The sequence below is a fragment of the Anas platyrhynchos genome, chromosome 5 (assembly GCF_047663525.1).
Source record: "Anas platyrhynchos isolate ZD024472 breed Pekin duck chromosome 5, IASCAAS_PekinDuck_T2T, whole genome shotgun sequence".
Taxonomy (NCBI): Eukaryota; Metazoa; Chordata; class Aves; order Anseriformes; family Anatidae; genus Anas; species Anas platyrhynchos.
This window is the reverse complement of record NC_092591.1, coordinates 6566346-6685370: the sequence shown is the minus strand read 5'-3', so window position 1 is coordinate 6685370 and position 119025 is coordinate 6566346. Positions and strand designations below refer to the sequence as shown.

General features: G+C 48.2%; 1 protein-coding gene and 1 long non-coding RNA gene across 3 annotated transcripts; one reads left to right on the top strand and one right to left on the bottom strand.

Moving 5' to 3' along the window:
• Positions 1–3213: 3213 nt before the first annotated feature.
• Positions 3214–116463, bottom strand: PRKCH (protein kinase C eta). Of its 2 annotated transcripts, XM_027458011.3 has the most exons (14): positions 115404–116463; positions 88725–88788; positions 68957–69107; positions 68118–68152; positions 66658–66746; positions 64847–64976; positions 63797–63924; positions 61530–61673; positions 60621–60794; positions 47465–47619; positions 22244–22382; positions 21227–21415; positions 5700–5843; positions 3214–4238 (listed from the first exon to the last, which is right to left on the bottom strand). In XM_027458011.3, the coding sequence occupies exons 1-14, from the start codon at positions 115761–115763 to the stop codon at positions 4092–4094; spliced, it is 2049 nt and encodes a 682-aa protein (XP_027313812.1). In that variant the 5' UTR covers positions 115764–116463; the 3' UTR covers positions 3214–4091. The 2 variants fall into 2 exon arrangements, with proteins under 2 accessions (XP_027313812.1, XP_038035878.1); XM_038179950.2 differs by lacking the exons at positions 88725–88788; positions 115404–116463 and adding an exon at positions 74097–74148.
• Positions 48685–52148, top strand: LOC113843733 (uncharacterized). The gene is made up of 5 exons (XR_005266134.2): positions 48685–49034; positions 49154–49265; positions 49448–49490; positions 49623–49731; positions 50719–52148. It is a non-coding gene; the product is annotated as an uncharacterized lncRNA (long non-coding RNA).
• Positions 116464–119025: the final 2562 nt, after the last annotated feature.

Here is a 119025-nt window from a genome sequence, read left to right as displayed (position 1 = left end):
GAAAGCTCTTGATTTCTGAATGAGCCGTGATTTTCAGAAGACCTGACTCATCATCTTTGAATGCTGGGGTTTGGCAGCCCTGTATATATTTAGTAATACAAACCCTGACTTGCAGCTTCCAATAAGAATCCTAATGGCATGATAAGACAGATTTTTATCTCATTCACGTCATTTCCAAATATCAGGAAATTTCAGTAACAGCAAGAGTTGTAAAAGCTGTGAAATGCTCTCCCTGGGGAAGCGCAGCAGTCCCGTGACTGCCCACTGGAACAGCTGAACCATCCAGCAGAGCACGCAGCAGGGAACAGCTCTTCTCCTTCTGGCTGAGAAGGAGCAGATGATCCCAGACATGGTTTCCCTTTCATTTCTCCTGGCTTTGGGCTTTTCTAAGCAAGGCCTCGTATCACAGCCACTGGAGCCTCTTTCCTATCCAGCTGGGGAAACAGCAGCTTCTGCAGGGGGAGCGCACAGCTTGAAGAGCAAATACTGTTGCAAACCATTTAGGACTTCACAAGGAGAAAGGAACCTGTGCCAGTCCTTGGGAATGCATTCAAAGCATCTTTACCCAGCGGTTAGAATTGCATCAAATACATTGAAATCCCCGAGGCACTTGGAGTCTAGTGAGATTTTTTTTTCCATTGCCTATCAAGCAGTGGTATTAAAAATGATGTCTTTGGCAGCACAACCAGCCTGAGTAGATGCAAGATGATTTTAATCTATTCATTCTAGACCATCTGTTTCTTACCCTCAACTTTCAAAGGCCTTGAACAAGACGTAGGCCATTGAATTTTATAGCTAAATTTCATGAACCTCTTTGAAAATGAAAGGATTGCACAGAACACAAATTTAGAGACATCAAAGGGACCTTCCCTTTTCATGCAAGCACTAGAAGCAGTGCAATGGGAACTAATTATAATTTGCTCTATTGCCAGTTTTCGCACTGGAGCAAATACAAGCTTTTTATGCTTTAAACCTCACAAACCTGTGGCTGCCAGCTTAATATACTCCTAAAGCCAAAACCAAATTAATAGACTAAAACCATCTTGCATCCACTTAGGCAAGCAATGAAGCCAGAAGAGCTGTCAGGCTAGCTCATGGAGAAGTTCTTCTTTTTTTGTGTGTGTTCCTGCTTTGTTTTGAAAATCAACATTTCTTTACATATTCAGTGGCAGTGTAAAAACTAATTCGGCTTTTTCCAAAGCAACGCCACTGCACGGATACTTTTTAATGAGCTGATCTTAATCCATGGTGCCGACAGAGTCTGGAGGGAACACAATCGAGATGGCAGCTCCTCATGAAAGTATGGCAGAGTTCAGGGATCTCAGCCAGATGTGGCTGACTCAAGATCTGCTGACTCGAGTGGCTGAAGTCATTACGTAGACATGTAAGTTCCAGGCAGGCGATGGCGGGGAAGAGCTGCCCTGAATTATGAAGCAACATCCAGGTGAAATTGTGAAAATCGAGGACATTATAGCAGAATGTCAGGCGTCTAGTGCCAACACGGATCTGCACGCGCTGTTCTACGAGTGTGGCCTGACCCTGAGAGCACTTGAAATCGAGAGAAGTGAGTTGGGAAGAATCTCCCTTTGATATTTGATTCTTGCCCCATCGAGTCAAAAACCCCTGGGACAAAGCAGGCTCTGGCTGGCCAGAGCAGGAGCTCTTCCAGCTCTGTGTGAGGGCCTCAGACACCATTTTATATATCTCAGTGATCTACAAGCTTTCTGATTTACAGTTCACAAAAAGCATACTGGTACACCTACAAAAGTGTCTCAGTTTCCATTCCCCGAGCATTCGGGACATGGATCAGTGGGTGATGGACCTGCTACAGCAGTACACGTCTCCAGAGGTGAGTCTTCCACGTGCTTCGTGCTCTCAGTGGTATCAGCAGAGCTACTTGGACCCTGGGGCCATGGAGACAGGATCTGTTTTGATGCGGAAGGCAATGCTATGGCACTAGCTTCTCCAGGAGGTGAAGGCTTCATTTCAGAAGGTCTCCAGAGCCCCAAGGAATAACACAAGCAGTGAATGCATGGGATGGTACCAACATGTTGCCAAAAAGGCCTATCAGTTACGACTCTCCTGCCCTGACACTGACTTTTCCAGGGAAGGAGAGGTCATTCATAATCCTTGATAGTAAGAGACTCAAGAAGTCATCATTGCAAAATTCACAGCAAGCTGCTTACCCAGGTTTTGGTGCTCCCATGCCTGGCGGCCAGGTTCACTGCACTTACCCCTGCTGAGGAAGCACTGCTGCACGAGGAGTTGCCTTAGGGTCATGCCTGCACCAAACAGGTGAACGCTGTGTTTAATACCCACGTGAACATGATGGCACAGCGGCCCCTTCATGTAAATGCACTCATCCTGTACCATTTCTTCCTATGTGAAAAAGCAACTTGAGCTAGCCTGTGCAGCTGGTTCTTGGATCATTTTTCTGGATATCCACTCTTCCTTCTCACACATCCATCCCGTCCTTCTCCTCTCTTGCCCCACTTTGAAGAGGCCGGGTATCCTGGGATCAGCACGAGAGGCTGGCTGGATGCGATGTGGCCAGAAGATGTTAATGGAATGGAACAGACCAGAGGATGAAGCCATGCAGGAACTAAAGAGGGAGATTTGGTACAATACACAAGTACAAAGGCAAGAAGTGTCCAAGGGTAACTGAACCTGTGCCCCACCTGTCAAACACTTCAGCAAATGGTTTAAGGATGGAAGTAAAAGGTAAAAGTAAAAGGTAAAAAAAAAAAGTAAAACGTAAATCTCTTTTGCAAGACATTTAAATCCTTCTCCAGCAATTCATACCAGCTCAAGAAAGAGGTTATAATCCTGACATAACAGCTCCAAACCTAGCACGGAATGCAAAGGTGTGCCATGGAGCTACAGAAAAATCACTCGACTTCCAGAAGAGCACAGAAATCACAGAACTATCTCTTAGTATGATTTTTGTCTGGTTTCCACAAACTGCACTAAAAATTGCCTCAGTCTGCCTGGCAGAGGCTTGAGGCTGCAACTGATAAGAAGTGCCCTGTGAGTAACAAGCCCTTAAACCTAAACCAAACCGAGTCACCCCGTTTCTGAGATAAGCCTTATCCTTCTCATGGGAGAAAGTTGTCCTTTTGTGTTACCTACTGGTCAACAGCTTTGCTTTCAAGGAGATCGCCAGCTCTGCAGCTCCCATCACGATAATGCTACAAATAAATTAAGCACTACCACTTTGGATCAAAATTTTAATGAGGCACTAAACCCACAAAAGGGGCTCTGTATAGCATAATTAAATAGAATGGGCGTAAATAAACAGTAAGGTTTTACTAGGTACATTATAGTTGAAAACAGCTGGGATGCAAAGAAAGGAGCATTGAAGATGCATGATGTAAAAAGGCATTTCACAGAATGCAAACACTAGAACTTTTCATATCGCACAAACAGTAAAACACTACGAGCACATGACTTCCCTTTGATTTGGAAGAATCTGTGTGGGGCACAGGGCACTTGTTTTTTGTTTTTTTTTCCTTCTGCTAGTCAGCACAATGAAATATTTCACATAGAAACCCAAACAGCGGCAAAGAGAGCCATTTGTCCTTCAGAAAGAAATAAATACTTCAGAAACAGGTAGAGTCAGTAGGAACATCTGGTTCGGCCAGGCCATGGGATGCTGGTTCATGGCTCTGAAACGCTGGACAGTGCTGGGACTCCACGAAACAGCCTTGCAAACAATCAGCATTATTACAAGTCTGTTTGGCTCAGAGCTGCAAGACGCTTGATTTGTGCTCACGCCGACTCCTCAAATCCACTGCAGGCTGCAAGCGATGACATTCAGGCTGAGCCAACTAGCTCAGTACTCAATTCTCCATCTGCATCAGCTATTTACAGTATCACGTTTGTTCCACCCCTGTCAATATTTGATCAAAGCACTGAATAAACCTACAAACACAGGAAGGTTTCAATTTCACATTAAGGTAATGTTGACAGTGGTGCTGCTGTATCATGTGAAGTCAGTGCACTGTTACTTCTCAAGAATGAAATTCCTGGTAAACCTGGTTTTCATTGCATTTCCCGCCAGTCCTCTGAGCAGCCCTTCCTCAGAGCCATAGCTATTGCTGCAATTCCGAGCTTGTGAATGAAAAGTTTCTAAATTCATCTTGGTTTATCATCGGAAGAATTCCTTCTTCAATGGGAGTCAGAATGGGCTCCTCTTTTATAAAATCTGGATCGAAGTTGCTCACGTCATCTTTGGATTTCTGTCAAATGGGAAAGACAAAGGGAAGAGATGTCAGAAGCACGCATCACCTGCCCGACACTCGCTCTGCATCTTTACTCTGGTCTTGAGTGCAAGGAACCTCTACAACCCAGGCAAACCTTACTGAAGGCTTTTCTCTGGGGTTGGGCTGGGAGCAGCTGAGTGCCCCGTGGGGCCTCGTACAGTATAAACTCTTTTAGAGCCTCTGCAGGCTTCAGACAGGCAAACCCCTCTCTGCTTTAACTGATACCACCTCTGAAAGGTTGCTTACCCCGACATGGCAGGGCAGGGCACATAAATCAACTCCCTTCCTCAAGTGTCAGCACAGCCCCAGCCATTCAAAGTGGTTATCAGCAGTGTTTCCAATTAGCTGACTCCACACAGCCCTTCCTTATCTGCAGAGCGTCTCAGCTGGGCTGGCTGGGGGGGAGGGGGGTACACTCCTCTGTGTGCGAGTCATTAAACTTGCACAATAATGAATTACTAGGTCACAGGAAGACAAATGGCTTGCCTCCAGGTGCTGGATTCCTCTCTGCACCATACAAAGTGGAACTGTTTACAGTGCACACAAATAAACGGAGTTTGTGGCACATTTTGACAAGGCATGTGTTTTTCCTGCATCCAGAACAAGATCTTTTATTGACGCTGAAGCCCAATGTTTCCAGATTCTGCCCAGCTCACGGATGGACTGAGGAGGCTCCCTTAGCCTTTCATTCAGGCCAAGAAGCAACTCCAGAGCCTGACCTCGTGCTGGATTCCCCTGGATGCCTGCACCCAGGGAGCTCCACGGAGCAGGGCTGAGCACTGCCACCAAGAGTTAGCAGTGAGACCACAGCACAGGACACGGCCACCCCAACCCAGAATTTCAAAGGCAGGGAGGCCACAGAGATGACCCTGGGAAGTCTCTCCACAGGGAACAACATATCTTCTCGTGGGCTGTGTGGCACTGGGAAAAGGGGCAGCCCTGGGCCCTCTGCAGCCTGTTTGCCATGGGAACCACTCAGCCGATAGAGGCCTGAGCAGGGAGCACTCTGCTGGGTGCTGTGCCCAGAGAGACAAAAACAGAGGTGATGTACAAAGAGAGACAAAAGCAAGGCAGGTCAGACCCAAAGAGGCAGGTGGAGTGGGCAGAACGAGGATTACTTACCCTGCTTTGTATCTGGGCAAGGCAAAGGCCCTGATCTGCTGCATCTGCTTTTATAAACCTGCATCTTCTGGCATTGAGCTGGCTTTGAAAATCCAGCATGGAAGGGAAAAGTGACCTGTACAACACCGTGTGGCCAACCAGCAGCCAAGCCAAGACCGTAGGCCTCACCTCCTGGCTCCCAGGCCAGAGCTTTCATGGCGAGGTTGCCTTTCCTCCACCTCTTTTTAGTCTCACAGCAATAAACGTGCTCAAAACACCCAGAGGAGGAAAAATAAAATAACAGGACCCTTTCCGCCACCCCTCCCTCTCACGTACAATTCGGGGCCTGAACGGTGGCTCCATCTGGCGCTGGTTCAGCAGGTCCCAGTCCAGCTCTTTGAAGTAGGGGTGCCGCAGGATCGCGCTCTCGCCGCCCAGCGCCGGGCTGCCCAGCCGCATGCTGGGGTTCTTCGTCATGAACTGCAAGACAAAAAAAGGGCTGTTTGTTTTCCCCCGTCCAGCAGGGCCACGGGAGAAGGACCCATTAGCAGTCGCACAAAAGCTTGTCCTCAGCTTTCCTGTTGAACCCAGTTGCTGGCCAGACTTCTCAATTTCATTGTACTGGAACTGTGCGCAAGGACCTTGACTCACTCTCTGCAGGAAGCAGTTTGGGCGTATTTCTCCCCGATCCCTTCTATTTCGGTCAAATCCTTGGTTACCACAACAAGAAAAGAAAGTCGAAGTGCATCGTTTGCAACATTATAGATGTTGCAGAGTGTTTTGGTTGGTTATTTATTTACATACTAATTTCTCAGGCATACAAGCTCGCTCTCAAATGCTGCTCGCCAGCCAGGCAGGCCTTGGACTGGAGTCAGTCCCGAGCTGTGCCTTTTTCCTAAACCTCAGCTTGCTGAAGTGCAGCCAGGAGCCTACGCTTTCCTTCCTGTCATCTTAGGAAACAGAGGAAAATGAGCAAGGCACTGGCTGTCACAGCTCCCAAAACCCTGAGCAGATAGATGAATGCTCACAGGTGACCGTCCCCTCCTCTCCATGGCGAAACTCCAAACGAGGGTTTCCTTTTGTAACGTTTTTTACTCTGCTACGAGTGAAAAGAGATCTCAAACTTCAGCCAAAGTGCCCCGATTTGCCAGGGAGCCATGAGAAAAGCCATCGATCACTCACACAGCGCAGAGGGCCGTGGCGGGTGCCCTTTAGGTCCTGACAAGAGTGATGAAGTGTGAGCGCTACAGGTATTTCGTCAGGGGAAAGAAATCGTGGGGGAGGAGGGCAATCCTTTCCCGAGGCAGGGAAAGAGCTCGTGTGCTTGTTAATTTAGGCTTATAGTCCTTAAACCTTCAGCAAAATGCAATCTTTTCCTTCCCCTCGAGTATTTCTAATTCATTAGAGAAATCAGGTTATGTTTAAACCGGGAAAACAGCCGCTTGTGTTTGCCCATTGAAACCAGCAGCATAAATAAAGCCAGCTTCACGCTGGTGGAGGTGTCCAGACGATTTCCTTGAAGATGAAAGAGCATTATGCTTAGCCAACAGCCCAACCAGCCAAACCAGACAATCGGTCACTGTTTCGGGAGTGACCAAGCCTGCTGCATCTCGGCCGCGGGGAAGTGCAGGGAAGGGGAGGTGCAGGCAGAGGCCGGCTCCGCTCCGAGCGCAGAGCTTCTCGGTGGGTACAAATTCTCCTAGGATGAGTGGATAAAAGGTGTAGGCATTGCCTGCCTAGAGAGGTGGCAGGGAGAAGAAAGAAGACTCACAGGTTTGTTTTAGGTGTCTGCCCGGTGCTCCTGTCCAGAGGGGGCTTCAGAACCCGAGCGGATGGGATATCTGCAGGGTGGCTGCAGCTCAGGGACCCCGCAGGAGCCCAGACCCTGCTGACGTGAGCACAAAACCCCAGCTCCAACCTGGCCTCCCTGCCGACCCCTCTGAGGACACGTACTGCCCCAGGGCTCCCTACGGGACGGCTGCTTTCCACCATCCCTCCCAAAACCATCAGCAGAAAGGGCTGCTGAGTGCACCCAGACTTGTAAGGACAGCAGCAATGCCAGCAGGGCCGGGGCCTTCCCATGCCCTCCCCGAACTCCTCAGTCATGCAGTATTTTTCCAAGGTCAGGCAGGCCAAGTGCAAGTACAACTTGTGTTCACCCTGACCCTTTCCACCTGCTTTTGTCCCTTCCTGCCAGCAGAAACCAACCCAAAATTTCTGTGTGGTTCTGAGCACCAGACAACATTTTGGTTTCCCAACCAGAAATGGGTCAAGCCAAAAGTTCTCAGAGACCTGGTTCAGGCAAGCCTTTGCAAGTCTTTACCCAAACTTCTTTGGTTTGCAAAACAGGCCAGAAATCTCCTGTTAAGCCCCTTTTTTGTCTAGAAATTCCCTGCCCAGCTTCTTTGTCCCCACAGATGGATATCTGTGCCTCACTAGCTGCAATTTGCATTGCTGGAACACCTAGAAAGCTCAAACAAGATCAGAGCTCGCTGGTGCTGGGAGTGGTAAAGACCAAAACAGTCCAAAAAGAGAAGACAAAGAGGAGAGAGAGCTGGGAAAAAGTCCCAAGTCTCCTGGCTCTTGACCCACCGCCTCCTCCATTTCACCAGGAAGCTTCTGCTAAACGTGTGTGGGGAAAACATAAAAGAAATTCATCTCTGGAAAGGGCTGGAAACATGCTTTGCTTGGGTTCCCATTCATGCTCAGCCATAGAAGACCAAAAACCAAACTGGACTGCCCACTCCCAGACCAGTTCAGTGCCCTGGGATATAAAAGTGTGCTTACATTCCTGTTTGCTTGCTTTGCTCAACGCGCTGCCAAAATTGCACCAAGCAAAGGCACCCGCTGCACCAGCCGGAGAGCCAAGGTAAATGCATTCCTTGCTGCTTAAAACACCCTTTTTGTCAGGACAATGAGGATTAGCCAAGGGCTGTCCCTTGAGCTGGGCTGTTTTGGGCTCTGAGAAAACAAAACCCGACAGTCAAAACAAAACGAGTGCTTGGAGTCCAGCAGCTGGCTCTGCTTTGTGCACCCCAGCGGCGTGGCCAGAAACCTCAGCCCACGCCAGGCAAAGGGCAACCCAGGCACCCTCTGCCCCGGGGTAGGTGCACAAAGGAGGCAGGAAGAGGGTGAACGCTTCACATTCGCCCACTGCTGGAACACGTCCTCCTGGCTGGGTGCTGAGAGTGGTGCTGGGCTGCCACAAACCCCCCCTGACTTAATCCTCGCCTCCGAAAACAGCGAGTGGGACGGGTACCTGAACTCACGGCACCTTCCCCAGCTGCCAGGCACACGCTCAGCGCTGCTGCCTCTCGATCTATAGGGCCAGGGCTTTGACCCACCAGCACCAAAACCATTTTGGCAAGGTTTTTTTAACCTTGTTTCTCATATTCTGCAAAGCCCTAAGGCAGGCTGGTGGAGTGCATATAACTCACACACCCCATAAAGAGTTATCAGTGCAGTGTGAAGAAGCTGCCCTTGTACAGGTGCCTCCCATGTGAGGCGCACAAAATTAAAAGATGAAATTTGGGAGCTGATCTCCACCAGAAGAAAGGCCTCCACCCGCAGGCCTGTCTCACAATGCCTCTGGTATCTGATGGTGCTTGTAGCAGAGCAAACAAGGAAAATAAAAAAATGTGCTCTGAAATAAGCAGCTGGAGCCCAAACCCGTGGCTCTGCCCATGCAAGCAGCACCTCTGAAGCACCAGCAGCTGCTCATCTTTCACCTGATCCCTTCTGCTGCACTTGGGAATAGCCAAGCTCTGGAGCTGGAAAAGCCTTACAAAGTGCTGGCCCCAGGAAGGCCAGGGTTAGCCTCTTGCTTCGCAGTTAGGTTCATGTTGGATAGCCCTACGTGTCCTTCCAAGTACAACTCTCCCGTGCTTTTTGCAGGTGGTGAAAGAAATCTGCAAAAAGTTTTTCATGGCAAAATGTCACCTCGTAGTGTTTATTATCTCTAATTTTGCGTGATGATCTGAAATCCAGAATGAATCCTAGCCTCTGGCACGCAGAGCCCTGTGAAGAAATAGAGGAAAAAATCCAACCATAATACCAACAAAGCAAACCAGAGATGTTCCTGAGCAAAAGGAATTATCCCACTCCCGGTGTAAAGAGCTCCCTTGGGGCATCCAAGAGCTCCCTTGGGGCATCCAAGAGCCCCTTTGGGCTCCTCCAGGCTGCTGAGCAGACTGGAGCGAGGCTGTTGCTGACCTCAGCTAACCCTCCCAGCAACACCACGGCCAAAAGCAGCAGCTGGAAGGAGCCGAAAACCCATGACTTCATGAAATCGTTTGAAAACATTTACTGAAAGAAAACGCAGCAAGCCACGACAAGAAATTACAGAGGTGGAGATCTGTCCATGGACGGGCTGTGAAGTTACAGGGAAAAAATGCAGAAAAAGCAGCGCCAGGCACAGGGGAAAATCTGTGCAGCCCTGGGAGCTCAGCAGGTGAGGGAGGGCACGATGGATGTCACTGACATGGGGGTGTGGGGACCCCTGCACCGATCCTACTCTCGGGCTGTTGTGATCCCTGGATGCTCCTGGGATCACAGCTTCAGGGCAAGGCTGTGCAGGGCTTCTCCATCTGCACTGGACAGGCCGTGTTTATCCCCTAAAAGCAAGCTCGTGCCCCCTGAGCAGCTCATCTTTCATATGCAAGCCCACGGCAGAGATGGAGAGCATCCCCGTCCTGCAGACAGGGAGGAGAGGAGCAGAGAAACTCATCGCTTTGCTGAGCCCCAGGCAGCGTGCCACAGATCTGACAGCAAATCCTCGGTCCCAGCTCCTCTCCATCACAGCTTCCACTTGCTTCCGAGGGGCCCTGGTGAGGGCTGTGCAACCATCAGCCCCGACCTGCTAAAACAAAGCAAGACTTCCCAGCTCATGGCATCAAACTTTCCCTGCCTGGTGGTGTTTCTGGTGTTGCTACCAGGGTGAAAAGCAGCACACAGGAGATTTACGCCCCACGGCCTCCCCTCTAGGAAGGAGGAGGAGATGAGGAGATACCCGACATGCTCACCTTCATTAAGATTCATGAGCTAAACGAACAGGGCAGAAATTAACTCGAAAGGAAATAAGATTTCTCAAAGATCCATTTGATCTCAGACAAAAGGGAATCGTTACATAAATAGAGCAATTACTCTAATTAAGGCTTCCCTCCATGAATCTCTGGGTTGAACGCTGCAGTTGCTGAAAACAGCTCGGCCGCCCATTATGTAAGGCAAACAAACCCACGGGCTGGGCTTTCGTGAGCCCTCCCCCAGCCCTAACAAAGAGAAGATGGATGTATGGCTCTGGTTGTGAGCTTCTGCGTTATCTTTAATGGTTGGGAGCCAGGAGGCTTCACTTGCCCCGACTGCAGCCACCAGAGACCAGGCGGCATTTCGGCTCTCCACCCAGCACGCAGCAGGATGATTGCTAAAAGCCATGGCTTGTACCAGTGCAATTCGTCGTGGTGCTGAGCCAGGATAGGACCCACGTGTGCGTGTGGCACCTCTACCCCCACACCAGGGTCCTGGCTACAGAAAACTGAGCAGCAGAAATCCTTCAGTGCAGAAGAGGCCCCGGGGAGTGCAGTGCCAGGACTGCCCTGAAAGCAATACGTGGGGAGGGAGGCAGAGCATGAATTCGCAGTTATTTCCCCTTCCAAATAATATCGGGATGGGAAGGGAGGTAAAAACCAGTCGCCAGCCCTGATCCTAAAAGCCAGAAGACCTCCAGAGGTCCCCCCCAACCTCAGCCATCCGGTGGCACTCAGCATGGCACATGCTGCGTGTGCCAGCCGCAGGCAAGCAGGACGAAATGTCAGCGCAGTGGATATTGAGCAGAGAAATCTGCTCTTGCTCTCTCCCACTGCAGAAAGGGCTGCTCGATGCGGCCGAGTCAAAGCTCGAGGGAGCAAGGAGGATTAACTGCCCTGCAAACAGTGCTGAGTGAGGGACTGGCAAAATAAACCAGGCGGACAGAGCCCCTCTCGTGTGGGGCACATCTGGCTCCAAACTGCCTGGGGGTGCAACGTTGCTGACTATCACCCGGAGAGAATTTGGCCTAAAATATGAAATTTAAATGCTGTTTGAATAGCTACAAACTTCCTTGCTGTGCTGAAATCGATTTCCTTGCCTTCTCCCACCCAGTTTAACTCATCCACACTAGAGCACGATGAAAAGGCCACAAATACACAAATACCAAGCACTGGAGCTTGGTAGCTGGTGATTTTAGACACTTCTGCCTTTGATATTCCTCTAATAATCAGAAATGAACTTCAGTCATTAGATACGTGGATTATTGAACACAGGTTTCGGTCAAGAGCCCCCCCCAGAAATCTGTGTTTTCAGCACCGAGCAGTAAAACCCAGCTCCCACGTGGGTCGCCTGCTGCGGGGGCTGCTCAGAGGTTCAAAAGCAGGCTGCTGTTTTTAAATCACCCCGCTCGGATTCTGGATGCAGCATGGGGATCGATACATCAATCAGGGTAAGGCAAACGCGCCGAGGGAACGAGCAGCACGCTTATGAAGGGAGTGGGGGCATGATCCCACTCGCTTTTTAACCAGGGGTAAAACCTCCCTAGGGTTGCCCGGGAAAACAATTAATCCTTTTCTGATAGTCTTGTCAAGAGGAACCAGGCATTTATTACACAGCCCTGGGTGGCCTGTTTACATAGGGTCAAGTACAAAGGGGACTAAAGTGCCCCCAGACAAACCTGTGAAGGCCAATTAGGGGAAAAAAAAAAGATCACGGGAAAATACATCAAAGGAGCTTCGCCATGCTCTTGGTTCTGTTTCGATCCTTTGAATTTTAAAGTTCCTGAAAAGACACAGCAGGTCAGAAAGGTCAACGCTGGACGGACGAGTGGACGAGCAAGACCTCCAGCCCCGAACAGCGTGGCCAGTTGGAGATTTATGGCTCCTACCGGGGCGCTGCGACCTCCCAGTTAGACGCCCTGGCTCGCTCCTGCGGGGCTGGGTAGACAGAGATGGCCCCGGCTGCAAGGAAGGGTTATTCCCATGGCCAGGTCGGAGCCAGGTTCTCAAGGGAATTCTCAGGCCTTCCCCCAAGATTAGGTTTTAATGAACTCCCCCAAAATACCCCCGAGGGTCTATCACAGAGAAATGAGCCCAGAGAAGTGAGCCACAAGTCTTAGGCTTGGCCGCAGGAATCGCTTCTTCCCAAGCCCCTAAGAGCAAGCAGAAAAAGGAAAGGGGAAAAAAAAAAAAGGGTTGACACAATGAATGCTGCTTCACTTTTTTTTTTTCAGTTCTCTGGCAGGAAAGAGGAGGATGAATCATAATTGACACCGCAATAGGCAGGGCTAGGAGCTTTTGTTGTGAAGCAAATCTGAGCCTGCATGCTCTGGGCTTAAACAAGAAGCTAATTTCAGCCTATTGGAAAGGGGAAGGTAAAAGACCTCATGATGAAAGGAAAAAGCCCTTCAAGATGAATCTGGCTCTGGCAAGCTACATAGGGACGGCATTACCTTTCTTTCACAGTGAATTATGCAGAGACATGAGACTATTACTGTGGGGAAGAGAAGCACATCAGAGAGGGGTGTGATCAATCAACAGGAGAGATTGAAATCACCGGGGAAAACTGTTTGCTTTTCAAGAATTAAGAGACCAAGAGACAGCACACTGCAGAAATGGATACGCAAGCTCGAGCAAAAGAGGTATGAAGACAACCTGTGGTGGAGCTCAGCCTCGTCGCTTAGCCACGCTGCATGTTTAAGGCAGAAATGGGTTAGGTGAGAGACCATTTGAAGGTGCACAATTCCTTCTGCTTGGGGAACAACCAGCTCCAGAGTCCTGCTTTCGCTGCACAGGCTCCAGAGCCAACCAGGAAACGCAAGATGAAAGCATTTTTAAAAACAAAACAAAGGCAAAAATGTTTACACAGATCCAACGTAGAGTTTCACAGAGAGATTCAAAAATCTGCCTGACTCTGACAGCCAAAGCTTCATCAAACTGTGAAAGGGGATTTATGGGGACTGCCAACTCTGAAGGGATGCCAAGGAGAATAATTTATTGGCATATTTGAAGGCATTTTTAATATCTGCCTTTGTTAGCTGGCTCCTTCAGCTCTGAGAATAAAGCACCGAGCTCATCTAGCTCCCGCTTTGAATTCAGTGGGTCCACCGTTGTGTTGTTCCTTCTCCTTTTAATCTCCGTCTAAAAAAACTCTCCCGGCATCTGCTTCATTCAAACCCAGGTTCGTTCTGGCTAGCGAAACAGATCATCTTTTTCTGCCCGCTTCAAAGAAAGAACCTGGCCCGGGTCTGTGGGATGCGAGTGCAGAGGAGACGTCTGCCTCGTGCCGTGACGTACGAGAGACGTAGGCAGGGTTACACCATCACCACCTGGCTGCCCTGTTCCACACCTCGTCGGCGTTTGGGACAGGACCAGGGAGGAAAAACATAAGGGTTTGGTTGAGCTCACCCAGCAGCCAAACTGACCGCCCAGCACTGAGGGAACAGGCGAGGCAGAAAGGCAGCAGGAAGCACATACGCACGGCGCCGGGATGTGCCAAGCGAAGCAGGGCCGAGGTGTCTTGAGTCACACCTTGCTTGCTGCAGCACGCAGGGAGGATGCGGGCACCTACCGTGGCTGCGAGTTGATGACAGCTCCGCCTGGTCCTGACCTCCCAGGAGCCAGGTGGGTTGGACCCCAAGCAAGGGCAGTGCGTGGAGAGAGGAAACATCTCCAAAGAACAGCCCAGAAGGCCTCACCATGGCGGAGTGATGACTTTCAGAGGAGAGCAGCTGTGTACTGCAGGCAGCTTGGGCCACGCACATCTCTCCTGGACTCAGATGTCTAAGAAACCAGCCCCTTCCCTCCCCTGTCACTGCAGGCTGCTTGCTTGGATCATGTTAAAAATCTGCCTCTAAGTCTTTCTGCCGTGAAAACTCCCTTCTCTCCTCATTAATGACATTTTCTAGTTGCTTACAGCCGTGGGGCCAGTCTGCTTCAGCAGCGAGCACTCCCAGCAGCGAGCAGAAAGCCTTCCTGAAAACAACATGTGCAAAAGAATCTCACCGAGATTTTAGGCTCTCATGTGCAAAAGAAATCTCACCAAGACTTCAGGCTCTCCTGGTGGCATCCCCTTGCCATGGAGTTCATTCCTCCCACGGCACAGCTCAGTCGTCACTTTGCTTTCTGCAGCTGGGCCTGGGTGGAGTGCCCTGGGGGATTTTATTTTTATTTTTTTAATTTCTCTCCAATTTTCTTTCTTCTCAGCCTGTTACGGTAAGTTCACACAGCGCAGCTGGGGTCTCCAAGGACTCTGCTGGAGCCATTAGGCTGCGTCCAAGCAAACCAAACTGCCCTGTGCTCTGGCCTCACCAAGTCAAACAAGTTCCTCGGAATTTCTTTGACACGGCAGGAGATAGCCACCCTCACTCTGCACTCCCCAGAGATGCCTGGATTTAATTCCTGCACACATAAAAATAATATTTCTCTCTTGTTACGAGCCACCACTCCTAATTCCTGAGAAACAACAGAAAACACTGCTCGTTTTCACTGGAAGAAAGGTCAGAGGAGGGTACACTTCACATTTGCTTCTTCCTCAGCTCTTACCACCTGGAGAGGTGCAGAAGAGCCCTAACAGACCCCCCCCTTTTCCTACTGTTATTTAACATATTTTCTACGTATGAATAACCCAACAGCATAAAGCACTTCTGCAATCGACTCCCAGTGCCCTCTAACTTAACTTCTTGTTTTAAGGCAGAATTTGGGCACATTTCCAGTTAGATGTATGTGCTTCCCTCCTCCCCAGCTAGAGAGAAACTGCTGCTGGACAGCACACTGCCTCTGACACACCGCCAGCAGGACGTGGGGGAACCCTCAGAGGGCTCCTGCCTGCCCTGACACTTACCGGAGGGATGGAGGGACCTAAGGCAGCCCCGTACCCACTCTTCTGGGCAGCGAAGGAAAGACAAACTTCTGCAGAGAGTTTTGAGTGGCTTTTTTAATTAGTGAGATGAAAATTGGCTGAGCTGTTGTGGAATGGCCCCAATCTCCCTCTCTCCCTGAATTACACGACTTGCTGCTGTCTGTACTGAGACATTCCTGAGCCCTGTTTTGCTCTGCAGAAAAATCTGTGTGTGCTGCCTCCTCGGAAGGGGGATGAGCTGCCCTGCCAGTAGCTTACTAGCTGTACACACAAGTAGAGAAGCCAAGGAACTACCTGAGAAGGCTGAGTTTCTTGGGTTTGGTCTGCATTGTGGGCTCACAGGAATGGGAGAAGGCTCTTCCTTCCAGAGCAGGACTTTTTTGACTTCTAGATCAGGCTTCAAGGCTGTCTGGAGACGTGGTTGGATTCAAAGCGTGGCACTTTCAACGATTCCCCCTCCTGCTGCTCCTGAGATCCACACAAGCTCCCTCCCAGTTGGGCAGGAGATCCCAGCTCCATCACCTTGTGCTCCAACAGCCAAAGCTGAGTGCATAAACCTGGGCTGTCAGAGCAGCACCTGGCTTCAGCTGACCCCGAGAACATCCTTATTAACCATGACTGAGTCTGAAGCCCTAACCCACAGACACTACAGCCCCTTGGTCTTAGCCTGGCAACACCAAGTGGATTTTAAGCAAGTCTGCAAGAGCAAAGCATAACACGGAGGGGGGTGGTTAGACTCGAGCGGTGTTGTCAGGGTTCAGATGGTGCCAGATGAGCCGTGGGGGAAGTGAACCCAGTGACACAAAGCAGCAGAGGCTTCACAAAACCAGAGCATTTGCCTTTTGACTCAGCGTCACTTCCAGGCTATTATTCTTTAGAATAACAGATTGACTTCAGGTTTCTCTTTTGCATCCTTTTCGCTGTATTGCTGACATAATTTCTTCTCTGAAATATGGTCACGTTTGCTCTCTCAGTGGAGCTCCCTAACCTTTCAATCCCTCCTCCTCCTTCTAACACAGTTACACTCCTTGCACTAATCCTCCAGCATCTGTACCACCCTGTGCTGTTCCACCTGCACTGCTTGGGACTGCAGGCTACTAAAACCACAGCCAATTTCCTCTGCATCTTCCTCTTCCCTTGCCTGGTATTGGTTTTTCATATGAAAGCCACTCAGAAGGGGAATCACCATTTTTGCCCAGTCTCTTGACTCTGAGAGAGTTTTCTCCTAAATACTTGTGTTTAGCCAGCTGGAGGGCAAACAAGCATTCATCTTATTTGTATCCCCAGAATATCCAGCTGCATGCAAGGCTGCCCAAGCTTCAGTTTTTGAAGGAGCATTTCAGCTAGACCAGAAGTGCTTCAGAGCTCACATTGTGACTGGAGGTTGGCACACAACAAGAGCCACTCTCAGCTTCAGCAGGCTCAGCTACGCCAGGAGTTCAGGAATCCAGGGTTTGAAGGCAGAGCCATGTTAACGCCTCCCCATGGAGATGCTGCTTGCTACCCCCCTGCTGTCACCTGGCCCTGAGAGTGAAAACATCCAAGGTGCAACTCCTCAGCCAAGTCCCCAAGCCTCTGGGCCAACCCTTGCTACTTCAGTTGATCAGCCCAGCTCAATAGACCTGGTCCTCCTCTCCTCACCTGACACCAGACTTGGAAAGGAAAAGCCCTGCAGCTTTCCCTGAGATTCTCCTTCCCATTTCACCACTGGCTTTTGAGCCCTGATTCTCCATGTCTCTTCATTCTCCCCTCCAACCAAGCCCGACTGTTACAAAGTGTGATTGGATTGCATTTGAAAGCCATACATGAAGCAAGTGAAACCTGTGCCAAAATACAATGCACCCTGCTTATAGGAAACAAGAGGGTTGTATTTCATTTTACAACTCAGCTTAATCCTAAAGCCTCCAGCTGCCTGGAAAGCCACCCTCTTTGCTCAAGCCCTTTTTGCTGGTGACAATTCACCGATTTAAAAAAATCAACACACGGGAACAAAGCAAACTCCGGCGGCACTCTCACCATATAAGATATGGCACAGCAATCTCTGCTCTCAGAAAGCCTCTGCTTGCTCAGGAAGTTTCTCTTTCACAGCCTCTCCATCCTCAGACACTGGTGATTACTCAGTCAGCTGATAGCAGAGAGTATTTGAAAGAATTATTTGAAAGAAATAAAAAATTACATTCAGATTGAGATGAAATGGTCTGAATCCATTCTGCAGTAATTTTCCTTTTCTGCAGTTTTTTTCCTCCCATGAACAAATCCATTCCCAGTTAGACTTGCTCACACAAGAAGCAGGAGAGCTCAGTTTGAGCCCGCTCTGCCTGACCTGAGCCATCATTCCACCAATTCCCCACTGACACACTCCAGCAGTGCAGGGTATATGAGTGGGATTTCCTCCTTTCCTCCTCTGGGAGCATCAATTCCAGCAAAATCCTCCTAATTTGCACAGATTTATCTCTGCCCTGCTTCCAGAACTTCAGGGAAAATACCAAGGACAACAAATTAAAAAGGGCAATAGGTTAAATCTTCTTCTAGAGCACAAATCTTTCTGCTTTTAATTCTAAACAAGGTCCAAGGGCACTGAGTTTGTTTTTGTTTTCCTTGGTAGTGGTGCTCAAAACCACATCAGGAACACCCACCCACCTAAATGAGGTCCTGCGGACGTATCTTGGTGGTTATCAGGAAACAGCAAAGACGAACAGGATGCAATCTTCAGAAATCAGGTGATTTCTTATGGGGGGAAATCGGTGACACACAGTTATGGTAAATGAAAGCAAAACAAAATAACAGCATCCATGAACCATGTCCTAAAAACCAGTTTCCTTGTTTCTAATGAACCTCTTTGTGAAGACAAACTGATCAAGTGCTTTCCAAACCCAGCTATGTGCACTTGTAGAGAATCTCTTAGCACCTACACCTAATCGCCTCTTCCTGGCAGGGGAATTTGATTTCAGTTTCAGAGCTTTGCATCACTCGAGTGCTAAGTGAATTCTCACTAGGCCTGTTCAAGGTTAGAGGCCAGAACTTTTAGTGAGGGGATAACCCAATTATTGAGGCTATTAAGGCCTCAGTCTGCAATATGAGAGACCCCAGGTTTAATTCCCTGTTCTTCCATAGATTTCCCATGCTATGTAATTGCTTACAATCATTTTCGTCACTGCAGCAGTTGAGTGCCCTGATTCTCCAGAGCTCTTAATACTGTGGGTTAGAAAGCACTGTCATGGCTGTAAACGAGGGAGTTCACTTCTGTTGAGATAAAGCCAGTATTGATTGTTGGTGTGAACAAAGATGCTCACCCAGTAGCAATAATGTTCTATCTGCTAAAAATAACATTAACATCAGAACCAATGATACACAAATCAACTTCTTTAGCAGCTAGAAAACCTAGTATCTTCCTTTATGAAGTAGCTACAAGGGAACAAACAAAATAGGTTCAACACTGTGTTACACTGACTGCTAAAAATACTGTCCTACTGACACACTGACACACTATGGGTACACCACAAATATAGCACACAGCAGTGATCGTGGTTGTTACCATTCAAATGAAATGAAGGCATGTGCTTTTTTCATTTTAATCTAGAGCCCAGAAAATCTCCTGACAGGACGCTTCCTTCCTGTTACAGTCAGCGTGCTCTGATGCTTCTAAACCACCACGAGGAAGAGGAGGAATTAGGGAGCTCTTCTAGCTAGCAGGTCTGAACCCCAAAGCAGCCACTGAGACACTGCAGAAATTCAGGCTGCAGAGAGCTACCACCAGTGCTATAAAACTCGACACAAAAGTTACCTCCAGGTAGCAGCCACTCAGGGAAAGGAAACACTGAAGAACTGAAAGTCCAGTAAACATTTCAATTCTCTCCTCCCATCAGTTAACCACGAGGCTCCTGGCTACTGCTCTGAATTTCAGCCTTCTCCCTGGAGTTACAGTTGTCTCCTGGAAGTGCAGTGCTTCTCCTGAGCAACACGTGAATGTCAAAGAGGCAGTTTTGCTTTCATGTGTGTTTCACCAGCAACATGTGATACAGCTGACAAGCAGAGAAGCAGGAGAGACCTTTTGCAGGTAGGTACCCAGCAGCAGCTAAGTTAATTAAGCAGTTTTTGAGACGCTCAATATCTGTTTCAATCCCTAGCTCCCTCTTTCTCCAGCACCACTCCTCATGCTGTTGTTTGCTCATCCCAGCAGTGACCTGCTGTTGAAAGTTTGGGTTAGAGCAGCATGGCGTGAATGAAGTCTGTGCTGTCTGCTTCTGTGAGGTTCCAATCAGAACTAGGAAAATAAGCATTGCATCATTAAGAAGCTAAAATGCAAATTGTGTTTTAATATATGAAATTCCAGATACGATGAGCATTGGGCCTCATTCTACCGCTTTTATGCAAGACACCTGCCACAAATCTACTCTACTGTTACCAATCATTGCAGAAAAGGAATCAACTCACATATTCAAGAGTACCAATCCGACAACAGAAAAGGCAATGAGTCAGAACTACATTTTTTTATTTTAAATTGTTGTAGATCATTTCCATAGACCAAGAGGGCCTTCAGCACGACAAGCGGTACCTCCTGAGCACATCCTGAGCTTTCAGAACAGAACCCTTTGCCTCCCCAAGAAGTGGGCTTTACACTCAGTTGATTTCTGTCAGGTTTATTAGGTGCATTTTCAGCTGCAGCATGCAATTGCTGATTTACTACCTGACAGAAAGCCTTCAGGAGGAATCTTCCAACTTCTGGCTACTAGATTAAAGATCTGACAAAACCCAACTCTCATCTCTTTTAAATGGTCCTTTAAATCATTCATTATTCCATTTCTTTGAGTCAGCTCTCCACGTTATGATGAATTGCTATCTTATCCAACTATTTCTCCGGCCCTCTATTAGCACAAAATTTAGGAGTATTAAGACTTAAATGGATGTATATTCACAGTGCTTAAAAGTATTAGGTGATGTGATCATCAGCAGGAAGTAGTCAGTAGCTGAACAGCCAAGTCAGGTCTCCTGACTCCTTGGTTAACACCCTTATCATTGAATCACCTTTTGATTCACGACAAAGCCAGGGAGTTCCAGTATTCTAGGCAGTGTTTGTACATGCACAGCCTGAAATCTTAGAAAGTTTCATTCCCATGTCACAGGCAAAGATACGAGGCACAAGATAAGAAAGATCCTGGGAAAATTCAGGAGTAAATGCCAGAACAAGGACTAGATATAGCCAGCAACAGCTCTTCTCAAACCGTTTGCTGTACAGCCCCTCTTTTTTTTCCCCCCAAACACACAAAAAATCAGAAATCTTTGCATGCAGGTACAGAGCAGTCCAACAAAGGATTTTCAGGAAGACCTTACTTCATTGACACTCTGGTCACATGGACATCACAGAACTGCAGAATCATAGGATGGTTTGGGTTAAAATGGACCTTAAAGACCATCTAGTTCCAGCTCCCTGGCATGGGCAGGGGCCCCTCCCACCAGCCCAGGCTGCCCAAAGCCCCATCCAGCCTGACCTTGAACAATTCCAGGGATGAGGCAGCCACAGCTGCTCTGGACATCCTGTGCCAGGACCTCTCCTCTCTCCTTGTGAAGAATTTCTTCCTTATATCTAACCTAACCCTATCCTTTTGTTTTTAAACCATTGCCCCTTGTGCTGTCGTACAGCCACAGCTGATAATACCGTGTATACCTGCTCCTTCTGTTCTGGAAGATGACCATATGCTGTAAATCATTAAGCCAGCAAGGGAATGCCCAGAGAAGCAGACACGCACACACTGCTTGCCAAGTTGGCTGCTGAACCGTATAAAGGACATAACTATGCAAACACACTGAAGTGTGGCAGGATTATTTTTTTTTCAGTTTATCCTTCATTCCAAGATAAGAAAGGGTCAGGGTCAGGGAAACCACAATTTCTGAGCGCCCATCCCCCAGCCCTGTTTTCTTTTGCCAGATTTTGGCTGAAGAAAGCCAGGAGAGGATGCAGACAGGCGGCCGAGGGAACTCACCGCTTTGAGGATTGCCACTGCGTCCTGCTGGAGCCACGTCGGGTACACAACTTCATCGTTCAGAATGGCCTCAAAGAGGTCATCCTCGTTCTCCGCCTCGAAGGGCGCGTGGCCGCACAGCATCTCGTACAGCAGCACACCCATGGCCCACCAGTCAACGTCGGGGCCATACAGCATCTCCTGCAGAATCTGAAAAAGGGATGGAAGTGAAACATCATCCCTGTAGCTTTTTAAGCTGAGCAGGGGAAGAAAACAGGTTTGGAAACATCAGTGCAGAAGTTCTTGCTGTGTCCTCAGAGCTCTCTCTGCTAGCCTGGCTGGATGTCCAGGAACATTTATGTGATTTCAACCTGGGAACCCCCTGATCTATGCTAAAGTACAACAGATCTGTTAAACAAGGGCTGAATTAACTTGGCTGCTCACTGGGTCATCTTGGAAACAACATCTTTGAACTTCTGCTAGGTTTTATCAGGAGGAAAAGGGGCATTTCAGCTAACCTGCTGAGCCTCAGAAGTGGCGGAGCAATCACGTGCATGGGCTGACACCGCCTTTTCCCTGCCCCAGGAAGAAATGTGTACGCGGCTCCAACAGCAACACTTTCAGCCGGGGGGGGGGAAGGAGCCTGAGTGTGCAAGAAGGCACAAATGCCAACTACAGACAAAAATCATCTGGCAGCATCTGGAGGACAGCTGTTTCTTAAAGAGGTGTTTATTAATTTTGTAGCGAGGTTGGTGAATGACAGGGAAGGGGAGCAGGTATAAAACAGGACTGGGAAACAAGGGAGAATTCAATCTCCTTTCAAATCAAACCGGGACAGTATCTCTGTGTGCCTCTTTCTCTTTTTTTTATTTTTTATAGCTGTGGCTCTACCTCACCTTTCCTTAAGAAAAATATATGCTTATCTTGGTGCCTAGGAAACTTTACACCCAGCAGACAAGTAAGGTGTAGCTCAATACTCCAAAGAGCACACTAGCTGCTCAAAAATGAGTTTGCTTGGTCAAGAAAGCTTCCCTGTACCTCAGGAGCAATGTAGTCTGGTGTACCGCAGAAGGTGGCTGTGGTGATGCCATCGTGAATGCCCTCTTTGCACATTCCAAAATCTGCCAGCTTGCAGTGCCCCTCGTAGTCCAGCAGCACGTTGTCCAGCTTCAAGTCCCTGCAACGAGAATCATTCACTGAGTTGCTACGTGCCTGGAGCGGCCCCAGCACAAACGGAGGCAGCGTCCCAGGCCTCACAAGCCTAACCTGTAAACTGGACAAGCCTCATCATCATAAAAAAATAAACAGAAGTCATGCAGGAGGGGTTTTCTTTTGCCTCATCTCTTACAAAAGGGAGGGAGGAACAAACACCATTCTGCCGAACGGCATTTAAGATGGGCAGGTACTCTACGAGTTCGCCCACATGGCTTTCCAAACGCACCACAAGCCCGACTGGCAGAGCTCCTGCTCACTCAGCTCGGGGACTCACTCACTGGAGCAGAGGTTGCCAGAGCTGTCGAATTGCGTAAGGATGCTCTGATGCAGCAAAATGCGCCGCACACGACACGCTCCAGCTCGGCAAAGCGCCACGCCGGCGGGGAGCAGGTCCTTGCTTCTCCCAAGGTGTAGGGTTTAGGGCCCGGACTTCCCTTAGCGTGGTGGACCTGACTGATAAATCCCACCTGGCATTTTGTCCAAGCTGAGAAGCAAAGTCCCTGCCAACAGTGCCACGTGGGCAGGGTGAAGCTTCAGCCAGCACGGGATGCAAAGCCTTAAAGTCTTCCCACGTGTACCAACCCCAGACAGACCACGCTAACAAGAACCAATCTTCCCCCGTGGTGCTTGTTGGGGTCAGTGCCTCCTCGTTTCATACCTGCCTGCTTCCTGTCACAACAGCCCTGCAGCCAAATGCCATAGAGAGCAAGCCACGGAAAAGCACGTTTTCCAATACCTCACCTGCACCAGCCTGCAAGCACCTAATCAAAAGCAGGCTGCCAAAATGACAGAGCCCTCACAAAGCTTATCAGGGAGATTGCCTCAGGGATCAGCCCGCAGCCCTACGCGCTGTCAGGACCATTACCAGAAAGCACAGGGTCATCTGCAGACTTAGGCAATGCCTTCCTAAAAATACATACTGGCTCTTGGCACCTCCGCTTTTCAGCTGTCAGACGAGCTCTAGGCACTGTCACAGATGGAGGAAAGCAGCTACGATGGGAGTACAAATAGGTCACATTTCTGTTTTTTGAGTGTTTTGTGTGTGTATTTGCTTAATTTTTATTTCTTTTTACAGGTTTGGAGAAAAACTGCACCAATGGGGATCCAAAAGGTATCCTGCTGGCTGAGCATACCTGTGTTTATGCTGCTTCTCACACAATATGCACTTGAACATCTCTGTCACAGAATGAATTTCCAGGTCACAGCTCTTCCACAGAAGCTATCTCAGGTATGGCTAACCTTTGCCCAAGAGTTTTGCAGTCCTCACAGCAGCTCTGCAGCAGGGAAATGTTACCACCATTTTACTGAGATGGAGGACAGGCTCATAGGCTTAGACAAAGCAACTTTCAAAGGCATTTGGATGCCCAGGTAGAAATAAAAAAATAAATGTATCTGAGGACTTCAGGGCCCTTTTATGAAATCCATGTTGGAACTTGATCCATTTTGTCCTCTGGTTGGACATCCATTTCCTTGGAAAGGGGGAGCAATGGGAAAGGCAGTAACATCGGTGGCATCTCCATACCAACACGAAAACCTGGGGAGAGCTGAAATCTGGATCCAGCTTGATCCTGCTCATCCTCTTTCTATGATCCTGAAGTGGCAATCAGGTGGTTGATTGCTCTGTCTTGCATTAGCATTTCTACAGCCCACACCACCACCAGAAGCCTCTCTGGAGCTTGAGACAAGCTCTCTTGCAACTTCACTGTTACAGTGGAAAGATCAGTGCCACATCATGCTAGACAATTAGAGCCACATCCTGCCCTAAAGAGATAAGAAAAAGTATTATTAGCTTCTTTTGAATCGATGGGAAAGCGAGGGTTGGAGGTTAACAATTTGCCCACGTTCACTAGAGCCAGGACTGAACACCAGCTTCCTGAATTCCAGCTCAGGATCTTAATCCTAAGATCATACAACATCCTCTCTCCAGTTTTTAACACAGCACAGAAGCCAGTAAAAACCCCTCTGGAAGGATGCTGCCTGTCCCAGAAGGCTGGCTAACTGGTGGCCAGCAAAATTTGGAGGTCTAGGACAGTGCCCACGCTTGTCTTACGCTGCAGTGTTTGCTCTGGGTGGGATGCTCAGCAGAAGATACTTATTTTTCCCCTTCTTAGAATTAAAAATGGCCGTTAAGCTGTGTGGGCAAAGGCTTGTCTTGTTAAGGATTAGGTGAGCACAATGAGAGGTATTGTACGTGCTCGTCCATGACAGTATGCCTTCAACAGCGGTTTACAGTCAAAGCTCCTGTTGCTCTTCCTTGTGGTTCCTGGCAGAGCAGGGAAGCCCTCCGAGCATAAAGGCAGGCCTTGTTTCCAGGAATCTGCAGTGATGTGGTTAAAACGCGCAGTTTATTCTTGGCTTGCTTTTAAATGCAGCAAACGCCTTTTTCAGTCCCGGGCAGGTCTGACTTCTGGGGGAGGGTGCACCTAAACATGTGACTGGAAGGGGAATTTTGGTGAACTTGCTTGGAGATCCCCCTTCCAAGCTTCCCCCCCACTCCCTAGCACACCCGCCGTGTCCTGGCGTGATTTGGGAATGCCTCAAAATGCGCCTTCGGTAGGTCTGAGCCAGCAGAAACGCAGTCACGTACCTGCACTGAATAAGCAGGTTGCTGTCCCGCACACAGAGCCTGAGGAGCAGAGGCAAGATGTTGCGGCACCACAGGGCCTGCTCTGCGGACCAGATCCCCAAATGCCCTGCCACTGGGCAGCTCCTGCCCCGCAGGACGTGCTGCAGGGAGCCTGCAGTCGCTGCCTGCTCTATAACACACCACCCTCATCACACAGGAGCTTCTGCAGGTGCACGATGCTTGCAGCATCCTCCCAGAGAGGCTCTATGGATGTAATTGCCATTAAATTTCAGCCGTCTGCCTCTCGCTGAGCTAGTGGAGTTTTAACCGCACGAGGCAAACCTCCAGCCCTTTGGCTGCTCCGCGTCGCGTGTTAAATCCATTAAGGACGCCTGTTGTCTCCTCCTGCAGTTGGGCTCTTGGCTTCTCCCGGCTTCTTTCCAGAAACGTGAAACCTAAAACTTGCATTTGCTATTTTCACGCAACCGGGAACAAGCCACTGATCTCCTCGCACTTGCTCAGGCTACGTGTGTTTCACTTCAGAAGAGGACCTCCCGTGACCAAAGGGACTGCTCAACGCCTTGCCGGGCCCACACAAGGCCCCACAGGCCCCATTGGCGTAGGCCTCGTGGGCCAGCATGGCAGCAGGCTTGGCCATGTGGCCACCCTTTGGCTACCCCAAGCCCAGCCTAAAGCCTTCTCACACATCGTGTGCAGCGTTTGCTTCAAGCAATTCCAGCCCTCATATGCTTGGTGCTCACTGTTTTACGCTGACAGGGCTCCCCGTGTGTCCCACCACGTGAGCCAGGCCCATCACATGAGAGGAAAAACACTGACAGGTTTCTAAGATTTACAAGGAGCTCTTCAGTCGAGCAGTAAGGATTCCGGGAAGCTGATGAAACTGGAAGCCATCCAGCTCACAAAGCCCAGATCTACCTCATTTCCTTAATACTTGCATTTTCCATTCAATATTTTTAGCAGCTCGATGAAGCAATAAGAGCAGAAAGGTTTTCTGAGGGCTGCATTTCTAAGGTCCTGATGAGACTCTGCCTTAAGCCCGTTGCTGGCAAACTTCCCTTGGAAAACAGACTCCGTCCCAACTCAGAAAGGCAGCTTTGTCCTCACACGCAGTTACGGCACATCGGCTTAACGGCATCATTTTATTCTAGCCCCAGAAGAAATGACAAAACGAGCTGCCTCAGCGTCACTCGCTGGAAGAGGTGTCCTTCATACGTCTGCCACTTGAGTCTGACATTCGTAAAAAAAATGAAATTACAATTGCAGATGATCCACTCCTTTCTGAAGCACGTCAAATACGATTCCCTGCACCAGAGAGTTTTGCCAGTGAATAGGTGTTATACAAGTACCTGCCACTCACTCTGCTCAGATCAACTCACTTATGACATAGAAATATGTTTTAAAGGATGAGGCTTTGTATTTTTTCCCCTCTTTTGGCTTCACCACCCTGCTTTGCAATGTACTAAGGATCTTTTCTGCAGGAGTGGGGGCAGCAGAAAATGGCTTCCAGTTTGAATTGCTCATGTCAAGGTTCTTCCAGGTTTTGGTAATCCCAAAGCCCAGATTAAAGCCTGTAAAAGCTCGGTGATCCCATCTCAAGGCAAATACTTCAGTCACAAAAGATGCAGATACAGAGCAGCAGCAGCTATCCACAAATGTAGCTGCAACTGGGATGACACTGCAGTCAAATATGAAAATATGCATACATACATGTATTTATATTGTCCATATACAATTAAAAATAGAATACCTAAACCTGGAATTAGCCAAATGATTTATTCTTGGCATTTCTGAATGTGAACATTTTGATTTTTTATTCTTCAGCATGCAAGGCCATGTAGAGAGACTCCTTTGGAAACACCTTTGGAGTGAGCAAATGTGCATTCAAACCCCTTCCGCAAGCAGGGACTAGATTTTGTTTTTTCTCCATCTCTTCTGTTGAAGTCATTTTACTTCGTAGAAATACTGAAGTCTCCATCACGATGGAGAAAAATGTGTTTCTACTGCCGGCTCTGGAAGCCAGACCAATACACGTTTCCAACTCCTGCTGCTCCAGTGACATCGTAATTATTTTTTGTAAAATGAAACAACTTCAGCAGAGGAGAATGAAAGACATTTAGCTCGCAGAATAGCACAGTTGTTAAGATACTTAACTAAGAGGAAGAATGTCCAAGATGGAGGCCCTGCTCCAAATGCTGTGGACATTTCGTCCTCCCCTCCTTTTCTTTCTTCCTTCCTTCCTATAGTAAATTTTGGGGGCTCAGCAGCCAAACTCAAAGAAAATAATTGTTTCACAATGCCATTCCCACTGGTTTTGCAATAGGAGTCTCCAAATTTTGTTTCCAAGATCTTATACCAGTTTGGGAACTAAGTCTGGGAAGGGATTTAAGGAATTCTGGAAATTAATTTCCAATCCCATGTGTCTTAGGTTTTACAGAACTCACTGATGCTTAAAATTTCCTTCACATTAGATGGTTCAAATCTCCCCCATTCTTCTAATAATAACCAGGCATTATTTATTTTCATGGTCAAATTAATTTCTATAACCACAAATTCGTATGTATAACCAGAAATTCATCAAGGAAGAGTTAAGCAAATGTCCTAAGCACTGGTATAGCTGAGTGTCAGCAGGCAGCAGAAAACACTGGCTAAGGATACTTGCAATATATTTTAGCAGAGCTAAGACATAAAAACCCAGTCTGAGCTGCTGGTATTTGTTTAGCTGCTGCCACATCTGTAGGGCAGGGAGACATACTGAAATCACAAATGAAAAACCAGGTTACCAGCCTTTGAAAAAGGAAGCCACAAAGCAGAGATCAGAAAAAGATCAGGCTGCACCGAACTTGGGAAGACAGCTTGAAAGCCTGAGGTTTGTTGCTGAAAAAAAAGGAAGAGCTTTTGCTCCCTTTCAGCCTTGGAGGCTTGTTTCAATTCAGCTCCTGTGGTTCTCTAAAGGGGAAAATCACCATAAGCTCCAAGAATCTCATTGTGCTTACAGAAAGCACAGAACCGAAGGAAGCCCTGAAGGTACCATACAACATCTAACCAGCGTGCAGCCAGTAATACACAGCAATACTCGGGGCTGCTGTGCTGATACAGTAAGCCTTACTTTATGCACCCACAGCTTCACAAAACAGTCCCCAGACCCCTGGGGGATTCAATCCTGATCTCTCCCAGCTTCAGCTTTACAATTAAATGAGGAAGAGGATGGCAGAACTGCATGCTTCATCCTTCCAGGTACTGCACGGGGTAAACCAGAATACAGCTCAGGGATTGCAAAATGTAAATTCAACTTCTAGTTTTCTCGAAAAAAAACGTTCTTGTGGCTACACAAAATGTTCCATTTGGTTTCCAACCAGCTTCTCACTTGCAGTGGCAAACTCTTTCAGACTGTCGGCGTGCACACAGACAGCCTGACCACAGCAGGCGTACCTCAACCTGCAGTGCGATGGCATGGGGCAGCAATGAAGGGAAGATCTCTCCCGGTGTATTTAAATAAGTTCATAATTAGCAGAAAGTAGGAATGAAACAGAGCAAGGTGCCCTTCTCCGCTGTCCTAACGACCAGAAGTTATTTTCAAAAGCTGACCACACTCAGCCATTTAGTGGCCTTAAATATAGCCGCAGCGGCTCCAAACTGAACTTCTGCATTTCTCAGAAACAAAGTAAAAGCAGAAATATGACATAATGACACAAGAGTAGCATTCAGACGCAGTGTAAGCGGGATAAATGAGCAAAACTCTGAAAATTATCACTCCCTGCTAGGCCACGTACCAGCTACCAGCCTCTTGTCCTTGCTGCCTGCTTTGTGCGGCCGGGAGGGAACAGAGGCCCCTGGGGAAGGTCGATCCCACAGGACCAGCACCTGAGTATTTCTCCAGCCAGGAGCCCAGCACCATTCCCAGGGATTTTACGAAGCCAGGACGCGTGGCCGACCTCTGAAAACTCAAGCCAAAGCACAACTAAGGGCCGTTCTCGAGGGCAAGGTGGGTGTTTGAGCGCAGGGAAGACAAGGAGATCCTCTCAGCCCCCTGTACCTGTGCCCATCAGTGTGTCCAAAGGCTCTGTATCAGCCTCGTGCACTCCCCAACAGAAGCCTGATTAAGCTTCAAAACGCCTTCTTGCTCAGCCGCTTGGGCTGCAGCCTAAACCCCGACTGGCAAGCACCTGCAGCCAGGAGCGCTCTATTATTATGTTTTAATCTCAAAGTCAAGCAGCCCTCCGAGCGTAAGGGCAAGTTCCTGCAAGCCACCTGCCCAGGTTAGGGCAGCGCCATGCGGGGTTTGGCAGAGATGGGATGGGACCAACGCTCCAGGCTCCCTCTCTGCCTGACCCTTTCCTGCTGGCGGGGTCCCTTCATGAGCTGCTCCCCTTGGCAGGTCCCTTGCAGGGCTGCTGCTCGTGCCCATGGGGTTGGTTTCTCTTAGGGCAGAGCAGCTGGCACAGCTCGGGATCCGGGGCCTCTCAGATGGTTTGAAACATCAGCAGTCCCACCTCCCCTCCCTCCGGGCACTTCAGCAAAGTGTCTGTGGAAGCTACCACAATTACTGACATGATTTCATTGCTATTGAGATGAACGGGCGTGATTCATCCCCCAGCTAAATTAGAGTGCTCAAGCACACAGGCACCGACTACAAAAAGCCTCGGCGCACCACACTGGGTAATCATAGAGCTCCCATCACCTTGGTGGGTCCAAACCCAAGGCGCACAGATCCGGGGGACCCCACAGGTGCCCCGAGTCCCTCCAGGGTCAGGCCCACCTCTGAGAGCTTCCCCTTTTCCACAGCAGCTGGCAGAGAGCTAATGACAGTCTGCAAAAGCAGCGTTACAAGGACAGCAGGACATTCTTGTGAAATGGGGCAGCAGCGAGCCGGGGTCATTACTGCTGAAACACAGACGCGCTGGAGATTGCTACGTTGGAGTAATCCCAAAGATGGCGCAATGCAGAGATATTTATATGTCCACATGTGTGCGCATACTTCTTTTTTTTTTCAATATATACATATATACAATACACGCATTATTCGCCGCGCTTTTATGTGGTATTCTTGTCAGGAAAAAGGAGTTACACTCGAGCTCTTTCCCAGAATCCCGGAGCAAACGTCCTCCCAGTTGGTGCGGCAAGGAGAGGGGTGGGCAGAAAAAGGCTTCGTGTCCAGCCTTGGTATGCACGCCGCGCACACCCTCCCCGGATGAGCTGCCAGGCTGACTGCCTAGTCCTGTGATAGACTCCTCGGTCCCAATGGGCAGCAACGCTGGAATTTGCTGGCCCAGAAACCATCATTTGCTGAGTTGCTCCCAACAGAGCTGCTATTTTATCCTTGCCAAAAAAAGAGGGGAAAAAAAAAAATCCCAAACACAACCCTTCTTTCTGTGAGTCCCTTTGCTTGAGGTCTTCAGAGGAGGTGTACAACAGGCCTGGGACCTGAATGCACGAACAAGAATAAGGTGTGGACTTATGATGGACGGTGCCAAGAGAGATTAAAAAGCATAAGCCTGTTATGTCACCTTGACAAAAATAGAGCAACATCGATTCAAAGCCCGATACAGAAATTAAACAAATTGGGCTCGTGCCCATGGTACAATGTGGTCTCAGTGCTTCAAGATGGAGTGGAAGAGTTACCCAACGAGATCAACCATCACCAGCGGCCCACAGCCCACCCTAGAGTGGCTCTGAGGCCCCGTCCCAGCAGGATCAGAGCAGGACCACGTTGCTCAAGAGGCTCCTCTTCCCAGCAGCACTGCCACACGTCCCCATTTCGCCACCATCTGCCACTAAGCCTGCCCCGGGGGAATTAGACAGTGGCTCCAACCAAAGCGACTCTCCTGAGCTCTCCCTGCTAATCTCACAGCTGCTCATGAAATCTACCTTCCCCACACTCAGCCTCTGAGGAGGGACGTTTCACTCAAGGAAATACCAAAAGGAAAAAAAAAAAAAAAAAAAAGTGGCACCATCCATCATGATCATGTGTGCAGACTGCCTCTGGCAACAGCTCGGGCAGCAAACAAACCTGTACGAGTATTTGTAATGCCAGCAGGGCTTTGTGGGGAAGAAGACACTCCTGAACTGAACCTGTAAGTCTAGTCGGGCTTCTCCATATTCATACGAATGGCTAAGATTCACTCCACTCTGACCCTCATCCTGAATCCAGGGAAATCAGCAGAAGATATCCTGTCAGGTTCGGTCGATTTTGGATTAAGCATTTAGGAGAAAAAAAAAAATTACTTAACCTTATTAAGGCTCTGAATTACAGATCCAGATTTATAAAGCTAAAGCTATGGGCACTAATCTCCTTTCTATAATTGACTGAACAATGTTGAAGGCAAAAGTATTCTGTATTTTCAGATGGGATTTCTTAAAACCACTTCGCTCTGGTCTCTGGATTTCCACTGCCAAATTTACTATTAACTTTCAAAGAATCATTTTTCTGGGCCAGAATGGACAGTTTTGAAAATCTCACCATCCACACAGAATTTTTATGCACACGATGGAAGAGCAATGTCAGTGCTAGTGATACACTGTGGGCATAAAATGCACGGGGTGTGCCAGAGGGGGTACCACCCAGCCCCCGCTGGAACAAATTTTAAACACACTTCCTAGGAGATGCTGTCCTGAGATGTTTGTTGTATTGTAAGAACTGAGATCATCCCTGACATCAGTTATATCAAAAAAGTATATTCTTTTTTGCTAAGGCTCCAGCAAACCTGTGGGCACGCTAAGTGCTTTCCTGACTGCTCTGATCTTTCAGCTTCTCGCCACAACAATCGCTTAAATAGCAGCAGTGAAATCAGATGGAAGAAGAATTTGCAAGAGCCTAGCAAATGGGTCATTATCCCAAGATTTAGGTTCTCATTTCATGTGGATTCCTGCTGCTGTTCCCTCATTACAGGTGATTCACTCCAGGCTCTGCAAAGCCCAAGGATCCCGGATAAGCAGGGCAGAGCCGGGTGCAGCTCCTGGCCGGGCATGCCGGGCTCCCTGCAATCCCGCTCCCACTTCTGGGGACTCCTCCCAGCTTTGCACCGGGATGGGAGGGACGGATTGCATCTCATGTGCCACCCCAAATGCCATACTAGCAGCAACCAGACCCAAAGCCACCTGTGCACAACACTGGCCTGTCTCGTAGTGCTTTGCATCAGTTCCTTTGCCCACGAGTCTCTTCGGTCGGGGCTCCCTCTCCAGTTCGTGCAGGGACAGGGGAGCTTTCCCAAGGCAGTTCAGCCCCTCAGAAATTTGACTCACCAGCTGGCAAGGCCATTTAAGTTTCCAAATGAGGTGCCTTAGCTTGCTGCCCAATTGCAGGAAAAGCAGAAGGAACTTTGAGCAGGAGGCAATGCTCAGCTGACACGGTTACCGAGCAGAGAAGGCTGCCAACTCCCCGTTCCCGTAACGCGAAACAAATGAATCAGAAAGTGAAAAATAAGCCCTGTCTCAGTGCCCCTCTCCTTTCATAACCCAACACACAGAGTACCAACTCCAGGAAGGAGACTGGGAGGCTTGCATAAAGGAAGCACAAGGGGCACTTTCAGGACAGGAATGAGAATAATGAGTAACTTCGGCGGGCAGCGAGCTCCAGCTATGTTGGAAATTTGGGGATGTTGCCCATGTGCCTTTCAGTGGGCTGATTCAGAGCCAGTTCACACCCTGACTCTGTGTCCTCTCTCTTCTTGCCAGGACCAGGACACCTTGCTTACTGGAAGGTACCTGTGACAACTCCTCCTAACTCACCATTTTTCAGGTCTTTTTCAGGTTTTACTGTTTTCATTGGGGAAGATCTGAAACTGTCAGGTCCCTCTTCTTCACACTAGCCTTTACTATATGCTTATGCTTTGTGATTATAAATCCCTTTCTATTGGAAGAAGACACCGCGAATCCTCACTGAACTTATTTTTAATCTGTGGAGACGAGAAGCAACAGGTGAAACAGAGAAATCTTTGCTGAGAGTTGTGATGACACCACACCAAATCAAAAGTCCTTAGAATTAATGATACTATATCTACACATTCCATGTTTATACAGGACAGAACTGCCCAACAACACACGTTTTCTATCACAATAACAGTCAGCCAACCTGAAGGCACGATGTTTCTCAAAGAACCCTTTGCCTGTGCTTGCTAAAGGTACAAACACCCAGGTGACATCTGCAGTGCGTTGCTTTTTAGCTCATGTCCTCACCAAAGCTTGGCACACCCCATCTCCAAGGGTATATTTTTATTTTGTGGCAGGAAAGCGATTCTTAATGTTATTGACAATCCCCATGGTTTCAGTCACCAAGTACACCAGACACATCTACTCAGTCAAGTGCCACTGCTCTCAGATGGGGCTGCTGTTTTCAGATCTTCTGCCCACCAATAAATAATTGATTGAGGACTAATGGAAAACCACAGAAGCTCAGGGGAAGCAGAACTCTCTACTGACCCAAGAAAAAAGTCCAAAAAGGGAATTATTTTAATTTTTCCATGCTGAAATGCGTCAACCACAAAAGATACATTAAACCTGATGAATTCCTGGCACTGGTCTACACGGGCTAGGCAGACAAGGAGCAATAGGTGACCTGCGTCCTCTCTGCACTTTGGGGACACTACACACACGTGGTTTATCTGTCTCCCATTTCTGTTCTCAGGCTGACTTCACAGCACTTTATAAACGGTTTGCAATCCTCGTCATGATTTTGCATGAGAAATGATTCCTTGGTAGGGTGGCGAGAGCAGAGAGATGGGTGGGGATGGCGGGGATGGTGCTGCAGCCTACTTCGTGCTAGACCACACCAGGAAAGCAACCACACCATGACCCAGCAGCTACTTTCACATCAAGATTACATCCCTACGCGTTGGGAATCAGCTTTTAAACGCATGCCTACTTTCACTTCCCACCCCGCATTGTCCCTGCGGTGACTTGAGAAGCACCACAGCGATACGAATGCAACCCCAGCTTGCTTCCTCCTCAGCCCATGCCATGTTTTTTTTTTGTTTTTTTTTTTTAATTATTCCTTGTTTTGAATCTCTGCATTTCCACACACATGCCTGTCTCCACAGCCATCCCTGTGCTACCTGGAGCTCAGCCCTTGGGCATTTGGTGCTCTGCCCCCTGACCGAGCGCTCGCACTCACTCCTGGCGCCACTGGCAGCCTGCATCGGGGACCGGGCAAAACCTTTCTGCTGCACATCCAAAGATGAGGCTGGACAGCTTTCTTCTCTGAGCACTTCTCCATCTCCTCCTTCTACCTCAAGGCGAAGTGCTCTGCAGCCTGATGGCCACAGCCACCAAGCTCCAGCACCAGTGACGCGTTGCTCAAGCACGCGGTGGCTTGCTTTTAAAACCAGCAGCCAGCCCAGCAGAGCTCCTCATTGCCCTCGATCGCCCTGGGCAGCTGGAGCTTTTTCTGGCACCTGACTAGCAAACCTGTGGCTGTTACTCCATGTGCAGAAATGAGGCAGAACATGGATTCGGGCTCAGCCTCTTCCCGCATCTTTGAAGGAGCGTGTTGAGCTGTAGCACTGCCAGCTGCTGAGGTAGCAGCAGGGTTGATTTTTATAAGCTAAGGACAGCCAGGTTCCTCTTCACGGTGGTGTAAGCCACTTTTCTCTGCCCTCTTCTCCAGCAGCATGGCTGTTCTACCTTCCCACCCAAACCTGTCCTTCCCTGCTCTGTCCTGTTGGTGATTTTGGGGTGCTGGGCTGGTAATGGTGCAGCAACAGCGTGGGCATCCAGTGTCTCTCCACGTGCTGCAACCAACCCCAGCAGCAAGAGCATGGCACAGCAGCAGCCCTCAGCGTGGGCAGAGGACAGCATTTCACTTTACTCGTGTCACAAGCAGGTAGGGGAACCAAGAGACTTCCCAGGTCGCCCTGGTAAAGCTGTGCCATGGTTCGTGGTGCTGCCAGAGGACCTCAGCTGGCCCCTGTGCTCTCCATCACATGCTCTGCTTTTTGCCGAATTCCCAAGCGTTTAATCATCTCACGACTTCTCCTACTCTGCAGCGCTGTCCCATCGCTCGGGGTGAGCTGTTCCTAGAATCAAGTACCACACAGATGAGCAAGACTGGAAAAATCTCCCCCCCCTCCGCCGCACGAGTGCTCTATTGGCTTGTCATTGGTACAAACCACAGATTACTTCACGATTTTCCAGCACCCACAATCCACATCATCAGCCGGCGAGTGGGCTGGCTTATGTACGCAGATGAACCACAGAAGGGTTAACCCTGCAGTGGGCTGAGAGGAAAAGCCACCGACCTATACCCAGGGCTGTGACTCACCAGGAGGGGCTGCGCAAAAATAGGGCTTTCGGAGGCAGCCGGAGAGGTGAGGAATTTCTCCAGGGATCCCTCCCAACAGACAGCAAGGAAACAGAGGCGAGGAAAGGCGGCTCACCTTTCCCATAAACTGAGGCGGATCGGGTGGCTGCCCTGCCAGGGGAATTGCTATTGTCCAGCCCATTGTTTGCAGCCTGGCTAAAAAGGGGACGACAGGAGACTAATTGCTTCACTGGAGAAAAAAAACAACTGTCTGGAGAGACCAAATTATTCTGTAGACTGTTGTTGTTTGGGTTTGTTTCCATCCTGGCTTAACGAGCATTAATGACTTCAGTTGCACGAGGATGGGGGGGGAAAGCTATTAGGGTGGGAACACGATCTACACAAACCTCTCTTCTTGCTCAGCACACGCTTCTGCCACGGACAGCCTCTACAGCTAACTGTGTGTCCTATTTGCCCGGCCATCCCTCCTCTGGACCATCAGAGGAAGGTGGCCGAGAGCAAAGCGAAACATTTACGTTTTCCTTTTCCATCGGAAAAAACTGCTGTCCCTTCTCAGCAGCAGGGAAACGAAGGGAAAATGTCCCAAAAGTGGGGATGCTCCAGCAGAAGGCACTAAACCCAATGCCTGCAAAATAAAGTGTGGGGTTTTCGTTTTGTTTTACTTTTGTTTGCAGCAGCCACGCTGAAACTTCTGAGACTACATCTGGTGCCCAGAGTGACAGAATCAATGCTAGAGCCAAGGCACATAATTAACGTGGAAGTTCTTCCTTATGTAACAGCACCTGGGCCACAGCCACTCACTTGGCCGATCCTGTGAGCGGCCCTACTATCGTAGGCCAAAAAAAAAAGGCTAAAAGTGAGCGATGCCTGTGTTATGCCAGCCACTACGTAAGTCCCCGCTACCTGGTGTTGGCTTCAGGGAACTGGGGATTGGGAGCCTGCAGGGATGATGTGCTCACATCCATAAAGCAACCCAATCAAGGGACAAATATCTCCTAGCTGGGTGCGTCCCACCAGCAACAGACCGGCTGGAACCACCCCAGGCCACAGCAGGAACTTCACCAGAGGGAAAATTTCACCACGAGCCTGGTTGTAAGAATGTGGAGAGAGCAGGGGAAGCTCTGTCAGTCAAAGAGTGACTTCAATTAACCTGTTCATGACAGAAAATGGAGATACCTGACTAACCCCCGCTGCGTTTCGCTCAGGTGCAGAGGTACCAGTGAGGCCTCCAGAAGCTGTCCTGTGACACCCCCACATTTCACACATCCCACGTCCACCGTCAGATTACTGGTTCACAGCAATAGTTGAAATTTGTTGTTTTGCCTCCTGATCTGTGGGGATCAGGTCACTTTAGAGCTGCCACCAGCTGGTGCTGGGAAGCAGCCCCAAAAAGCTCCAGCAGGAGCTTCACCCAACTGCCCAGCAGCCTGGGGGACGCCATCCATCCTGAAGCACTCCGTAGGCTGCTGTGAGTGGGAAGGCTGCGGTGCAGTAAATAGGGCAGGCTTCAAGACCGTTTTCCATTATTTATATCGCACAAAATCTCTCTCTTCTCTCTGGGGCTATCGCTGTCAGGTTAGTCACCAATTTGGGCTATCAGCGAGCTGAGCAATTTCGCTAGATTAAAAGAGTGCAAGGGGAAAAAACACTGAGACTTTCCAGCCATGAATCAGCCTTTTGCCCACTCAAACTGCAGATATTTTGTGCTTTCCGAGGTTCAAAAGCCAGCCTCACTTTGCTCTGGCTCCTCTCCAAACCATCACGATTTCCATCGAGAAGCACAGGTAGGTATCACCTTCCTGAAAACTGACAGGAAAATGCGTTTCAAGTGGCTCGTTCGCAGCTAAAAGCCATCTATTTAGCAAATATGGTGCTATAAAGGCCTTTTCCAGGGATCCTGAAGACCTGGTGAGATCAGCTGCGAGTTACACTGATCAGGTCCCAGCCCTGCCACCAGTCGGCCACCCAGACCGGCTGCCAGCAGTCGGCCACCACAGCCCTGCCTTTAACCCTGCAGCTCGAGGCGTGAGGCTGCCTTGAACCAACATCAGCTGCTCCGCTTCGGGCTCTGAAAGAGCACGGTGTGGAAGGAAGGACACAAAGGAGAGCTGGGCCACACGCTGTAAAGCTATCCACTGCTGGCTCCATCTGCATCATCGATTTGTCCCTCAAACAAGGGAGATGGAGAGCTGCTGCAGCCCTCCTGTGGGCTCCTCCCTGGCCCCAACGAGTCCCCGTGGAGCAGAAGCAGCAGGAGCAGCCCTTGCTCCATGCTCCAGGTTGCTGAAATTGGGGCAGAGCAGCCGGGCAGAGCTCCGACCTCCACAGCGGGTGGGCTGCCTGTTTGGGAGCACGGCCAGCTGGCCAGAGGCACTGCAACTCCTTGGCTTCCTCGTTTGTGTCGAGGCTGGGCAGAGCCGCAGGAAGCAGTAGCCCACTGCCAAGATCTGTGCTCCCGTCGCACAGCAGAGGCTGAATGCAGAAAGGCTGGCTGCAGTGCTGCTGCCTGGGCACCGGGGCTTTGAACCACCGATACAAGAAATACTGAAATGGCAAGCTCCAGCAAGGGAGAATGGTTATACAGTAAGAGGAAAAATTTAAGAGAATATGCAGACAATGGCAAAGGCTAAACTAAGTTGATGTGATTGTGTTAAAATCCCCAAAACACTGATAACCGTGTAAGAATTCCTGAGATACTGCCAAACTGCAATACAAAGCACAACCATTCAGCTTTTAGGCACAAGTCAATGAGGATAGAGGTCCTTGCTCGGTGCTTATCCCGTTTTCCTACTCAGGTAAATGTCAAAGGAACGTAACCAGATCCAGAGAGGGGAGGAGAAAACCTGAAGCCCGCTTGCTAAATGCCACGCACTGGCTCAGCCTCCGCCACGTGTCCCACAGAGCCTGCCCGCTGAAATGTGCTGCGGCTGCACAGCGCCATCACACCCGGCCTCGTCTGGAAGATGATGAAGTTTGAAGGAACAGCTTCTTACCACCTCTTTCGCCTTTACACATGACAATTTCCCCATGCTGCTGTCCCTGCTTTCGCACCCATCCTGTCCTCCAGCCCCCTTTGGTGTCCTCCACAACACACGAAGCCACAACACACTTCAACAAAGCACCACGATGCAGCTGCCTGCCCCAAAACGGCACGGATCCAGGAGCTGGGACACCACACAGTGTCCCACGTCCCCTTGCTGCTCTGCTGGTTCAGATGCTAACATTCGCATCCCAATTCGAAGAACTTTGGCACGACAGTACTCCTGGATTTGAGATCTAGCTAGAAAATAAACTCTCCTAGCTGGAAGTAATCTTCTTGATTCAGGAGCACTTTTCCACTATTCCTGTGCTGCAGAGAGATTTGTGAAAGCTGCTCGAGATGTTAATAATAAATCGCGCTTCTGAAACTTTAATTGATTCAAAAGAAATCAGATCAGAGCGTGGAGTATCTGCGGTTATGAATGTATCACGCTCTGTATACAGTATGTATGGATAGAGTTGAGACTTGAAGGCTTGCTCCTGTTCCCATTGTTGTCAGCTGGAATATCTCCACTAGCTTTAGTGGAATAATAATTGGGTAATACAATTCTGAGACTAAATTGTGCCTTTAGGCACAGCCTCATAAACGGGAGGATCTCAATCCCATTAACAGCAAAGGTGTTATGACTCAGAGGCCAAATGATGAGCAATGCTTTCCCCTTGCTCCATGGGAACAAGCTTTGCAATTTGCTTCCCGGCCTGTGCCAGCAGCTAGCTACAGCTGGCATGAAGAGGGCAGAAGCAAAGCTGTGCTCACTGTCCTACCCAGGGCACCACGGACACGAGATGAGCTCCTTGTTCCATGGCAAGGCCAGGCTGCCAACTCCATCCGACAACCACCACGCAGTGATACTGCCTGCTGCTGCCTCCTGAGGGGCTTAGGGAAGCTCAGGCCACGGTGAGGGATAAACACTACCAAGGAAGCAGAGCAGCTCAGCACCTGGAGTTTCCAGTTTGTAGACTTACTGCACAGTTGGAAATTTTCATTCCTTTTTTTTTTTTTTCTGGAATAAAAGTAAAAAAATTAGAATTTTCTTCCACAGAAATTCAGAATGCAAAACTGGCAGCAATTACTGCAGTGCTACAATATCACATCTGAAATTTTCTACCATAATTATTTCTATTTTATTTATGCACTCATTACAGACAGCTGATGACTTTGAACTAGAATCTAAAGGCAAGATGATTCAATTGCTCCACTGATAATAAAAGCTGCGGGGTGACTTTACAAAATGCCCGCTTGCATAAAAATGGTGCATCTACATGCTCACCGGCACAAAGAACAAAATCCAGGCACTGGGATTACTGACCAAGGAAACGTCAGCAGCTGATCTTGTCATCGACTGAGAATAAGTCAAATTCTGCCTGGAAAGCGATGGCAGTTGCTGCAGGCCAAGTATGTCAACAACACCGATTTGCTCATTGTCACTCTAACATCTCTCGCAGCTTCACCCACTGCAACATGTCATGTTGCAAGAAATCTTCCATTTCAGCAAGTCAGAGGGAGCAGATGCAACAGCATTTCGTCGGCATAATCTTTGTTTTAAAAACATTGTACGGAACATTTATTAAGGTTGACAGGGACCTTTTCCTCAGCTATAAATATCAGCCTCCCGAATGCTAACTCATGGGTCATATTCTCTGACATTAACACTGAAAGCTTCCTCGATTCAATGTTATTCCTGGGATGCAGGTGGGTGCAAAGATCAACAAAATGACTGGACTAATGCTGGGCGGTTCTGGAGATCTCAGAGCATAAAATTTCAAAATCGGGTGCTTAAAATTATTAGCCTGAGTGTCTTTGGTATCAGAGAACAAATGAAAAGTTAGGTGAGCAGTTCTGGATACAAAAAAAGGTTGTAATAATATTTCAGGGCAGTTTTTAAAAATAAATTTTACATGACTTCTTAAAATTAAAATATTTTCATTTTTACTTTTTCTCTCTCTCATGCTCTTCACTTCTTCAGACAGGAATAGAGAAAGCAAGAAAAGCAGTATTTGTAGATAAAATCATTTCTTATTTTCAGAAGTTCAAACCTAAATATTCCCAAGTACTCTGGGTCCCAAAAAATTTAGTCTAATTCTGGGCTTCTTCATTTAAGAACTCAGCTGTAATCATTACGCACAGCGATTATATTGTATCTGTAAGCTTTCTAATTGTGAAATGCCTTCATAAGGATGCAGTAGTCACCAAAAATATCAAAATGCAATTCATGTCTAATTGCTTATCCCTGCCACAGATGAGTAATATTGCTCATTTTTGCTGCTACCAGAGTTACCAAGAAGCACCAAGCCCTCTGTAAGTGAGTCCATGCCTGTAAGAGCAAAGCATGAAGTTATTACACACAAAAGTAAAACTACACCAAAGGAGAACAAGAGTAGAAGTACCAGGGCCAGGCATTTAGGCAGAGGTTATCCAGCCCCGAGGCAGCTGGATGAACCAGACAAACTCTTGAGGCCCCTTGGATCTCTGTTTTTAATGATTTATACAAACTCATCATGTGCAGGGCTTGCAGGTTTCAAATCAATCCCTTTAAATAAGCATAAAGGAAAAGTAGACACTAGCAGAGCCAAAAAGTTCTGTAGGCTATTCAGCAGCCCTTAGTCATGTGGAAAGTTGCATTAAAGTTCACAGACTATATACAGTGGAGTCAATGGGGCACAGAGATCTGATATGTGGATCTCAAAACAGGACTGCTCTTCGTAAGCATAACTGTAAATCAGGACTGAACCGTCCGGCACGGTGACTGATTAAACATGACATGGAAACGTGAAAGGCTGGTTTTTGTCTCTGCCCTTTCCATTTGATCAAGTGCAGAGAAACAACACTTTAAACACTGCATTCGAGAGCTCAGCTCACAAGCATGCAACAGCCACAGTTTAGTGAGAAATTACATCGGGGAGGTACCCCTGATAAGCACAAATCAACCTACAGAGCTGTTGACTCTCACATAAGATAGCTGCAGACATTACCACGCTCCCCACCCTGAGAGACATTCCTTTATATTCTCTAAAGCTGAATGAAGCACTTTCAGGGACTCCAGCATGAAATTTTCTCTTCTACACTAAGCAGTTGCTGTAGGGACTGGGCTGCTGGTATGCTGCTCCGTGCCAATTTGCAGCTTTTAGCCGATTTGCTTCACTTGTTCACCATAAAATCAGCTTATATTTCATTCTTCCTGCTACTCTCATGTAGATCCAACCCCCCATACCCCCCCCTTTTTTTTTTTGGTCCTACTTCCATGTATCTACTCCAGTCCTCCTGGCCCCGATTCAGGAAAGCACCAAACCCAGGATCCCATCGAGGTCTCAAAGCAGCAGGGACCAGATCCCACAGCTGAGGTTATCCCAAACCAGGGTGGGGAGGAAGGAGGCAGCAAACACAGCAAAGACTACCTCCAGGTGCATCTAACGGAGCGTATTCACCCGATAGTTTTCAGAAGAGTTATCCAGCTTTAAAATACCTCCTGCAACAAAGATTTACCTTGACTTGGTAAGAAAGCAAAGCTCTGCCCAGCAGCTAAACAAAGCAGCAGGAACCCCCAGCCCACCGCTTTGCCTTGCTGCTATCAGTGGCAGCCCCAGCCCAGCTGCCAAGTTCCGTCCCTGGGGAAAACCTCCTGGCTTCAGGAGAAACCAGATCTGCCTCCAGATGTGAAAAAGGGCAACGTGAGATGAGAATAAACAAAATCGCCGGCTGCAAAAAAAAAAGAATCCGGGAGAGAACATGAGGGATCCTATGTCTACAATGTCTCGACCCATGGAAAAAGCAAACAGCACGCTAATAAGAGCTGCTCTGTTAGCAGTGGCTCTGTGTAATTAGGAAAGGCATCCAGCTTCTGTTTTCAGCATGTAATTTTTAATTGATTTTGCTGAAAGAAACTTTAGTGTTGTTTCAGTTAATAAGAGCCTTTCCAGCAAAACTGGTCTCCTTAAAAGGCTTATGTAAACCTTCCTCCAAATGTCACAGGCTCGCTGTTTGAATTGGCAGTGAATTAACCTGTTGCAAAAAAAAAACCTCATTGCCTATAAAAGCCAGCAGCCATGAGACATACAGCTGCAGACCTGACGGGCCTCCTGCGCTAAGGAAGGTGATGATTTCAGACACCTGGCTGGCATCCAGCAATCTCTGCAGATCTCAGAGGAGAAGGAGCTTTTCCCTGTTGTAAAGAGCACCACACACAGGAAGGCGATGCTTGCAGATAACACACCAGAAAGTAAACACTTGCCATTAACGAGCCTATCATACTTTCCCCAAGAGCTAGCGTTCAGCTCCAAGACCACTTTCTTATTTGGGTAGCTGCATAATTACCTTTTGCCTTCCAAAGGGACCGTGCGTGCTATTAAACACAGTCAAGTCAGTGGACCTACTGAATGCTTTGCTGCCTTTATCTCAGTGCCTGGTGCCACACCGGAGCACAGGGACTCCACGCACACCATCCCACGCTCAGAGGCCTGACAGAGCACAAGCAGACCCCGAGGACCTCTAGACAGGCCACCCACAACAGAAATCAGTCATAATGGCAATGGAATCAGCTAACTAGCATGAGCCCTCAGAATTAAAATGGGGTTTTCATCCAAAAAAGCAGTCCTTCCCCAAGCTTTCTAGCCCAGCCTTTTAGTGCTTCTGGCTTTTAACCAACCACACTGCCTGTACCCTTAAAGATTTACCTGTCGTGCTGTGCTGAGAGGTGAGCTGGGCCACACAGCTTTGCTATCCAACCCCTGGCAAAACCAGCCCTGATGTGCACGTGTGACACTGCTTCTGCTCCCAGGTAACTGCTGACCCAAGGCTAGTTCAGGTACATCACCATGTGCTCTGTCACTTCCGTGGGCAGTGGAGACATTCCAAAAAGTGGCTGTTTCATCACCCTTCATCTTCCCAAGAAAATACACTTGCAGAGGCAGAAAGTTCACCATAAAAACCAAGACCATGCCAGCAGGTTGGGTTGATTGCTCTACGTTGCTGCAAAAGGCTGCTACCTTCCTGACATCTAAAACGTCTGCAGGGCAAACCCCTACCCCTTACCCCCTCCCTCAAGACAACCCAGATTAAGAAAACATTTAAATCTGCCTTCAGTATGCAGGTGTGATTCAGGGACACCTTCTAGGTGACCTTGGCAAGTGGACAGAGCCACCAACAAAGCTGTACACCACCCTCCTCAAGGTTTGAACTGGAGGGCAGTAGGGCAGATCAGCCATCCTTACATCCTGCTACCTGGAAGGAAAATTATAAAGCCTCATAATTATTTACCATCTCTTTGTTTTTAGAGACTGTGAGTGGACCAGCTCATTTGCTCCGTGTAAGCCACTGTGCAGTCTCATACTGCTCAGCTGTGAATGCTGTTTTGTTTTGTTCCTGCCATGCACAGAAGCCAAAATATGCTTCCCACAGCCTGCGAACTGCTCAACTGAAAAGTGAAAGTCGGGAAGAGCTGCCTGAAGAAAAATAGGTCATGGAGGCTTTACATAAAAATCACAAACAAACCTACCAACCTGCAGTAGGGCCCAGCGCGCTGTTTTCCTTCAGAAGCATCCTTAATGAAAGAAGCCGTGCAAGAAGAGTGCCCTGCGAGCAAAGATTTTATCTACAATAGCTTTGATTATCACCTAACCTTTTCCTGGCAGCGTACCTCATGAGCTGATCCTAAGTATGTCCTTGTCCTACCCTTCTGTGGTTAGGGGTGTAGAGTATGCTGTGATTTGGTATGTTGAAAAGCTCATTTTCATGTCTGCTTTCATTCTAGCTTTGTTCCTTCTATGATAGGATGTGGACCCACACTATACTTGTCAACGTGTTTTTTTTCAGGAAGCAACTATAAATAGGCACTGCTGAGATGACAGCTAAACCTCAGCTTAGGGCAAGCCAGAAATGTTTCCTTGTTAAGGCCAGAAAGCCATCTCTCTTTTGCAGTGCTGGAAATGAGAAGAAAAAAAAAAAAAACACACCCAAAACACCATGAAACTAAAAGCTCACTAAAAAATGAAACCAAACACAAATATGCACACACACATTTATAGGACTTCTTTTCTGGGCAAGGCTTAGGAACAAAAAGCAGACTTTCACTGAAGTGAAGGGCAACCACTGAAAATTACATCAATGGCATCATGTAAATCAAATCAGCCTGTAAGAGCACCAGTCCAGCACCAGGACTGACTGAGATGTTAGACAGCCACGTCTAAACAACACCACCTGCCCAAGGAACCCCATTCCATGGGCATAGACTCACAGTGGCAAAAATACAGAAATACAGAGCTACAGATATTTCAAATTGGGAACATGTGGTTGGAGGACTCGGCAAACACCCCATGTTCCTTGTTACCAGCATTGCCACCACAGCCCAAAGTGACACATTTCAGCTCCTTCCCAATGAACTTTGAGTGCTCTCTCCCAGGCTTCTCTGCCTTTTCAAAGGAGAGAAGACCCAGCTTTTGGCAGTACGTGTTGCAAAAGCGTGACGTACCAGGAGAACAGTCATTGTGTTGGTAAATGCAGGCTGTCTCCTGAATTGCTTAATCTTGGAGGGGTGGGGGGTAGGGATATACAGGATTGTTATATGAAAGGCCAGCCCAGAAGAAAAACAGATGACACAGGGTATTTCTAGGCTACTGAGCTACTCCACTGACCCCGGCTCATTGAACAGCTCCGGGCAAAACGCTTTCTGGTCAGGCTTTTCGTGGTGTCTCTCCCCACTCCTCCCAGCTTCCTATGAAAGCACCCCAGATTCTGACAATAAAATCATCAACCCTCTTACATGAACTTTGCCAGTATTTCCTTCCCATCTGCCCACTTTCACACACCTCTGCAAAGCCTGGTGTCTGTGACCCAGCATAAGCAACCTCAGCTTAATACAGCTACAACCAGCAGCTCTCTTCCCTCAGACTTTCCAGAATGGTGTCTCCCTGGTGATTAAAATAAAGAAATAAATAAAATAAACATGAACAAATCCCTCACTGGCTACATCTACCCACTGCAGCTGAACTGACCTGACTCCATGGCTCAACCAGTCTCCTACCAAGATCAAAGCCCGTGCAGTTGTCCGAGCAGCTTTTCAATTACTCCTCCAGTTTCCATCATGGATTATAGAAGCGCTTGAAGAGTGCCAAGCCCCAGAGGGATCGATTACTCCTGCCCTGTGACAGGCAGCAGGCTGAAGGGTACAGGAAAAGCTGGAAGCGAAGTGGCATTACATTATGTGTAGGCACAGTTTTGCTGTTGAATGATTGACAATAACTACTGGATGTCACTATTTTGAGGATAATGTCATTTGCGTAATTATCTGGCAGGGTCTCTCTTCAGCAGCTGGCATTATTCACGAGGGAAGAACCGGACTGAAATCCAGCTGTAGAATCAGTAGATTTGCTATTCTGTGCAGACAAACACTGTGCTTTAGAAACTCAATATGTATGGGATATACATCACTGGCAATATTCGTACTGTCAGAACCTGGAGAATATTACAGTGATACCCCTCTATATTACTCTGCCACATATATCACATGATTTCATACTTTAAAAATAATTTAATATTCTCTATCTTCACCTGACCATCTGTTTCTTATGGAACTCAAGCTAGGAAGAGAAGGAGAAGTTGCAGTTCCTTGATTAATCTCACAGTCTCACCATCAGACAGGAGATCACCCTCTGCACCACCCCTGGCCCTTTCACCAGCTTAACCCTCAGCTGTTCTGTCTGCAGCGTATCAAAACCCAGGTTTATCTGATAGAGGAAAACACCCTGCTAAACAGCATCACCTGGGCTGAACTGTGCAAAGCCCAAAACCAAATGGCATTTGGCCCAACCCAGAGTCTGCTACAGAGACTGGCTGGCACTGGAACTGCTCCCACCCCAGACCCAGCTGCGGGTGCTGCTGTACAACTGTACCAAGCACAGAAATCAGAGGTGGCATTATTCCGTGCTGTGCTGAGTGCCACAAGTAGGACTGAGCAGGGCCACGGCAGCCCATCCCCAAATATGCCTGCTTTGCTGACAGAGCCCAGGTAGCAGTACCCAAATCAAACAACTGACTGCTCCTCCTTCCAGTGTTCTGGGCAAGAGGATGCCAGGGGCATTATGCAAAGCATGTCAGAAAGAAACCTTTTTCTTTAACTAGACTGTCTCAGAACAGGCATCTCTCTGCTCTAGGCTCCTGTGCCACTCCAGAACAGGTCTGGCTCTGCCCCTGCCTTACACAGGAGGTGCTGGTCAAGTGGTCATCTTGCTCAGGAAGGCCTCCCCAGGGCAGACAGGCTGGCTGATCCACGCTGGCTGGTCCATGCCTTGGTTTGGCAACACAGAAAGGAAAAAATATAACAAAATTGCCCTCCTGGGCACAGGGGGAGGACAAAAGCAGGGAGCTACATGTTCTCAGGAAAACATTTCCTGAGAACAGCCTTGAGATCTGGGGTAATGGTGCTCCGACCCCGGTGCAAACACAAAGATGCCAAACACAGACGTGGATAGGAAGGAAAACCTCCTGCTGTAGGATCATGGCAGGAACGAAAAGACAATAACTGAGCTGAATGGTATTGGATAGGTACGTTGAATAAATAGGATTTAAGCATAGTCCCATGGCTAATACAGGGAAACAAACACACTTGGGCGTAACCAGCACCGATTAGCCTTTAAATAACAAGGCATGGAGCAGCAAAGGCAACAGCTGCTTGTATTTACCTCCCAGAAAATCTAGGAAGGTTTCTCTGAATGTCTGCCCCTTTATCATCACTTTGATACGTGCCCCACAGCAGCAGCATGGGGGAGGCTCCTGTCGCTCAGCAGCAAACACCCTGCGGCCAGGCAGCCCCGTGCTGCACACAGGCACCTGGCAGGGCAGAGCAGGGGCAGTGCTGGGCTGATGAGCAGCCAAGTAACAGAGCGATGGGAACCGACACCAACACAAACATCCCGTGCCTCGGAAGGAAAGCGATGTTTCCTACGTGTCTGCACACGTCATAGGAATACCCCCCCGCAGACAAGAGAGCAGCCAGAAGTTTCACTCCTTCCTGGAAGCCGGGTGCACCTCGGATATTGTGCAGTGGGAACGTGGAGGTGCTGCGAACCCAGCTGACAACTTGGTCCTGGTGACAGCAAGTGACAGCTCTTTACTCAGGCAGAAACCTCCAGCCGTGGGGTTCGGACAAAGAGAATGAATGAAAGCAGAGCTCACCGATAAATGATGCCTCTTTCATGGAGGAACATAAGGGCTGAAATAATTTCGGCAGCATAGAAGCGGGCCCGATCTTCGTCGAAGCGACGCGACTTCTGAATGTGGAACATCAAGTCCCCGCCATTCACGAACTCCATCACAAAGAACAGGCGATCCTTCACACACGCAAACACAACAGATATGAACAGCGTTAATCACATCCTCTGTCAGCCTTACCATTTGCTAAGTAGTAGCTCCCAAATAAAGCCAGATTAAGTACCCGTGAGATGTGGGGGGGACAAAAAATAAAAAAATCCTGATTTTTTCAGGAAAGATTAAGCCAATACCAGGAAGATCTGATAATACCCTGTTGCCATGTGCTCCCTCCACCTCCCAAACTTTTGCCCCCAGGAATGATCTCCTGTGTACATGTGGGTTGGGCATATCAGCAGGTGCCTGCTCATCACTAACTGGCTTCTGGAGGGTTTGTTTAACTGTCCTCAGCCTAAATCCAGCAGCATGTGATACCCCTTCCGCAGCACTCTCTGAGCTGAGCAGTCAGAAGAGAAGGCTGTAAAGAAAACATTGACTCCCTGCTAAACATCGCAGCTTTCAGGGGGAAACGTTTCCTAATACCCTGTGCGTAACCAGACTGCAGCTTCACCACGACAGCACAAGAGCAACAACAACGCTGTGTCTGGGGCATCCCGACACTATTTCTAGGGAATGTGCATTGTCTTACAGAGATTTCCTGCCGTACACTTGCACGGCAGCTGCTTTTAGGCCTTCACATGTTGCCTTTCCTGGCAGCTCTGATTAACCTACAGATCTTTGTGTGATGAAGGAACTGAGAAGGACAAAGTATAAACTGAAGTCTCTACCAGGCAGAAAAGCAACTGGTTCAATAATGTTCAGCTCATTAACCACCGCTGCTGGTCTCTGAGGTTTCTTTAGTCACTTTGTTCAGGTTTTTGCAGAAGTCTCCAGACAGGGAGACGCTCGCTTAAACTCTGTGTGTTCGACAGTCCAGGTGCAGGCGCACTGTGCCAAAGGGGTGCCCCCTTAGCTGGGAGAGAATGGTTACACAACGATTTGTCACCAGAGTAAAGCCTAGAAGTGTTTCAGACTCTTAAAATTTCCCCGAGTGCTTGTTTCAGGACATTCAGCATTGATCGTTTCAGTTTTACTCTGAGTAACAGGAATGAACAGGCTGGAGAAGAGGCAAACGATTCACTCGAGATCAGCCAGCCTTTTACTGGTACAATTTGCCCTTCTCTCCCCCCAAAACCCTTCCCAGGTCTGACATTAATCACCTACAAGCTCGTTTAAAACCCTCTCTAAATTTAAGAGGATAAGCACTGCCAGTCTCCTCTTGCTGGCAGGCAGCCAGCTTGCAGCGACTGCTGGAATTAACGTCCCGGGATGCACGCAGAAGGGAAAAGAAAAGCAGCCAGGAAGCCTCTCCATCCTCTCCGTCCATGAGCAGGAGAGCAAACTGCTCGTGCCAGAAGAGGTCAGATCATTTCTCATCACCGCCCTGGGCTCAGCCCAACAGCAATTTTGGGCTCCTTCCCGAGGCAGCAGAGCTCAGGTAGGTGTTTCCCAGCAGGAACAATGCAGCTGCGTGCAGCACCAAGGCCATGTGCTCCGTGCCACTTCCAGTCCCTGCAGACAACACTGCCTCATTGTTTCGCTCTGCTCCTATCTTAGGGCAGCCAAAACACCCGGGCTGGCTCAGAGCAGCACAAACTGTGCAAAGGCGGCGGCGACCTTGGATCTTCATCCCGCAGCAGATCTGTACTGCCACATCTCGCTGCAGTTGGTGAGGCTGAAGCTGGCTGTGCTGTGCCTACCTGTTCTGCAGCCTTTCCTCCAGTTATTTCTTCCCTCCTCCTTCCACACTGGTCACTCCACACGCCACGTGCTTACCTAGCTCAGCTTGCTCAGGCATCTTTGCAAGCCCACACTTTAAAAAAAATTAAAAAAAAAAATCCCTTTTGCCAGGTCTTCTACAGGAAGTAATTTAACTCACCAGCAACCTGACGAGGTATGTGTGTATTTAGGTAAGATATATTCTTGTATAAACATGCATACGGTTAGGAACATTGATTTTCTACTCTCTCCTTGAAGGTAAGCTTCAGGGAAACAAAGTTAACCCTTCCTCTCTCAAAACATGCAGGTCCTGCTGCTCTGGTGCTGGCAAAACTCCGGGGCCTACCTCAGACTTCTGGAGAGACCTGCAGGTACTGCAGTGCTTAAAGGAAGGTGCTTCCTCCTCAGGCGTTCAGGTGAGCGCTGAAACAGTCTAGCATGAAATTTATATACGACTGGCATTGGAATTAGCAGCTTTTTGGTACAAAGAGCTCTTGCTTCAGACTAACTGCAAACTTGAGTGAGTAGCTTTGCCTGTGTTACACAGTGCTCACAGGTGCAGCAGGTATTTCTCCTCCACCTGTGGCCTCATTGCACAAGTCAAATGTAAATATGGATTATTTAATTACTGAAGCTCTCCCATTTAGGCCTAACAGGACTTTTGATTACCCCAAATTTTTATTTTTACTTTTTTAAAAATCCATCTAATCATCTACACAGTTTTCTAACACTCAGAAACCCCTTGTATTTGCTGAAGAAAAGGGCAGGATGGGTTATATCTTGTCCATAAGCCAGCATTTGTGCACTGGCCTCCTACATACCTGGCAACAAATATTAGAAATCTCAGCCCTAACGAGCATCCTTTGGGACCAGGATCTAGGATCCAAGCAAGATCTGCCATTTTCCCTCTTAAAAGGTCATCAGCTTGCCAAGCTGCACAGACCAAACACTCTTCCAGGAATTGTTGATAAGTAAAATAAACAGTGGTATTTTATGGGGAAAAAAAAAAAAAAAAAAAAGGCAATTTGCAGCACGCAGAATAAGAGCGGATAAATAGCTTAAAAAGGGGTCAGGAAAGGGAAACCTTAAAATAGCAGATAGTTCGGATACTTGAGGGTTTGACTCTCCCTGCCTTTCCTGAGGCCAGGTGCTGTGAACACAGGGGAGAGGAGGCTCAGCTTAGCTCTGATTCACCTTGGTTCACTGCAGCTCCTCCCTCGGGTACACCCTCAATTGCCAGGTGGAGTCGTGAGCCCCCTTTTTAGGGACTCCTCAGTGGGAATCAGGAGGAGGAGAAAGCTGGAGCGCCTTGGCCAGGGCTCAGTGCTGCAATCCTCACGACTGTTTTCTGTTTTGCATTGCTCACGAGTTTTCCCTGATTTACTATCTCCTCTTGACGTTAGCAAAGTAAGAAAGAGCATTTGAGTCAACAGGAAACGGTGACGCCAAAGCCTCTGCAGCAGCGGCGGCCGCATGAGGAAATCACATTGCACCATTTCTGCACTGGGATCGAGGCGAATAAAGCCACAGAACAATTGTTACTGCAAATAAAGAAACACTGGGAGGAAACACAACGTCCATGGCATCAGGTGGGCCCATTTCGGGGCTGGCCTACATCTCGAGATCAGCCCTGACAACTGCAGTGAGAGACAAGCGGTTGTTCATCTTGTTTGTTTGTTTGTTAATTTATTTGTTTGTTAATTAATTTGTTTGTTTAAATGTGAGTTTGCCGTGTCTATTTGCCTGCTAGCAGGGCAGGGACCCCTAAAAGCACACACTATGTCCTGAGACCAGTCCAGGTGGTGGTTACCACCCCTACCAAACACAAGCACTCACCAAGCTCCGGTTCAAGCACGGGTTTAGCCCTTTGTCCTCCCCAGCTCCACTAGGAAGCTGTTTTGAGTCCTCATACCTTTCCTCCTCAGCACCACAGCAGGGGGAAATCCAGGTTTAACTAAGAGACCATCCCTTTCCTCCCCATACCCAAAAAAGGCCAGCGCAAAGGCAAGTTTCTACCCACTTCCAGCTAAGAGTCAGAGCCGATGCCCATGTGTAAGCCACAGGAGACCAGTGTCACACCAAAGACCTCTGAAAACAACCAGGGTGAGAGCCTCACCTCCCTTCACACCGCGTAAATGTGGCAGGGCAGCACCATCACCCCAGTTCAAGAAGTGTGGAGGGAGAAGGAGGGGAAGAGACGTATTTGCTATGTGCAGACAGAGAAGAACATAACGAGGCTGCTGTGCCACGGACAGCATGGAAGATGGAAAGGAATTCTCTCAAGAGAGGTGTTGGTGGAGGAATTTTACAGAAGCCTCATCTGTAGCTGACCACTGCTGTCGAAGGCAGCATCTTGAGATGAGACTTGGTCCAATGTGGTTTAGAGAAATGGTCCAGTTTTTCAAAAAAATTCGTCTGGCTCTGGAATTCTGCTATGCTTGCACTTCATCCTTTTGGAAGCAATTCATGCACACAACTCCTTAGAAAATCAGCTTTGGGCTTGATCTGAGTTCACTGAAGCCAAAGGGTTTCCCCAAGAAAACAGTCATTTTTCACTGTTTTGGCAGTTTAAGCTCTGCAGAGCGGAAAGCAGGCTTGCAAAATTATCTCCGTACAGGAACAGCTGTGTCACTGCTACACAGCAAAAGTTTATTGCTTCCAAAAACGAGTAGCAGGGCTTAGGGAGCTTGCAAGCGAATTCTTACAAGATAATTACAAGAGCTGGCAGGCTCCCTCAGCGCTCCCGATGTTCCCTTTCTCCCTTTGTGGTCCACAACCCCCACACCAAGCCATCCGCCCTCGGATGTCCTGAGACAAGCCACACGTCCAGCTCCGCCAGCAGCGCCAGTGACCATCCCGTATCTGGGTCAAGGCGCTGGACCCGGAGGAGGAATAATAAGCAGGTTTGTTTCCCAATATTTACCCTCGCAGGAGTAACACAACCAGCAACCACGCTCGGACGCCGCTCTGCGCCTTCCCTCCGCGCCCAGCCCTTCGGCCGGGGCAGCGCGGCGTCCCCGTGGGCCGCCCGCCGCTCCCAGCTACGTGGTTTGCAGCAGGACGGGCTGCTCAGGTGGGTTGAGTTACCCTTGGAAGCGTTTCCAAGCCGGAGAGGATCACAGGCTCCTTCAGAAAGGGCTCACCACAAAGGAGGTGCTGGAGCAACCTTCACACGGGAGCTGAAGGAGCCCAAACGAGCTCAGCCCTGAACGGCCGCGTGGTGTCGAAGCAGCGCTTGGGCTGTGATGGAGCAAGACGACAACGCCAGGCAAAGACTCGGTCCTTTGATTTCAAATCAGTGTAGCTACGTGAAGCAGAAGAGAAGAAACAGCTCCACGTTGCGCTCGCTCAGCTGGAATTATCTGGAGGCATTAGTTACGCTTCTTACACACGGTCACAGCGACGACTGCCACCGGCTCCTGCCACTGCTCTGCCACCCCAGACCCCAAACAGACAAGGCAGTGGAAGGCAGCAGACATCACAGCAGCCTGCTGGCTGACCGTCGGTGCTCTCTTGGCCATTTTCTCCCTCTGCTTCAGTGGCTTCCGAGGCACGTGCCAGCCCCAACAACCACTTATGCCCAGGAGAAATCAGACCATGGCAAGGGAGCGTGTAGCGGATGGCACCGTACAGCCCCAGGGCTATCGAGATGGGAGAGATCGTGGTGTGCCGTGACACATCCAAAGGGCTGAGAAGGGGAAGGTTGCTTTCTTCCTTCCACTGCTTTTTATTTTTATTTTCTTTTTGCAGGCAGGAGGTGCCATGAAATTCGGACTGAGAGGTGGGGTAAGCTGCACGCTGCGCTTCCTCACAGCTCGGCTGCATTGGAGTGAGCGAAGGCACTTGTGAGAAGCACGGGTTTCTTCCCCCATTTCGGGCTCTTTCAGCAAGGAACTGCTGCCGTCATCGTCACAACTGCAGATCAGAGCAGTTATCTCTCACTGCTGTGCTCTGCCACGCCGCTGACAGTGGGCACAACGCTGCCTTCCCTACGCAGCGGCAGCCAGGCACACAAACATCGCCTGGGGAGCAACAAATTGGCTCTTGCCATTTGCATAAATAAACTCTCTGGGGTCCCTCGGGGTAAAGGCTGCCCCGCGTGTGCATGCGTGCACAGCGCAGCATTAACGCTCTGCTAATTCCAGAAGAGCTGCACAACGACAGCCACAGCCCAGGCCAAGCTGATGGCAGCCACGGGTCCCCACCTGCTCCAAAAAAAAAGTCCTGAATCCAGCTGGATCCTTCAGACTTCAGCCCGTGTCTTCTTCGCTGCTGGGCTGAAACTTCAAACTCACAGGCTGAAGAGTTTTTGTAATGCAAGGTCAAATGCGATCCTCTCTCCGTGACAACACAGCCCTGGAGATCTGCAAGTGAACCACATGCGTAGCTGCCCTCCTCATCCCCTCCCCTCAAGATGGACTAAATCACAGTGGGATTGGCTAATTTTATGGCCAGAAACCTTCACTCAACATAAATGCAAATGGACAATTTTTAATCACTTTTCTTCATTTGTATCTCTTTCACTAGAAGCAAAACAAAGAGCCCAAAATCGCAGGCACTACATCAACCCACTAAATTACATACAAAAAATAACCAAAAACCTACGTAATCACAATTCAAAAAGGGAAAAAAAAAAAAAAAGTGCTGCCTTGGCCACTAAAACAAAATCTCCTAAAAGTAAAATACAAAACAGAATGAAAGAAGAAATAAAATCTTCCCCTCCAGACCTTATTAAACGGCATAGAAAATTACACAAACACTCCTTCCCACCTGAAAGATCAAAAGCCAAAGGGCTGGCTGAACTTAGGAATAAGGAACTAGAATGTATCAAGCTGTACACATCACTCATTAATCAAAGTTTTATAGGACATCTGCACCCCTCAGCTAGCTGCTAACATCCCAGGGTCTCAGAAGAGGGCAGCTCTGCAAAGCTCAGGCTGTTTTCACATCTCCCAGTTCAGAACAAAGCTGCTGGAATTTCTGTTCCCAGTTTGGATTGATCAACCCGAGGCAGCTCTGGCCTGTTTTTCAAAAATCCCCACTACTTGCAACATCTCCTGGCCTCAGATTGCACTTGGGGAAAGCTAGAGACCTCTGAAAGCTCAGCTAAAGGTCTGCAGGAAAATCTGAGCAGCAAAACAAAGGCTTTGTGGATCCACCCTCTCACCTGACACACTGCCTGGAAAGCAACTCGGGTTCAAAGAGATTTAAACCTAAGGCACTGCTGGGTTGAGCCTCAGCTCGTTAGCTCATCTCTGCCTTTTGCTGGCTTCCCCTCCCTTCCTCACGACTAACTGGCACTTGCCCGGTCACCCTGTTTGAGAGTTGGTTTCATTTCAGCCCTTTTTATGCCACAACTTCCTAGATTTTAAGGCCAAAGAAAAATATTGCTTCCATTTACTGCGGCTAACCATGTGCAACACGTCCTTTTGTTACCCTTGCGCTGAGCTCGATAGCTTTGCCTACCAGATACAATCTCTCTCAGAAGGCACTGCAGACGGAGACAGACGTTTTCTTAGCTTCATAAAAACACAAGTAGCCCGAGTCCCTCAGCAACTAGGGCAGGAAAGTTACACTAAGAGGCTCCAACAGCGCTAAGATGAACGTAGCTAACACTTCAGGTCGCATTTTCACTTCAGCTCCTATCACCTCGGTGTGCAGGGGAAGTGTGGACACCCAGCGAAGTTCGCAGAGAAAATCAGAAATGTCAGCCTGATCTTGTTTCACCTCCTGAAGCCCAAATACACTCTGCCTACAAAAAAAACCATGACCACCAGAAAGCCTGGTTTTGAGCGATGTGCCTTTATTCCGTGACACACAGGAGGGATTGGATTTGGGCTGCCAGCAATGAAACTGAAGCACACGCTGGTGTTCCAGCACGGCAGCCTGGGGCTAGCACTGGTCTGGATGCTTAAGAAAAGGGGAAAAAGGCCCAGCAAGCTTGCAGGGAAGCACCACAGAGACGCACTTGGCTGTCAGGTGTATGCACAGAGCAAGTTGTACCTCCTGCCATGCCACGGGGGGAAGGCTGGGGACTAGAGCCTGGGAGACGATCAAAGCTCTCTCCCCTGCTCCCAAGGGGCTGCCCCGCAGCGCCCTTTAAAACAGCACATCAAAGAGGCCTCAGCATTTCCCCGTCTCCCACTGGCACGCTCCGAGGCCTGTGTCAGGATGCTTTTTCACCTCACCAGACCCGGGAAGACTGCTGCTCACTTTCTAGAGTCCCTTACCTCCACACCTCCACCACTGTCCTGGGGCTGCCCCGTGCTCTGCTCACTTTGTGATGGTGTGGAGCAGCTGATGGGGAACCAGGATGATCCTGGAGACCCCTGGAAGATCAGGACCAAGGGATTCTCCTGGACATGCGAGCACAGCCAGTCCTCTCCTGTGGCCCAGCGGATGGGGGAGCAGTCAGCCAGCTGCCTTTGCTCAGTCCTACCACTTCTGCAGGTAGCTGGTAGGCTCCCACATAAATATGCCCCCGTCAAAGGTTTCAGATTATCTTGAACACTTACAGGAGGTGAAATGCAAACTCATCTCCCTAAACACCTGCGGCACAATGCCCATGCTGACCCTGGAAGAACTGTTTCAGCACTCCAGGAACCAGAAGTGATGAAGAGAAACCTTCCCCTTCTGTCTCAAGCATGACATCAGCCCACAGCTTGTAAAGGGGGCAGAAAGCCGCATGCCCTCATAAAATAAAATGGTACCAGTTCAATGATTAGCTGCCCTGGAATCCCTCCTGGCTTCAGCAGCACCCTGCTAGCTATTATCTCTGAAGGATGCTTGTTACAGAAAGTCACGTCCCTCCGCCAAGTTCTCGTGTCTCACTATTTTTGGAACAGCGCACGCGGGCTCTGTGCCTCAGCAACTGTCAGCAGAGCCACACAGAAAGCAAATCCATATAACGATCAGACTAACAGGGACAGTGCTGGAAACAGCATCGCCTGGGGGACCGTCCCCTGAAAGCACCCTGTGGTCATGAGAAAAGGGATAAGGGCAATAAACATAAAAGGCAGAAACCTCTATCCTCTGCTGTTTGACACTATTTGCATGGGAAGCTGATCCCCCCCAGCCCTTCCATTCTCATGCAAAAGAGGTGAGACAAAAGGAATTAAAAGCAAACCACCTGTGCAGGAAGGATGGTGCCTAAACCCCAGAGATGACAGGACCGACTTGCTGCAAACTCATCTTAATTAAAACATTCCAGGCTCTGCATTCCCCAGGATTGAATTACTAACTCCACTAGTTATACGGAGAGCCTCTTTCACCTGGCCTAGGCCTGTATTGTTGAGGTGTTGGATGACACCCATGGCAGGTAAACGGAAAGGAGCAGTTTTGGGTGCTTGTGACCCCTAACGCAGAATCCGAGCTTATCCACAGGTCAGCCCCAGCACCTGTCAGCAGCTCACAGATTAGTGCAGCGGGAGCATAATCCTCTCTGACACTAAAGGATGGTTGTAAGGCCCTAGAAAAAGCAGAAGCAAACGGCTTAGGCAAGGTTGAAAGCACTCGAACCAAGACATTCTATTAAAAAAAATATTAAAATAACAGAGATTTATCTCAGTTTGTGGTAAGCAAGGGAGACCTCACACAGGTGCTGCTGGACCAGGCCAAACCCACTCCCTGCGAGGGACCAGCACAACTCCATCCCTTCAGAGGAAAGGAATCTGGAGGTGCGAGTCCCAAACTGCGCCTCCCTCCCTGCAGAGTGAGGGCCCTGCCCAGGGCCGAGCATGCACAGGGCCATGGCCAGCCTCTGCCAGCCTGCTGCACAGCCAGGGTTTGCTCCCTGGGCTCTGCAAACTGCGACCTACTGGGCAGAGACATCACTTGCAGCTCCTACCACCTAGCGGCTGCAACATTTCTCTGCAAAAAGCAAGAAGGCTGGCTGGAGGTCGGGCATCCTCAGCCCACCGTGGGCTATTAGAGCAGCAAGGGCTAGCGTGCATTGCTTACGCTGCAGCTGGGACTCCAGAAGACCACAGTAAAGAGGCACAGAGGCAGCACCAAAGAACAGGAAACCTTTCCGAAAATGATCAGCAAGTGATGTGAGCACAGAAAAAAAAAAAAAAATCACCTAACTAAACAGGCAAGCAAAAGTAGCAACAATATAGATGAACTCAGACAATGCACTGCTGTTTCTGGTGCTTGTGCCAGCTCAGCTAAAGCTAGCTTACCCGCACTACACAGCGCTGTGCTGTATAGTACAGACATGCCCTGGGCTCTAAGGCAGAAGGGTTTGCTGGTTTGGGTAGAATATTATACAAGAGTCTGAATTCGAATGGCTCCAGCTCCATCCAAACCTTCAGAACCTGTCTTCAAAGCGTGCAGCATTTCAGACACTTCTGAGCTCCTTCTTCCCAGCTCGTGTAACTTTCCTTCAGCTGGAGGGCCCATAACTGGACACGTCTATCCTAGCTGCAGCCTCACCGGTGCCAAGCAGAGGGGTGAGCAACGTCCCTGACCTCCTGAATCAGCCAGGGACATAGTTTAACTTATTTATAAAGAGTCTGCTGGTTCATACTGAGCTTGGCACCTACCAGGTACCTTCTAGAAGGGATGCTACCCAGCCACTGAGTCCCAGCCTGTATTGATGTGTCCATGGCATCAGCCTCTTATTTTCTTTTGAAAAACAGTAAGAAGCCTCAAAATAGCTATTTCCCTAAAAATTCCTAAAGTCAGGCCGACTGAGTCATTATTTACCCAGGATCTCCACTCATTGCAGACTGGAGTCATACTTGTTTTTTTTTTAAAAAAAACACGAACCTTTAATACCACTTTTGTAAAGTTTGGGCTGTAAGTGTACGTCTGATGTAATTTCCACGTAACTGCAAGTGAAACCAGGCACTGTTCTGAGAAAACCTCCCCCCAGCTCCAACCAAATGAAGGTGCTTTGGTATTTTTAAACATGGTTTCAGGGTGACATTTTAAATAAGTGATTCCTTTTAGTTTATATATATGCGTGTGTGTGCCTATATGTATATATATATATATATTCTTTTCTGTCAAGTTAGTGTTACTGAAGGGGATAACTCAATGTCATGTGAAGAATAAGCATAAACCTTAAATTTTGTATCAGCACCATTTAATCCCTCCTGTGCATCGTATACCCTGTTGCTGCAATCATTTTTCCATTATGGCAAAGGGTTTTAATTATGCTTTTATAAGCAATTTAAATCTGGTTATTCTGGATTGAGGTGGGTGTCACTGAGTGCAGAAGGTGGACAAAAAGAGATGGTAAACCACAGAAGTCTGAAATTCCTTTTTTTTTTTTTTTGGTAAATGCTTCTCTTTTTGTTTTTGTTTATTCCTGGAGGGAAGTTATCAATCCAGATAATGAAACAATGTGGGATTCAAGTAAAAGAAGAACCTGAGAAAGACTGGAACTAGCAGGGGCCTGCTATGGCGAGCACCACTCCCTTGGCATCCTTTCAGAGACTGACCAGGTTCGGGGCAGCGAGGGCTGAGGGGTTCTTCCCTCCGCTCCTCTGATTAAAAGTTGGTCCAGAAATTCCTGTTCCAGGCTGTTCTACTGTTTAGCAACCTCCTTTTCATTTCCAGTCTAACTGTATCCATGGCCAGTCTAGACTCATTTAATCTTAGCCAGCATCTTGACAGCTTTGTTTCCCTTCTCTGTGACATCTGCAGACATCAATCAGATCCACTTTTTGCTTTCCATTTGCTAGTCTAAACAGGCTGAGTTCTTCCCTTTCTTCCCTTTGCAAAAGACTCCTCAATTACCTCACAGCCCAGCAAACCTTCTCTGCACTCGCAGCAGATTGCATTCATTTTTTTAACGTGACAGACGCTAATAGCACGGTGACCTTAAATCTTCCCGAAGCGCACTGAAAATACCCTACACAGACCAGGACTGCATTTGCTATTTTCACATCTAAGTTGCGATCCTGTAAAGAAAGCCAAAGAGCATAGCAACGAGCTGCAAAAAAAGGCTGCTGTCCTAGATCTGACCTCAAACAGCACTCATCAATACTGGGCATCTCTGATATCTTACATGAGAACTGCAGTAAGGCCATTAAAATCAGGCCATGTTTCTTCATATTATGGAACACAAAAGAGTTTCCTTGGTTACTAGTGACAACAGCGAGCTTTGTTTCTGCTATAGAGTGTGGCTGCTCTGTGAAACCATGTAAACTGTATATATATTTAAAAAAAAAAAACAGAAGAAACACACCACCTCATTTCTATTACATGAGTCTACCCCATGGGCTCCACCCTAAACGAGCTCAATTCTCGAACTCCATAGCTGGCTGTTGCATCACCCCAATGAGAAGAGAAACAGGTAGGTGGCTGGACACATTTGAATGCCTTTTTTTTTTTTTTTGTCTTTTTTTTTCTCTCCTCTCCCCACCTCGCCCTTTCTTTTTTCTTTTGAGAAGCTTTGGGTTTATGAAGGATTGAAGCCACAATTAATAGGTGAAATTTCTCCTGTCTCCTCCAACAGGGAAAACAAACTCTATCAGCATTTAGCAATGGACCAAAAGCAACTGGAAAGGAGCCCAGGCAGTCTGGAAGAGCTACACTGCAAAAATGCTTTGGTCCTAATAACAGCTTAGCTCAGGGAGTCCCAAACTTACCTTGCCGGGATACTGCTGTGGCCACTGCCTCCATCCCAGCCACCCCTGCCACCGCCCACGTCAGCAACAAGCTCCCACCCATATGCACACGCGGGAGGAGGCTCTCAGCTGAACAGGCAGCATGTGCAGTCTTCCACTGAGGTATACAAATCACAAGTGACAGCAGTGCTGTCACTTGTCTTATCTACATGAGGAGAAATACCAGCCATGTATGGGCCCGATCCAGCGTCTGCCCATGCCAGTAAAATCCCTACCAGTAACCCCAGAAGGATATTTTGTGCGGTTCTGAGCAGACGGGACAAATGCAGCACTATTAAACTTCAGGTAGCAGGGCAGTAGGGTCTGAGATCCCACAGCAACTGGAGGACACTTCAGGCGTGCAGGCATTTACACTTACGTATTTGGAAATGCTCAATGGCATAAAAATGTTTCTAGGAAAGATATATAAGATATACAAAAAAAAGGCTTCCCTGATACTTCCACTTTGTCAGGGAGTTTACAAGCCAGAATTTTGTTTGACAAATGCCTTGGTATCAGATGTTAAAGGCCCACAGTGCTCTGTTCACCCTTGAGCAGAGAGCTTTCTCCTGAGTTTAAGGTGGATATTTAGAAGAAGCAGGGGAACAAACACACAGCACAGTGCTTTTATCCTAAACATACCAGCCTGTATCAGGAGTAAGGCTGTCCACTACCTGGGTTATACTTACAGGAGTCTGGAAGCAACAGTAGAGCTTGGTGAGGAATGGGTGGTTCCTTGCTAAGGAAAGGATGCGTTTCTCAGTCATGGTGCATTCAACATCGTCATCTTGGAGAATGACGTCCTTCTTCAGCACCTTCACTGCGTACAGCTGCCCGCTCTCTTTCATCTTGGCAAGCATCACCTAAACCAAAGGGAAGGGTGAATTGCAAGGGCCAAGCCCTCAGCCTTTATGAGCAACACTGAGATTCTCGCAGCTTCTCACACTAGAAAGGTCAGTTATCTCATGAGCAGGCTTGTGGAAGCAAGTGAATCAGGCTGTTAGCATGGGCATCAGTGTACAGTCAACGGCACGTGCTACTGCCTGCAGCAGCCTTCTGCCCACACACCCCAAAGCCTGCTGTGGGGCTAGGTGCTCAAAGGTCATCCACCATCAGCCAAAATGCTCTGAGGGCAGACCCTCTGAGCACCACCATCTGTCCCACTCCCCTCCTCAGTTATTGATTTCAAGTGCAGCATTTTGCACTGGTTTTGTGAGAATGAAACACCAGTCGCATTACATTTGAAACCTCTGCTCTGTTTCTTTGAAAGGAAAAGTTTTCACATGCTCCAAGAAATGCTGCCCAAACAAGTGCTAATGCACACATGTGCAGTTTCTGGTATAGGCCCTGGCATGCAGCAGTTCTTCTGGTTGCTAATTTTCTTCTTTTTTTGTGATATCCCATTCTTCATTTTGCTGTCAGATTTCTTTCTCTTCCCTTCTTTCCCTTCTCTTTCCAACCAGCCTCATCGCACAGGGAAACAGAAGCACAGTCCACTGGACAATCTGCACGTCTCATGATGAAATAACTCCACATACCTTGGAGCTTCTCAAATAAGGAGCATGATATTTCCCCGAAGAGCTACAAATAACACTCACCTTCCCAAAACTGCCTTTTCCCAGTACACGAAGGAAGGTTAAGTCTTTGATCCCAAGTTTGCTCGCTGAATTCTCACTAACATTGTTGCCATCCTTCACGCTGCCTTTTCCCTGATGTCTCAAAGTAGATCTTGAAGCCAGTTTCTGTGGAGAAAAGTAAATAAATATCACTCTGCACAGAAATTGTACTTTGTCTCAGAGGTGATCGCAGGTAGGCAGCCCACCCAACATGGGCATTTAGGTGCTGTTCGGATGCACTGCGTGGCCACTGGAACAGAAAGTGCATGGGTACTGCCACCCCACACAGCTGCTATGGGTACCAGCCAACCCTGTCACTGTGCAGAGGTGTGCTGAGATGTCACAGCTGGCTCCTGACCTGAGCGTTTTATGTTGTAAATCCCAAGGCAGGCCTGTCTCTCTCTACCCTCACTCCTAGAAAAAATAAGACAAGCATGGAAATAAAAGTCTCCCTACTAACATCAGAGTGAAGAGCATCGTTTCTGCAGTATGAGAGGTTCTGGTGAAATCTAGAATTCAAACAGATTTCCTCTGACTCTCCAATTTCTACCTGATGCGAGGGCTCTTAAGAAAAGCCCATACCTCAAAATGGTTTTCTTTCCCACAGCTGTGCTCCAGGCTTCCTCTACTGCCGCAAATTCAAATGAATGCTTTCCTTGCCCACATCAACAATGTGTGTCTGCATTTTCAGGAATTGTATCAGTATTAGCAAGCATTTCTAGAGCTTCTGGTTTTGCAGAACGTGAAGACCAAGTCAATCTCCTGTGCCCTCTGCTCACTGCTTTTCAGGTATGAGTATGCACACAAACTCGAAGTACTTTTGGTTAATTCATTGGTGCGAACAGTCACAGGGACTTCTTGAGCTCCACCTTGTGACTGCTCTGATGTAAAGCAAAATTCTTCCCTGCACAGGAAGACTTCCCTTGCTGCCACAAAAATGGTAACCTCAGCCATGCAGAAAGAACCAAAAACATTCAGGAAACACCCAAGGAAACTCTCAGATTTAAGCTTCTGAACACTAACTGGAGCCTTTAGCTCACAAATTATATGAGGAGATTGCTAAACACCAAGCACAGATCTACATTTTCCTGGTCTCATTTTCTCTTGACATATATATTATGCAAACCATGAATGTGAACAAATGATGATTTTTACAAAACTAAGTTGGGGGTGTGTGGCTTGTGTTTCCGTGTAACTCCAAGAATTACTGAACCTGAACTGTTACAGCATGAAGCAGGAAAATAAGGAAGTCTCATTTTTTCTCAGCCAACTGAAATCAAAAGAAGCAGCACAGCTTAATGAACACGCTAGGCTGAGAAAGCTTGATATGGTTGATCAGTGCAGCTGACTAACAAGATTAACTACGGCTGGTGATTATCTTTTGGTTTTGAATATATATATTTAGGTCAAATAAAAATGTCTAGCGTTTTACTATGGGTTACTGGGGTTTCAAACTGACTTTTCAAAACTGCTAGCAAAAAAAAAATCTTCATGAAAGCCAATTTATTATCAAATAACAGCTCTGATTTCTGGTATTGTGCATGGACATTATCACTCTAGCTCTTATACTGTTTTAAATTCCCCAAATACATTCAGGTACATAACAGCTGAATTTTAGGGTGCTTTAAATAGTGACAGGCAGAAATTGTAACACACACGTCCCAGCTCTAGCAGTAACCTCACCAGGACCCTGGCTTGGATGACAAAGACCAGAGATGATGCTATGTTAACAGTGACCTCGGATTTTAGCTGGGGAAAGAATGGTAAATCGTGAAACAGATTGCCCAAAATGACCCAAAACCAGTGACAAAGCTGGGAAGAGAACCTAGGCCTCTTGCTTAGCTCTTCTCTTGCTCTATCACCAGTCACATCTACAGGCAGTGCATTTGTATTTGTGGAAAGGCTGACGAAAGGTATGGCATGAATTGCATTGACGATTTATTAGTTTGGGGTCTGATACTCTCATTTAGGCCAAACAGATGCAAGAATCAATGGAGTCACACCACTACGAAACATAAACAAAGCAACGTTCATAGACTGATGCCTCCACCAGGGTAAATCTGGAGAGAAAACATCCATTTTCCAGGTGAAACCTTAGCCACAAGTCTCACAGAGCAACAGCCTACACATGCAGCCGACTGGCCAATGCCACTTGACATTACTGAAGTCTCTGATTTCTCCTAGACACATACAAATTGGATTCAGGTGTAAACATTTACAAATAGAGGAGGAAAAAGAAAAAGACTCACCGAATTTGGGGAAATGCTCCCAGGTTGCAGGCCCATGCATGCCAAGGTTTTAGCAAGCTCTGCTGAGTTCACCCCACAGTTTGGTGCAACATTTGCTTGGCATCGGATGTGGACGTTCATTTTACAGACTGGAAGGGGTGAAAAGGAAAAGCAAAGGAACAATTAGAACAACTTGGAGGGATTTATTGCTGAGAAATAACTTAGCAAAAGACTGCTCAGCTTCAGGAAATATAGTGACCAGACTCTATCCTAGATCTGAACAAAGAGCGTATTTTTGCCACTGATCTCTGCCGAAACAAGATTAGGACTCATACAAGAGAACAAACTGCTGAAAATCAGGTTAGCATACCCCAAACACTCCAAGTAGGGTGCTAGATTACCTGAAGCTATTCATAAGCAAAAGTATGTTTGTGAGGTATATAAATAACATTGCAGCTATGATTTCCATTTAAATTAGGATTTATAGTGCCACAGAATTAGCAACAAACTTTCTCTGCATTTGCAAATATCTAATTTTAGAGCTATGTTGAATAATGGGAGGTAAAATCTTTCTTGCTTTTACTCATGGACACACATACGACCTCTTGTGGGAGATGGAGGCAAATGGAGATTGTTTGTTACCTATACAGCTTTACAGTTTAGATCACTGAAACAAAAAAGTGGATACGTTTTGTCATCAAGTAACTGTGTGACAGTTTAGCCAACATGTGGCAATGACCTTCTTTTCTTTGGATGCCTTTTGCTGCCTTATCTAATTAGGACAGATAAGGAAAAGCTTCAGATAAAGAGAGAAAATGATGCAGGAAGCAGCAATACCCAAGAATATTTTCAACAGTGCAAACTAAACAGAGCTGTGCTGAGAGTAAAAATTTGAGTCCTTCTGGAAACCTGATAAAGTAAAAAAAAAAATAAATAAAATTCTAACTCCTGCAAAGACGACTATTTATTGCTTGTCCTTCTCTTGGTTGCACAAATCAAGCTCACACAGTGCATTGAGAGTCTAAAAATCTATATCACATTGTGAAAATACTACAGTAATAAGCTACTCACTTTTGCACTGTAGGCCCTGTCTCATAATTCCCCAGAGCAAGGAACCGCAGTGGTCACAGAAAGTTGGGACTTTGTAGTTGTGGACACTGAACTTATGAGGAATGTTGATTCCAAACCTCTGTTCAGTCACCTGAGGGGCCAAAAGAAAAACAGAGATTTAAACATTCAAATATACACATAAACCAAAGATCACTTACATATTGACATTTAACTGCAGAACCGTGAAAATAATCCCAGCTCGGAAAACGTCCCAATCCATCACTTCACTGACATTTATTGTAAGGACAATGACTGAAATCTCATTTGCAGAGAACCTTCTCTGGTTTACTTGCTGGGCAGGAGGGAATATCTTACAAAGCAGATTTTAAAGAAGGCCGCCCAGGCAATTTTAAATTCTTAAAACAAACTTGGAATTAGAAAGCATGGATTACCTCATCACAAACCTATCATACTGAAGTGCCAAATATAAATTGCTAGCTACAGCAATTTGTAACTAAATAGTTCTCAAATGACTAACTTGCATACTGTGTGCGAACACGTAACTTTATGTCAAACGGTTGATTTCATTAAATTTAATATTGAATAGTTTTCCCAGCTCCTCCTAAAGTTCTCATTTCTTTTCTCACCCTCCTCTTTCATTTCAGGCCCACATTTAGCTTCGTAGCTTGCTGTCATCCCCTTTTTAACTTTGTTCTTTTCCAACTGTGAATCTTTCAGATCTCGAAGACACCTTAGAAAAGGTTACATCAGCTGAAGGAACCCATTCCCATTTAACCTCTTCATTACTTTCTAATTTGCGTCTCAACAAGCAGCTGCTGGAATCGTGACAAGGGGAACCCATCGCTTAGCAAAAACTAGAGGGGACACTGAAACAATGAGTTTAAAGCAAGTGGTGCCTCCTCACCTCTGTCTTCTTTTAAAGCAGTTTAGATACGTCACAAACCATTCACAATGCTAAAAGGGGGGATGAGGTACAGGGATGACGACTTAGCATTAGACTTGCACTTTAGCCTTGAGCATTTTAACTTATTTTTATCTGGCTTGGCAAGGGGTCATTTTAAGAAGTCTAGCTCAGCAGTTCTGAGTCAAGAAATAATGAGGAAAGGCAATTGCTTGCATGCACTTGAAAGGTTTCTGCATGGGATACAATAGATCTACCTCCCAATTAAGAACGTTTCAATTGAATTTCCTCAAAGAGTTATTAAACAATTTCCAGTTATAGAAATGAGATGCAATGCACAGTGCTGTTTTAGGTGGGGATGTTATTCCTGTCAAATACAGCCAAAACTAGCACAGAAGAAAGCCTTCAGAAACACGAGTTATGCAAGGGTTTCTTTATTACAAAATAATTTCATAGAGTAAAGGTGTGGTGCGGTGACTAAATGGGCACTTAAAATTACCCAAAAAGAAAAATAAAAAAGGCAAAACAAAGAGCAGTGGTTGGATTTTAATACCAGAGAAATCCACATTAAGAATTAGGCACCAAATTTTGATGATGACGTGGTTAATCGTGAAGGAAAATTACCAAGGAAAACAGTTTGATTTGCTATTTCTTGATGTCTTCAAATGAAGACCCTTCCTAAACTACGTGGTGGTCCAACCAGTTAGTGGAATTAACAGAAGAACAGCTAGATGATATTACACAGCCCATGTAATATCATAATGATAGGGATGCATGTCCCTATCATTCTTCCTCACTTTTAAATCCATGAACGAAGGTAGCACAGAACAGATTCTATGACAGGAAAATACCCAGACAATCCTGAAGGTTCACAAATTATGACGACCCGAAACAACAAACGTGACTTTACCTTGAGATCGTTCTTGTTAGTATTGTTTTGGCACGTGCAAGCTGTAACAATTAGATGATGGCAGCGCTTGTGTACAACACAGGTGCATACTAGGAAATAAAAGAGGCATGCTGAAAAGAGCTTTTGAAAGACTCAGAACACATCACCCCATCAGCTGGTTTCTTTATGGCTCACTTATATTATCAGGACATGGTAAAATAAAATACGGGAGATGCAAAGAGAAACACCAGTGTAAAATGAGCTCCCTAAAATGCTGTTGTACTTGTCCTGGGGTATTTCACACAACATACACAAACAACATTAGAGAACACAGGTCTGAGATACCAAAAGCCATTCCTACATCTCAGTGGCAAAGTGTCTCTCCCGTTGGATACCCAACTGAGTGCTGTCCAGGTTAGTTTGTTAGGCTCAGTGCAGTGCTTGCATCTGAGAAGCTGGGTAACTGCAGCAGAACAATGCTGTGTCTACGCTAATCAGCTAATCCCCATCAAGAGGGCTAATTAGCCCTAAAGCACAGCAGGGCTCTCTGCAGCTCTGAAGCTGGCTTGGCTGGAATGAACTTGGATTCCTCCACTCCATAACCCGGCGTGCACTGGAGCCAACACTAATGGCCACAGCGACTGATTGGGCAAGGAGATTTTTGTAATGGGAAATGTAAGCTGCAGACATGTTGCAGGGTCCCACACTATTCTGTCTGTTGCTGAATCAAGCTTATATTCACAAGGGCCTATCAGTAACGTTCACTTTTACCCAGAGATTGTATGCAGGATACCCATTTTGTTTACACGCAGCTTCCTTTCTTATCAAGACTCCAGTGCCCTACTACATTGCACAAGAAACAGGCTGTGTTAGAAGGCCTGGGTGACCATGCACTTGTGAAGCCAGTAGTTCTGCTACCTTTCCATAGAAAAAAAGGGAAAGGAACTAAAACAATTAAGTGCAAACAAGGACCACAAACATCGATCTATACAGCCATACAGCCAAAACGTGCATTCAGACACAAGTGCTGCACCAGGCCACGAGACTGCCCTTTGAAGTCGCATCCCTAATTTCAGTTTGTTTAGCTACACAGGGAGAGAAAGGAAGAGGGTGGCCATTCCAGCGAGGTATTTGTGTTTTAGTATCAGCTGGACACTGTGCTGAAGGGACATTAGGTTTCTCAGGCCTAGCTGGGTGTTGCACATACTCAGTAACTTGATGGATCTGTACAGGAGGAAAACTGTGGGTGAAACACAGCAACTGGACCCCTCGGTGTTTGCATGAGCCTGTGTGATTGTTCCCACACACATTAAAGCCACCAGACTGACAGCTACTCTAGTGCACAGTCTTGGCTGGCTGAGGAGGAAGATAAGCGGTGACTTCAGAGAATCTTGTAACCACAGGACATCCCAGCAGCACGGGGAAGTGCTCCTGAGACAGCACACCCTACATACACACAGTGCCCGAGCAGAGCACCTTACCTTGACACTGGTATCCCTGCTTCCCAAACACGCCCCTGTGCAAAGCAAAACATGAACAGAATTTAGTAGCAGAAAAGCAGCCTTCTTGTAGACAGTTTACAGAAAAGAGAGTCAAAAGGCAAGAGGATCCCAAATGACCAGATCCCTGGGGAAAAACTGCCCAGCAATAAGGGTGCAATTCAGTACTGGGGGGGTGTAAGTGTAGCAAAGCACTGCCAGGGCCAGAGCTCACAGTTCGAGACTGTCAATGTACGTGTTATTCTCCAAATTCCCCCTCACTCTGGTTTCTGAAATACTTCGTTTTATTACAACACACACCACACTTATTAGACTGATCCCAACAGCCCACACCCTGTTATTATCTCTCCTACTCCATGCTCTTTTGAGACATATATAAGTTTTTCTCCCTGCTCTGCCTACGCCCCCACACATATCATCCCACACCTTACACCTCCTCTGATGGCTTTTCTGTTCTCAGATATTTTCTCTAGTTTTTCAAGCAACTGTTTTTTGTCATCGTAATCTCAAAACTCCACTCAAACTAACATTTGTGGTCTTTCTTTACTTCTTTTCCTGAAATAACATTTGCACTTACAAGCAAGGAACATTGTCCTAGCCCCACACTCTCCCAGCTGGCTTCCAGCATCCAACCTACACATCAGCTCTGGCTTCTCTGCAGCAGATTCCAATTTGCAGTGTAAATGTACCCGTGGTGGCCATGGGGAGTCACTTTAGTAGCCCTTGGTGAAGTGCTGGGCAACCGATTCACAGATGGCATGTCAGTCCCCAGAACATAAAGGCTAGGAAGGTGCACACCACTGTTTTTGAGTGATTCTTACCAGATGAACTCCCTGCAGTGTGAGCAGTACGTTGGCTGTCGCAGGTAGGTAGCCATGAATTTGTGCCCGTTCACCTGATGCACTCGCCTTCGCATCGCCCGCTGGCGCTTCCTAGTGAGGTTCTTAAAAATCCGATCCCTCGGGAGGGTTCCTATGCAGGAAAAACACAAAGCAACAAAGCATTAGCGCTGCTGTGCACAATTGCTACTCCGCTTTTTGCTATGGCACAAAATTCTTTCAAAGATCACGATTACATCCCTGGTTTAGAAGTTGGATAATTAGGATCCAGCGCAAGGAAAGCATCTGGGAAAAGCAACAGGGTACGTTAATGGCAAAGGCCAAAATCTAGAAATAACTGCTTCTTCCCATCTGCCTCTCGCTCCTCTCCCATGTTGAGACATGTCACTAACACATTGATTCATAAGGTGTAAACAGACCAGAAGCTCAAGGCTAATGAGTTATCACAACTCACAGCTCTTTGGGTAATAACTTCTGAAAATGTGCCTGCATGCAACTGACTGACCAGCCCCGTGCGGTGGTGCTGAGCCAAAGCCATCACTCGCTTGCTGAATAGTGTTTATCCTCCTTCAGTATTCTCATGCTACGCTTCACTATCACCATTTGTAGTGACTTTGCTGTTTGGTATTGTGTCATTCTCCGCTTTCTTTAAAGGGCTCATTTAGCAAAGGACAGGTAATATTTTATAGTTCTGGAGAGCAACACCCCAGGAGCTGTTGGCACTGAAAAACTCAATCATCTCAAAACTTACTGTTATTGATTTGTTTATTTTTAAAAGCAGGTTTACTTCAGCCATATAACAATTCCCGAGCAAAGCTCAGTTTACACAAAACAAGTCACTCTTACAACACAGAACTGAGCCCTGGATCCAGAAAGTCATTCACATACAGCAGCAGACATCTGTCTTAAAAATCGCAGCCATCTGGCTTCTGGGATCCTTGCACAGACCAGGTCACACTCATCTGAGCTTCCCAGATCAAAGCCTCATCTGGGCCACACTTGCCTCAGAAGAAAGAAATGAAATTTGCAGTGTTCAAGTCAGTTGCTTTCCAGAGGATAGGATTAGGCCCTCCTAACAAGTGCACCCTGGGGACACATGCTGGAGTATGCAGCAGGACAGCGTGCACCAGCACACTCAGGATGCCTGTTTCAAGGGCAGATCGCTGCAAGACAAAAGCCAGCTATTGCCAAACCCCTCTGCATGGATGTAATGCCACAGGAAGAGCAGGCGGTCTGTAAACTTCCCAGCCCTCTGATCGTCCCAGAGCAGCTGATCAGCAGCAGTACCCAGACGCAGCTGTTCTCGTACCACTTCATTTGCCCATAAAAAGGGGGCAGAGCATTTCCCTGCTTTCAACTAGCTTTGTTGATTAACTGCCAAAAGAAAAAAAAAAAAAGCCATCGACTTGATCAAGGCTTGAAGTGCAAGAGTCCCACATCACAGGCGTGTTTCCTGGTCCTTTCTGTAAGAGTGGAGATTAGGGAAGCCATCCCATCAGCGCTGAACCCAGCCACTTCAAAGGGATGCAAGCCACATGATGTATTCTTCTGAGTGTTCCTGCCACACAGGTTTCGAAGCAAAGCCGGCCATAAAGCTCAGTTTTGCTTTTCTTTCTGCTGCATGCTCCTACCCATTTGTGTGCGCAGCCCCTCCAGAGGCACCGACTGGAAACTTCATCCCCAGTGACTTAACTGTGACACGGAGCTTGGCCTGACTGCGAAACAGCTTGCATTTATTTCTAAAATGGAAGCACACTGTAAATTAGGATTTTCCCATTAAAACAGAAAAGGATGTGGTATGGCTCATCCAAGCACTTAAAAAGAAACCTGCCTTCCTCGCTGCCGAGCTTCAAGCAGTTGCTCAGAAAGACAGGTGTAGAAAAGCCTGCCCTTCTAGGGAAGTGCTTAAATGTGTGTTTAATTCTCACTGAAGCCAACAGGACTCAAGTGACCACAGGAATTGCCAGGCGGAATCACAACATTGGCCCATCTAGTTCAGCATCCTGCCTCTGTCGGTGGGCAACCAGGAACACATGACAGCAAGATGGAGGAACCCTGCAGCTGTGAGATAATTCGCCTCTTTCCCCCACACAAGATGTCATTTTGATCTCCAGAAGTGCAAGCTGACGTGCGGAGGTTTAATATCCCTTCCAAACATTCAATCATCACTGCGCCGTTTCAATAGCCTTGTTATCTACCACGGAAAACACGGCTGAGGAGAACTTCAAGAGGTCAACCAGTTCATCCTTCTTCCCCTAAAGAGGAAGCCAGTGCCTTCGCTGAGCTCAAACTTCGTGCGAGAGAATAAAAAATTAAAAAAAAAAACAAACAGAATTTTCCTTCCATTATTTTGGAATTTGCCCACCTTTAAATTCCAGCACACTTACCCTTTGTCTAGGTGTAAGCTTACACTTAAGTGTTTTTCTGGATCAGGGCCAAAAACCTCAGTTGGCAACGTTTTCTGGCCTGGAGCTCAGCACGCATAGGAGACCTTCCAAGGAATGGAAAACGGGATAAAAGCCCCCATCCACAAGCAGTCCCCGGGTGGAGAAGAGCAAAGCAGCCCATGGGGCTACCAGGCGGGACACACGGTGCGGCCCGGGGCTCGGCCTGCTTGCAGGCAGCCCGCGGTTCTGATATGGTTCACAAAGGGCCATTAATATTTAAAACATTCCTCAAAATTCACGTTTTCCCACATTACACCGTTGCATTATCCTGTGCATTTCTCCAGGTGCAGGTCTTCCAGGTGATCCTCACCCATGCTTACGTTCATACCACATTAAGTTACAGAAACTTTAGGGTTTGCTAAGCAGGAGACTGACTCCCGCGCTACTTGCAACATGCAATCGGCTCTTTTGGGTCCATGCTCTCCCCATTTCCCGATGCTGTCTGGAGTGAAAACGGGAGGGAGAGCCCAGCACACCTCAGGGCTGCAGGAGGCCATCCACCAGGCGATCTGGTTGATCCAAACACACGGCCACGTCCCACAGAATAAATTCCTCCTTCAGAGGGCCTGAGCGCTCCCCGACCCCTCACACCACAGCACAGAGCGGGTGAGTTCAGCCCTCCGACAACAAGGCCCAGGTGATTCTGAAATGGCGGACCACCACCAGCAGCTATCCTTAGCACCAAAACCACCTTAATCCCGACAGCCAGCCCTCACCAGGACGGCAATTCCTCAGCACACAAGCACCACCTATGCCAAATCGCCCACAGCATCGCTCTCAGGACGCTGTGGGCCGAAATCACCCACCCAGTGCTTGTGCCTGCTCTCGGACAGGGTGGCCATTTAGTGTCACAGGGTGTAAGGTCACTGCAGAAGTCTTTCTGCTCACAGTCTCTGGAGTTTCCTACAGAATATAGATTTTCTGCTCGTGTGCTGACAGGATTTTACCAAACAAAGCGGCTCCAGACCACTTGAGGAAGACCCAGACCTTGAAAAGCCTCTAATCTCTGGTGAAGCAACAAACCACCACGAATGGTTCGGATGTCCACATACTGCTAGAAAAACAAGCAAGCAATTACCCAGTGAAGGGAGTTGTCTGCACTGATGGTTAAATTTGGACATCTTTAACTATGGGGTACTTACTGCGCCTGGCTATCTGTAAAAGCGACTACAAAGCTAAGTACTAAAAAGCCTCTTCCCCTTTCCTCCTCTCCACTCAGGCCTAACACGTGTTTATGGCAGTGGAAATTCTGCGTGTGGAGGGAGAGGAGAATAAATAACCCACCGAGTCAGCCGGGGATGGCTGCAGGCACTGGTGCCGTACTCACCCAGCCAGCAGAGCAGTCACCCTGCCCCTGAGCCCACCCGATCCCACCTTCCCAGACAGATAACCCCCCTTTCCCCATCGCATACCTTTAGGACAATTAAGCACAACTGCTGTAACAAAGTTATTTATCCATATTGCCCAGTGCCACTACCCACTGCTCCTTCCAGCAGTCCTGGCTGGAGCTCAGCTGCCCCTAGTGCAGGAAAGACAAAGCAAGCTCTGCTGGAGAGACACATGAAGTCATTTCTCAACAAGCCTTTCTGGAACAGTTTTTATTTATGTATTTATTCCAAGGGTTTCTTTCAGTTAAGTCCTTAAGTGGTGGTGTAACTACAGCAGTAAGACAAACGAAGAAGCTGCAGCATGACGTGCTGCGGAGCCCCTGCTCGCCTCGGAGCAGTCAGAGCGTGTCAGAGCTCCCCCATCAAAAATCAATCTCAGCCCTGCTGCCGTAACGCTGGCACTACAAAGTATTCGGGTACGCCCTGGCACGTGAAGCTTTCTAGTGTTATAGTTCAGCACATGTCAATAAAACTTGCCTTTGAAAGAAAGATACCCAAAAAGCAATGTTAAGTAGTAATGCCAATAGATTAAAACTTAACGAAGCCTGTTTTATTAGTACCAGTATGTGTGCTGTCCTGTGCTCCCCTAGGAGCACCCCAAGCAAGATCCCATCACACTGAGCACCATATAGGCACGGAGCAGAGCCCAAGCACAGGGCTCATTGGGCTGCAAAAAGCACATGAGCAGACTGGAGGCCAGTGGCTGCAGCTTACAGCCGTTCACCGGCACCACAGCACAGAATAACTGCTGGGATCGGGCTGACGGCCCTCCTAGCCCATGTCCTGGCAGCGAGTAGTGGGAGGGTTTAGGAAACGAATACAAAAACCATCACCTACACTGGGAAGGAAAACACACACCCATCCTTTCCAGCCATCAGTGGTGCAGGAGCTCTCTCAGTGCTCACCTAACAGCAGGCTCCTTCCTATTTACTGAAAATAAACAGAGGCTAAACCCAGATGTTTATTTTCCAAGCTGGAAAACATGTATGCTATGAAAAAATCCCTTACAAAGACTTGGTGTATCAGTTAACCAAGAGTTTTATCATCGCAATCCCATGCATAGTCCAAACCACAGGAAGCCTTCCTAATTAAAACACCATAAACACAACGCAGCATTGAAGAAGCTGATAGCCCAGCTCTGAAAGGGGAAAAGGATTTAAAAGCTACGACCTGAAGCTGTACTTCCATGGCTGATTGTTCTGCTTCCCCACAACATGTGCTGTAGATTGAAAGCCTTTCCTTTCTTAAGAACTGCAAAGGTTTCTCTTCAGTTCACTCATAAGTTACCTGGACGTGTGAATCTGCCAAAGGCAAGCAGCCACATCCCCAGGAAACTTCTGAACTACACGGGTAGTGGTTCGCTTTCACTTCACATCCATGCGAGCTTCTGTCCTCCTGCAATTTCTATCAGTCTGTGCACAAAAACAGATCAGTTCAAATCCCAGCAGAGGCTTACAGCAAGGCAGACATGTGGCACATCAAATAGAGGCTGAGGCTCGTGTTTTAGCCAGCTGCTGTTTTCCCTCTAAAAGCAGAAGTTTGGTATGAAGACCAGAGAAAGAACCAGCTTGTGCTGGCGGGGCTGGGGTGTCTTCTACCAGCACTTGACAGAAAAGCCATTTTAATGGGCAGTTCATCTTTTAAGATGTCAACCAGTCGATATTGTCTGAAAGAACAGGAAGGAATAATAGAGCAATTTGCTCTGACTCCAAAAACCAGGAGTTTTCCCACTTGTGAGTACGAAGCAGTGTTCTCAGCAGTCTCAGAGATGCACAGCACATGCATTCATTGTTGCCCCAAACAGAGCATCAGGTCACACAGAATTACACACCCAAGGCAAGGCCTTTGGTTCTTGTCCACATGCTTAAGTAGGGCAGATCCCCTCCCTTGTTTTTCTGCCCAGTTTAAGACAAACCCGTCTTAGCTCTCACCCTCAGCGCTAAGTGATCAGCAGCGTCTGAATATCGAGGCTGAATAATGATTTTGGAGCGCAGCAGCAGTGAGAACAGGATCAATAAAGTTCAAGCAACAGTGCTAGTGAACACGACGGCGTTCAGCTACTGCCATAAATCCCATCACAAGCTTATTTCTGGAATCACACCGTGACGCCAAAGCTCTGGCAGCAACAGGAGGTGAGGAAGAGATCACGATGCTGAGCAGACACGTCTCAAGTTAGCACCAGGACCTTCTGGGGAAGTTCAATTTGCTTCGCAGTCTCTAGCACTTGGATGTAGCAGTGCCAGGGACGAGGCGAGCTTGGAGGAGCTGGAGAGCCCAGCACGTGGCTGCCAAGGGGCCACAGGAGAGAAGAGGGCTGAGAAGTGGAAGGCAGAGCCTAGTGCTAAGGCTCAAGAAGGAAGAGCTGCTTTATGTCTGTTTGCATAAGTCCTGTGAGAAAGTGAGAGAGGAGGAAGAAGGCAGCTTGAGAAACTTCAAGCAACCAGCACGGGCGTATTGTGCTGCCACTTGGAGTCTACAGACCAGCTACGAATACTACAGAGGTTATTTTGCATAGTTTTAATCATGATTGCCACACAGCTTTTCAGACACTCGCAGAGCAATTCAAAAATCTGATTTTCCACATCTGCTCTTATAAATTCTGTGTGTGTTTTTTTTTTTTAATCTATTTAGAAGTCTGCTTGTGGATGTTGACAGTTAGGAAGCAGGGCACCGCAGCATGTTGTACAGGGCTGCAAAACATGATGGTAAGGCTTTTTCATTCATTTCTACAGCAAGTAATGAAGAGGAAACAGGATGTGGAGAATAATGAAAGATTTCCCTGAACATGAACAACCCCATGCCACAAAAGACCGGGTTCTGAAATGGAAATCATCACATGCCAGCTGGTTTGTGCTGCCCAGGCCACAGGCTGCAGGAAAGATGCTGGCTGCCAAGGAGGATGTGTTTGATGGGAAAGCCACTTCCCTGTGCTTCCTTCTCCTTACAGCCACACCACAGTGAGAGAAGGAAAAGGACAGCTCCATTTTTCACCTACGTGTTTCTCTGCCAACAGCAAGAAACGTTTTTCTTATGCTCAGTTTGTCTTTCTGCCTCTACAAGTTTCTGCGTTAGTTTGGAGAAGGTAACCTCGTGATATTTGTTTGAAAGAGATACCAGGCTGGGGTGATAACAGCTAAGAACTGCCTCAACATGCACAAGGAGGAGATGCCAGGGGAAAAGGTTTTTAATTTTAAACTGGAGGAGGGACTTGACAGACAGCAGATCCCTGGAGCGCTGAACGGAGCCCTCTGGAGCCCCAGATGGGCCCTGTAACTGGAAGACCCACTAATATCTGTGCTGTACCCAGCAGGAGGCACACAATACCCATGCGGTGTGTAAAAGCAGGATAAATTAGTCAGGTCACATCCAGCGAGATGACAGACGGGAGCTTCCCTCCGGCTGCAGCTGAACGTGATCTTCCAGCTGCAGCCGGGCTGGGCGAAGACACCCGGCCCCAGCCCCGTGCTGCCTGCTCACGATGCTTTCCCCTCCCCAGCCCCTTGGCCCTGCCGGCCTCACTCCATGTGCAAACGTAACCCAGTCCTGTCATGCTGATCTGGGCTAGGAGCACGCAACAACAAAACCTGAAGCTGACCCACACAACAGTAATAACTGTGTCCCCTCCCCAGCTGGGATAGAGCCACACATCCTCTTTGAGTCTTGGTTTTACTATACGATGGGGAAAATCCTCCTTCTTGCTTGAAGATGTATAAATAATAATACTACCTTGTACTTCTTCCTTCATCACTCGTTAAAGACTTAACGAACCGATTCCTCTCTCTCCTCCCCTTGCCAATTATACTCATTATTATTTCCTTCTGCTTAGGCAAGTGAATTTCCATTGTAAAACCTCCTGTTAGTCCTTCCCACCTATTAAACCGAAGAGAAAAATGTTGAGATGTGATTTATTGGGAAAGGAAACCATTTAAATGTATTATTCATTAAAAACAGGAAAATAAAACTAACAAAGCAACTTTGATCTTTCCCATGATTAATCCATGCCCCAGAAGCCCTCCGTACCGTAAGTTTTAGAAGATCTCAAGCTACGCTGCGCCGGCTGAAGGGTACGAGCAGTACCGATGGAGTAACAGCATTAATAGGGCAAAGTTAGCAGCACCTGTGCAAAATCCTTGAGAAACACATAATTGGCACGCTGGGCAAACCAGCAGGGAGATCCTGAACTTTCCCCTGATCCCGACGCCTCGGGGCTCGTGTGTGTTGTAAGAGCCAGCAGCTCATGCTCGTCGGTAGCTCCACCGTCAGTGTTACAACACGCGGCAAGGAGGCCTTACCTCCCCAGGAAAGCGTGAGTTTCCAAGTGGCAGCTATTTTTAACCAGATGCAGCTTCGTGCTATTTTTAAGCAGATGCTCCAGGGACATCCTTCTTCTGGGCTGCGTGACCAGCTTCAGGATCAAAATCAGCCAAGAGCATTAAAACCAGCGTGGCTGCACAAGGTTTCACGCTCAAGTCCATTTGCTTAGAAGCCGTGCCTTTATGTTTAAGCAATGCAGCTTTTCCAGAGAGATACAGGCTCAACATCTGTCTCGGAGAAGGGGCACCACCAGAAAGATATTCTTTATGTAACATGAGACAAAAAGCATAAAGAAAGCCTGTTGAAATGGGAATACCAAGCAGCTTGCAGCCAGCAGGACCCGAGGTCTTGCAGCAATTCGACAAATTGCAGCCACGTTACAGCACACTGCAGCCGTCCCTGGGATCAAACCTCAAGTTTCCTTACTTGGGGCACTGCATCTTGCGGTGGGAAAGCAAATTGTAACCAACAGCACAACTGGAACCTAGACAGGAAGAAATTAATTGGGAAAGTTAAGTTAACTAAGTTGGACAAGTGGCTTCAACACTCCCCTTTTTCTGCTCTTGGGGCCGTGCAGCAGAGCTCAGCGGTGCCTCAGCCTTTTCCAGGTCTTTGCTGGGTATTTGCTCGGTGCTCCCTTGGAGGGATGCCCAGCACCTGAGTCACCAGCAGCAGCTCCTGGCCGCCTGGTCACCCAAATCACACCGAGCCAGCCCGAGCAGCCCGGCCGCACACTCAGCCCTGATTGCACAGCCGATCCCTGGTACTCTCGAGATTTCCATGTGGCAGCTTGCTAATCAGTTCCCTAATTGCAACAGCCTTAAAAAGCAGGTTGTTTACCATGTCGCTCTCCCACGCAGGTTCCCACACACCACGGGCTGAGCAAAACGCCGCCGCAGCAAGGCGTTTGTCAGAAAATAAATAAATTCAGCCTCCTGTGCTCCAAGTTTATTGCTGCCGTGAGGAGGCTTGCCAAAAGGCAGCGCCTCTTCTCGTCAAGACAGTCCCACCTCAGTAACGCGGCGAGGAAATCATCTGTCTGCAAGTGCTCAGCCCGGCGATAGGTTTGGCTTCACTTCGCAGCCTGTCCAAAAGCTCTCCTGCAGGTGGCACGGAGCATTTCTGCTCTGCCCTACACACTGCACCTGTCCCAGGGCTGGTGGATTATCATTGTTCCCCAGAGGGATTTCCTGTAGGGCCGTGGGCCAGGAGGAGTGTTTGGAAAAGACATCTGCCCCAGACAGCCTCCCGCCCGGCTAACGCAGCCAGCCGTGACCGCTCCCACCGCCCCGTATCTCCCCCGACAGGGTTTTTCACACCGTGATCCATATTTCTCCATTTTGGAGATACATCTCTGAGATTTCAAAAGCAGATGTCCCAAATCCACGCAGCCACAGCTTGGGAAGCGCTGGGTGCCACATGGGCAGGGCGTTGCTTGCCTTGGCTCGGGATCTCTGCGCAGAGGGAAGGGGCCCTGCAGGTTCCTCCAGCTCTCCAACAGCCACCAGAGCCACCAAACCCATTTCATTCCCACAAACGGCCGGCCCCTTCCACGAGGTGTAAGAGCAGCAGCACCGAGGACGTGCTCTGCCTCCCTGAGGGCTCTCCCATCTCACCCACCTCGACTAATGAAGACGCAGAGGTGGCTGAGCGGGAAGGAAGCCACTTTCTCCACCAGCTTGTGATAGACACCTAAGCCTGCAGCGCCTTTCATCTCCTTGCCAGCGCCTCACGGAGCAGGAACATACGGGGAGGGAATTTGGTTAGGCTCAAATGGCAGGAGATGAAAGTCAGACTACGGCTTGATGCTCCCAACAGTGTCCTTGCACTGCGTTAAGCAGTTCTTCCCCCGTACAGCAGCGCCGTGCCTTCCTGCCAGGTTCTTCATCCATCCCTGACGTGCTCGGGGCTGTGCAGGCTGGAGGTGAGACATCTTCCTCTGCCTTTGGCTGCTCTGCACTGACTGCTATCAGGGGCTGCACCACGAGCATATAGGAAGGCCAGGTGTCAGGCACAAATTTCAGCATTTCCTGACGTTTGAGAGTTTGATTTTGTAGCTTCTGTGACATCCCTCAAATTAAAAGGTTTTTCTTTTTAAGATGATTTTGAAATAAAGAAAAGCATCACTGAAAACAAGTTACAGCCACAGAAACTGTGGCAGCCTTCCCCTAGCTCACCAGCAGGGCTGGTCCCATGCACACAGCGTTGTCCTCGCTCCCTGGAACAAAGGAAGAAACAGAGGAAAGGGCTGGATCTGTGCAGCAGATCCAGCACTGGTGACAGAGGGATGTGCTGGCTCTACAAGTTTCACAACTTGAAGGGAGAAAAGAGCTGAGATTCTGGAATAAAAACTTGCTCTTCTACTGTCCCCCCAGCTCCTCTAGCACACGTGTCCTTATTCTCCCCTACCCACCCTCTGAGCTTCTTGAGGCTCTTTGTTCCCTGCAGCTTCTGGCCACCTCCACCATCATCTCCCCCCAGCCCAGTCTCCTTTTTCCTTCCACCTCTCTTTCTCTCTCTCTCTCTGTCCTTCTTCCTTCTTGTCCTCTGTCCTTCCTCCCAGGTATATTTTTTTTTCCCAAAGGCAGCAGAAGGCAGATGGAGGCTGCAGAGGCTCTCATCCCTCCCACCCTCTCCTCTGCCAAGCCTGAGGTCACTCTGGCAGAACGACACCGGGATCTTTTTGTTCAAAGCCGTATTTTGATCCAGCATCTCGTTCTGCAAAACAACTGAATCATTTCGGCTGAAGCATTCCAGAAAACAAACATAAAACAGCTGGCACTAAACCCCATCAGACAGCATGTCAAGCTGGGAACACTCAGGAACAGCCCAAAACAGGGGCGTATAAATTGTGAGCATTAGGATCCACCTCTGAAAGCACCACTAGAAGACGAGCTGTGCTTAACTGCAGCTTACTGAAGGCTGAAGACCCCGTTCTGCTTGGCTGCCAGCAGCTCTCCCAGAAAGGTTGCTATCTCACCTTAGAAAGCAAATTAAAAGGTAGAGAAGATGGGAAAGGCAAGGTTTAAATAGCAAAAAAATTCTGAGCACATTTAGGGTTGCATGTAGGTGGCAGATGTCCCTGTATTTCTTCCTACCTTGTCTGGCACTGATCAGCTCAGCCCAGACCCTTTATTTCCCTCCCCAAAGGCTTTCTTAGGATTGTGGGGAAATTTCCCAAGGCTTTGCATCATCCCAGCCCCACAGAGTGCAGGAATTCACTGCCGCGACATCTACAAGAAGCAGCAGATTGGTGCTGTCAGTCCTCCTCTTATCAGCATGGTCAGAGTGATCGGTGGCCATACCTTTGCCCCCTGCAAGCACTAACGACCGATGAACACCTTCCAGGTAAACTCAGGTAATTAAGCACTGTGAACCACTGGGATTTTGTTACCACACACGTCCTCTGATGCTGACAGTCCTGGCAGATCTCCTCACACACCGAGTCCAACGCTGCCCCAGGTGCCAGAGGCTTCTGGGCTCCTTACGGGCAGGGCTGCCAGACACGAGGAAAACCCTTGCCTGTTGTGGCACCATCCAAACGAGCAGTCTCCTCCAAAACCCAGAGTTGTCAGGCCTGGATATTAAATGGTACAGTGCCTGATTTAATAGTTGGTGGAGGTGAGGTTAAAACAAAACAAAACCTAAGAAAAACAACAGCAGCAAACTGTATAGCTTTTTTTCTGCTGCAGGTTTACAGGGTGATGCTATGTAAAGTCCTTGGGCTTTTGGTAAGCCATTCGCCTATTTGATCAGTCAGGTACCTCAGGAATTGTGGTCTAGGGGAAGGCGAGCACAGCCAGAAGGTGTGCTGATGTCCTCCATCACCCCACCTCCATCCTGGTGCAGGCTGTGATCCAGGTGCCCCCATCAGCAGAGGATGATCACCAGGCAGGGAGCAGCGAGGGCAGGGCTGCTGTCGTCATCCCCGGCCGCAGAATCAGGGTCCCAGCCTCCAGCAGCTTCATGCCCAGCTCCTTCCAACCCACGTTTGCCACTCCGCTGTGCTGCAGCACAAACACCCGCTCCGGCACAGCGCTGTCCTCCAAGGCCAAGCAGATAGATGCAGCTCCTCTGGGAACCACCGTCACTTCTTCCAGGAATCACAGCAAAATAAAATCTCTGTTCCTCATTACGGCCAGGAACACTGAAATCCCACAGCAGATTGCAAGCTTGCATATTTATATTTAGGTTTGCAGAGCCTAGACAAAACACAGCCCACTGGAAGTCAAGTTAACCCTAATATTGCTGTTTGTTGTATTTCTATGGTGTCTGGATATCTACACAGGTGGCAGATGTCGGCAAGCCATGAATTACTACAAGAATCCCTCAGCTTTACATTTACTGCTCTACCTGTGGAGCTCAAATCAGTCATCTCCCAGGAAATAAAGGTGGTCTTGTGACTGCACAACGGGCTGGGGGCTGTCCACCTCTCTGCATTAGAGCCCCCTCCATAACACCGAGCAAAGGCAAAAATAAAAAATTTTAATGGAGGAGAGTCATTTGTAAGATGTAAGAATGCCAGGGTACAAAAAAAAAAAAAAAAAAATCAGGTTCTCCCTGCATTACTTATATTTGAAATTCACTGTGCAAAGTTTAAAAACTTCAATTTCCTTTTAAAAAGAAATTGTTCAGACTATCCTTCCACCATTAACAGTAATAACTCTTCAGTACCCTCAAGCTTGCCCACATTATCTATCTTTCAAGGCTGGGCTGCCTCACAGTGGCTCCCCAAGCCAGTGTAAGTCTGAACAGGGCAAACACGAGGCTGTCCTACAGAAGATGTGGTCCAGCCCCTTCTGCTCCCAGCATTTCATAGCCCAAACGATGCTTCTCAGATCACCCAAAGGCACCTCCCTGCCAAAAGGATCTCCAAGCTGTCCTTTGTGGTTGCTCTGACTTTGAAATTCTCTCCTTGGATCTTCAGAGCTGCTGAAGATTTTTTACATCCTTGTGCTCATCTCATGGAGCTAAGTCCTTGGCTTAGTGACACCTACGGAGCCACTCTCACTCCCACTGGCCTGGCTGATTCAGGAGCGCAGAGCATCTTTGGTGATGCTCCTGGTCTCCATAAGGACACAATCTTCTCAAGGGTGCACTTTGGGGGGATTTTTCCCCAACATTTCCCCAACTCTACATTGCTCTGACCTATTCCCTTCTCAAAGAGTAGGGCTGACCCAACACAGGCTGCACCTGGAAATCCCTTGCCTGAAGCACGCACATTTGTGACCAGTGTAAAGCAATCAGGCATCGGGGAAAAAAATTACAGGAGTGTAGAAAAATGCTTCCCCGGCTGCTCTGTCCCATGTAAGACTTTGGGCTCATCATTAAAGACCTCCTTGTTCTCAGGCTGTGCACCTAAAGCAGCAAAACAAATTTTTACCCTGTCCCACACTGATATTTCCTGCTCAGATCAGCAGGATCTCTGGGCAGCATCCAATACATGCTTGAAAACTGCCTGGCTCGGGCTAGTGACCCAAAACAGAAGAGTTGCCCAACTGGCCAGCAGCTGAGAACAAGACATTTTTTCATTCTTGGTTCCCAGTTTCAAATAATTACTCCCCTGCCTCTAAAAAACAGGCTGAAAACAGTTATTACCGCAGGTCACTGAGGACTAGTAAACATCTTTTTTTCTCTGCCTTGTGCAAGAAACTAATAATGTGTCTGCCACGGAGCTTTGGTGGGGCTGAGCAGCCGCACGCAGAGCAGCCCTTTTTAGCACAAAGGCTGTACCCACTTAAAACTTTGGGGCTGCAGGTCTTTGCTGGTGCCTGTCTGAGGAAATGCTATTTCTTAAGACAAAAACCATTTCACATCAGAAAAAAACAACAACAATGTGTTCTAAGAAAAACAACAGCAGAAGACAAAGCTGGTGCTTGAGAACAAACCATCCCAAACACGCCACGTGACAGCTGCAAGCTGAAGAAACGTTTCCTGCTTCAGAGGCAGGTTCAGGCTTCCTTGCTGCTGCAAAGCCTACCTACATTAAATATTTAGCAAGGGGTGCTATATCTGCTCCACCGCTTGGCTTTTCAATATTCTCTTTGTTCTATTTCTTGCCCAGAACTCAAATTTTTCCTTGTCTTTCCTGACGCTGAAAGAAAGAAAAAAAAAAAAAACACACAACCATCACTTACCTCACAACACTGAAATTAAAACTGAACCTCAAGCCAGAATTATCACTTTGAGTGGCAATGTCAGAAAAAAAAAAAAAAGGCAAATTACAAGAGTTCAAAGCACTGAAATAGAAGCACTTCATTTTCTACGGAGTTTGCTTCATTCATTAATTCAGTCAAATCATTACTTTGTATTACTTTCATTAGCTTTGCTCAAAATTAAAAATAGCAAATAAGCCAGAGAGATGGCAAACCCTGGGCAGGGCAGTGTTGTAGGCAAAGCAGCTGGAGGGCTCCAGTGCTGGAAGGGAGAGAGGCACACATCGTCCTGCAGGTGCACGCCAGGGGCCTCACGGTGCCCATCCTGACCCCAAAGATTTGTGCCACAGACCTCAGCCACATGGGGCTGGAGGCATGGAGCTGCCTCTTGACAACTTTGTCTTCATGCCAGGGTGCTTCCAGCTGCCTTCCAGGAGTGCTGGGGCTCCTGAAGAGCCTCCTCAAGAGCCGTGGTCCTCAGGGCTGTGGTAGAGCCAGACGGCCTCACGGCAGCACTGCTTGGTCCCGCTGCTCCCCGCTCCGATCCCCAGCTGAAAACACACCTTGTGTTCATAGACATAGCAAATTCACAGCAAAGGCATCTCTAGCAGAAGCCACTTTATTTAGTTTCAAAAGAGAAAGGGTCTCAGGCCTGTTAAGGAGATGAGGGGCAGAGGAGAGCAGTGCCGGGGCCCCTCACACACCGCCAGCAGGACCACGGTCGTGCCTCTGAGAGGTAAACCTGCTCCTGAGGTAAGGAGATTTCCATCCTCAGTTTGCACAGGAAATATCATCCAAGTGAGGGGGGTTAATATAATCGGATATGGCTTAGCACAGCAACACATACACATAGTATGGAAAATAAAAGTGGGCAGGGGAAATTTCACTAGGCCTCTCTCGCTTTGCTCCTTTCTCCTCCTGAAAAATGAGCTCTATTTGTACCAGCTGGAACAGGCGAAGTTCCCTGGCTCAGAACAGCAGGGTACCACCGATGGGCAGAAGAGCCGTGTTCACAGGAGTTTCCCTTAGAGGAAGCAAGAGGCTCCAAGGGAAACATAACATTTAAAATTTGGGGGGGTTTCAAGCTGCTGAAAAAGCTCCTGTCTCATTGCTATCCCTGTGAGAAGAAAGGTCTGAGGATGAAGTAGGAACATCAGCACTAAAAGAAAGCCACTAACCCAGTGCTGGATTTAAAATAAGTAAAGGAAGGCAGACAGCCTCATCCCTGCCTCCCCTGGGGACCCTTACCACAGCCAGGCCCAGCTGGACACGTGGAAATCCTACAAACGGGCTCCCAAACATGGCTCTGCTGCTTCTGGCCATGCCAAAACACCTCAGGAGGCAGTGACAGATGGGCATGGAGGAATTTACAAAGGACTAATCTGTTACCAACTGTGTATTTTCTGCACTGCACTCGTCTTCACAACACGTCAACACTTCTTTCGGCCACAGAAGCGCCGTCCTCTTCCTCTGTTCTCACAGCGAATAAGGCAGAACCAAATTATATTTTTGGTCAAAAGAACTTTTCATCAGACAGAAAACAACCACTCCCAAAGCCAGAAAGTACAAGCTGCCAGCACCACCGGGACTGTCTATTTTGGGTACTTTTTCTAGGACAGCGAAATAATTGAGTCTCAGGTGCATCTAATGTCTGGGACTTCTTTCTTCCTCCCTCCCCTCCTCTCTGTCCCTCTCTTTAGTTACTTTTGTGGTCTTTCACTTTACCAGAATCACATAATAGTGGCTGAGGTTCAGTGAACTTGGTCATTTCTATAGACAAACAGCTAGCTCTGCAAGAAAACACCTCTCAAACAATTCACACGTTGGCCAGTTGGTGTGAACACCGGCAATAGGCACTGACCCTCCCTCTACCTTTGCTCAGCGAGAGCTTTCAGAGGTTTTCTCAAAGTTAGAGTCTCCCCACAGTTCACACTAACCCCATTATGTTTTTTTTTCTCCTTTCTCCACCACTGTCTATTGACAGAAGTCAGAAGGAGATGCTGTGGAAGCACACGGATGGCTCAAAAAGTGGATCTACTGACACTGGCACATCCTTCTTTTTACTTTAGCTGACTTTTTTTTTAGTTCAACACCATGTCGCAGCTGCTGGCTACATTTCAAAGCAGGAAACGCACCAGAATTACACTGTGTTTGAGTCACAAGAAAATGAACAGAAGTCCTAAAACATCCCATTGCTTGAAACTCCCTGCGTGGAGTCTAATGCAAACTCCTAATGTAGGTAGTTGGGTTTTATGTGTACGTATAGACACAGGCAGCCTTCACATGGGCCCTGCCAAGCTGGCCATAACCAGCAATGAGGACGCGGTAGCAGTTGTCCTCTCAACTGGGGCAAACAAGAGGGAAGCCACCTTTTGGGCTTTCAAGTTGTGAGTGATTGACAGGCTGCTTTCCAAAAATGTAATTTCCAATAAACCTCTATCTCCACATTTCTGGGGAGAAAAAAAAAAAAAAAAAAGAGGAAACAATAAAATAAAACACGATATTATAAAAAATATCTCAATAGTTTTCAGAAACCCTTCCCTGACTGATGCCTCAACTTCCCAACTTGAAAGAAGCGCAGTACAGTACCTGCACTTAGACTTGCCCTGGATTATGTCTGCTCTTGGAAACCCTGAATATGACCACCCCATGGGACTGACCAGTCAAGAAAAGCCCCAAGAGCCCCTTCGTCTTCCTGCTCTTCCAGTTACTACAGAGGAAAGAGAAGTGAACTATTGCCAACATTGCCCGTTTTCCTCTGAAAGCAGAAGCAGTACTGACATCCAAGTTCTCCATCTCTCACCTTTGAGATCCCAGTAGCAACAAAACTTAGACAATTAACACTATTTCTAATGTCTTCTCACCCCTGTTGCTGTCTAGGAGCCTCCAGTCTTCCAAGAAGAGTCAGCTCCTCCTAGCACACCTTTGTATCCTCCCTGATCCCTGGTGACAAACCAGGGATCTTCCCAAATTTGCTCTTCCCAAATTAACTCCAAAAAGACATTCGCACGTCCCCTACAGTCCCCTGCCAAAGCACAGCTGTAGGGAGTGTCCCTAAGAGGAGAAATGGTAAATGATCTGCCTGCATTGTGTGCCACAAGGGTGCTCACCAGACCCCAGCCTCCATATGTAGATGGAAAAAAATGCGCGTTCTTTGACAGATAAAGAACTGAAAGTTGAAGCAATACTTTGTGGGCGGCCCAGATTTACACAGAAAGTGAGTTTCAACAGAAAACTGAACTCTGCCCTTCTCTGCCCTGCTGCAATGCCCTGCCAAGGGGCTGTTCTCCCCTCCACTCTTATTCCCTAATCCTCTGAAAACAAGAGGAGCAGACTGCATCGCTGCTGTAGCAAGAAGCCAGTGGCTTTCACTGTATACAAAATGATGCTATTTGACTTCTTGCATCAATTCTAGCCTAAGAACATCAGGACACCCTACAAATCAATGACACACTGCTCACCAGAGGCCTTTGCTCCCACCAGCAGCACTACCATGTGCTGTAATGCTGTACTGGGAGACGAGATGCCAAAGAGCCCATTCCCCACCAGCTCAGGCCCAGACCAACACCCCCGCTACTCACCTGGCCTGCTGCCTTGAGCCATGGCTGCACAAAGCATCCCCACTCCTCCCTAACCAACAGTCCCTCTCCCCCACCCATGGTTTCCCCCAGTGCATCACGTCTTGAAGAACAGCTCTCCACTTACACGCATCTGAGACACCATATTAGCCTGGAGGTTCCTTCTGCTAAGCCACCAAAACAAGCCAGGGAAAGGTCCTTGCAGCACCTCTGGGCATTATTCTCTCTTCTCTCTAGCTCTGGTCAGTAAACAGGAGATAACAGCACTGACTAAAGCTCCTTCAGCCTCCTGAGATGCGCTTCAAACAGTTGTCTCTCCTCCTTCTTGCTGTTGGTCATTTGTGGACATGCAATAGAGAAGCTAAAATGCAGGTGTGCACCTGTGCTGCCCCAGGGACAGGCAGAGGCACAAAGCCACCTGATATTTACTTGGAAAAGTTCAGCACAGTGGTATGATGCTCCCTGTCTTCTCCAGCACTCCCAGACCATACATTTCCTTAGGGGTCAAAGCCAGGCTTGCTGCTCTCCCCTAACACACCTCCTGCAAGCAGCATTACACCCTGCTCATGGTCCCTATGGGTATGAGCAGCCCCAGGCTGTGTGCAGAGATACCTGCAAAACCCTGCTGCTTCAGAGCACGCCACCTCTCTGCAAACCCTTGCCTGGCACTCAGGTACAGCTCAGCTGGTCACACGTTGAGCTCAAACGCTTTAAAAGGCTGCAGCTGCCCTGCAAAGAGCAGCACACACCTGTGGTATGCACCACCTCTGACGAGCTGAGCTCTTTGTCAGCTCCCTACCCACCACAGCAGGCTGCAGAACCAGCAGAGACGCAGCTCCCCAAAAGGGTCAGAGCAAATCACGAGCTTACTTTCAAACCTGCGTTTGAAAAACAAAAGGCAGGGGTTTTGACACGCTTTGTCCTGGGCAGCTAACGCAACACGTGAGCTATGTGAGCCACCAGCAGCCCCTGCAGCACCCTGAGCCCTCCTGGCCTCCAGGACACAGTGGTAGCAGGGTGAGCTGCCCCTGCAGCAGCCCTGGTGCTCCCTCTGATCCTGTGTAGAATGAGAGAAAGCGTTAGAAATCCAGCACCCCGAGACCGAAGGTAAAGGGCAGTGGAGCAGGTCTTGCCTTGATTCTTGGCTCCTGTACAGAAAACATCCCCCAAAGTTCCAGGCTGCAGCTAAAACAAGTAACAACAGTAAAGGTCTAAGGAAAATCATCATCTTTTTTTTTTTTTTTAAGCCCTGTTCCAGATTTCCTGGGTTCCTCCATCACAGCCGACATCCAAGCTTCCACCAGAGTTCACTGCTATCTCAACAAACAGCAGGGAAATTAAAACCATCACGCTATAAAAGATGGTTATGGAAAGAAGTATCTGCCTGGATACTTTTTCAGGGCAGCTTTTGCACTAAAATTTTTTCCGAGTTTCCTGTGCAAAGTGAACTCTGGGAACAGAAATGCACGTGAAGTAGATGGGAATCATTACGGAACAAAAGCCATCCAGATGTCTGAAACATGCTCTACACGCTCCTGATCTCGCCCTTCAAGAGGCACGCAGGTGAAAAGTACAAGTGACAAAAACAATCCGTTTGAAGGACAACTTCAGATAAATAAAGCAGGCTGAGCATGAATCAACTCCCTGGGCCCGAGATCAGAGCAACAAGCAGACCAGATGGACTGCAGCATGTGAGGTTAGCAGCAGCCCTTCCGAACTTGCCAGCCGCTTGAGAAGCCTTTGGTGTGCAACAACGTGCAGCATGCGTGGGCAAAGGTGTTCACTTGCACACTGCTTGGTGACCGATGGCAATAGCACACGCCAAAGGTGAGCTGTTAACCAAAACAAGCCAAAAATAAGGCCCTTACCTTCTGTGAAGCTGCCGGTAAGGGTTATGACGACAAACACTTTACCTTCTGGCTCCAAATCCACCTGAAAAAGTAAGGCAACGTTAGGAGATTGTTTTGAAAGATCCTACCAACACATGATAACATATGTAGCTGTATGTACTCTCATGCACACCCTTAATTATACAGTAAATTAAGCATCCATGCTTCAAATTATTCAGTATTTTTAAGAAAAAAGGAGGAATCAAGTTTCTTATTTTCTAAAGGAGCCTTGAGTGTTGAACGGTCTCTTCCATTCAACGCTCTTCTTCTTGCTAGAAGAAATAATGATAAAAATAAAATAAATTTTAAAAGAAAAACTGGTTAATAGTGTTCCAGTTTGTCAGATAAATGAAGCAGTTATTACACTAAACACACAGAATTGTCTCAAAAGATTCACTTCTACCTGTTTAGTGCATTATATGCTTATTTCTTCCCTATTATCTTATCCCATTGAAATTGTTTCAGTCTCTCAAAATACCACCTGTGCTGGGGTAAACTCCTGTTTCTGATATAAATCACCTTTTGACCTTAAACCACAGAAAACAGGAAACGGTCAGTGCTGTTCCCTAAAGACTTGTTGTCATTTAATCTAAATGAGGCAGAGATACAGACTAGAATTGTAGGGATTTGAGACTCCATCCCAGTGTCAGTCAAGCCGTCCTCGAAACGAGGGGGTTTGTTGGTGGTGGTTGTTTGTTTTGAGGTTAGCAGCTTTTCAGTTTTCAGTTACATTTTTAATTAAGGTCTTGTTTCTCTTTTTTTTTTCACCAACTAAATTTTAGCAAAGTCACTGCTGAGAAGCCCTGAAGTTTGAGTCAACTGTCACACAGAAACCTCACTTAAAGGGGGAAAAGAAAAGCACCCCCTCTGTACACCCCCAAATTACAAGGATAAAATTAGCTAAGAGGAGCTTCACACCTCGTGAGTATTGACAAGCCGTGCAGAATGGGAACTCTGAAAATAGAGCTCTCTGGAGGGATGACTAAATAGCAGCGTTTCAAACCATTTCTGCTGTTGTGCAGTCACCTTTTCCTGGTCAGACAAAAAGAAAAGCAAGCCTTCCCCATCAACAGCGCCGACTTCCCTCACGGAGGTGCATTTAACACACCTTTGTGGGCAGCCTGATCTAGTGGGTGGCATCGCTGCCCATGGCAGGAGGGATGGAGCTGGGTGATGTTTAAGGTCCCTTCCACCCAAGCCATTTTATTTTATGATTTGTGTGCACATTGTGGAGAGAGCAAAGAGGAGATGCTCTGGGCAGACGACACACACCACCACCGTGCTGCTCCCCAGCCTCAGATTGCTTGCTGAAGTCAAGAAGTTGTTTTCAAACTGCTGGGAATTTGTTAGCATGAGCAGAAGGAATGCATTTAAAGAAAGGAAGATAGGACGTCCTACTGACGTGACTCCAGCTCCAGAGCAGAAGTGACATATCTCCATCAGTGGGATGCAAATCATGGAAAGTAGGGAAAATCCTATCATAATGTTGATTGTATGGATACTGTATTTTCCACCCTCTAAGAAAAATAACACACACACACACACACCCCTCAGAAAACAAAACAAAACAAAACAAAAAACAACTGAATTAAATATTTAGCTTTGATTCAGGATTAATTTGGGGTTTGCAGGGGCTGCCTATTGCACTGGCTCACAGCAGGTGTGTTTTAACAGCCCTCTGTCTCCATTAACATGGAAAACATTCCCCCAAAAACTTCAGCTTTAGTGATACCAGGCACCATTTTTGTCTAAATTTCAGTTCACTGGGGAGACATGCAACTTTGAAAAGAAATTACTCTCTCAAAACACATAGTATTTATAGCATATACGTACAGTCCCTCAAACTGATTTATGGACTATCAAGATTTCAGGACTTAGGGCAAAATCCTTGTTCACATCAGTTTCCAAATCATCCTTCAGTGTGTATCATTTTTCTACCAACCTCTGTGGACAGTGCTGTTAGACTCCTGCTTTCACATTCACAAAGAGAATCTTTTCTCACTTCTTTTGAAATATAAGGTCTCCAGTGCAACGAGGAACACTCTGTTTTGTCCTGAAAACAAGGTTTGTCAAGATACAAGCAGCCAGCCTGAGACCAGGAGATGCAACAGAAGCCTCATTTGCCAGGGCACAGACAAAAGTTGGTCCCAGCTCCATGACACACTGTGTTCTCCCTCCCTGCAGGTGAGATCCCTCTGCCCAGGGTAGCAGAGTCTCACAAAACAGAATGAAAAAAATATTGTGCAAGTAGTAGCAGGAGGCTTATAAAGCAATCTCTCTCCCCTCCAGACTTTGAGATTGAAGACCACTCAAATCCCCTACTCCAACTCAGCAGCCATGCTCATGTCCAATTGAAGAGCACTCAATTAAGAGGATGTAACTACACCCAAGACCTCCTCACGGCACACGTCAGCAGGATCTAATGAAACATTACAGTCAAAAGGCCCCAAAATGAGGAGTGAAGCCCCAAGACACCAGGTGCTGCAGAAGCAGGACGTGTTTTGGCACACCAGCACCCTGCTGGAAGCAGGACTGACTGAACTGCTTAACACCTTGGACATCTCTGTTGGTGACATGGACAGTGGGATTGAGTGCACCCTCAGCATGTTTGCTGGTGACACCAAGCTGTGGGCAGGGCTGCCATCCAGAGGGGCCTGGGCAGGCCTGAGAGCTGGGCCTGGGCAAACCTCATGAGGCTCAACAAGGCAAAATGCAAGGTGCTGCACCTGGGCCGGGGCAATCCCAAACCCAAACGTAAGCTGGGCAGAGAATGGATTGAGAGCAGCCCTGAGGAGAAGGGCCTGGGGGTGGTGGTAGACGAGATGCTCAACATGAGCTGGCAACGTGTGCCTGCAGCCCAGAAAGCCACCCGTGTCCTGGGCTGCACCAGCAGCAGCGTGGGCAGCAGGGCGAGGGAGGGGATTGTCCCCCTCTGCTCTGCTCTCCTGAGACTCCACCTGGAGCCCTGCACCCAGCTCTGGGCCCCAGCACAAGAAGGATGTGGAAGTATTGGAACAAGTCCAGAGGAGGCCATGAGGATGATCAAGGGGCTGGAGCCCCTCTGCTGTGGGGATAGGCTGAGGGTGTTGAGTGACAGGACAAGGAGTAATGATTTTAAGCTATAAACGGTAGGTTTAGATTAGATATTGGGAAGAAATTCTTTACTCTGAAAGTAAAGTGAGGCCCAGGCCCAGGCTGCCCCGAGGAGCTGTGGCTGCCCCATCCCTGGCAGTGCCCAAGGCCAGGCTGGATGGGGCTGGGGGCAGCCTGCGCTGGGGGCAGGGGGCCTTGCCCATGGCAGGGGCTGGGATTCGATGGGCTGTGAGGTCCCCGCCAACCCAAACCAGCCTGGGATTTTGTAAAACCTACAGCCTGTGTAATGCAAGAGGTTAAACCAGACCGTCTTAACAGTCTCCCTGGTCTGACACTGATAGCAGCAACAAGATAAGATACGATGGAATAAAATCATTGAATTTAATACTCTCCTGATAGAAGTGTGGCTTTTGGACCTACTCTTCCTTTAAAGATGAAATGTGACCAGCAAGGCAGCAGCCAAGCGGGTATCTGAGATCAACCTGCAGCTATGTGGAAAGTGCCTGAAACAGAAAATCATCTCTGACCCAGAAAACCGAAAGCAAACTGGTGCCTTAATGCCTGACCACAGACGAGCCTGCCCGAGATCGTGGAGGGGCCTCATGCTGGCTCCTGCCACTCGAAGCCCTGGAAGCTGCTGAGGGCAGCCGATGCTCATGCACCGCGGTGATACATCGCTGAGCCACTCGCTAAACCGAGGCCCCGGAGCCAACCTCTGCGATCCCCGCGGCACAGCTCCCGGTGCTCCTGGCCCTGCTTTACACCTTTATTAGTGCCTTCGTGCTTAGTGCTGTAGCTACAGGAACAGCCCGCGCTTCAGGATAGCCCTACCGAGCCAGAAAGTGACCGCTGCCATGTTTGGGCACGAGGAAATGTGCCAGCACCAATCTGAAGCCGGCCACCCACGAACGAGAAGTGTGGCACCCCACTTCTGCCCCCAAAAGGAGGAACTCCTAACACAAGCCCTCCTTCAATCTCTTCAGACAGTGAAGAGCATCTATCACTAGCATGCACGTCCCCAGAGTGAGCAGATTTCTCACTAGGCTCTGCATTTAATGCCATCTGAGCACTTCAGAAGGATGCAGCTGGCAAGAGCCTGGCCATGCAGCCACAAAAGGGACACCCCTACCCAGCAGAGCTGCACCCACGGGATCCAGCAACTCACACACCATGCACCCACCAAGCTTTGCCTCTCGTTTCTTTCCTTTCTTTTCTTCTCAGCATCATCTGTGGCTGCTTAAAGACAAAACCTGTGTTTTTAGAGAGAAGCAGGAGGCACAGAGTTATTCTTGGCAGAGTTATTACAGCCAAAACCAGGCCGTGCAGTCAGTTTGGGTCAGTTGAAGCCAATGCTGGAGAGGCTCAGGGAAAAAACCATCAGTGTGAAGATATGACACAAAGGAGGAGCTGTGCATGAAATGTGTGATAAGCGATAAGGGAATGCGATCAGCTGCGTGTACTTGACAGTGATATTCAGAGAGCACTACGTGATATTAAAGGAGGGTGCTTCTACAGAGCCAAGTTTCCTAACGCCCAGATCTATTTGGTACAGGATGGCTTCCTTTAGGAAACAGCACACTGCCTGCAAGGTCTAGTATCGGAGCAGCACATCCACCAGAGTGGCAGAAGTCCTGCTACGCTGGGAGAAGCATGAATTTTTTGGCACGTGGAGTACCAAGAGTGCTGCAAGGTGCTGATCTCCAAACAAGCAAAGCGGCGGCGTGCGGCGCGGTGAGCAGCCCACACAGTGCAACAGCATCCGATGGGCACGTTTGGCTCTAAACAGTAATCACGTTCCCCACTCTGGTGCTTTCATCCCCAGAGAACAACCGGAAGAAAAACATGGACTTTTTGGCACTTTCAGGGGTAAATTGGCAAAGTTTTAGCTACCTGGGAGAGGAGTACGGCTTATCAGTTGTGAAACCTTTAATCAGCACCCTCTTGTAGTTCAAGGAACTGGAAGATGGCACATTTCTCTGTAACTAACCATGGGTAAGACTGACTGTTCAGGCTTACTAACCCCCTTTATATCTGTAAGAACACAAGATTTTGGCCAAGAGCTGAGCCTTTACTTTAACTGCTGTTGAACTTTGCAGACATACCTAAGAGAAAACAAGCGCTGGAGGATTTTGGCAAGTGAGCTGGAAAGGAGCAGGTACGGAGGGATGAGTTCAGCTACGGTTTCATTAAGCTCTCGTTGTGAAATGCAGCACGGCTCAGCACAGGACCGCGGAGGACTTTTCTCAGTAATTCAAACCACTTACACCGTGGCCCATGCCTGAACTTGCTCAGATCGCTCAGCTCCGTGCGACTTCAAAGGGAGCTGCGAGGGATCTGTTTCCCACAGGAGGGGCCCCAGTCAATCATCTCACACACACCTTCTCCCCAAAAGGATGGCATTAACGTCACTCCAGACAACGAGGCAAGTGTTATTAACTCCCCTTCTCCCCTACCTGTGTTAAAAATAAATAAATAGTTCAGCAGCAAACGAGGGAACAGATGCAGCGAGACCAAAACAGGGCTCGTTAATCATATGCCTTCACACACATCACAAAAACTGGTCGTGCGTGATTCATCAATGGAAGAGGTTTGGAAAACAATTTCAGAAGGAGGGTAATCTCTCAGGCAACGTATCAACACCCAACTGAAGCATCCGCTGAACTCGACGAGCAGGTATAGTCAGTCAGCCTCGCAAGGAGCCTGGCATGCCTCTCCGAAAACCTCCCCGCCGATGGGAAGAGGCAAACGCCAAGGGTGGCTGCCTGCCTGCGAGCCTCTCCGAAATGGGAGCCGCGTAAATGTGAGTCAGATGGACCCCCGGGATAAAAAGATATCTGCAACGCTGCATCTGGCACGAACGGTAATTCCTGTACACTTAAAAGGGGATTTTTTGGTCCCCTCCCCACAACAGATCATCCCGGCTGGGAAGCCTGATCTCAAGTAGGCTGAAACCAATGGAGCTCTTTTTATTGTCTTTGGATCAGGCACAAAAGACAAGTCGTTTACCCTGGAGCCCAGAACATCCTTTCTCCCATTGCTGCCCCGTCCTTTCTTCCCCGCAGGCACAATTAGTCAGCATCCTAGAAGCACAACCTTTTTTCTGAGCCATGTCAATGCTGACGTGGCTTCAAAAACAGAACACACCAGACACTTGCAGTGAATAAAGCAAATATAAAAGCTACCTGGGGACTTAATTAGCTTAATTAAACAAGTAGCTATATCTTTTGACTTCCTACACAATTTTTACATTTAATTAACAGAGCTGCATATATAATCACTCATTTGTAGAGGCAATTCCCAAGGCTCTGTTCAGTCGTGAAGCTGAGAGTCTGGAAGAGCCTGGGTTAGTCCAAAGCTGTTTTTTCACATGCCTCTAGTTACTTCTTTTCTTTTTTTCTTGTTCAAGCTCCTACCCAGTCATGCTTATGGAATGTCAGCTCTTTCTGCATTTTAATAACGCAGCACCTCCACCTGAGCATGCTTCGGTTGGACGGGGCAAGTAGCAACTTTCTCAGCCCAACGCGCATCGGGATTAATCAGGCCCTCTCGGGTGTTTTGAGCCTGACAGACACCTGCCTATCAAGTGAAACACCTTCAAAAAAAATCCCTGGAGCTCTCGAATAGAAAGAGGATTTTACATTTCCAGACCGGCAGCAGATTAAGGCAGGTTTCCTAAAAATGCACCGCATGCATTAGGATTGAAACCTGGGTGCCTAAAAAGCCCGGGGTGCCAAATGTCTCCTCGCTGCCACCGAGTGCTTAGGGCACTCGCTTCCACCCAGGTGCCAAGGGCACCCAGGGTACTTTCTGTGCGCTCTGGGGACCTTAAATGACACCGTTTGGTGCAAAGCAGTGCCCCCAGCCCCCAGCCCAGCCAAGCTGGGAATCTGGAGCTGCCCCACCGCCGCTCCTACCAATTTTCCCTATTGACACCAGAAACCTGGGCTCCTACATCCCGCCTGTGCCTGCAACCGTCCGAGTTTCAGTGGGAAAAAGAAACTCTCCCAGTGACTGCTACTGCCGGGTGTTGGACGCTCTGGAGGTAAACCCACAAATGGGTGGAAAGTTTGTCTCGCTCCTAACTCCTACAACCAGTTATTCCGGCTATTACTGTAATATTGTCATTCTAATGTTTTGTTCCAGGACACCTGTTTAAAATATTACTTTTGTTTTCAGTCAGGCTGCATAATTATAAGCTGAGTCCCAGCCATGAACAATCATGGATAACTAACCACTCTTAGCTAATCCCGGACTCTTTAATCAATTTTAGCCTGGTTTCACTCGAGATTCCCCATCTCAACAGGAGACCTGCTCCAAAGAGGAAGGGCTGCAAGGCGACTTATCCTTTCCCATGAAGGCTCCTGCCAAGAAAACCTGCTCGGTGGGCTACAAATAAAATACAGACCAAAAAAAAGGAGGTTTCAAACCTTACGAAAATTAAAAAGAAAAAAAAAAACCATTTTCAGAAGCAGAAGCCAAAGCCTGCTCCTACTCAAGGTACACCATCTTATGTTGCTTTTGAGAAGCCCTACCTCTAAAACAAAACAATGAAGGATTTATCATTAATTATAGTAGTTATGATCATTAATGAATGATTTATTAATGGTTGCAGGTGGGTGCTTTTTACAATATTTAGGAAAAAGAGTGTTTGTATAAAATTAAGAGTGAGAGACAAACAATTGTTTGAAGAACCGTTGTATTTTTGTTCTCCCTACACTCTTATAGAAGACAACAGCTGCCGTCCAGAGGGATTTCAGATCTTCCTGAGTTATATGGTGGGGAGATGGAGGACTGGGGAAGGTTCAACAGTACTGAAGCTTGTCCAGGATGAAGTATTGTCCCCAACAACACCTTCTTTCTAAAAACCTGTTCTTTCAGAAATTTAAGTCAGACTGAAAGCAACTTGGGGAAAATAATCTGACAAAGCCATATACACTTGACCAAATTCTGCTAGAGAGGAGGTCCCTCACCCCCAATCCCCAAACACCCACGGGGACAGAAATCCTGAGGGCGGCAGGCGGGCTGAGAAGGCGGTGCAGGAGATGACCAGACCCTAACACGAGGGCTCTGTTTGTGAGGGCCCGGCCCAGCCCAAGCGTGGGACAGCCCTGCACATCTACCCGCAACCAACAGCGCAGGTGCTGAAGCTCCCACCTCGAGGCCTTTGTTCTCAAGACAGCGGGTGTTTTGTCAGCCCTGGGAGGAAGGGGCTCTGCTTGCTGCTGCCACCTCGCTCTCGGCTGCCTCGGAAGCGGGGTGCGCAGCCCCAGCACACCGCAGCCGATGGTCGGGGTGCAGCCAGGCGAAGGCGAGCGGCTTCCTGCCCCCCAGCACGTAGCTGTGAGGGGGGAGAGCCCGAGAGCAGCGCTGCTTCCACACAGAGACAGACAGCGAGCACCACCAGGCCAAGGCTTCCCCTTTTTGGAGAAGCTGTGGGGAGCAGAGAGGAGCAAGGAGGCCCAAAGCCTGCTTGGAGCCAGGGGGGCTCCGCTTCTACACCCAGCAGGCCAGCGGCAGCTCACTGGCCCTAGGGTCCATCAGCTGAGCATGAAGAAAGCTTGGGAAGAGAGCAGAGGTGGGCACGGGTTGCTCTGTGCCATCCCCGAGCATCCTCATGAGCCAGCTGATCGCAGAGAAGGGCAGCAGGAAGGCAGCACCCCAGGCGGGCCCACAAGACACCCCCGGGCCTCTTTCCCCCTCAGGTTGCACGGCTGTAGCCCACATGAAACAAAAATCACACGAGCAGGACATATTTTGCCTTTCCCTATCACGCATGTGTATAAGCAGAGGCTTAGCTCTTCTGCACAAAGTAATAAACATAGATCTTGCTTGGCAATAGCAAACCAAATACCACCACATCCATCCGTCACTGGATCCTCCTCCCAACTATTACTGCCCTCTTCCTAAAGCTATTACTATTATTTTTTTAAAGGGTTTGAGGAAAACACAGATTAATTTCCTGAAAGGAAGATGCTGACAACAATGCAGGACCACTAACTTAAAGGGTGGCAATATAGGGCTTGATTTCAGCTGCTTGAAAACTCGGTTACAGTAAGCATGGCCATACCTGTTAACTGCTATCAGCTTTACACATGCGAAGGATAGAAATCTTCCTACAAACACCTACATATGCAATTGCAGGTAAAATAGGCTGAAAGTAGGGCAAGATCTTTGTTCTTGGTAGGACTTAGGACCTTTGACAAAAAAAATAATCCAATTTCCACTGAACAGTAACAACAAATCAAAAAACTTCAACAGCCAGTTGCTTAGCAAAGGAATCAAACTTAACACCAATGAAATAAAAATCCTCCAACAGCCACAGAGCCACTGAGGCACCATTTTAGCTGGTGTGCTCTGACACATTACTTGCAAAGGGACAACGATGACAACTTGAAGTTTAGGTCTCTGAGGACCCAATGCAGAAGGTACTGTTTTCTATCGCCAAGTTCCGGTGAGGATCAAACATATTTTCCATCATCTTTATTAACTCGGTGTAATTTGGCAGAAAACCCAGGAAACTGTGCCAGTTTTGCTGCCCACGGTAATAGAGAAATAAATCAGTGACGGGTGCCAAGCAGGCATGCTGGTGGCACTTCCCGTTTGGGAACAGTCCAAGGGCTGCAGCAACGAGCTGGGGAGCGGAGTTTCCTCAAAATACAAACACCGCTGACACAGCTCCTCACTGACAGAGCGTCCCTGGACAAGGAGGTGGCAGCTGAGTGCGAGGGGGTGAGCCCAGCAAGCCCAGAAACAAAGCAGAAACTTGGGTTTTGCCTGGAGAGAACCAGAAGAGGCACCAGGAGGAAAGAGAGGGGGATAAACAAAAAGTCTGGGCTCTTGGTCTCAAGGAGAAGTCTTCCAAGGCACTGCACTCACCTACAGTTTTAATTAACCTTATTAACAAATCCAAGCTGGCCTATGAATGATTCATTGTTTTAAGCTAAGCAGCAAAGTCTGCATTATGGTCTGAGGTTCTCTGTTCAAGGCACAGTCCCTGGTCACCTCGGGACTGCCAGCCACACGGCTACAGCAGGAAAGTGCTGAGTAACTTGAGGGAAATCCACGGACTGTACAATGCAGAACGGGGCCCTCAATATCCTCTTAATGAGTCTAACCCAAGGCATGGTGGGTGCCTAAAAAAACCTGCAAAACTCTGCAAAGAATCCATTTGCAGGTGTCTTCCCAGGGACTTACTCATTTACACACTTATTTTGTTCTCCAGTGATTAATGCTGGAAAATATTTTCTTATTCTTCACAGGTTTTATTACATCATCTCAAACTGCTGTGAAATTCTTCTCATTCAATTCTCCATTAGGTGTGTGTCACTATTTCTAGAGCATCTTCTTACTGAACACAATTCACTTTGGTGCCCTGCTGCTTCCCCATTTTTGCCCAGTAGCAGCAGCTTCAAAGGGTCCTCGAGTGCAATTAGATAAATATCTCGCTGCCTAAAGCCTGAGCGCAGGAAGCTGGGGTTTCACGATGCAGGGGTTCAAACACAAACCAAAACAACATTGCAAAGGGCTTGATTTGCAGATACCTGCCCCCTCCTTCCCTCAGACAGCAAGCATTTTGGAGATCTGTATTAGTGGAAGGCCTTGCAATAGCCCACGCTGTCAGGTTGGCAAATGTTGCGTTGGCTGAAGGCAGAGCTAACAGCTATCTGTTCTGATCATCACTCACCTCACAGCAGCTCTGGAAGTTGAGCTAAGACCACACTGGCAACAGCAAAAACCCCAAAGGTGGATGGTGGGGAATCTCTGCACCAGAAGAGGTTTTTGCCTGCTTGTTTTCACTCGGGGAAGCTTCCTACTCCAGCTGCTGTTCTGCTGCTGCAGGCAGGGTGGGATAGGAAAGGAGCTGCACACATGAAATAACTCTCCACCTTTTCACCCAAAGACCTCAAAGCCCCTTGAGGTGCTGGGGGAAACCTTACACTGTTACAGACAGGGAAAGCAACGTCTGGAGACTGCAGGAGCAGAGCTAGGAACAGCACTTGTGGTCTTCAAAAACCTAACCTCACCCTCTGCACAGCAGGCTTGCAAAACTGCAAGGAAGGCTCTGCAGTACCTATGCAAGCAACGCGTGTCTGTGATGCTGTGATTCTGTGACTTCAGAGGTCCAGACGTCAAGAAGAGCCAACTGCTCCTTTTGTGAACGAGAAGCTGCCTTTCCCCACGGCGCCCAAAGCCGTCATTCTTTTCTGTGACCACAAAGCCTTGCTCTAAGTGCATTACTGGGGAAAAAATGAGGACAACAGCACAAATAAAAAAGCGCCCTGTCAGTATCGCAATGAATTAGCTTACGTGCACAATCAGGTTATCAGTAATACTTCTGACAAAATGCATGGCTTCCACCATCAGGGCTCAGCGGTGTGCCGGTCTTTAGAACAGATCCCATGATGGATATCCCCACGCAGAGCCCTAACTGCATTACGGGTCCTTAGTGAGGGGATGAATAAGAGGAAGGAGTTTCAGCAGCTTTTGAAACCCAGTGTGGGCTGTGACACCGTGGAGAAGCCCAGCCTCCTATACTCTGACCGTTCTTTCCCAATTTTGAATTAATCTCAGAGACTTCTTCCCTCCTCATCTGGCAGTTTCTTTGCCCTGGAACAATGAGGAACTACCTTTTACATCCAGCCGATATTAATCCACCACACCTCCTTCCATGTTCCACGTTGCAAGTTGATTAATGAAATGATTTGAGAGAGAAGAAATTAAAACAAGCTAACGAATATGGGTGGTGTCTTACAGGACACAATCTACTCAGGGCACAGGGAAAGGTGGAGGAGAAGGTTGAAAGCAGTTCAGACTGCACACTAACTCCTCTCCCCTTCCTTACCACAGCTCATGGGATCGTTTACCATCCTTGGTACAACACATCCCAGAACATCATGTAAAAGCAGTAGCAATTTTTGGCCACATAACCAATTAGATGCTTCTGAAGGTACAAAGAAGGAGTGCCAAGGCGTGCGTTACTCCCCCAGCATTCCTGAAGGTATGATGCTCGCTCCTGCTGTCCAGATGTTGCCGCTCGTGCCTGCGCTCTAATCCCACGACATCCAGCGCTGGGAGTCATCGGCAAGTCCTCATGGAGCACGAAGAATGCAGGTTGGGATCCTGCACGCAGCCGGCAACACCCAGGCAGGACAAGCCATTGCCAGCATTTGCTTTGTCAAGTTAGCTCGTGCCCTATTTGTATGGTGGTTTTTCTTTGTGTGTTTGTTTTTCTGTTTGTTTAGTGGCTTGGGGTTTTTTTTGGGCGGGGGTACAATAACATATTTCTGTACAAGAGCAGCTAAAAGAAGGGTGCATGGATGAGGCTCTTCATAGTGAAGGACCAGCTCGTATATTCGTACGGAGCAAATTAGGAAAAAAAAGGTATTAAAATCCTGGAGCCAAGCACTGCAGTAAGAGACAGACTGTTCAGGACCAGGCAATTTTTAATCCCAGCAAGTCTGTGATTACAGTTTTCCTCATCTACCTCATGAGGGAGATGATCTCAGCACGCACTTGTGACCGTACAGTCATAGCTGTGACTCCGGCAAGCGGGCTGAGACAGGAAGGAGCTGAGAAGCACCAGCCCCCAGCCTGCTGCGGGCCGCTGGGTGGGTGACGAGGTGCAGCATCACTGTGGGAAACGCGACTCAGCTGACCCAGCCATCTGCCTCCATCCGAAGGAGGATGCACTTTTGGGTTTCGCGTGCAACTGCGAGCTGACAGGCGGCATGTCAGCATCTAACGACAGCGTGTTGTCACGTATTTCCCCTCGTTAATATTTCTTTTTCCCTTTCTAAAGCCTGGTTTTGAGATGAGGAAGCATTTCGCAACGTGGCCAAGACGTGCCTTGGAGTAAAGGAGGTTACAGAGGGAGCGGGGAAGGGAAACCCAGAAAGGGTCCGTAGAGGAAAAACGTCAGAAGGCGTTTTGTAGTGGTTTTGCTCAGGTGTCCATCAAAAACACACCTCGGTGCTGACCACGCTCCCATCTGAAGCTCAACCATGATGTAACACAACCATTCTCCTCTCCAACCTGAGCTTTTGGTGGGGTCACTGAGAGCCCAAGCACACAGCAAACCTGGGTAAGCCCAAAACAGGACAGGCTCTGTTATGAAGCCACCCTGTTCAGGACAATTGCTGTCACGTTCCCTCCTTAATAAATATTTAGTTTCTTTGTGAACAGAAGGCCTGGTATTTTATCCATGGCACAGCCAGTGATGCATGTGCTTTATATTACAAATACACATGCTTTTAACTCCAGCCCACTAGCTAATACTTTTAAAAGTATAAATTCCCCTCTGGAGAAAAGTACTTCCCTACCTGGGTGGCACTGTAATGTGGACCTTATGCCCCTCTTCCCACTGACAAAGAGCCCTTGCCAAGGAGGGGGCACCCTCCCTTAATTCCCAAAGCAAAGTTTTATTCACTCCAGGAAAAGCCACATCAGTTTTACTTTTATCACCTTAACCAGGGAGCTTTCACCAGCTGAGGGCAGAAATCCCCCAGACAGCATTTATCTTCTTTCCAAATTAAAATCAAACAACTTGCCTTCTTTAAGGCTTACCAAGCCCTGTAATATAAAGCTAAGAAGCCAGTCAAACAGTTCCTCGCCTCTGCACCAGCAGCGTGCCTGATAATGACCTTGTGGGGGAAGAAAATGAAAGAGATACGGTCCTAACAACTGCCGCACATCCAGCGAAGTGAACCATTACAGATGAAATCCCCTAAGAAAGGGGATAAACTACCTGAAGCTACCCAGCTAATGTGCGTGGCATTAAAAGAGCCATAGATAAGATTACAGCAGTGAAGAGTCGGATCCTTAGTGGGGAAATCCTCAACCAGCTGAACTGGAGCTGCTGAGCAGACCTCGCCGTGGCTGCACCGTGAGTTTCAGCTTCATATGACTCCGAGGATTCCTCTTGCAGCCTTCGAGATGTCTGTGACATTACCACACGCAGTAATATCAAGCACTACAGTGGTTTGGATAGGGAGATACAAAGTCTGAACGAGTAATGACCCACTGGAAAATTCATAGCGACAGACGGGAAGATCTGGTGCCCTTCAGACACCTACGCCCGCTGCCTGTGGCTTCGGAGCAGCCACAACACTGTCTATTGTAAAGAGCACTGTTCCTGTGGAAACAGTTGCTTGCTGTATTTTAAGAGATGGAATAAAAAATGCTATAGATTTATAGATTTTGGCAACTGCCTATTTACTGAAGATATATATTAAAAAAAAAAAAAGTCTTGCTCTTATCGTTGATAGTCAATGAAACTATGAGGCACTGAGAGAGTCTATTTAGTGTTGTGTGGCTGAAATAACTGAAAGAATGCATCGATTTCTTTACAAGTAAGATTTCACATGCCCAGAACTATTAATACAAGGAGGCTGCTTAGCCACCCTAGGAACTGAACCACAAAACTTACGTTGGGAAAACGCCGAGGACCTTTTCTGAGGTCAAGGAGATTCTTTCTGAACCATCTCCCAGGAGTCGAGCACAGGGGCTCCAAAGGTTGTTTAAAACCAGCAAACCTCAGGAAACTTTCTCTCACCTAATTTTCACATCCAGAACAGCAATAGGCACTTTCAAGATGCTACAAAAATGAGAAGTGATATTGCTTAAAAACCAATGAATACTGCATACACGTTTCTGAGGCAAAGCTTTGTGGTAAGCTTATTTATATATAGAAATAAACCCACTGGCCTTGTATTAATCATGAGCAGACTTTTCTCTATGGAAAGGGAAATGACAAACTTAGAAAGACGCGTCAGACACCTTCTGAGATCACTTCCATATAAGCTAAAATGTGACGACTTGAAGGATCATTCCTTCTCTTTGAAGGAAACCACCCTGACCCTACAATTTTATTCTTGACAAAAATCAGAACAGTAATTGTAAAACGCCCCATACAATGATTATGAGTGGAGATTTAGTTCTAAGATTCCTCTAAAACTCTGAAGTTCTGAAGTTCTTAACCCTCAGGCTTTTACCCAGCAGAGACACAACCGGAGGGAACACAACCAGAGGGATTTCTGGTAGGCACAGCGCTAAGTGAGCACTGAAACAAGTACATGCCGCGTCCTGCCTGCCTCTCACCACGCTCATGTTTACAGGCACTTCTACACCACCAGAGTTAACACCCTTTTTTTTTTCTGTGCAGGTGCAGCAACTGCCCACCCAAGAGAAGCTAAAAGACATGGCTTTCAGCACCCGTTAAATGGCAAACAGCAGAGGAGAGGGTTATATATCGTGATATCGTGTATATTCAACAGCAGTAGCTAAACGCCAGGAAGAACATAGGATTGATTGTGGACTGACAAATTATCAGTCAAGCTCTTCAGTAGACACGAAATAAAGGGAAATGCCATCTCAATATGAGCCTTTGATCAGGAGATAACTATCCTCAGCCTTCCGGATGTCAGCACTGCCCTGCACGGGCAGTAGAATGGACGCTGCCTTCACACAGCCCCAAAACCACACTTCTCAGCCCATTACGTCAACTCACGCCGCTTTGACTGGTATTTTCTTCATCACACTGGGCTGTGAAATGGGTAGGTGAGAAGCAGAGCCACAAGCAGGAAGCTCTCCACCTCTCCTGCGGCACAGGGGCTGCCCGTGCGGCACAAGGGCACAAATCTGCTGGGCATCCTCTTCCACCTGCCCTGTGCCAGCTGCCACAAAGTCACGAGCCTGCTGAAAAAGGGCTCCATCGTGGCTGAACACAAAACCCATTCCTAAACTGGATGACTTTGTAAGCATCCACCCAAATGTTTCATCCTTAGGTAATGCAAGAACGTATTTTGTCTATAAGGGGCTGAAAGCCCTCCTATATTTGCATTATAGCCTGGATTTTTGATGATTTATTCTTTTTTTTTTTGTCTTCCTTATAACACTTTTGTCTTCCAAAGGGGGAGGATAGGGCCCTGCCAGCTGTGCTGACCAGCACGGTGAACACTACAAACATGACACTGCTCCAGGCTCACTCCAGAGCTATTTAGCACGAGGTTACACAGGAAGGTGAAGCATGTTCCTTCACAGAACCAAAAAGATGGGAAAAAGCTTTCTGTTACCTTTACTGGCAAGACAGGAAAATGTTACTTTAGCTTGTTAATTGAAAATGTGATCAGAATCAGTTACTATCATTAAGAACTGACGGGGTTGTTTTCATAAAGGAAGACAGAAACCCACCTAGGCTAGGGTAAGCCACCCATTTTTGCTCTACTCCAAACCAAAACAGCTCAGTTGCTTGTACCGTAGCTACTAAACCACCACAATTACATCTCACTTCATTAAGAAGACTTCAAAAAACAGCATTTTTCTTCATGCAGGTCTGTAAGCTGCCACATCGTGAATCCCCTCCAGAAACAAGAGGCTGAAACTTCTAAGAAAGGAAAGGGCTGGCAGTGGCCTGACAGGCAGTGTCCTGTGAGTGACCCTTTCGCACAACCCAGTCTTGTGGGTGCGATTCTTGCGGGTGCTCAAAGCTCCTCCTTTCAACTTTTTACTGTTATAAAGCAAACAGATAACGAAGTGCTAAGTTTAGGGCTCAATCTTGCAAAACGATGATAATCAGCAACACTCCTACAAAGCCCTGTTAGGGGACAGCTGAACACCCTACACATTTGACACTGCTGTAGATTTTGCATCAAATAGCGTGTACCAACTTTGACAAGAAATCCCACCATAGATTTGGACCACACAGGGACATTTTCCTCACATGATTACGTCTTCTTCCAGGCTTCGCAGCGAGCTGCCTTACAGAATAAATTGTCATTGAATATATTAATGTGAGATGCCTCAGTCTGCGAATGACCTAGATAATAAACTCGTTGCACAGAAGCCAATTTCTTCCTCCTCCTCAGGGCTCCACGAGCACTCTTTGTGCTCAGTAAATAATGTATAACCCAGCTATCATAAATCCTTGTTGCATGCAGGAAGGAGGAAAGAAGCATGCCCAGTTCTGCACCAGTGTAACTGGGAGAAAAGTGGGTAATTTCACTGGTGCCACTGGAAATCACTGGTGTAGACCTGGAAAGCAGGAACAGAGGAAGTCACTGGGCTCCTGTTGTGCTGAAATCCCACAAAACATGCGGATGAACTTTTTACAGTAACATTTCACAACAAATGAGAAAGAAGATGACTTTCGCTTCAAAGTTATTAAAAACAAATACTAGAAAGAAGTGAGGTACGGAGAGCGTCACATGGAGCGTGACAGAGCTTGGAGGAAGGCCGGGAACTGGGCCCCAATGCAGGAAAGATTTCTCTCTCTCTCTCCTTCAGATTTAAAGCATTTAAATCTAAAGAAACTTAAATAAGAGGGACAAGATAAAAGAAAATATTTGGTGAATCACTCCCCAGATTGCAGCCCGTAGACCAACATACTTTTCCTCTTCTGGATCCTGGGCAAAAAGCCGACAGGCTGCACGGCCTTGTTTACACAGGAAAATAAATGCAGGACAAAGTAGGAATTCAAACAGGATGAGCTAGTCTTTTACCAGTTCTTCATCCACAAGACCTTCCTTATTCTGAATCAACTCAACCAAGAACTGAATACGTTTAATAATGAGCACATTGACCAGTTTGGATGGAGAGAAGCACTCTGGAGATTAACGCAGGCGTCCACAAGCCAGGCCCAACACTACCAGGGACCGAGTTTTGCAGCTGTTCTGTCAGATAAAAGCTTTTGGGAGCACCGACATCCCATCTCATTTTTACTCTCTAGTAAAAACGTCCTTCAGACTGCAGGGCCAGCCAGCCCCAGCGAGCTGACACCATCCCAAATGGTCTGACAGGGCCCATCGCCCTCTTCTTCAGGCCTACAGCACTCAGCTATGACCAGTCCCAGGTTGAACCTTCTCTATAAACCTGAATGACTACAAGTATTTTCTACCCAAAAGCACTAAAAAGATTTGCAAACTAAGCCCCTGCTGCTACTGTAGGAGCTCGAAGACACAAAAGCAAGCAGAGACGTATGAAGAATAATTTCCAAGCTGCATCTTGCTTACAGAGTAAAATAAATTTACTCGTGAGAGAAGCACAAGGTCTGGTACTAGGCCAAGATGGAGCCCACTGACAAAGAGCCACAAAGCAAACAAGAAACAAGCAAAGGAAAAAACAGAAACCACAAAACAGGCCAGACGGAGGGCTAGAAACCAGAGGTGCTGTACGGAGGGACGAGCTGCATTTTCAGCTCAAATCAGACCGGCTGGCAGTCAAAATCCTGCCCTTGAGGACGGCTGATACTAAACATAGGAGACAAAGGCAGAAAAAACAATGTTCAGATAGGGAACTATCATCTCAAATCTCCTCTAAACCCCTGGACACATGCTGTCAGAATACAACTAGTAGTAAACTAGTTGTAATGGCCTGCGACAGAACAGATACACATCCTGCTTCTCACATCCTCTCCCTCACTAGCCTGCATCAGAGTGGTTACTGCTGATCTGTCAAGTGATTTTGCACTGCAAATCATCTTTTTTTGACCTTTTTTTTTTTTTCCTTAAAGGCAGAGCAGACACGTACTACTCACTTTCCATATCATACTTTTAGATGTATGCCCTGTGTGGACATATTTGACAGAATATACCTGTAATGCAAGAAACTAAAAATAAATAAATGGTCACATAATTTCCAGTAAGGCCTGTGCCAGCAACATCCTGTTAGTTAAAAAAATAATAAACCCCTCTCCCACATCACAAACAGAAGCTGCCCAACTTTTCCTTCTGCACCAGCACCTCACCTCCTATCTGTTCAGTGGCAAGGGAACCTCTCCTGGAAGGAGTCTGGAGAGCTGCCACCCCACCACCGATTCAGACCCAATCACCTCCCTAATGAAACTCGATACTTACGAAACTTGGCAGGTGCACACCAAGAAAAAGTTTTTATGTCGTGTCATCTACCGGTTCACACTCCCCTCCCTCTTTCCCTGCCAACATTTTTTTTGTATTGGCAAAGCTCCGGCTATAGCCCTGTGCTTTCACTCCGGTATGAGCTGCAGCAACCCGAAGGGCAGGTCTGCACTGAACAAAGGCACGCAGAAGTGATTTGTGTGCAGCATCGAGGAGGGCTGGCAGAAGAGCTGAAATCTTGTCCTTAACGTGCCTCATGTCTGCGTTGCCCTGTGCCAGGGCTCCCAGCCTTCCAGCCTGCTCTTTGTCAGTCTGCAAGGTTGACCTCAGAGGGCACAAGCCCTTGGATCTGCCACGCATCCATCACACAGACATCGCTCTCTGCGAGCCTCCACCAGGACATGGGGTGTTGGTGGGCCAGGGAGCATGAGGCTGGCTGGAGGTGTCAGCAGATGCAGGTCCCAGGAGGAAAACAGTCAATGAAAACAAACTGGCAGCTGCCAGAGCAACTCTCTTGCCTGCCCCCTGCCCAATGTGCGAGGAGCAAAGCAAGGAGTGGGCTGGCAGCCGGCAAAAGAGCTCCGGCAGCCTGCGGGACAGATCCCATCATTGATTACATGCCTCTGGTCTCGTGTAACAAGGGCACAAGGGCACGCGAGGCCTCACAGGGGCAGAAAAAAGCACTTTCTCCATCACCTTGGGCCCAGCATAGATACCAAGATTTTCACATCAAATACCAGCGGTGGCAGGATGGCCGAGCAATGCCTGCTCATGGAGCGTCGTGCTAGCACAGCCGAACGTGGCTGGCATCCGTTCGTGGCGCTGCCCTTAAAAATAGAGCAGGATGCTTTCCTCAGCGACTGACTTCACTGGGCCATCAGAACATTTCGTGACGTCAAAGGATAAAAAAACGTCCTTGGCTTTACAGAAATTTCAGTCGTTTGTCTGGCTTACCTTAAGTGGTTTAGCAACATTAATTGGATGCTCCAGGATGCACTTTGTTTTTAGAAGTACATTTGCTATCTTTGATATAATTATACAGCAAGCCTCTCCCTCACATCCAGCCATCCCTCCTTGTTCCAGCACAACCGAGGGCATGGCTCGGGGAGGAAGAACTGTGGGGTGACCTGCACCGGGTTCGTCAGCCGGGGCAGCAGCCCACACGCTGCACAGCAGGGCAGGGGAGGAATAAGCAATCAGACCAAAACTGCTCACTGTCTCCAGAAGAAATGAAGTCTACGGCAGGGTTTGACGTGCATTAAGTGCAGCCTAAATGGGCTGAGATGCTGGAGGCAAGGTGTGATGCCTGATCCAGAATCCCTCGCGGAAGCTGCCAGCAACAATCCTGCTCGTCTTTCTTCCCCATGGTTACAGAAGAAGTCCCCGACTCCTCGATTGTTTTAGCAAAGCACAACAGCTACAATCGTCCTGAAACATCAAAGGAGCTTTAACAGTCTGCAAAGGAAGGGTGGGAGTCTGCCCCGGTTCAGTAAGGGATATGCTTTCGTATTGAATTACGCTGTAAACCAGTTGACTTTTTAATGGCATTTCAATAGCTCCAACTGCCCCCTTGACAATCTTTTCTGCGGGGGTTTATTGCCTATAAGCTCGAGATGGCTAGGAACCAAATCATTACTCAGAAACTACTCAAAAAACAGAAAGCCACGGACGGCCTGGATGAGACGCGTTTTAACAGAAAGACCTGTGGTAACAGCTAAAAATAAAACGCGGACAGACCGAGGCCTCCCCCCGCTGGTGCAAGCAGCAGGGGCTGCACAGAGCACGGCCGGGACTGAGAGCTTCCTGCACTGCTCGATGTGCACTTGCTGCTGCTGCTGCTGCTCCAGCCTCACTCCTCCGCCTGCACAAGCAGCCTCTCATACAGCAGCGAGGGGATGGCCGGGGCTCCGGTTTGCAAACACCCCCAGGAGCTTTTTCTGACCCTGATGTTGCTGAAGGAGACTCCACGTCCCATCACAAGCCTCCAAATTAACAAGGGTTCAAACAGACAGCTCCAGAAAGCCTTGGGTGACTGCAGGAAAGGGAGCCACCCGCTCTTCACCACGCCTGGAAGTGCCACCAAGTGCCACCAGGTGACGAGTGTCAGCCCACGGCCCCGCACCAGCACACGCGTGGGCAGGCAAAGCCAGCACGGGCTGAAGTTTCGCTTTGAGCTCTGCCGACAGCGTATTGCATAGAGCAGGCTGGGCTCCTGCTGCAAACCTCAGCCCAGCACGCACTCAGCACAGAGCCAAGGCACTGGGGACCCTTGGGTGGGACTGGGGTGAGCTCTTGGCATCACAGCTCCTTGCAGCAGGGGAAGGTGAGGTGGTGATGCTGGTGTGCATCCTCTCCACACATGCTGCCAGCTCTCGGCATCCTTCCTAACCCCAGCCGTGGCAGGACCAGGCACCTGGCTGAGCAACAGAGAGACAGCTTCCCAGCCTGCTGCATCCGTCTCAAAGCCAGGGCTCAAGCACCACCCCTACCGGCATCCTAGTGGGTCCGATCACTGGAAATTGGGTTTTCTTGTGGTTTGGCCAAACCTTTCAAGCCTCAGATATCCTCAAGAGAAAAGAAACAAAACACCTCTCAAGCAAAATGCCTGAGTTCTCCAAGGATGCTCACGGTTGCCAGTCAGACTTTGTCTTGGGGAGAAGCTCATGGATGAGAGACGTAGAGAACAGGCTTGGCTCAACCTGTAATGCTGAAACAGGGCAGTAAGCACGCAGCTCTTCGCCACACAGTCAGCTTTATTCTCTCTCATCTGCCTTCATCAGTAGAACCGTTACTAGCAACACAATCCAGGATCACATAAATACTTGACATATTGCAAAAATTAGTCCTTCTTTATTTTTTGCAACTTTTTTTTTAGGCCACAAGGCACGCTCGAGTCGCCTTCATGCACTGACCTGGTGTTTGGAGGGGTTTGTTTGTGGGCACAAAGCCCAGCTACGTGCCAAGCTGAAGAGATGAGACAAAACTGTGGAAGCTTTCAAGAACTATCTTAGGTTCTTGCAGCAGGTGTGTTTCCCCACTATTCCCATTCAACAATGTGACTGCATATCAGTAATAATAATTACAGAAACAACTGAAAACTTAACAAGAAATAGGGATGGACCTTAATTTACTCAAGCCTAGTTTGCAATTAATGAGCAGCCCGACTTTCATATAGGTGAGAGATCTACACACCATCTACATGGTTGTCCCATGCGTGGAGATGGGAAATCACACACCCAGAATACCACTGTTCTTCATTTCAGCCTGCTACTGACCTGTGGATGGGGAAACCATTTACTGGACAGCATCCTCTTCTTGAGCTCAGACAGCCTCACTTGATGTTTGCCGAGCAGTCACATCACTCTCTTCAAATCTCCTCCGAAAACTCACAGTGACCATACACATCACAAAATGCTGTCAACAGCTACACAATATTTTTGGCTTCCTGATGCAAGTTTTGTCCACCTGTGAGCCCTGTAGTACTTGGCCCACCACGCCTTGGCTCTCTGACAAGGTCACCATGCTTGGGGGAAGAAGCTGTGTTCTCCTTTAACTTTTCAATTTAATGTTCAATAAATTAGACAATCGCATACAAGCAAGGGTAAAAAAAATTCTTTTTTTGCTTAAAGAAAGGAAAAATCATAGAACAGGGTACAGACAAAAGAGTTCAGGTTAAGCAATGCACAGGAATTATTTGTTTTAATCTCTTCCTGCAAACAAACCTAGCAGTTCTCACATGAGCACATGGCAACAAACTCATCAGGAAGTTACAATTGGCTCATTAATCTAATAGTCCATCTGTTATCTAATTTCCTTCAGTATACTGTGATAATTTGCTATTTCAAGATTGAGTCACAGAAGGTTTAATTTTAACTCCTTGTTCAAGTGCTAGGAATGACACCTCTCTACCCATGCGCTACCAATTTTTACACTCATAATTAACTCATTCCCTGGTAACGAAGCAGCTCAGTATCTCCTGTAAATACTACCTCCCCGAGCTTAAAAATGAGTTCTGCCACTACGTACGCCTTGTAGGAATAGCTCTACATATTGTAAACTTCTCCACTTCAGCTGCAGCTCAGTACTCCGAATTATTTCTGGTGTCTCACTGACGTACGATTGCCTCCTATGCTGCACCCAGAGACAGCTGAAAAGGAGAAACCACCTTGTAGAGCTGCGCAGACAGAATGAAAAAGAGATGTTAGTGTATGCTAGGGCAAAATTAAAGACATGCTTTAGAAGAAACTATTCAACACCTGTTGTAAATCACAACTTCATAGCTTTCAGGTAACAACCGGCTTAATTCTGCACTGCTCTGCACCTGGCAGGGTCATGTGCACCTGTGTAAAATGCTACCATTCAGGTTTGCACAATTTCACACCCACTCATCCCCAGGAAAATGCCTACCAGAAAGAGCATGGTACCAGCGAGCTCGCCGCCGGTTTCAGCTACATCAAAGCATGCTGAAGGCAGGCTGGCATTTATTTGACAGGATTAATAAAAACTACTGCTACTCCGCTGCTTGACAAGTAAATCTAAAAAATGGGAAACAGAGGGCAGGATGCTGAAGTTAATAAGCTTTTAAAAGATTTGATTTGTGTAAAGTTTGTCAAATGTGTTTTACAACTAATATGAAAATTAAAAAATATTCAGGCTGTGGTGATTTGTCTACCAGAAAGATTTCAGGAAACAAACAAAAGGGTTAGAAGAGAAAGGTAGTTTTTAAGGAGTCTCCAGAACATGGATTTTAAAGCAAACTGTGAGCACGATACCCTGTCCAGTACCCAGCGGGATGACTCAGGTACACAAGCATCACTGATGAGACGATTCATGTCCGTGCACTTACTCATCTGCATAAATGTTTGGGGCGATAATTGCAGCGATGTACCTGCAAGTCACCTGGGAAGCACCAGTACTTACACACCGAATGCTCCTGCTCGCTTCTCACCGACAGTTCCTACAACATTTGTCACCAGACCTTGCGAGAACTGTACCTAAGCACTTTTCCCCTCTCTGCAGAGGACAACCCAGGTTTATCAACAGAACAGCAAGAGCCTGAGAGCTCACACCAAACCTTTCGGGCACTAAGGGAGTGTTCCAGGTAATCTCAAGGCTGTTTTCCTGCGCTCCTCCCTCTCTGGAGGAGCACTCAGGGAGCTGGGGCTGCCCCAGCCCATTTGGCTGCATCACACCAGGTGCATTTGGAGTTTACAACATATCGTTGTCCTTGCATCTTCTCTGAGAAGCGTACATAAACATTCTATCTCAAACCAAAACAAAAAGCCATCCTTTCTTCCCTCCGCCCCAGATCTCCTTTACCAGACACTCGAACTTCTTCCCAGCTCTGCTCTCCCTTCAGTTCTCTCTCAGGATGCCTGAACATCGTGGGTGCTCTATCCCCGAGGATATTCTTTACGACTGTTTCTCAATCATTTTGTATTAAAGGACTACATAACTTTAGGGAAAAAAAAATCTGACTGCTGCTGCAGTGATTTTTTATGTACAGCCTCTGAGGATTTTACATATAAACTCTGAGGATTCACTGATTTTCCCCTCACTTCATTCCTTTCTTTCCCTGCCTGCATTAGCCTACGTGCTTTTGTTTTTGGGGTTGGAAAAAGGGCAGCATGAGGGATTTCAGAGCGGAGATGTTGCAAATCATCTATAAAACCCTTGCGGTGTCTTTTATCATGCCAGTAGTTCATGGACCTTGTGTTAGTACACAGCAGCACTTCCTATCCCTCAGACTGCACAAAACCCAGTCACAGCCTTGCTGGATTTATCAAGAAATATTAAATTATCAGGGCAAGATCTTGTTCCCATGTCACCACGCGACTCTGCCTGCACGCTATGCGAGATGCTAACGGAGCAAGTCAAAAGGGAAGGCAGGAGAAAGGGACAGAAGACAAACACTTGCTCACCCTCCCCACTAAATCCACCCCGGTTGTTGTTTTGGGACACTAAGTGAAGGGACAGAAGCAACTCTGCATCTCTGTCTAGGTGCCCTATAAAACATCAGCTTACATCAGTGGAGTTATCAAACTCACTGCCTTCCCATCCCATTGCAGCCCTCAGCTCCCGGATCCAGCAGCTCACGGAACATGTGCCTGTCCAGCAGGGAGGAGAAACTCCTCCCTCGCCACCCAGCATCTCAAACACCTCAGCAGGCCCCATACTGCATCCATCTTAAAAATCAGCATCCGTGGGATGTGTGAAAGGAAAGAAACAGTGGGCCCCTGGACATGTATGCGTACACATGGGAGGTAATATTATTATAGATATTTCAGTAATGTAAATAAGGCCAAAACCCCACAGTAGGGCAGTCCAAACCCCACAAGCAGGCCAGCCCCTGCACAACCAGGGCTCCAGCCTTCTACAAAGCTAAGGTCACTCTCAACAACAAATAGGAATCACTCCCAACAAACCAAACAAGCAAAAATATCCTCAAATCCGTGACCCTATGCGCTGAGCACACTCCCTTGCCCTGTCCCACACAGGTCTGTTCCATATTTAAAACTGTTTTAGCACCAGTCACAGGAGCAGCTTCTCCCCGGCAGCACAACGAGCCTGGCAAGCTGGCTATGCACCCACGGAGCTCACCCTGATGAACTTGGCACCTAAGAATGCTGAAGGAGGAAAAAAAAAAAGCCCCAATATAGGTCTGTTCAGTGCTCCTGCAGCTGGTATTTCCCCGTAGTCACCCTGGAGATGGAGCATCACACCCCAGTCACTGGCACTGGCTGTGAACAGAAAGCACCGGCGTTCTCTCCAGCGATACCATCTAGATGCCTATCGGTTCTCTACGCTGTCAGCTCTCTTTCCTCCACGTCTGATTTTATTGTGGTGGTTACCTGACCACAGGTACTGAACTTCCTGGTCTCTAAGTTAATACCTGCGTGAGCCTTGGAAATTCCGTGTTCTGCGCCTTCTCTGCCGGGAAGAATGTATTTATTTTTTAACTTAATACTTACAAGCAAACTAGTTTGGATCGATACATCCACTTCCTCCTGAGCTACAGCACTGGAAGCAAAGGCACAGCTTTACAGCCTGTGCTACTCCTTTCACTAAGGGCTAAGACATAAAAGAGGTTCTCTGGGCCGGATGTCAGTGACTTGGAAATAACCTAGAATTAACTCTAAGTGAAACCGTGCTCAACCAGCGCAGGGGTGTACATAATATATGTGAGGCTCGTCCTGCCATTCTGCTCAAAAGAACAAGAAATCTGCATGCACACATCAATCGTGCGAGGATGTGTAGCTCTCAGGAGAAACGCGTCCCTCCCTGGGTATGCATGTTTCCAAGTAGGTCCCTGTGTGCAAAGCAAAAGCGGGAAGGCACAAAACCCTGCGAGTCTCCAGGTGCACTTCGCTGGGTACATCTCACAAACCTCCTCTCTGCCAGGCTACAGCGAGGAGAGACCTCACACCCCTCAGCCACCAAGTCTCAGCCTTACAGGTGTGACAGCTGGGACTTTGCTTTCGGGGTCCCAAAACACATCACCTGAAACAACACCAGCCACTCACCCCCATCGGTCCGGCCACAAACCTAACACACAGGGACATGGACGTGCCCTACAAGGGTACCCCTGAGACAAGGCAACCCCGCACTGCGTGCATCTGCAGCACAGGCAAGCAAGGGCAAGCCTGAGCTCTGCAAGCACCCCTGGAGCGCCTTCATTCATTCGGAGGAGCCCAGCTCCGGCCTCTCACCAACTCACCCAGCCCTCGAAGCTGTCGCTGGGGCCCGCCGAGCGCAGGAGGTCTTGGAAGTGCAAGGTGCAGTTGGCCACGAAGTCATCGTAGCCGATGGGGGTGTCGTGGAAGACGGAGAGCTCGAGCTGGTGGCCGTCGGTGACGGTGGCCGAGAACTCCTCGTTGTATGTGGGCTTGTTGGTCTTCTGCTTGGTGCTGGTCTGCCCGACTCGCACCTGGTCCACGCTGACGGTCACGTAGGGGTCCAGCAGCTGGTAGCCCTTGCGGAACAGCGAGTGGCGGAGGGACCAGCGGGTGGGCTGCAAGCCCACCGCCTCCCCGATGCGCACCTTCAGGTACCCGTTGAACTTCATGGCTCCGGACATGGCCGGGAAGAGAAGGGGACCCCCGGGAGGAGAAGGGGACCCCCGTGCCGAGCCCAGCCGAGCCGTGCCCGCAGCCAGCCCCCGCCGCTCCTCCTCAGGGGGCCGGGCGGCGGCGGCGCAGCCTCCCCGGGGCCATGCCGGGGCCCCGGAACCGCCGCCCCCGCTCCTCGCCCGAGCTTCCCCGCCCGGCCCGGGGCTTCTCGGAGCGAGGAGAGGGAGGGAAAAGGCAAGGGAAAACGGCTCGGCACGGCTCGGCTCGGCTCCGGGGACACCTGGATCGTGGGACGGAGCCGGGCGGGGAGGAGCCGCCAGCCCCGGGAGGGCGGGCCCGGGCACGGGCTGGGAGCGGCGGCGCGGGCGGGACGGGCCCTGGGGTCGGGGGCTGAGGGGGAGAAAGGAGGAGGCGAGGGAGGCAGGGAGGGCTGGAGGATCCCTCGTTCTGCCTCAGGTTTTAACGACAGAAGCGGCTGCAGGGAGCCTCCAGACTCCTCGCTGCGAAGTTTTGCTGTCCGCTGGGGTTAGCTGAGCGTGATTCAGGCGGCTGGCACGCAGGGGTTGCTGCGGGTTGCTGCCTGCGCTCAGTAAAGCCAGCAGCCAAGTGCTGGTAATGACGCTTCAAACTTCGCAGGAGACGTGGTGTGAAGCGGGTAAAGGGGCAGCGAAATCCTGCCATCCCCGTGGCGCTTCATCCACCTCCGCAGCGGAGGCCGTGGTCACCCAAAGGTCCCTCAGGGGACGAAGACACGCAGCCACCCAGCCCTGCTGGCAGCTGGGCCCTCGCAAGGGTCAAGCATTTTGGATGCTGAAGGGCCACGGGGCAGCCCCGCGGTGCCCCAGGTTGGGATGTGATGGAAGGAGCTGCTGGCCTCGCTCCACGTTGCTGCGGCTCCTCCCGTCTGGCCCTAGCCCAAGGAGCCCTCCCTGCCCCGACCCAGCTCCTTCCTTGTAGCTGCCGTGTGTAACGCGGTCCTGCGCGGGTGTGGAGGTGTCCTTCCTCCTCTGCCTTGTCTTTTATTTTCACTCCTTCCTGTCCCTCTCACATCTCCCTGCTCTCTTCTTTTTGTGTGTTCCTTTCGTATTTTTTTCCTTTCTTTCACATTTTCAGCCTATTCCTCTGCCCTCGGCCCTTTATCCTCCACATTCTAAGTGGCAGGCTGCCTCTGCTTTCCCACCTTGTTTCCTCCTTTTCTCCTTCCAGATGCTGCACATTTCACAGGAGCTGAGTGCAGGAGCACCAAGCCAAGAGTCCTGCCAGCCTCACACCGAGCAGGGCTCCTGTTCCCTCCTCGGGAGAGAGCAGGTGGAACAGGTTCAGTAATGGGATAATTCCTAACAGGGAAGCAACAGTTCTACCAGAAAATCTTGCAGACCCTTAAAAACAGACTTTTGACAAGCAGCCTGCAAGGCTTTTAAGTCCCTTGATCTATAACTATTAGCTGGAGATAAGAATTGGTTCAGAATTTTTGAGCTTTGTTAGGACAGGTCATCCTGCGGAGGAACACAGGTCTAATTTCGGAATTTGCCAAGCTGCAGGATATCCAGCCACCACAGACTCCAGGATCATGTCTCTAGCAAAGTCCAGCTCCAGGTCTTTTAACAGAAGGTAGGGCAAGCAGAGTATCCTGTCCCCATAACAATGCTTCAGGATTCAGGGAAATTGTTGGTCTGATACTCCTGAAATACACTTCATCATTAACTATCATCATTCTGGGTAGTTTTCTTCTCCCTAAAGATCCAGTCCTTTTTTAAATCTTCGTGCCTTCATGGATTTTTCTATTCCACAGCAGTGAGTTGGTCAGAAAAAATTAGTTTCTTTTCATCAGTTGTGCATCTGCTATCTCTTTAGTTTCTTGTTTCACAACTGCTCTCCTTTCATGACACCATAAGTATATATATATATATATATATCATTACTTTCTGAAGTGCATCATCATTTGTCATTTTGCACTTTCATCATTGTCCTTCCTAGCCGTGAGCTGTCCCTTGGAGTCTGTGCAGATCCTGTACTGACCAGGATGGTCAAAGTGTTGTAAGTGTTCTTACAGTACTTCATCATGACTCTGTGATGACTGCAGAGGAGACCTGAAGACAGTGAACTTTGAAGCACCAACCATGAATGTCCACGGGACGAGGCTGAAGGCCTTATAAAGTCTGGAGCGCCTACTCTGTAAACTTCAAATCATCAAACATAGATTTTACTCTGCCCAGAGGCCTTCAGAGAGCTCAGTGCAATAGCAATCAAGAATGTTGATTTAAGAAGAACAATTTTCAGCTTAGCCATTTCCCCTGACCTTTTTCTGAGGAAGCAGAGATGAAAGCCTTCCCAAGCAACTTGTTAGAAGTAATCACGTATTTACTGACACAAACAGGGAGAAAACAAAATCTGGTAGTTAAAGGTTCAGGCGATGCTGTTTCCTCTGCTTAATCACAGAAGCTGAAGTTCTTTGCTGCGCTGGATTTTTACATACAAAAGAAGTAGGAAAGGGGACATTCCTTTTTCTACACAGTGGCATACTGGATTCTCATGTGATAACAATTCCTGAACCTGGGCATTAAAAAAAACAGCAACAGTATTGTAAAGCTTACAGAAAATGCAGGTGAACTATAGTGATATGTTTATGATTAGCAGCAGTACACGTTGCCAGCCAGTTTTCCATTGGAGGAAAAAATTGATCCTGTGCACTCATCTGATGTGAACATAATTAATTTTGTTTATCCACTTGAGCCAGTCTGGAACAGATCATCTCGAACAGCATCTGAACCCACCCCTATTCTGAATTCCCAGCCAAAACCCAAATGACCCATTCTCAAAGAGACCCGGCTAGTGACATAACGTCAGAACATACCCTGCCTACTCTCCAGACACCCAAGCAGTGGAGAAACATCCCCAGTTCACTGTTTTCTTCCAAGAAACAAAACATCCCTTCACAGGGTGACCTTGCGAGGCTGCATGCAGCAGCACCATCTGGTGATGGCTGCTGCATTGAACCTCCTTGCACAGCTCTCGGTGCCTGGCAGGAGCTGGGGTGTCTCCAGGAGCACGGCTTCTCTTCTCCTCCACAGCAGGAGCTCGGAGAACTGGCTCCAGACACGGGCAAGTTGATTCATTTTGTGCCCTCAAAGAGTTCAGGGAGGCTGAGCTCTTCCTGGTGCTTCCTGCCTAGCTGCATGGTTTCCTGAGCAGTCGGCCGATGACACACAGTTGTTCAAGAAATGGGCTGCGAAGAGGGCACGGATCTCCTGGTGCTGTTCCTGAGCAGCA

Bases quoted from the DNA above. Each gene is read 5' to 3' on its own strand.
- PRKCH (XM_027458011.3), bottom strand. From the start codon at position 115,763: ATGTCCGGAGCCATGAAGTTCAACGGGTACCTGAAGGTGCGCATCGGG. The intron at 61,674-63,796 runs GTGAGTCTTTTT...TTTTCTCCACAG, and splicing joins GGAGCATTTCCCCAAATTCG to AAACTGGCTTCAAGATCTAC. The intron at 5,844-21,226 runs GTGAGTTCCCTC...TTTGTCTTGCAG, and splicing joins CAGTGGCAATCCTCAAAGCG to TTCATGACGAAGAACCCCAG.